The sequence below is a fragment of the Oryzias latipes genome, chromosome 17 (genome assembly GCF_002234675.1).
Source record: "Oryzias latipes chromosome 17, ASM223467v1".
NCBI lineage: Eukaryota > Metazoa > Chordata > Actinopteri > Beloniformes > Adrianichthyidae > Oryzias > Oryzias latipes.
The window spans coordinates 18593426-18737604 of record NC_019875.2 but is presented as its reverse complement, the minus strand read 5'-3'; the positions used below and the strand labels follow the sequence as shown (position 1 = coordinate 18737604).

General features: G+C 39.1%; 3 protein-coding genes and 1 long non-coding RNA gene across 9 annotated transcripts; 3 read left to right on the top strand and 1 right to left on the bottom strand.

The window, feature by feature from the left end:
• The first annotated feature begins 21789 nt into the window (after positions 1–21789).
• LOC101166663 (Krueppel-like factor 4) lies at positions 21790–23984 on the top strand. Of its 2 annotated transcripts, none has more exons than XM_020710688.2 (3): positions 21790–21941; positions 22033–23116; positions 23221–23984. In XM_020710688.2, exons 1-3 carry the CDS (start codon positions 21885–21887, stop codon positions 23394–23396), a joined length of 1317 nt encoding a protein of 438 aa, XP_020566347.2. In that variant the 5' UTR covers positions 21790–21884; the 3' UTR covers positions 23397–23984. The 2 variants fall into 2 exon arrangements, with proteins under 2 accessions (XP_020566347.2, XP_023821130.1); XM_023965362.1 differs by having other exon boundaries at positions 22030–23116.
• An 8919-nt stretch (positions 23985–32903) lies between these two features.
• Positions 32904–136615, top strand: slc6a9 (solute carrier family 6 member 9). Of its 3 annotated transcripts, none has more exons than XM_020710949.2 (14): positions 32904–32984; positions 48886–49133; positions 107446–107602; positions 111628–111759; positions 112480–112756; positions 114127–114259; positions 114345–114479; positions 114570–114673; positions 121598–121835; positions 122331–122465; positions 123283–123382; positions 125727–125827; positions 127548–127718; positions 130031–136615. In XM_020710949.2, exons 2-14 carry the CDS (start codon positions 49104–49106, stop codon positions 130274–130276), a joined length of 1959 nt encoding a protein of 652 aa, XP_020566608.1. In that variant the 5' UTR covers positions 32904–32984; positions 48886–49103; the 3' UTR covers positions 130277–136615. The 3 variants fall into 3 exon arrangements, with proteins under 3 accessions (XP_020566608.1, XP_011484872.1, XP_011484871.1); XM_011486570.3 differs by lacking the exon at positions 32904–32984 and adding an exon at positions 33570–33663; XM_011486569.3 differs by lacking the exons at positions 32904–32984; positions 48886–49133 and adding an exon at positions 75606–75915.
• Positions 37737–58667, bottom strand: LOC111949025 (nuclear localization sequence-binding protein-like). 3 transcript variants are annotated; one of them, XM_023964802.1, is made up of 5 exons: positions 58599–58667; positions 57403–57558; positions 56444–56491; positions 56254–56368; positions 55528–55935 (listed from the first exon to the last, which is right to left on the bottom strand). In XM_023964802.1, the coding sequence occupies exons 1-5, from the start codon at positions 58615–58617 to the stop codon at positions 55836–55838; spliced, it is 438 nt and encodes a 145-aa protein (XP_023820570.1). In that variant the 5' UTR covers positions 58618–58667; the 3' UTR covers positions 55528–55835. The 3 variants fall into 3 exon arrangements, 2 of the variants coding, with proteins under 2 accessions (XP_023820570.1, XP_023820569.1); XM_023964801.1 differs by having other exon boundaries at positions 56254–56491; XR_002875047.1 differs by lacking the exons at positions 55528–55935; positions 56254–56368; positions 56444–56491; positions 58599–58667 and adding an exon at positions 37737–37786 and having other exon boundaries at positions 57403–58022.
• LOC111949026 lies at positions 58789–61432 on the top strand. The gene is made up of 3 exons (XR_002875048.1): positions 58789–59279; positions 60099–60212; positions 60514–61432. It is a non-coding gene; the product is annotated as an uncharacterized LOC111949026 (long non-coding RNA).
• Positions 136616–144179: the final 7564 nt, after the last annotated feature.

Here is a 144179-nt window from a genome sequence, read left to right as displayed (position 1 = left end):
ACGTAAATCAGCGTAGAACATGAACCGTGTGTGATTCTTGTGCTGTTTATATGCAATTCATAAGTTCTTTGTGTGTCAATTACGTAATTTTAACGGGATATGTAGTTGAGGCAATATAAAATTATATATCGCTGGTAAATGCATGAAAAGTCCATTAGACAAACGTGGAACGGTCGAAAGACACATTTGCGTGTGCCTCGCAAAATTCACGCACAGCTGTGTAAGATTTACATAATAATTGTGTATTAACTAAGTATAATACATAAACTGCGTTATGCTCAACTGACCGAAAAACTGAATTCACATACGTCGGCTGAAACCCTCGACGTACATTGATGAATGCAACAGAAGGATTTATTTCTGACTCTTTTGTCTGAATTAAAGTTCGCTGTGGTTTATACAGCAGTGGTCCCCAACCTTTTTAACGGCACCAACCGGTATGACGTCAGATTAGGGCTGCACAATATGAGGAAAACTCGCGATATGCGATATTGGTGATTAATATTGCGATAACGATATAATTTGCGATATATAAACAAATAGCAAAACAACCAAAAACATAATTTCCATTTCACTGCAACAGTTTAAAAATTATACTCCAAATGACTCTTGTCGACGTAGGAGGCAAACATCAAAGATAAAAGGGCTCATCTGATTGATCAACAACGTAAACGGGTCCTTCCGATTAGTTAAATGCATAAAGGGATTTATTTCAATTGTTCAATATTTCAAGCTGCCATGAGTTTGTTTTAGCACATTTAAGGTAACCATTTATTGCGATTTTTGACATCTTTTGCGGTATGCATATTGCACAGCTTGATGTTGCGATAACGATAAATTTGCGGTATATTGTGCAGGCCTACGTCAGATACAATTTTCGCGGACCGGTCTTAAAGATATGGCGGACACTTTTTATAGCAACGCTACCATGAAGGAGGAACAGAGACCAGATCAACTCTGAGCTTTTATTTTGACACGCGTGACATTGTACATCACACAGGTGTCATCTTCCTCTCCCCTTCCCAAACTCTTGGTGCAAAAACGAAGTACTGTCTAAATGTAGCTTTCTTTTTTTGGAAGTTGAAAGCTCCTCTTCTGTCTCCTGGCTGGGCGTTTTCCCCTTGGCAAGGAAACTTTCCAAAGACTTTGGTTTTTTACTCATTTTGCTAGTTCCTTGGTTTTATTTTAGCGGTAACCTATCACGTGACCGAAAGGAGCGCCTTGGCCTGCGTCAAGAGTGACACAGACGGATGTAACAGAGAATCAGGCACATTTTTCAAAATAAAACATCTTTCAGATTACAAAATAAATAAAACGGAAATAATGTAAGTTATTTATTCTTTCTGTGCGGCCTGGTACCAAATGATCCACGGACCGGTACCGGTCCGCGGCTTGAGGACCGCTGTTAAGCAGTTTGAAAATAGGTGATTGCTAGACAGTGTGCCCTATTGTGTGGAAAACATGCAAACCTGAAAAAAACATTTAAATATATTAGTCTGTTCCTTTGTCTGATATTTTTAATCTTTTATTTTAAGCAAAACAGAAAAAACGAAATCTTCATGATTTGAGTCGTGTCCCTGACAGATAGTGCTCATTTTTTCCTAAAGTTCGTTTTTGAGTTCTCACTGCTTGTTGAAACTAAAGTTTGAGTCCGACCTGGGCAAACAGCGGTTATCTCAAGTGGGGACCCCATTAGCCCTCCAAATGGGCCAGCGGAATGGGGGCAGGTGGTTCAGCAAAGTCAGAGAGCTTATATGATGACAAATTAAGGGGGGGAAACTTGTCATGCCGATTTGAAAAGCCCAAAGATGAATGTCTGTGGGCTTAAGCCCTGCGCAAAACATCCACAGACCACCTCAGGGTTCTCTGAGACGTTTGTACAAGCAGAGAAGACTTAGCCTGCCATTGTTGAACTCTGTTGAAAATTACACCATTAACTCCATATAATTGCAAATTAAGACTATCATTACAAGGTTTTCTGAGAAAAACAAACACGAAATTGACCTGAAAGAGTCCACGGAGTGCATCTTTTGTGGCTTAATGATATTTTAAACAAGACATTCGCCATGAGCTGAAAACTGAAAATAAGTTGTGTTTAAAATGAAAACAAAACTTTGGGTACATGACGTGACTTTGCCTTTCAGCCTAGAACATCCTAAAAGCATTTATTTCTTTTTGAGAAGGAATTGTTGATGCTCCATCTTTTAGAATTCCCTTAAAAAGAAAAGTGTTGGACTGATGTCACATGCTGAGACAGAACTGCTCACTTGAAACGCAGACAGCTGTCAATCCTGTACTTCTAGTAGCTCTAGTTCTGGTTCCTCCAGAGGAACCATGCTGCAAATAAGACACAGAAGCCTTGACTAAATGCACTTTTAAAAGAAAAAAACATGCACGATTTAATAATACGTTTGCAAGTCTTCCAAATAAAAACATGTAGAACTTGTTGGAAGTCCAGTATTCCAGGTTCAACTTTTTTATTTGATGTTGAGTAAATGTTTACCTAGCATAAGGAAATACACTTTCAGGGGAATTTCAATGGGGCAACAGCAACTAAATCAACACAGACATTTGAACTTTGGGATAAATAACTGTTTGCTGAGACATTTATGTATTTATTTATGTTTTTTTTCTTTTCACCTTCTTCAGTCAAAGAGGGTCTTTAATGGGGCTGAGTAAAAACATTAAAACTCGACACGTTTTGTGTACTTTTTTTTATGAACATTTCACTTTGGTTTTTGTTTTTTTTTGTAACCCTCAAAAGTAGGTTTTGATTAGAAATTAGAAAAAAATGTTGATGTAAAAAAACCCTTATTCTTAAAGTTCTGTATGTTAATACTCAAATTAAGAATTAGCCCACAATATGGTTTTTGTATCTATTGTAATGTATTTCATAATAACCTACAATAGTTTGAAATCAACATGTACCAAAATATATTCATAGATATCTTTAATGGTTTTATTTTTGTGTGTTTCCTGGTGATCTGGTTGGACACAAAGAATTACGTGAAATGAAGTCCACTTTTAGAATTGAATCTCACTGGGACACAATGTTTTTTATGATGTTTTAAAAAAAAATGCATTTGTTGAAAGTACCCTTGTGTCAAAAGCATGTTGTGTTATGTTTTATAGGAAAAGCTGTTGTGTGTAGGCCTGACTCCTGCTCAGCTGTCCTGCATCTCTGTTGATTTTCTGTCTGCCTATTTAAGGTGTGTTTGTTTCTGTGCTCAGTGTCGGAGCGTATTCTGTTCTTTGAGCCTTCAAGCTTGTGTTTCCCTCTGGCATTAAAGCCCTTCTTTTGGAATTCCTTCTGGTTCGAGTTGTTCCTGCCTGCGTCTGGGTTTTCTCCTCTACCTGACCGTAACAAAAGCGCAATATAAATAAAGTTTGATTTGATTTGTCAAAACGTTGCAACACAGACATCACCATATTGAAAACGGAAATTGTCAGTGATTGGTCCAATTTCTGGGGCAACTACTCTGGCCAATCCACACCCTTACCACTTGAAAGTGGGCTCATTTCCAAGGTTCGATTTGAGACCACCTACTCACATCTGAGGCATTACTGAGACATCTGGACAGTTTATAACTTGCAATACAGAAAAAAAAAAACAATTAGAAAAAAATTGTATTAGCTAGAACGTGTTAAAAACAGCAAACAGAGCCGGAATGGTCATTCTGACAAAATTAATGACAATGTTTATTTCTCAATGGAAGTCTTTGGGACTTTGTTTTTTTTTTTTTTTTTTTTTTTTTTGGGGGGGGGGGGGGGGGGGCGACTAATAGATACTGCCTATTAAGAGCACATTGGAATACTTTCTAATCTAAAAACAGTCCAGTTCTCATTTACAGTCAATGGCTGCTGTTGATGCTTTTTTCTGTCCAGTAAAGCACTAGCACAATAATAATAGTGACAATAATAATGATGACAATAGAAATAATGTCAATAATAATGTCAAGCACAATAGCTGAACTTTGCTGGGACTTTAAAGGGCCTCTATAATGCAAAATTAACTTTTTGAGCTCTTACTTGTCTCATAATTTTAATTTCACACAAAAAAAAAAAAACAACAACAACCCCAAAGCTGTATTTTGATCCATCCATGCATTATTGAGCATTCCTCTAAAACCCTGCCCTCTGAGCACCAGCCCCTCCAAATCCACAAAAACCAGCGGGTTCTCACATTGTGACATCACAAAGTGAGAAACAGCCCCTTCCAGGAAGAGTCTGCTCAGCCAGCACCGCCCCCAGGCTGACACACACACACACACACACTTTCTCCACTGAGCTAGCGGTCATCTGCAAAAACGTTTTTTCGTGGGTGAAACGCAGACAGACTGCCGAGGCCGGCTCTAGGTTAAATGGGAGGCACCAACAAGGAGCGAAAGGCGGAGCCTCAGTGATCAAGTTGTCTTACTTCCGGGTAGGAAAATAACTCGCAAAAAATAACTAACGTTTCATAAACAAAATCATTCTTCAGAGTGTCAAAGGTAATATATTATCACACACATGGATATTGTTTACTCTGAAATGCTCAAGAAAAGCCTGATATAGGCCTTTATAGCGTTTTGTTTTTTCTCCAAATTAAGCTACACGTTGCAAAAATTTGCCAATGTTTCACGTTTCCAGTGGGTCCAGCCATGCGAGAATTAATGACAAAAGAGGAGGCTAAAGCTGGTACAATTTTAACTCCGTTACAATGTCATCACCACAAATCGCACCCTATTGTATTAATGTGTTATCAATTTCAGACTATGAATAGAGGAGATGTGTGTGTATGGGCATGTGTCCATGTGTGTGTGTGTTTAGTTAGATGCAGGATTTTGAGAAATGAATATCGGCTCCCTTTCACTCTGTAAAACGCCCTGAGGCTGTTCAGACTTTATTCACGTAACAACTTGAATAACAGCAACCCTATCTCGTGACAGCATTTCAAAGGCCTGCCAGGTTTTAATGTACTGTACACCGCAGCGCACTGACAGTACAGTACAACAGTCTTGAGGAAACACATTGTACAAATACTGTCTTTAACGAGGATAATAGCTTGTGGGAATTCTAACTAGGTCGTTTCTTTATTTAAAAAAAAAAAGGATTCAAAAAAACACGTTTAAAGCTTTATAAAATGGTACAATGTAAGTAAATTATTAAAATGTTCTCAAATATACAAGTACTTGTTATTACACTCACGATTAGGCTAAAAAGGGGTGTGCATCCACGACCTTCCAACCAGCAAACCCAACCAAATGAGCTTCTCTTTGTCAATCCAAAAAGAAAATATTAGGTAACCCAGAAAAGAAAAAAACTTCTTATCTAAGGTTTTCTTTTTTTTCTTTCTTTTCTATTGCATACAGGTGTGTCATTGGTTACCTTGAGGCCCGGACAGCCACCGCAAGGGACGTCATGAAAATGAAACGTACGACTGCTGTGCGTAAGTGTATCAAGACGTGTTTGTGAGGCTAATGTACGTTGCATACACCTATGACGGATGAGTGATGCTGTTGTCCCCTTACGCCACACTCTAGCCATTAGTAAGGTGTGCTTATTGGTGTCTTACTGACCACGCGTAACTGATGTTATAATACGTTAGTGCCGGCTGGACGCCAACTCAAACCACACTGATTGTCTAATTTCCTTATTTCTAACAGCACACGTATTACATAAGCAGAACGGGCACCCTGGGGTGAGAAGGAAGAAAATACAAAACGCCTTTGTCTCACACATTTCACTCTTACTTTAGTTTACGTGTTAAGTGTTCACAACAATCTGTCGCTCACACCATGCCTGCAGAAAAAAAAATGTGCATGAATATTTTCACTCTACGTGCTCTCCAAGTGGTCTACGACCTTGATATTTCGGGATGTCTGACCATTCTTTACACGCAGACAGGGTAGGCAACGCAGCTGTGGCTCGAAATTGTGAAAAGTTTAAGTAAACACGTCTATTTGTGTGCTCACATGTTCTTGAGCTGCCAAGCAAGTTTTAAAGTTTGTTTTTTTGGGCTCAACATGCAAAACGTGCGGCCATCGAGTGCACGTCCAAAGTCAAATCAGTCGGACTTTGACCAGTCAGAGACTTGGATATGAACATGACGTATGGTTGGCAGCACACACGTGCAAACCGGTGAAAAATTGCTCATTGAGGAGAAATTAATAATTGTGGTTTAGCCCGGACGGAATTATATGACATTATATCGGAATAGAGCAGTGAAAGACAAAGAATGGCAGTTTCATGAGATGTGCACCGCTTCGACATTTTGCACCAACCCTCTACCAACTGTTGGTACATGTTTTAGTATCTAGTACAGACCGACCAGTGTGAACACCACATGCTTAAAAGCGTGTAGAACAGGAACATCTTCTGGATTGGCCTTCATAGAGGTGTGAGATATTCAAATCTATTTCAAAACAATCAAGCCTATAAACACTGTAGTTATAAAAACCATGCTTTTTAAAAAATAATTGGACCTGATTTTCGAAATTTTGGTCGATTCTTTCTGTCTGATGCCAGTTTGTTGACCTAAACTTATTCAGTACATCCCCCCTTTTTCTTTTTTTATTTGAAATATCCAAATATAAAATGTTCTGCGTTCACCTTCTTCTTGAACAGCAGTTGCAAACAGAACTACAGTCCAATTTTTTTATTGTGGCATATTTTAATCAGATAAAATTAAAATGTATTAGGATATAACTTTTAATACGAGATATGAAACCACAAAGTCTTTGAAAAGAACCTGTTAATTAAAAAAAAAGCATTGCATCCAAACACATCAATTAAAAAGTACTCAAATGATCATTAAATAGATTAAAAAAAGAGCCCTGATAACATTGTTAGTAGGATTAATTACTCCTGGCTTTTACACTGAATTTGACTAACAAAAAAGGCTTTGATGTCATTTTCATTATAGGTTTCAATGGAATTGCGACACATTTTAAGTGCCAAAAAACACAAATAAAGATGCACAAACAAAATTGCACTTAGACGTTTTTAACTTCAGTGAAAATCCCCCCAATATCCATTCATTTAATAAATAACTGAACATAAAAAGCTTCCCTTCAATTTACTGATTTGCATTTTGTATCTTTGTTATAAGCAATTTTCTAAACGGATCATTTCATTTTGAATAATTGCCCTCTTTATTTATAAGAAGTCGCTACTCTGTTTGCGTGCTAAAGTGTCATTCCAAAGAACAAAAGGTTGACAGGCAATAATCTTAACAGATGTAAAGAATAAATGTGTTTACCGTGGATTTATGCCTGTTTGTGTTGAAATTTCACCGGTAGATGCCCACTCACACACTTCTGCGAATGCGCACACACACACCTGCAGCAGGAATCTCCACTCTCTGCCAAAGAAGAATTACCAAAAAAGGTGTGAGGCAAACGCCTACAGGACTGCCAAACCTGTAAAGTTCTGAAGGTTCCCTGAACCTGTTGGCACATGTCGAGACTTGGGACACCGTCGTTGGGCTTCCAAGACGTGTTTAAATTTTTTTTTATTTTTTTCTCATTATAACCATGAGCCACACCACAGAAACCACTGACAGATTAAATAAATACCTGGATTGTCTTGTTTCAAAAGCGACTTTGGGATCAGACGAGGATTTGGTTTAATAATGTTGTAAAAACTGCGTTGGGAAAAATGAAAAGAGTATTTAATAACCAAAATATGTGAAAACAACATAAAAACTACTCTCTGCTGTAAAAGTAGAGAGTGTCAATAGCAAACTGAGGGATCCACTGAGTGTGTTTTTTTTGTGTTGTTCTGATTATCAGGCTGCCTAAAGACCCACACTGATGTTTTTAAAATGTTCTTGTGGCATTTTTCTCATGATGGAGGATTTATTTACAGAACATTAAGCTTAAAGGCCGTGTCCCACAGTCACTATGTACATTTTGCACATATTTCATGGAGTATTGGTCATACGTGAATATACGTTAAAAAAAAGTGAGAAACGTTGTGGTCTTTGTTTGAAATTTTCTCTTATACATCACAAATGAACCATGTTAAAACCACAGAAAAAGTCTGAATCAATAATGCAAAAAACACATAAATTTACTAAAAAAATGAACCGTGTGAGATTATTGCACTGTTTATATGTCATTCATTAGTGATTTGTGCGTCAATTACGTAATTTGAACGTGATATGTGTGCTGTATACGCGATATAACAGTTATACATGGTTGGTACACGCGTGAAAAGTTAATCTGACATACGTGGAACGGTCACGCAAAGACACAAATTTCTGGATGCGTCTCGCAAAAGTCACGCATAATTGTGTAAGATTTACGTGATAACTGTGTATCAACTACGTAAAATACGCAGAAGCTGCATAATTCTCAACCCACCAAACATTTTGAACAGCTCAAAACTGAATTCATGTAAAGACCTGTCGGCCAAAACCCACGACGGACATCTGCATCCTGCTGCATTATGCCAAAAATTATACGGCTGGATAGCTCCAACATTGTTTGCCTTTTTTTTTTTAACAGATAATGTTAGTTTGGGGGTGTGAGGAGCTTGAAGCTAGCAGAACACCGGGTAACCAGATGGAGGATGGGAAGTGGGGATGGGCTTACTCTTAACAGTTCAAAACAGTTAGAAACTTAGAGGTGAACCTCTAAGGAACTACTGCCACTCTGCAGAAACTATGTTCTAGGAAATGACAGGCTTTGCATTTAGGCTAAAAACAGAATCAAAAGTCCACTGGAAACTAAAATAGATCAGAAGATGATCGGAGTGGGTATTTTTGTTAAACTGCATGCAAAATAAAATATAAAATAAAATGAAAATTGTTTTCTTGATAACTCTAAAACCTTATTTTAAATACCACATGCTCCCCTTTTCCCCTCCTCCACCCATCCAAAGTCTCCCAGCCTGGTTCCAGTCACTCATCCTGCTTGGACCTTTTGTTTCTGCTGGGTAATGGGGTTGGGGGCGGCGGGGGGCTGGAGAATGTAATTGGCAAAGCCTGCTCAGGTGAAAGCAGACCTTTTGTCTGGGGACACAAAACTGTCTCCTTAGAGCTGCGAGGTCAAAAGGACACGCCATGTTTGGACTCACACTCTGCATTCATCCTACAGCACTGCAACGATCACTGCAGCTACCTGGGAAGCAATTTACTCTTAGGTCTGTTTTCTGGCTTCCACACGAATTTAAAAATAGAAAAAAAAAGAAAGAAAAAAAACAATCTTAACAAGTTAAAAATGCTTCATATGTTCAATGTAACAAATTAAAAATGTTTGGAGTTCACGTCAAACATCTTTGGGGTGAGCATGTCACTATTCTGAATGTTACTGGAAAGAAATGTAGTGCCTTTTTATTTTGGGTTTTGATAAAATGCAAAGGTGTTAGAGAAACCTAAAACTACTCTTTTTGCTTCAATATACACAACGGAAAAGCTGCTCTCCTTTTTCTAATCTTGCTTTTAAGCTTTTTTTTTTACTAATTCAGTGAATATCAATTCTGATTTTACATTTTTACCTGTAAATTTTTTCTCTAATGGCTTTCTTTTTGCCTCTATTTTTAGCAAAACAGACACACCGGGCATTTGATGCGTGTTCAGTCCATGATGTTCACACTGGAAAAGCAGGGAGGGGCTACTTCTTCTTCTTCTTCTTCTTCTTCTTCTTCTTCTTCTTCTTCTTCTTCTTCTTCGGCTTTTTTCTTTACCACTGTTTTCCAGCGCATTTTCGGCACCTACAGTTGGAAAAAAATTGGTGCGAATTGTTAAAACGGTTCAAATCTCACAGAAACAGTTCAGTTCATTGCTAGCATCCTTGTAGTGCTGGATATGGATTACCATCATGTCAGGAGGGCGGCCTTGCTTTATCTTTATTTGAAAAACCAACGCAGACGTCATCAGCTTGTTGCTGTGTCTGGCTTCACCAGATAAACTATACGTCACTAACCAATACCAACTCTCTAATTGGTCAAAGTTGGACCTGGTTGAACTGGCAACGCACGTTCAATGGGCACACGTTTTGTACGTAGTGCCCAAAAGTGTTTGTAAAATGTGGCATGGCTATGTCTGAACCTGATAGTTTTCAACGCGGAAGCCCGAAAACTGGTTTTCAGCTTTTTCCGGCCCTACGTACCAAAATTCTTGCCCATTGAACTTGCATTGCCAGTTAAACCAGGTAAAACTTTGACCAATCAGGGACTTGGATTTGGTAGTGACGTAAAGAGCAAGCGGTGAAACTCACCAAACTCAAAATGTAATTGGTTTATCTGGTGAATGAAGAATTCTAAACTTTTCCGAACGGTTTCTGTTTCGTGCCCAAATTATGACATTTTGCGATCGCCTTTCTATCTGTAGGTTGTGGAAGTAAGCGGCAGCAAAAGAAAAAGCTCTTCCTTGCTTGTCCAGTGTGAACACTGTGGGCCAAACGTGCAAACAATAAAAAGAATACCCAGTTTGTAAGTAACTTCTCACTTTCTAAGTGATATGAATCTTCCAGTATAATTTAAAGCCATAGAGAATCAATGCTAAACGACCTGTTACTATTCACAGATCCATAATGTGTGCGCAAATTCTCTCAGACGTTGGAATGTTAACGTCTTGTCAAATCCCTGACCAATAAAAGTCCTCCAGAAGGCTGCAACAACAAAACCCTTATAAATTTGGGTGGGCATGCAGGAGCATGAACTCATCACCGTTCCACGAGACACCCCTCTGACACTGAACACACAGTGTGGAGCACAATGCATCACCCTATGGCCCCTCGCTCACCCACATTGTGCACTCGCTGCCTTCAGTTTCTCCATGGCCCGTGACAGAGCGTAAAAGCATTTCACAGAGCCCTACGTAACTTACCATCCATCAAGGATATTTGAAATCTCTTTTATTCCTACGGTTATGACTTTCTTAAAATTGAATGGGCTGGATGAATAAATAACACTGACATCATAGTTCTGTGAGGCTGATATGATCTATGCACATGGGTACTAGTATTATATTGATTCCGTGCGACATGTTTGGACTTAATGCTCCTGAATTTCATGTATTTTGGTGAGTACTCCACACTCAACAGATGCACCAATGTATGTCCAGTGTGAGGGATTGGACTAATGCAATCTTTGTTCTGGCCAGTCTCAAAACAGAAAGGATCAAAACTGAAAGGTTTTTGTTGTACAAAAGTAGTTTTTAAATCAAAGTTTTGGACACACAAGGTATAAGCTTACATAAAGTCGCTTAATATTTTAAGCTAACCTTGATGCTGCATTCACACCGAGCACGTGACGCGCCTTTAGCATATGGTCAAACGAAGATGGGCTTCTTTTTCTACAGTTTACTAGCGCATGTGCTAGTTGAAAGAGGCGTGGAGCCAAATGTCGAAGTCTGCAAATCTTGTTCCAGACTTTTTCGTAAACAGTTTTGTTCCGATACATCAAAGACTTTGTGCAATGTAATTCCGGTTAGGCACAAACCGCAACTATCAATTTCTCCTCAACGGATCAATTTTCAAACGGTTGGCACTTCGGTGACTCAAGAGGGACGCCATCCGAACGTCACTGCCAAATCCGAGTCCCTGATTGGTCAAAGTTCAACCTGGTTTAACTTGCAAGGCGTGTTCAATGGACTTTGTAAGTCCATTGAAAAAAAAAGTCGTAGAAACGTGTGGCTACTCGTGAAACTAAGAGCTCTTGTGCATTTACACGCATTTAAATATACTTCTCATTGATAGTGGTCACTTCAACGCGTGTTGCCAATAGCGGTGTGATCGTAGCTTCATCGGTAACCCTGGTTGGAATGCAGAAAAAGAGGTGGGGGCCTTACAGGAGTAGAGTGGATAAGAAATAGGAACTAAAGTCAAAATGGCAGAAGAACCAGGCATGAAAACAACAAGAAATGTTCTGAAGAAAAACAAAAAAATACTTTAACATCATCAATGTTGTATGCAATTTAAGTCCCACTCCAACTATATTTTTTATCAATTATTATAAAGTTCGTTCACAGTGATCTGATAGTTATGATTATTCTGTTTTTAGCTCAAATCAAAGAGTCTGTGTCGTTGTTTTAAGCTGCAGGAGCTTTTTAGAAATTGCCTCCGGGTTGTTGGCACGGAAGTTGATTTGATTTGATTTCAAATGGTTTATTTCAAGCAATCAAATAAGAATAATACACAAAAACAATACAATCATCAGTTATACATTCGTACAATAACTAATCAAACTTTGGATAATTAGACATATTAATAAATATTGCTTGAAAGGGAGTGGAAGGAAGCGGACTTATATAATCCCACCCCTGTTCTAGCGTAACCATTTTATAACATGATTTATCGATATCCGGTTCCAAACTTTTATCAGACAGAATTAAGAATCTTGCAAAATCAGATCTGCTAATTTCCCATCAGTCTTTTGTTTACACTCTCACCTGCTAGCTCACAGGCCCAAGAAGATGTGCATGGATCTATTCATCGGTCTATCTAATTTGTCCACAAGTGGACGCATCAGAATGGAGCAGAGAAGGAAGACTTTGGCCCGCCCATGGCAGTTCCTGCATCCCAAACCCGAGCTTTTTTTCAAACTGTTCCTGATCCATCACGATATAAATAAAGAAATACTCAGAAACACAGTTTTAATCTTAAATTTTCTTAATACATGTCCTCAGGAGAAAAAGGCTGCAAGAACATGTCAAAAAGACGCTTCACATTGGAGTGGGTCTTTAACTAAAAATGCAAGCACATCAGGCAAACACAAATCAGTAGTTGACTCACATACTAATTTAAAACAATCTGCACACTCTTATACTTGTATCATTTCACATGCATGTGTTGTACAGCAAGCATCCTTAAGATGACATAAATCAATTGGATCTCCAATCTGTGATGACTGAATATTTTGTTTCCTTCTATTTTCTCTGCATGCCCTATATTTATCCTCCTGACTAGCAGCAATGTAAATTTTTCTTCTGTGGAGGACATGTCTAAACCAAATAACTCCAAACCACTGCGTTATGCTGAATTCATACCTTTTGGTATCTGTAGAGGACATTTGAGGCTTTCCAATGGCACTAAATGTGAAGGGGTGGAGCTCTGGGAATTGTAGTTTTTGGTGAATTCAAAAAAAATGACTGGATTTCTCTGGAGGTCAAGAGGATGAATGTGTGTGTCTGATTTCTTTATTTGGTTTAATTTATTGTATTTTATTTTTATTTATAAATGCAAAAGAAGAGGACTGCACTGCTCTCAATTTTGTTGTATGGTGAGCAATGATAATAAAGTTATTAATTAATTCATACTGTGTATGAATGTACCTCTGTACATCTATATATTTTGTTTGTTTTTGTATTTGATCTGAGGTTTTTGTACTTGATTTTACATGCACCTTGAAAACTTATACTCCACTATATCATTTTTTTTATATTTTACTATAATTCCTTTTTTCCTTCTTTGGCATTTTTCTTCACCTCCTGACCTTTCTGGCGAGTAAATCATCTCTTTCCATCAGAAGCATTTCATTCCATTGTTGACCCGTGTTGATTCATTCATTCATTCATTTTTTAGTTGAGAATTTTGGTTTTATCAAACAAAAGTAATTAAAAATAAATGTGACTAGATGTGGTATCACAAATACTTGAAGAGCAAGTCCAGTTCTGTGTAACTTGAAACACGTGCAGAATCCCCTTATCTGCTCAATAGCAACCAAAACAACAGGTTTTACTTTTGCTTCATACAATAGCACAGCAATGATTATGATCCTCCACTCTTTGTTACATGCGAAACTAAAGTATCAGGGAAGTAACAGCTTAGCCACTGAAAGGTGAGTTAAGTGGGACAGCTAAAGTAAATGATCTGCTATCACTGCTTGTCTAAAAGCAGAAGGATTCCTCCTTCAAACATTACATATGTAGAGGCTAAAGCACATAGCAACCCTATACCATGTTGTCACTTTGTACACATTTTTTGACTGTTGAATGATGCTTGAAATTTTTTTACTTAGATGCCTGGAGAATAGAATAAAATAGAATTTTTTACAAGATTATGAGTCAATAGCAGGGGCGGACAAACTTTTCGACTTGTGCGCCACAGAGGGTCCTACAATTTGTCAGAAGGGCCGGACTAGGAGCAGATGCATGGCGTGTTTTGGAAATCCACCTCATAAGAGAGAGAAAAAACATGAAACCTGGACAAAGACATGCTTTAATTTTGATTATAATGTAAATATGTATTTTAAAAACAGAACTTGTTTGAATTAAATTTTTAAAATGTGACTTTTTTCTCATTTTAGAGCGTATTGCGCAAATGGGTTGATGTCCCACAGGGAAAAATGCAGACTTAAGGAAATGCTGTGTTTATGTGGTGTTGGAATGATTGTAAAAATGACTCTCAGACTCCAAAAACCCACACCAACATCAGCAAAGCCACAAAATCGTCCAACACCACATGAATGCAGAATAACTTTCTGCACCTAAACAGAGGTCAAGCATTACTGGAAAAATGAAATATTAATAAGGATTATCAATAGAATTCATTTAGACTGGCGGGTCAGATGAAATGGTTTGGGGTCTAAAGGTCCCCCTGGTCCAAAGCTACACACGTGGCGACACATGTTCAAGCGATCCCTTCCAAGGAAAAGTATATGTAACATGCGTAAATGCACATTTTGGGCTTCTGCACTCAAAATTCTCGAATTAATGCGTCGCTACGCATGTTTCTATGACGGGCTCATAGAAACTTTCTATGTTATGGGGCTCTACCTACAAAATGCGCCGCCACTGAACGCACATTGCAAAGTTACACCACGTCAAACTTTAACCAGTCAGGGATTCAGATTTGGTAGGGATTTTTGGATGGCGTCCTTTGTAATTCACAGAAGTCCCAACCTTTTGAAAATTGATCGTTGAGGAGAATTTCATAAATGTGGTTTGTGCTTGGCTAGAATTCTATCACAGCAAACCTTTGACGTATGGGAATGGAGCTGTGAAAGAAAAAGTCTGGAGCAAGATTCAAGTGATTTGCACAACTTTAGCATTTTGCAACAAGACTCACCAAGGTGGCAGATATGCATCTGTAAGCAGTAGCAAAATAAAAAGAAGAATACATGATGTATTTACCTGAAATAAAAAAATGTGAATATATTATAGAGTTTTTGTGTGGCTCTAAAAAATTACTGTTCATGTTTCTATTTCTAAATGGGTTTTTTTCTATGCTGATCTTAAGCCATTTTCTCGGATCCTGTGATCCAAACTTTTTTGAAAAATAGGCAAATGGGATGGACAGGAAAGCCTGGGAGGGATTCGGTGATCACATGTCAATGATAGGCCATGTAACATGTAACTAGGCGTGTGCTGTAGGCAAATTTTATATCCGTTTCTGTCACAAGTCTGTTAGATTTGGACTAAGCAGAGAGGATTTGATGTGCTGTTGTCACAAGTTATGAGGGGATGTTACATTTCATCACGTTTTAATATGATTTTAGTAACAGTTTTTTCCTGTTTGTTCTTGTGGTATGTGTACAAGTGTTTTGTTATGAATGCTATTTTTACTACTATTTTAATTATTTACTTTATGTAAAGCACTTTGAACTGTTCTGTGGCAGGAAACGTGCTCTATAAATAACGTTGAATTTGAATATTGTTTTTGTTTGTGCATGTCTTTCAGTTTTGAAGCCAATGTGTTGGTCCCCGGTCAGCAAAAACAGAAATGAGTATAAGTGCAGTTGGACTATCAGCATATCTTTTAAAAAACATACATGCTTTTAGTTCACAATTTTCTTTACTTTTTTTTATTTTTTTTTACTTGAATTTGAATTGTTATTGACTAGTAAAAATGTAAATTCTGGCCAATGAGGGTCAGAGTTCAAGTTTCACAGTTACAGTGCTTTGTTAAAATCTTGTATGGACAGAGACAATAAAAAGGCAAAACGGGTCAAACAGGTAAACAGCCCTTAAGGTACTGACTAAGTACTTGGTGTGGATGCAGACTTTCAATGGCCATTACAAGAAAGCTGAAACTGAGATTGGAGGTAGTTCGACTGGTTCTTCCAAGAAACACTTAAATTAAGGGCTTAGATTAGAGATTACAAGTCTATGGTGAATAACAACTGCTAGGCTGCATTTCGGTTGTTTCAAACCCAAAGTCTTTAAGGCCGTGACGCACAGCCACTACTTGCATTTTGTGCATTTTCCACAAATGAAATTTTTGTCTTTTGTGATAAATGTGTGATATACGTCATTCTTAAGAGTCTCTTGCGTTCTTCAGAGTGCGCAGATGTCTGTCGAGGGTTTCGGCCGACGGGTTTTGACGTGAATTTGGTTTTGAACTGTTCAAAATTTGTGATCGGTTAAGAATTACGCAGTTTACTGCATATTTTACGTAGTTTATACGCAATTATTATGTAAATCCTACACAACTGTGTGTGATTTTTGCAATGCAAACGCAAATTTGTGGCTTTCCACGACCGTGCCACGTATGTCTAACGGACTTTTTACACATGTACTATCCATGTATGACTTTTATGTATACGGCACACATATCACGTTCAAATTACATAATTTCATTAAATCACTAATGAAATGCATATAAACAATGTAATAATCACACATGATTGACTTTCTATGTAGATTTATGTGTTCTTTGCGTGGTTAATTTGTTCTTCTGTGATTTTTGTGATACATCTGTGACAATTCACCCTAAAGACCACAACTTTTCTCACGTATGACCAATTTTTATCCGTGCAATGGGCACAAAATGTACATAGTGGCTGCGTGACACAGCCTATAAACAGGTGGGCATTTTTATATTCATATAATCAAGTTTAGAGAACATATCAACTGTTTTCAAAGTGAACCAATGAAAAAAAGTTCTTCAAGCATGTTTCAGGGGCAGTTTCTGATTTATTTTCTGACATGTTTTAATACTTTGGTTCTGATTATGTACAGAAGTCTGCAATTCAGAGTCTGACGCCATAATCTCATTAGGCTGACAGCTTTCTGCCTCACTGATGCTGAAAATCCACTTAACTATTTAGCCATCGTGAGTTTAAGCCATTTCACACTTTTGTGTTCTTTAGTATGAAGAAACCTCCCGGCAACTTTTTTTTCTCTCTCTAATCCTTAGTTAACCACATAAGCAATATGAGAATAGAAATGTACATTTCTTGTCAAGATGGGCAGTGCAGAATTACTTAGAAAACGGCACAACCATTATAAGTAAAAACAGTTTTTTCGTTATAATTTTTATGTAGTTTTTTTTGTATTTTGCACGCTCATCTTGCCATACATGTCAGACCCTTCCTGACATTAAGATCAGAGGGCTGCATGGCTTTTTTCCCATGATTCTGCTTAGTCTATTCCTATTTCCTCTCTTCCTGTTGATGTCTTCCTGGAAGGTAACTAGCCGCTTTCCTTGTTGTAGTCATGCTCTCTCCATTCTCTGTCTCAAATCGCTGTGTGGCTTTTTCATGTCATGCACGGCAGCATATTTATCTAAGATAACCGCTGGGTTTCCCCCTCTCTTTGTGGGTGATGGAGAATAATTGCTGTTGGTGTTTGTGTTTCTTGTGTGAGTCTCCCCAAATTCGACTAAGTGGTTTGCCCCTGGCAAGTGAGCACAGCTAGTGTTTGGTTGGCTTTGCTTTTCTTAATCAGACAAAGACTTCTCCGTGTAAAAGCAGTGAGTTTGAATTAACTCGAGTTTCACAAGAAGAACAAGCTGTGATTGGTGGGGCTCGGCAAAATTATGTCAAACCAGCTACAGCTGATTATATCAGCTAAAATATTTGAATCATTTTGGTAGAAGTAAGGGCAACAGGGTCTTGTGTTATCGCTAAATATAGCAAGCCTTTTAAAATGTGTTGTAAACAAATTCACATAAAACGAATCCAACTTGTTTCCGTCTGAACTCATTCAGCTCTCAATTTGTTGTTCCACTTCTTTCCTTTGTTGTTTGGTTTCCCTATAGTTTAGAATTTGGTTTGCTCAGCGTGTGTGCATGCTAGTTTTTCGAACCAACTTTTCCGCTCTATAGTCCAATAAAGGCACACGACAAAGAATGTTCCATTTTCAATTTTTCATTTTTTGCACTAAGTGAGACAAAAGAGTCTGAAATAATAATAATAATAAATCTGTACATCGCTCAGACTTTGACTTTATTAACTGTGTTTACAGTCATTCCAGAACTTTTGATAAGCTACAAGTTAGCCGCGTTAGTAGCATTAGCTGCTATGTGAGCTCTTATGTGTACTTCATCACCGTTCTTTTTTACTTTTTCATCCACACCCAGCAGCCAATCAGAATCAAGTCTTCACCTGGATCACGGTACAGCCAGAAAAGTCCTGGGGATTATTGGCGCACTGTCATTTTTTTAAAAAGAAATTAATTTTCTTTATGTTATAATGTGCTTTATAGTGAGTAAGATGTTTATTTATGTATTTTATTTCTTGTTTAATCTACTTGAGCTGCACTTTACTAAAAGTTAACAGCTTTTGGATTGAAACAGCCTATCTATACTAATCTCCTTATAAAGGTTTTGCTTTGTAGGAGTTTTTGGCCAATAATCTTTATGTTCACACACAAAACACACTGATATCTACTTTTTTTTTTAAATAACTTGGCCTATGATGGTCATTTTAGTTTTGAAGTTGTTTTTGTAGCTCAACCGATTCATCAAAAAATAATGAACTGGAGCAGATTTTTCCTCTTGTTGTTTTAGCTGAATGGTAAAACAGTTGAAACAGAACGAGCCTCATCCTCCAGAGCAAAAAAAAAAAAACAGTTTCAGATAAAACAGCCTGTTGTGTTTGCTAAGCTAACGTTTCAGTGTGAGGCCGAGACGCTTTGGTTTCTCTGTCTGTCGGCTCAACTGTAATCTTGAGTAATTGTGTTTAGAAAACACTTTAGCTGGAAGACTTCCTCCTGTTCCAGAACAGAGAGATACAAAAGAGAAATCTGAGCCCAAGGCAATTATTTATCCCAGGCTGTCTTTCTATTCTTGGCCAGCTACCCTTTTTTTCATCTGATAAAATCTTTGGGATGACAGAATTTCATTTCCGAGCGGTTAATGTTAGGTTTATAAATGTTGAATGTTTGGCTTTTTCTATGATCTCAATGTGTCTCTTCTCCTCTGAAAGCTACTTTATGCCCACATACAGGTTGGTTGTGATGCCACACGTGTCTGGAGCTGAGTGCAGAGTGAAAGTACAGGATGCAAGTGTGAAGTTTTTCCTCAGGAAACTGAGTCCATTTCCACTTGGCCCGTAGTCTGAACCGGAATTTGTTTTGCGTAAGCACAGCGGGTCAAAAATAACAGCGTATAAAAGCTGGGAGCTGCCGGCTGCTGCTGCACTTCACAGCCTCTGCAGGGGCAGAGAAGAGTGGAGCTAAGGGGGGGTAACACACACTCACATGAGTTTGTTTTGGCTTTGTCTCACCTTGGGGTATTTACACACCAAAAGTAAATAGTTTAATGAGATACCAAAATGTTACAATGTTGTTTAAAAAGAATCAATAGCTTTTTTTTTTTTTTTTAATTCTCAATAATTGAATACAAAAGTTTACACATTTTTGATGGCATGTCCAAAGTGCAGCCCTTGGCCAAATGTGGCCCACGTTCAAACTTTCACCGGCCTGCAGGCTCCTTTCATAGAATCAATCATTTTTTCTAAAAACACATTTAGAAACACTTTCTTGAAACGGGGTTGTTGGCTTAGCCGTCGTAAATCTGTCATGTGACACTTCAGTGACACTTTCTATCGCGTTGAGCACCACTGCTTCTGGGACAAAGTGGTATATTTCTTTTTGTGAAATATGAAACAAATGTCTGCCTGCCTGCACGGTGGCGCAGTGGTTAGCAGCGAAAAGGGCCCCCAGTTCAGGTTCTGGCTGGGCAGGGGGGCTGAAACAGAATCATCAATGGGGGACCTTTCTGTGTGGAGTTTGCATGTTCTTCTTGTGCATGCTTGGGTTTTCTCTGGGGACTCCGGCTTCCTCTCCCAGGTTAAATACATGCTTCATAGGTTCATTGGCGATTCTAAATTGTCCTAAAGTGTGAACTTGTCCAGGATGTCCCCTGCCTTTCCGCACAAGTGGCCTGGATAGGCTCCAACATCACAAAAAAGGGACAAAATTGGATTTAAAAAAATGAATGAAAGTCTGCTTCATATGCCAAAAAACAGTGACAGTTTTCAGGGAAATATATTTTAAGAAGGACCAGCAGACAGGACATGCTAATAAGTACAACAAGCTAACTGAACAATGTGAATTTTTTTAATTTTGATTTAAAAAAACGTATTTAGATGTATTTGTTTTCTATGTGAATAAATGAAAAGCCTGCCACTGTAGTAAATAGTTCATCTACATTTAATGGTAATAAATTGGTAAAAAAAAATGGTAATAAATCTGACCCTATTTGCAAGCAATGTAGACACCCCTGACGTTTAGAATTCAGAATTTCAAATATAAATACAGGAATTGTTACAATGATATAAAATGTATGCACCAACTCAATGGCATTTCTTTTTGTTGTTGGAAGGATAATAAAATTGGAAACTTGGTTTAAAAAGAGGATTTGAGGATTCATATTTTGCTGTTTTGTTAATAGGTGGATAAAAACATTGTTATGTTATATATAAATAGGAAAAATACAAAAACCTCCTATAATAAAAAATCGTTCTATCAGGAAACAAGAAAAATGTTTCAAATATTCCAGTCAATGCTGATAGGAGGTTTTTGTTTTGTGCCCTTCATGTCACAAAAAAGGGCAGAATTTCCTCACAAATTCATTAGACAGTGAAATGATACTTGATCTCACCGTTCAATGTCAAAACTCAAAATCTAAACATTTGTAGTTAGGAGGCTTGGGATTTTGGCTGTCACTCTGCACATACTAGTTTGCACTGAAAGTCTGTTCCCAGGTGTTTTTCTGCTTTTATGTTGGGCTGCTCATTCGGATACATGTGGTCCTTTGTTTCCTCCCGGATTAGCAGCTCGTCTCGATGGTCCTCTGGAGAGAGTCAGAGGGTTTTCTTCATGCATTTTAGCTGCTATGTAAAAAGGGATGAAACTTCTATGGAATTCTGCATTGATAGTAGTCAATGTCTAGAGAGAGAGGAAAAAAATACCTGAGAGAAGGTTATTGAGGTGGGGGTGGGGGTCACTCCTTTCTTGAGGCCGCAACACACAGCCACTAGTTACATTTTGTGCATTTTCCACAGATGATGCTAATTTGATGCTTTCCACGACCCTTCCACCTATGTCTACTGGACCTTTCCCGCATGTATCACAGATGTATAACTTTTATATTGCGTATACGGCGCATATATCACGTTAAAATTACGTCACTGATGCACAAATCAATAATGAATTGCATATAAACAGCCCAATAATCACACACAGTTCATGTTCTACTTGGATTTACATGTTCTATTCATTATTCTTCCGAGGTTTTAACATCTTTCATTAATAAACCTTTAAAAAGATGTTTGGATTTTCACATGAAAAAAATAACAAATTCCTCACTTTTGTAAAAATCGTGTGAAAAATATAGGTTTTCATTTCTCTGCTTCAATGTATTTTTTTCCCTTTTATTTAATGAATTTATTTAATATATGTCTTCAAAATGTGACAAAATTAAGAGTTCTCTTACAAAAAAAAGTACATTTCTTCTTATGTTTGTTGACAGTTGAAGTATGTTCGGCTGGTTTTAATTGTTGTTTTTGTACTTTTAGCTCACCTGCCTCAGGCGTCATTCAGAATGGAAGGCGTGCAAGTGTACCTGTGTGTGTGGGGAGGAGGGGGGAGGTTTAAGCCACACCCCCCGAAAGGAGAAATAAAAGAAGTGACAGGAGCCTTTTACGCACACATCCTGAATCCTGCAACCGCCGGTTTTTTGACACGGAGCTGCGGCAGAGTTTCAGTGTTTGTGTTTTTGTAGACAGTCGTCATGGCTGCGACTGAAGCTCCTTTGACGGCGTTTCCCACCCTAAAAGCAATGGATAATGTAAGTTGCCGGGTTGATTCTCTCAAATTTCTGTAAAGTTGTTGTTGACTTGGTGTCTAAAGTGATGTTTTCCCGTGCGCTCTCGAAGCAGTTCCAGTTGGAGGAGTGCCGGAGTTGGAACGCCGCAGCAGTTTGCGCGGACAACCCCTGCATCGAGGTGGAATTTAGCATCGTGCAGTCTCCTGCTTTACCCCCCAGAGAGGAAGACGAGCTGGGCAAGTTCCTGGACCTTGAGTTCATCCTATCAAACACTGTGGGCAGCAGCAGGGAGACCGGGAGGCTTTCTCCGGCGCAGCAGCTCCAGAGCGCGTATTCCCTGCCCGAGTCTCCGGAGAGCTGCAGCGGCAGCTCCCTGCCAGACTGCAGCGATCGTCCTTCCCCTCGTCTGCCCACGCAGGACTATTGCAGCTCTGTGAACTTCACCGACTCCAACCCCGTCTGCAGCCTGATGGCTGAGCTCCTGTCGCCTGAAATGATCGCCTACAGCAGCGAGAGCTCACAGGATAAGGCTGGTGGAGAGACGCGCGACGGGCGCGAGTACACCGAGCTGCGCGCCTTAAACAGAGCTCCCATTCCTCCACAGGTGGCGGCATCTCCTTCCCAACTTGGATACAAAATTAAAACCGAGCCTGGGGTTCAGTCATGCATGGTAGCTGCGGGTGGGGGGAGCTACTTAGAGCAGGTGTACGACAAACACCAAATGCGCTCTGCGCACCCAGCGGCTTTTACGCACCACCAGGCTGCGGCTCCAGGTGCGCTGCAGGGGTTCGGAGGCCTCCCCCCCCAGCAGCCCGCTCTTCACAGACGCACAGACTGCCACTTAGCGCCAATCAACTCCACCCTCCACAGTGCCCATCAGCCAAGCCAGTATCTCAACGCGCCATACCCCGCACAGTACCGAGGTTTGTCACAGTTCCAAGGACAGTACACCGTGCACGGACAGCCAATGCACGAAAACCACCATTCCATGGCTATGCAGGGGATGATCCTCACCCCTCCCTCCTCCCCATCCTTGATGGAGCTTTATGCGCACGACGAGGGGTGCGTCAAGCAGAAGCGAGGCCGCAGGTCGTGGACCAGAAAACGCGCCGCCACGCACAACTGCGAGTTCCCTGGATGCGGGAAAACATACACAAAGAGTTCTCATCTCAAGGCGCACATGAGGACGCACACAGGTGAGACCATTCCCCCAAACCAGTGTGATGTTTGTACTTGTTTTGGTTGCTGTTCTTTTTGTGTTTTTTTTAAATAAACTCAGCACGTGCGTTTTTACCTACAGGTGAAAAGCCATACCACTGTAACTGGGAGGGCTGCGGCTGGAAGTTTGCCAGATCCGACGAGCTGACGCGTCACTTCAGGAAGCACACCGGACACAGACCCTTCCAGTGTCACCTGTGCGAGCGCGCCTTCTCCCGCTCTGACCACTTGGCTCTGCACATGAAGAGGCACATGTGAGGCCTCCCAAGCACACGCGGGTTCACGGACAGCATCTTTGAAGAGCTCTGGACACTGGATTGTGGATGTAACGACGCATTCCCTTAGATGCCTTAAGCACTAGAAAAAAGAAAATTGGTGTATTTCAGGGGGAAACGCTGGATTTTTCCAAAAGTGCCTAAAACTCAACAGAGAAAAGCTCCTCATTGTTTTTTTGTATATTTCTGTGCATATGAACACTAAGTTATAGTCGTTCAATATTTAAGATATGTTCTCACCTTTTTCTTAATAAGTTATTGATTGCTGTGTGCCTTAACCAGACCGCTTGTTTGCTCACTGTGGGCAGGACCCAGACTGCTGTATAAAACAGAAATGTATTTTTCTACAGTTTACATCTTAAATTGCCAATGAATAACTTAAAAACCTGCAACACAATGTGGACAGACCAGATCTTTTACAGGTTATAACAATTATGTTCCCTTTTCAAGAAATGTGGTTTTAATGTGTTACTTGAATATGGATTGTAAGCCAATGTGTACAGTTTTCTTCATGCGATGATGTCATAATTGCTCAAGGGCTCAAAAATAAAAGTAATTTTTCATTTTATAACCTGTGTTGGTTCATTGTTGCTCAGTATTTCTCCCAAATCTTCCACATTTTTACACCCATAGACATATTAAGGTTTTTTTCTTCTTGTCATTTGTGGTGCTCAATTTTGTTTTTAAGGTTCCGCCCCATAGGTTTCCAACTCAGCATATACATAAAAAAATGTAGATAAAAGGGGTCAAGAAAGACAAAAAATCTGAAATGTGGGTAAAGTGAAAACTATGATTGATGTTTTATTTACTGAAGATGAATAAACCAAAACATTATAAGTTAGAGTCCTATTTGTTCTCTGTATTCTACCCATCCCTTGAGGGGGCATTGAGCTGCCGTGCTCAGGAATCATTTGGTGGTTTAACCCCCCCCCAAATGCAGGGTGTCAAGCAGGAAATCTTTGGGTCCCAATTTTAGAGTCAGCCTGGATTTGAACCCACAATCTTCAAGTCTGAGGACAGACAGTCTAACACAAGGCTATTGAGCTGAACCTAAGCACAAAACAAGACTTAGATGACCTAGAAAAAAAGAAAAAGGGGATAAGCGCAAATGTGCAGAACCAAAAGAAAAAATAAACCATTGGAAAAGTTGTTCAGAAAACATGAGATTACACGGAAAAGAAAAAAAAAATCTTTAAACTGGGAAAAATGTGGAATTTTATATCAGAAACGCAAAACTTCTTAAAAATGACTGTAGAGTTTAGTGAAAGAAAACAGCCACACACAATAAAAACTGATAGAAAACATTCAAACGGATTCATTTTCAGACCCACTGTGCTTGGAAGTGTAGTGTATTATAGAACAATTATCAAATCAAATCCTTATTAACAAAACACAAAGTGCTTACCAGTCACAAAAACTGGACTTTGGTCTGGTAAAACAAAGTAAGTGTATGATCTGATGTTGAATCCGTTTTTGTCTTGATCACAGCTTCAGAGTGAATGATGCTCACATCAGGTCAGATGTCAGCCATCATGTGTGCATCACTTGATACGATGGAAATACTTTTTATTCTTTCATTAAAAGCAGCGACAAATCCACAGAGAGAGCAGTAAGGAGGGCAAATTGAAGAGTTTGTCCATCTTTTCCAACACACACACACACACACACACATGAATTCCTAAATTATCTAGGATATGAACCGGGACAGAAGAGGAAAGGCCGAGCAGATGTACAATAAGTTCTTCCTATTGGAACATGTTCATCTGTAGCCTTTACTTATAAAATATCCGGATAAAACTGTGTATTCTGCTGCTGCATGAACAAATAATGGCTGAGTTAAGGACACACTTTCTCCTGTGATCTCCGCTTCTCTGTTTCTGTTTGTTTTGTAGTCGCTTTTAAAAATTGAGCAAATTATACTGGTATCATGTCTGATCTTTAAGGCGGATCTGAAGGCTGCATTGAGTCAACACACACATCTGTGAGGACACTGAAGAAGTCACGTAGCGACCCCTGCTTGTATTTCTGTCATTTTGTTCTCTAGCGCCATCTATTGACAGAACTGTGGGAATGTTGTCGTAGCATTCTTTTCAGATTTTTACAGGATACCTAAGGAGCCAAACAATTTAGATCAATTCTAGATTAAATATTTGGTGTTTTGTGCAGACTCATGCGAAGCAAAAACACTATTAACCTTTAATGTAATAAAAAATACACACACAATATAATACTAATGTACATGGGCATGGACATGAAATGCGTACAAATTGGCATTTTGTGCAGGATAATGACTATTTTGTGTGCAGAAATGAGCAGTTTGTGCGCATAAATAAGTATTCTGTGGACACAGATTGGAATTTTGTGTGCATATATTAATATTTCATGGACACAAATTAGCATTTTGTAGGCACAAATGTGTACTTTGTGGCCAACATTTAATTGGCACAGAAATGAGCATTTTCTTTTACCAATTGTGGACAGAAATTAGTAGTTGGAAGGGGTAATTAAGATTCAATGTTTGTGCACAAAATACTAATTTGCACACACAAAAGAAATAAAATCATTGACAGCTACAAAATACTAATTTGAGTGGACAAAATAGCCTACTAAGTTGTGGACACAAAATTCTAATTTGTGAACATAAATTCTTAATTTGAGAGAACAGTTCTCCGTTTGTAAAAAAAAACAAGGTTTTTGGTAACTAAATAAAAAAGTATTACTTTTTAAGTTGCGGTCTCTCCTGATTCATCTTTTTTTTTTTTAATCAAGGCACCTTCCTGTCATTCCTACTTTTTCCACTAGATGTCAGTGTTGCTTCAAAAACTATCTACCCTGTGAGTTCCAGGTTTGGACTTCAACTATCGTGTCAGAATTTAATATTCTTGTATTTAAATTCTTTTCACTTTTACTTTGTTTTTAAATTTAAAAGCAAATTGACTGTGTTTTTATTAGTTTTATGAAAAAAAACAATATTCTAGTTTTAATCACCATGTATTTAAAGTTTTGGAGCAAGCATTTATTTTAATCATCTCCTGCAGCAAAGCAGCGGTTAGTAAATACATTATGGGTCCTGAAATCTGTGTAACATTTTCAGATGTCTCACAGAATTATGTCAGTATTAACGCGTTTCTAAAATTTCTAATGCTGATTCTTCACCAAATTTGACAAAAGACAGCATGCTGCTGCTGGAAAAAGGACAGAAGTCCTTATAAGTCAGTGTATTGGAGTCCTCAGTGTGTATTGATGTGCTGTTATGTAGACCAGGACTGCATTTGGCCTCACAGCTACACGCACAGAAAATTGATTTGCAGAGGGTATTTTTAAAGTTATTGATATTTTTTTTGGTCCCCTGTGTGGTTCTACAGCCAGAGACTGCAAGGATTGCACGATTACTCGTAGCATTGATCATATACTATTTAATATTGCATTTCTTGGGAAAACGGCATTCGTAGTCCTCAGTTTAGAAAGTACAAACTTGATCTTAGAGGAATGTTTTAAAGATTTAAACCCGTGTATCTGATAGGAGAAAAATTCAACTTGATATTTTCCTCTTCTGTGAGCAAATTGCAGGATATTAATCAAAAAGTAAAAGATGAAACTTGTTGCTGATCCGTGTAAACAGTATATAGATGTCACGTGGGATCACCTTTGACCTCTGTGCAAACCAATAAGGTAGATATTTAGCATTCCTGTGTGTGTCTTAAAAAGTTAGATTGAAATTTTCTTTATTTCTTCATAAACAGCCTTTTTTTTACTTAGTAAATATTTGAAACTTGTTTTTAAGTCCATGAAAAAAGAAAATGCAGTACAGGATGAAAACAATACTGAAGATTTAATGCAGATGAATTTTGCAGGGAATCTATACAGTATTTATGTTCCCATGGAAACTAATATTGGTGCAAAATACAACACATTTGATTTTCAGCAGCATTTCAGTCCAGTGTGGATTAATTATATTGAATTTGCTTTGTGTGGATCAATGATTGTGTTGCAGAAGTAAGTTGTTGTACGGAAAATGACAACGCAAATATGGATTTCCATCCATCCATCATCCATCCATCCATCCATCCATCCATCCATCCATCCATCCATCCATCCATCCATCCATCCATCCATCCATCCATCCATCCATCCATCCATCCATCCATCCATCCATCCATCCATCCATCATCCATCCATCCATCCATCCATCCATCCATCCATCCATCATCCATCCATTTGAGGTCATGAGGCTGCTGGAGCCTTTCCTGCCATTGTTGGGCAAAGATGTGGTACACCCATAACAGGTTGCAGGGCACACACATGTACATATATGCTCACAAACATGTACATTTAGGAACAATTTAGAGTCACCACTGAACCTATGGAGTCAGAGTTCCTGCAGAAAACCCACACAAGCATTTAGAGAACACACAAAGCAAGGCCTTCTGGCTGTGTGAGGCCAGAGTGCTGACCATGTATATTGTTTCATTGGATTTCATTTGTGTATTAAAAAGCAAAAACAGTTATATGTAGCAGATGTGATATTGTTGACTAGAACTGTTATTTGTTCATCAAATACTAGTCCAAATACCTCAGTGTTACTAACTCAACTATTCCTACAAAAGCAAAATTAAGAAACTGTACGTATAAATACTCAATAAAGAGTCAAATTGATCTTTAAGCAAAATTAACCTTTCACATTTACAGTAATTTAGCTTTATTAAGTAAAAAATCCAGATGACCAAAAGCAGTGTATTAATCCTGACTGAGACATGGAGCCCTTACATGTTCAGCACAGTGACAATAATGAAGCGGTGTTATGTGTAAAGGCATAAGTATGTTGTCAAGGAAGCAAGCTGTAAGCGCTTTGTTTACTTAACTCTCTGGGCCTCTTTTTTCTTCTCTTTTATTATTGTTAGGTCAGTAGTCAGACTTTACATGGTCTGTAGGCAGGGAGAAAGTGTTCAGTCACAGAAAAAGTCATTGGAAATGTTTAAAACTGTGGTTGTTTGTTCATTTGGACCAAGGATCTGCAACCTGTGGCGTTCTAAAATCCATTAGGGCTGGTTTTTTACTGACCAAAACCCAGCAAGAGACCCAAAATTCCAAAGGAAAAACCGACATTATTTTATTCTTTTTGTGGCCATAAAGCCATTTATTCATAAAAAATATATATTTTTGGACTAACTTTGCCTCTGAGCAACAAGACACTGTTGTGCAGCAGAAGATAAGAATAATGAAAGCCCGAGCAAACTTTGGATTTTCCATTGTGACAAGTTGCTCAACTTTCAGATCCTTGTTCTTAGAAATGCGTTGAATTTTTTCCTTTGTTATTATTATTATGATTAATAGTTATTGTCTATTTGTAGTCACAGACCAGGTCAAATCAGTTGACTTTTCTGAGGTGTGTGTAGTGTATGGCTGTCCTGACAAATTCATCAGATAGAAAAAAAGTAAAACAAAAAAAACAAAAAACTGCTCCATAGTCATTTCATGAGAAATCAAAACTAAAAGCAAATTTAAAAAAGGCAAAAGTTTCTGACTTGTATTAACAGTCTTTCCAGAAATCCCCCAGTTACCGGCTGAATCAGCCTTTAAGCAGCCAAATGCATCACCATCCTGCTGCAGACATTGATGCATTGCAGTAACTTAAAGAAACAACAATCCACGCTTTCACACTGTCTGTGCTGCTGCACGCTAAAATGTTGCACTAAACTTTCTATTGCTTCATTATTTTTAGAGAAATTTTCACCTTTTCCTTTATAATCATGTTCTATGTCCAGAATCTAAATGTTTTACTCTATAAGTTATTTAATTGTAATAATAATGTCTAAATTAATGTAATGTGTTTTTTTTTTTACAATCCTACTCACATTTGATGTTACGTTTTCAGAAAATTGCCAAAATTAGAAAGCTAAAATCTCTAAAAACAAAAAAAAAGGGAAAAAAAGGAATTCTAATTAGAAAAGATTAATGTGACAAACATTGATTCTAGGGGATGTAAAAGAACAAAGTGACTTCTAAGAAGGGTTGGATACAAATAAGGTAAAAAAAAATACACGTGAACGCGCTTTTATTACAAAAAAGGTTGAAATGTTTAAAAAACAAAAAAAATTCAATAACTTTCAACAGTAAATGCAGATTTATGCGGTTTCTTCAGATTTTATAACAAATATCAGCTCTAATTCATACTGTTTATATATTAAAAAGGATCAAACAATTTTAGTTTTGTTGAAGAAGCTTTTTCCTCTGAGTACATAAAATCTGGTATTTGAAAATCTCAAATCTTCCAGTCTAAAAAAGGAAACTCCCAAACTTTTCCATTGCTTGCATAATTATTGTGCTATCCTAGGCACTTTAACATTGGGAGTTGGGTCATCTAGACCCACTAGACAGTGTGTTGAACCTTTTTTCTTCAATGATTTATGATCTTCACTGGTGTCCATGGATTACATGAAATCTTTCCACCTTTATCCACCTTTGTCATGGTAGGGAGAACACGTCAATGTAAGGGTGGGGTCATCTAAGATAGCACAAGGGATAAGAAAGAAGAACAAAACATGCATAGAGGTAAGTCGTGAAAAAAATAAAAATACTAAGAAATGCAATTTTTAAGCTTAATTTTTTTTAACTGTACCCTCCATTCTGGACAAAATGCAACAAAAACATGTAAAAAACAAATTTCCCTCTGAGTGGGTCTTTAATTCTTTTAGTTTTAAATATTTGATTTAATAGCTGTTTATTTCACAAAAGAAGTCTATGGAATGTTGGCTTCTTGGAGCGAGCAGTTACTTTCTATTTGGAACACAAGGTACGAGGAGTCACCCAGTCCAATTCTCATATATAGTCAATGATCCAGGCAAACCACCGCTCCATAATCAAGTTATTTTTTAGTAGTTCATTTACAGTTTTTCTCCATTGGTTTGGCTCGTTTCCTGAAACAGAAATTACATTCTCAAAACAACATGGACAAACCTCCAAACCACTTGGCAATTGTTCACAACAGAATGGCATTTCTTTGCAAATGATTAAGTACAGGTAGCCTACATTTAGCACAATTTCCAAGTGAATAGATCTTGTTGATCTAAACTGATTGTTGATTCTCAGTCTAATGGTTGTTCGCTCCAAAATGAGTCAGCATCATTTCATTGTGTAAGTCATCACATGCACAATAGTCTGTTCAATTGTCAAAATAAGTCAAGAACATAACCCCATGAATACGATATATGAATCCCTTGGAACATTTGATAAATGTATTACAGCAATTGACAGTCAGGTGAAACTAGAACTTGACTAACGAAGGAGGATGTCTCAGGCCAGCGAGGGGGCAATTTAACCCTTGTGCTATCCTAGGCACTTGTAACATTGGGAGTGGGGTCATCTAGACCCCATAGGACAGTACGCTGAACCTTTTTTCTTCAATGATTTGTGATCTTCACTGGTGTCCATGGATTACATGAAATCCTGTCCACCTTTATCCACCTTTGTCATGGTAGGGAGAACACGTCAATGTTCATCTTGACCCCATAGGATAGCATGAGGTATAACTATGTGTGCTGCCATATCTAAGATTGGTGTGGCCACTCACATCCCCAGTCTTGGCCCATACAATACACAGAAGCTCCTCATCTTCTTTGACCGTCTTCATTTTGATTTGATCCCTGAAAATGATAGAGATCTCTTAGGGCCTCACCTGCCACTGTATGTTATTGTATGGGACAATGTGAATTTCCACCGTGGCCCGCTCATCAGGGCCTGGTTCACTACTCATCCAAGGATGGTCATAGTGTTCCTACCACCTTACTCTCCTTTCCTCAATCTTATTGAGGAGTTTTTGTCTGTATGGAGGTGGAGAGTGTATGAGGATCGGGCTCAAGATCAGAAGTCTCTGCTCTATGCAATGGATACTGCGTGTGAGGATGTTACAGGAGATCAGTGTAGGGGATGGTTAAGACATGCACGCCGTTTCTTCCCTCGTTGCATCGCAAGGGAGAATATACGCCGTGATGTGGACGAGAATCTGTGGCCAGACAGACAGCAGCGTGTGGACGGCCAGCAGGGTGAGGACGATGGCCAGGAGAGGGAGGGTGAGGACAGCGACCAGTGAAGAACTGTTAGTTGTGAAACTCAAGCATTATTTACAGCACTGTAGGCTGCAGATCATTTTCATTGTGTTTTGTTTGTGTTTAAATTATAAAGTATATTATGCTGTATACATTTTCTTTTTACTCTGATGTATGAAAGTTACTTTATGCGTGTGAATGATAATGGTTACAATTTCAACATTTTGACACGAGTGAATTGTTTTGGGAGAGATACGAGCTTTTGCAGGTGCACCATGGCGTTGTGCCGAACCATCCACATTATTTTGGCAAAAGCACCAAGAGTGTTGAGAACGTCCGGTCTGCTTCAAGAAATGAGCCAAAGCATGGGAAAGGAATTGAGATTTGAAGCATGAGTGAACAGTTTTGGGAGATATATATTAGATTTTGCATGTGAGCTATAGTGTTGTGCTGAACTGTAAGACTGTTTTGCCAAATGATCTTAGAATTTTCAGAATGTAATTTCTGTTTCAATAAATGAGCCAAACCAATGGAGAGAAACTGTAAATGCCTTTATTTGAAAAAGAAAAAAACAACAACGTTTTATCTTCAAAAAACGGACCAAAATTCATTGCTGGCAAATAATGTTTAGGAGGAAATTTCTTTTGTGGGGTGACGGTAGGATATCAGCGGGGCAAGTCTGGGTGTGATGAGAGTTTCCAAGCCCCCAAAATGCTTAGAAAACCATCATCAGTTCATCTATCCACATATATCTATCTCATGTAACCCTTGTGCTTTCCTAGGCACTTGTAACATTGGGAGTTGGGTCATCTAGACCCACTAGACAGTGCTCTGAACCTTTTTTCTTCAATGATTTGTGATCTTCACTGGTGTCCATGGATTACATGAAATCTTTCCACCTTTATCCACCTTTGTCATGGTAGGAATAACACGTCATTGCAAGGGTGGGGTCATAGGATAGCACAGGGGTTAATTTTTTCACAAGTTTTATGTCAAACGCTCCACCTGATACTACCCTCTGTAGTTACCGGGATAGGCACAAGCAGGACACTGGTGTGTGCCCTGTTGAGGCTGCATTTATCTGTTTTTAGTTTTGTTTTATGTCTGTCTATTAGGCTGTTTGGGATTTATGTTTTTATTTTTGTTGCGGGCCGTCAAGTATGGGGGGATTTTTACTGTACCCCCCCCCCTCCCCCAAATGGACCATGCCTACATTACCCCCTTCTTTCCACACAAGGGTTAATTACTAGAATCCTCTAAATAACGTTTTTAGGGGTGTGTTTATTGGTTTAAACATTCAAACATAAAGTGAAAAAGAAGAAAAATAAAAATAAAATAAAAAAGGTAATAGTAAAAATTAGTCTACAAAGAAAAGTTGACCAAAGACCGCTCATCTGCTACACAAAGACCCCCCCTCCCACTTGTCAGTGCAGCACCTCCCCTGCTCCCTCCATCCACCCCAGCACATGACAATCCACGCTCCTCCACGCCGTCTTCCTCCTATCTGCGCTCCCCACGACAAACAGGTAAAGCCCATTAACTGCATTCTACCCCCACCTTCTCCCCTCCATCCCACTGCGCCTGTCTCGACCGCGTGCGCCTCTCGCCTTCCATTTGCTCTCAGTCACTGTCTCGCGCACCACACCTGTCTGGATCCCCGCGTTTGCGCATCCCTCCTGCCTCTCAGATTGCTCTTCCCGGAATGCTGTCTTTGCAGGCGGTTTCGCCTCAGGCACCTGCGGCGGACTCGAACCGAGCGCCGCAATCAAAAGGCAGTCAATCATCACCACGCAGGCTGCGGCGCGTGCTCTCATAACAAAAGAGGACCGCGATCAAAGCCCCCCTCTCCCCTTTACATGGATTTGTAAACTGATGCGAGAAAATAATCCTTTTAAAGTTTTTATAAAGTTTATGAAAGAAAAAAAACACAACCGTTTTTATTTATTAGCAACGTGGGCTGCTGCATTAAAAGAAACTGCTGAAACCACCAACAGGTATAGGGCTGACTGATAGAGCCCACATGCTGCTTCCCCCACCTCTGTTTTGAGCAGGAGAGGGGCGTGGCTTAAGGAGGAAGCCTGTGCTTATAATAATGCGAGTGTGTGTGCGGGACCGAAGGTGATGCAACTTTTAACTACATTGGCCGTAAATTTGAACTTTAACTCGATCAGACGGCGGAGAGAAGACGGCGAGCTCACTTCTACGGTAGGCCTCCCTGGCAAGGGACAAAAAAGTCCACGCTTCTTTTTTTCTTCTTCTTTTTAAAAATGATTTATTTTAGTTCTTATAGCGGACTGATGACGGTTTGTAAATCCTCTTAAAGGAGCAGTCTGTTATGTATGGAGGATACAGGAGGTCTGTGTTGGAGGAGAGAAGGCTGTTTCACCTGCCAGTTAAGAAAAAAAAGCGGTGCATTGTGGGAAAAAATGATAAAAACGTGCTTTTTCTAATGGCTGTGTGTAAAATAAATAAATAAAACAAGTGTGGCATTTTTTTAGTAGACGAAGAACAGTCATAAAGAAACTTAAACATTTTTCTCATGTGGCTGTTTCACTTTTTTTTTTAAACTTCCTGTTATAAAAACCAAAGACAGTTAAAGGAAGAAACCTTGTTTGTGGCTAAAATGACCTAGAATAGATCATTTCTATAATTAGAAAATGTTTTAATACATTTGAGAACCACAAGAATGAGTAGTAGAATAAGTAAATATTGTAAAGATGAATCTTTTAAATCAGCATTTACATTTGGTTAATATAAACTTGTGTAGCCATTAAGTTATCTTCATTCCCTACAGTAGAAATATCTTGTTACTTTGATTTGTGTGTGGAAATATTACTTCATGTTGAGTTTGGGCTGTTCTTTTTTCTTTTCTTCCATTGACTGAATACACGTGACTGTGTCTCAAACGTCCGATGCATACGATTAAATACGAGAATGTTGTTATAACTTGCTCTGCAACCTGAGGTGAGGAGAAACAGAAAAGCAGTCTACAGATATTTTCTAAATGACGTCATGTCTTAAGGCTTAGACAACAAAAAAGAGCTAATGAACATTCCTCACAAGTCATTATTGTCACGTGTCAAGTCTTTGAGGCGGAGTTTCTATCTAAAAAGTATTTGACATCATCTGCAAATAAGAGTTTTTAACACGGGAGTCATCTGGAAAATTCTCCCTTCAGTGATCAGCCTTTTTCGTGGTCTTTAGAGGAACATTTTGTACAGCTTTGCGTCAAAATTGGGAACAGAAAATATGGATTTTGGATTCCCCCATTAACTATATAAGAATTTCTCAGGTGATAAACAAAGATCTGTGACTGTTGACTCTACCAATCAGGAGAAAACAGAACGTCCATGGGCACAACTGCAGAGTCAATCATTTATTAAAAAAAAAAAATCATCAATATTCTGGGACAGAACTCTTAAAAACAAAACAACCAGCAAAAATATAAAAGTCTTCGGTTTCTCTTCTGGCATGATGGTAACATGCAAAACGTACCAACACAAGGACCCAGACAGCCTTTTAAATTCTGAAGTAAATTATCTGAAGTGCAGGAAGTTGCGACCGCTCCACTGACAAGCACAGGAAGGGGGCGGGGCATCGGGGAGAAGCTATCTGCACAGAAACAAACCAAAACACACAGTTAAATGATTGGACAGATAATAATTATTTTGACCTCATATTACTATTGATAAATATTTCAGACCGCACACCTGTGTTAAAAGCAGCGACAGACCGGCTGGGTGATGTCGGTAGCAAATCTGCTTCTTGAAGAAGCCAACCCTGCGACCAATACTTCTTGTAAACACGACTTCCTGTAAAAAAAACAGCCTTCCACAAGCAGCATAAATCAGGTTACGCATCATGTAAAACACCGGTTTACATGGCAGTCATCTCTTTGGAAAGGGCTAAAATTGCACCAGTACTTTTAAGCACCTCATATCAGATCAAAGTAGATCAATAGATATTGAAGTTGATTTTTAGGATTATGAAAAACATACAACACATCAAAGAAGGGACACAAAGAATCCAATTATCTTTTGATCTGTTTTAAAAGCCTTTCCAGTTGTCTTTTTAATTATGATTTTGCCATTTATAGGCAAAATCAAAAACCTGTATCATTACCTAGAACATAGTTTCTTCAGGGCATCAGTAGTTCATTAAAAATTCACCTCTGAGTTGTGGGCGGGACTTTTCATAAATCCCATCAACCCTTTGTTGACACACCTTCACGCTAGCTTACAGTTCCTCACAACCCTGAGCTAAGATTAGCGGTACAACAGAAGTGGCGAGTAATATCGGAGCCATCCAGCCATGTAGTTTTCAGCTAGATCTCAGCTCAGACGAAGAAAATGAAGACATTAATGGATCTATTTGTCTGCAAGTGGATTTATCGGAATAAAGCAGAGCAGGGAGCTTGGGGCCTGCCGATTGTAGTTTGTACTTGAAAACTACAAACTTTTTCAAGCTGCATGTTTTCGTCTGCTCCTGATTCACCGCAATTTGAACAAAGAAAAACTGAGAAACAGTTTTCTTTATATATGTCCTCCATGATGAGAAAAATGCTACAAGAACATGACCAAAACACGTAAAACACGCTTTTTTAACCCTTTTGCACTATCGCCGGGGGACTTTTCACCCGAGCAAAATTACTTGCCAAGGAGTCTGTGCCTTCACCAGGGAACTTTCACATGTCCCAGGAATGGGTGGACCAAAGACCAAGTTTCTAGTATCATTTTAATTTTTTTTAGGAATTTTTTGTTCTCAAATTCCTAATTTTTCAGTAATTTTAGAGTACCGTATGTTTCTGAGAACTTCCTATGTTTTTCTTTTTCATTTTGTTACTAATACCACAGTTGAACATAAAAAGAAAACCACTCTAATTTATCACGTGTTGTCATTTTTTGATTTATTTTTTTATGACAAGTACTTTTTGTTGGGTAAATAGTATCGGGTAAAAATTACCCGGCAAAAGTGATGCTGTAAATTTTTATAGCGAATGTGTTCAAGGGTTAAGATGATGTATAGTCAACTCAAACTCATATAAAGAAGTTTTATCAGAAATGATAGTGTCTACTATGGTCTACACTCATTCATTGTTTTTAACAAATTTTTCAGAAGGAAAATAGGAGCATGCATTTTTTTTTACATGATATATCCAATTAATTCAAACAGGGAACTACTGGTGATTTATTTGATCCATCCATATATGTCAAAGTTTTGATGATTTAAATGATATAATTTGGACCAAATGACCACAAAAATATGAACAAACAAGAACCAGAGACCCTTGGGAGCTCATAGCAGATTTGAATTCTAGCATTTGGCCAATATCTTCATTGACTCTTTTAAAACGGTTTAAACAGGTTTTTTGAAGACCGATTTTTACAACCATGTAGGCCTGCACAATATACCGCAAATTTATCGTTATCGCAATATCAAGCAGTGCAATATCCATATCGCAAAAATCAGCAAAAATCGCAATAAATGGTTACCTTAAATGTGCTAAAACAATCCTATGGCAGCTTGAAGCATTTAACGAATCAAATAAATCCATTTTTGCATTTGACCAATTGGATGGACCCTTTCCGATGTTGACCAATCAGATGAGCCCTTTTATGTTAGATTTTTGCCTCCTACGTCAACGAGAGTCATTTGGAGTATAATTTTTTTAAATCGTTGCAATGAAATAGTAATGATGTTTTTGATTGTTTTGCTATTTGTTCATATACCGCAAATTACATCGTTATCGCAATATTGATCACTAATATCGCATATCGCAAGTTTTGCTCATATCGTGCAGCCCTACAACCATGTGAAATAAGTTTTTTTTTTTTTTTAATGACAAAATCTAGATTTATTTTTTAATTCATTTGTGTGATTAAGAGGGAGCAACAGTCCTTGCATGATTTTGCACTTAACTTGGATCCAATGAAAATGTTGAAACGACAACTGCTTCCGTTTCTGTTGGGTAGATGCCATCTCGTCCACTTTTTCCAGCAAAAAGTATGTACAGTAGTTTTACTAGGTACACCTATACAGTGATTCTATGAAAGATGACCAGAATTACAATTTAGAGGTCTAAAAAATTGAATTAAGGATATGGAATTGAGACAAATATTTTGAGGAAGTAAGGAGCCGGTTTAGCTCGTGCTGGTTTGCGGCACCTTCCGTCCGTGAAACAAGGGTTCGACTCCGGGCTGCTCCCTGTTCCCTTCTCTACTTCTGTGCCGGTCCCAAGCCCGGTTGCTTTGAGAGGGTTGCGTCAGGAAGGGCATCCGGCGTAAAACATTGCCAAGTTTACCATGCGACTCGTTCGCTGTGGCGACCCCTGATGGGAAAAGCCAAAAGACAAACAACAAACAAATATTTTGAGGAAGTGGTGATCACCACTCTCACTGGAATTTTCTCATGGCACGAATCAGACAGTTTTCACAAAATGACTCTGGGGTATTTCCATGTTGTTTTTGTGGACTGTTGTTCCAGACACGTCTGCTCTCCTGGAATGTTCTGATATTGTGATATCAGCTCAGTAAAGACGAACAGTCCAGGCTTCAAAAAGTAAATGTTAAAACCAAAGTTTAAAAGATTACGGCTTTTCCTGTAGTGTATTGTTGTGCCAATATGTGACCATGCCTTTTGTTGTATATCTGGCATAGACTCCAGATTAGAGGGCTGCATTGGGATTGGGTCCTGCGGGACCCAACGCAAATCTCGCGGGAGCGTTTGAATTGGGAACGGGCGGCAAAAAAAACCCAAAACAGCGGGATCAGTGTTGCCAGATTGGGCGGTTTTCTCATGAATATATAATAGCGGACCACGTTAGGCTGTGCGGCTGTTGCAGTCTTATGTACTGAAGCTCCGTGAATGCACCAGGTAGAGATGCCCTAATGGGCTCTGTCATCTAACCTGTTGTTGGGCGTGTGCATAGCCCTGCCCCGCCTCTTAGAAATTGTGTTCTTTAAAGCTTGATACTGCGGCCGAGTGTGGGAGGAGCTACCAGCTAAAGTAATTGTCTGTTTGCTACATGGAGTGGTGTCTGTGTATTTCAATGCATGGTAGACACGGAGAATGTGGATTGTCAGGTTTATTATTTTGAAGAGTTCTACTTGGTAATCATGTTTCCATGTTTGAGTTCATAAAATCTTCCCAGAGAAAGTCTCTGCTTCAACCCCCGCAGTGAAAGCTACGTCTAAATCTGACGCCCGTGTTTCCATCTCTAACAGAGTTTGAAGTCAAAGCCCCTCCCCCGCCTCTCTACCTGCTTTTCCTCTCTACCTGTTTACCTGTTCACATCCTCTGCAGCTGAGAGCTGTTTTCCCCGCTCTCCTCAGTAAGTTCTACACAGAGAGCGCAAAATACGGTCATCATAGGTTGACACGATAGTCGGGGCGCTCTGGCGCATCAGAAGGATGAAAGAGCTGTGAATCTATCTGGCAACACTGCGCGGGACAAGGAAGGAGCAGGTTTCCTGGCAGGGACATGATGTCAATGGATGAAGCAGAGAAGAACCTCAAATGAGGTTCATCGTAAGACGCGCATGGTGTTCAGGTCTGTGTGCTGATGCCCCACTGAGGCGCAAAACAGCAAAAACTGGAAAAGGCTGAGGCAAAAAAAAAAGTAATTTTCCGTCAGGAAAAAATGAATTCATAGTTTTTTCAGCTCTGTTGAACCATTACAATGTTTTTTTTCCCCTATAAATTCAAATGACTTTGACCTGCATCTTTACCAGCTGGTTCAGCGCGCTTCAGGCCGTCTGTCTGCGCGTGGACACACGCACACACACGGGAGGATCATTTTTAAAGACTGTCACATTTTACAGCAAGAAGCAGAATCCCATCCCTCTGAGCTGTCACAGGTCAAAAGTCATCAAGCCTACGCGTCAGTGAGCTGCTGCTGAATGGAGAGAAAGGAAAAAAGGTGTAAAGAGCAAACACGAAGAAGAGTTTTCTTCTCTATCACCGTCTCAGAGCAAAGCTGCAGGCTGACCTTCAAACTCTCCGTAAATCCAAACCGAAGGCAGAACCTCCTCCAAAACCATCAGAACCTCACTCTATCAGAACCTCCCTGAGCCGAGGAGCACCCACTTTCCCTATGGCAACAACATCTGGGAACGTGTGACCTTCAGTGAACAACAGGATTAGTGAAAATAGATTTAATAATTAAGTTGCACATTACACAAAAGAGGAATACATGAAAAGATGAGGCTGGAGGAGGGCCATGAATCTCTTTAATAATGTCAATACAAATGTGTTTTTTTTTTCCCTGCGGGACGGGAGAAGACACAAAATCACTGCATCTCTATTATTGTGCGGGAATAAATTCTCAGAGTTTTGCGGGTGTGGGCGGGAGTGGACATACATATTGCGGGTGTGGGCGGGAGTGGACATTCATATTGCGGGTGCGGGCGGGAGCGTAACGCATTCGTTGCAGGAGCGGGCGGGATTGGTCAGAAATTCGGCGGGTGCGGGCGGGAAGAAAGAAAAATAGTCCCGCGCAAATGTGGTTGTCTGTACTTGATAGGCAAATGTGTTGGTTTCCTGTCGCTGCACATCAGTCCTGTGATAGTGGTGCTGTCTTTTGCATGAAGATTATTTTACCTCATGATGAGATAAGGTGACTAGAAGGATGTTCTATTAGGAAAGTTCCTTGTAAAGTTTGCTCTGCTGCCACTAAGAGGCAGCAAAGAATTCCACTTTTATGAGCTTGGATTCTGGTTTTCAACAACCTAAATAAATACGGCTAAGTGTTGCAGAAGTGCGTTCATGTTGGATGTAGTGTAACTAATATCTTTTTTATTATCTGATAGTCCTAATTAAAAAAAATAGGTATTTGGCTTTAAATTAGAATTAAAATTAATTCAGAAAGGTGTTTTCTCCCACACAATCAGTGATATGGCCCAATTATGTTAACCCTATAACACTTTCGCTATAAAAAGTTACACCGTCCCTTTTGCCGGGTAATTTTTACCCAACAAAAAGTACAAAAACATGACAACACATGATAATTTATTGATTTTCTTTTATTTTCCATTGTGGTATTTGTAACAAAATGAAAAAGAAAAACAGGAAGATCCTAAAAACGTGCTTGTCAATCACTGAAAAATTAAGAATTTAAGGGCAAAAAAGTTTTCAAAAAATAATAAAATTATACTGAAAACTTGGCCCTTGGTCCACCCATTACTGGGACATGTGAAACTTCCCTGGTGAAGGTACAGACTCCTTGACATACGACATATTGAAATTAAGGCAAATTCATGGCAAATATGAAGCCTGAAGTGGGACAACCACAAGTTGCCTTGTCCCAACTCAACGGTGTTCCCAAAATGGCAATTAGGTATAGGACAAAAACAAAACAAAAAACGACTGGGAAAGAACAACTGACTTAAAAGAAATGAAGTCATAACCCTATAGTTGTCATGAACAGAGAGTAAAACAATATAAATAGAAAAAAAAACTTAAAATGGTACATTTTAAACAATGACAGCGCCGGGACCTGGTTAACCGCTGTTTAGAGTTCGGATGTATGATCGTCCCATCTCAAGTTTAAATCTTGTTGAGGAAGATGGAACGAACATGTCTTGCGGTAAAGATCAAAACAAAAACAAGTTGGACTGGAAATGCAACTCTAATAATTCTCGTAAGGGAGATTAGGAGGAAACTACCTCATAAAATTGGTATGATCTGAAACTACTGGAAGCTTTACGTCGCATGTTTTATGAATTTAGAAGCTACTTGGTGAAAAACAGCTTTAGAGTCTCTGACCTGGAGAAACTAAATGAAGTGGCAGACGTGATGGTTTTCAGTAAAGCATCTCTCTGGGCTTTCTAAACGTAGCATTTTTTTGCTAAACCTTTTACAGTTTATACCATGATGATATTTGTAACAATATTTTATCCAGTCATGGCTTATAGAGTGTTTAGATTAATGTCTTGCAGTGGATGAACTTGCTAAAAATGTTTCAAGTTAAAATGTAATTTAAAATTTGTTTTTTTTTTTTTTAACACTCAAGGTCTATGTCCCAATTGCCCATACAGGTCGATCCGGGCTGTCTTATGGTGAAAAATGGGCAAACCTGAAAGGGGCTCAGAAGGGTCCACAGGAAATATTAACCTAGAGTGTAGAGTGAAAATGTTCATGAACATGTTTTCTACGGTCGTGCTGCATGTAAGGAGAAGTAGGGGCGAAGTAGGTGAGACGCAGGTGTGTCTTATGGTTTATTCCTTTTTTTAACCCCGCAAATGCTGCGCACTGCACACGTTAGTGCTAATCAAGTGATAGGTAAGCGCCCCTGCATGCCACTTTCGCGCAGCTTGACTGTTAGAAATGAGGAAAGTAGACATTCAGAGCGTCATTTGTGTGGGCATCGTACGGGTATCCTACACAAACTTAAGTCTCACCTGCACACTCTGTGCATGCGGCATTTGTACACGGTCAGTAGAGTGTGGCATAGGGGACACCTGAAACTTCCATTAGCCCTATGAATCTTTCACAATACACTTACCACATGCACAACAATTTTAAGTTCCTTTTTCATGATGTCCCTTAATGTGGCATTTCTTTTTACTCCAAGACACCCTTTAAGATGCAGCCGCTTCAGTGTAAGACCCTCCAAGGGTTCGGTGAACCAAAAACTTGCAGCACTGTTATGGGTCAACCCTCTGTAACTTTATCAGGGGCAAACATTTTTGATTGACAGTTGGGTTGGCCAATGGAGTCAACAAAACTAACTTCAATTAGTCCTGCCTGATCTGCTATTTTTAGGGCGTTTTTTGAGTTTAGTGGAGCAAGCAGTATATGTGCTCATCCTACCTCAAACTACATGAGTTATCAAGAGAAATACAGAAGCCTTTATTTGTAATTTCGTTTGTGAAATTGTGAACAGGTTGGGAAATTTTGGGCATTTTTAAAATTGTACAGTGATGCATCAACCAAGTTTTAGGTTATAATGTATTGGTGACTGATTGGTTGGTCTAGGATGTTGTGTCTTGGTCTTTGTTTCACTGGAGGATAAAAATGAAGACTTGCTTAGTTATTTTTTGTTTGTAATTATAATATTATTTTCCTTGTTTTTTTTTTTTAACCACATCTTCTGTTTTTCTCATTGGCTGTATAAGAGAACTGGACTGAGCAAGTGTGACATTGCCCATAGAAACTGGTTTACTTACAGGCGCAACCAAATCAAGTCAACTTAGTCGCTGTTTTTTAGCGGTATGACGATGATTGGTCCGAGTCGGTTTGAGTCAACATTTCTAAGGTAACCAGTCTCACCAGTCAGGATTAAGCTTGTTAGAAGTCCTCTTCCCATACCACTAAATCTGTCAATTAAAAGTTTCGAATGTTCTATGTTGGGGGTCAGCAAGCACCACATACTCTTACTGAGGCATTTAAATGGCCAGATTATAACATGAATATATTTGGAATAAAGCAAAGATATATAAAAAACATAATAGCATTAGAAAGAACATATTAAAAACAAATAGCAGAGCAAGACTGGCTATTTTGAGCAATAGAATGACTGAGCAATAGCTGTTTCTCAATAGAAGTCTATGTGATTTTGGCTTCTTGGAGCTAGCGGGTACTTTCTGTTTGGAAGGCGAAGGTCACTCAGTCCAGTTCTTTCACACAGTCAATGGGTTTTTCTTCACTTCTTTCCTCCTTCAGGAGTCATCACGTACTTTCATGTCACTCAAAAAGAAATCGTTGGTTCACTCAAACATTTAATATCATGTTTTCCTACTTATCTTATGTGGCTTTTTTCTCAGATGTTCAAACTGATGCTGAATACTTAAAATAATTTATTTTGCATCTGGTGCTTTGATAACATTTTTTTCCTTGTAGTTGGCTCCAAATCTGTCTGTCACAGCAAAACTGACGCGTCAATCACCCTTCCTCGTATTGACCTCAGACAGCTGCTTTTCAGCTTAACAATACAATGCATTGTAAGCACGACAAGAACAGATGCTGTTTTGTTGCAAATATACAGGACAGTGCATCGCGTCAGACAAGGGTTCCTACAATAGAAGTGCAGAGCTGTTGTCTAAGGCTTGAGGCTTGTATTCCAGTTGTATGTCTGATGAAGAGTTGCATCTGTGTCTTGTCATTACTCTATTTTCAATAAGATGCTGTGGCAGGGCACACAAATCAAACAGTCCCTTTTTATATATTTGCAGTTAATGACCTATGGTAAAGGTTTCAGTATTGAAACGGTTCTTTCATGGGTACATTTATTTTACATGCACTCTTAGAAAAAAAAACTTGTTTATGGTGTTTATGGTTTGCTAGTGTAAAAAATCTCTTTACACAAACAAAAATGGGTATTATTAAAAGCAACAAACCATAATGTTTTTTGTTACAAGCGTGCAAGTTTGGTTTAAAAATTCTAAACTGATTTAATTTGCATAATTTTACAAACCAGAAAATACCTAAGAAAAGTAGTACAACTCTTTAAACAGGGCCATAACAGAACCAGTACTTTTTAAAGTGAGACCTCACACATCCTTATATAGGGAATTTTGCAATGTCGTTGCTTGTACTTGTTGGAATGACAAGGGTAATTCATTAATTGATTCAACTGAGGAGAATTCAAAGTATCATTAAGGTTTACTTTTGTTACATAAAAATTTTTTAATCTATCTGTCCGTATGTGATGAGATTGTTCAGTAATTGTAATTTATGTAGTTTAAATGGTTTGATGTTGTCGTGTAAGGCTCCACTTGTAGGTGTCGACCACTGCACACACATTTCTTTGTAGAAACCCACATGTAGAGATGCGCAACCACGAGCTTGGGATGCTTCTGCATGGAGATGGTTGTCATTTGGTCTATCCTAAATTCCTTGTCCAAGCCTGCTGTTGTTCAGTTTTTAATTAAACTTTTTAAGTATTTTTTTTCCATTTCTCCAGATTTTTTTTCCAAAATTGTATCAATTATTGCTGTTTTTTTTTATACATTTCCTTAATTAGCAAGAACTGAGCCAGAGTAAAAGTTACTTAACTGGGGCCCTGAATGCAGAAAAAGTTGTCACATCTAAGTGAATTTGATACAACTTCCTGCTGTCACTCCTCCCAGGGTTGTCCAATGGGCTTGGGACAGCTCCCTTGCATCCATACATTAGTCAAGCAACTCGTTAAATGGTGCCAGTGCTGTGAGGTTTCATCACAGACCCCCACTGTGTGTCTCAGGGCCCGAGCTAGCTCCCTCCTGTTCAAGTCACTCTTTTCTTTGTTTCGCTTTCTTCATCACACAGTAGATGGTAAGATTCAACATTTTAAGCCTCATTTTTGTCTCTCATCATCTTTTCAGCAGAGTGCAGCTGTTTGTTCATGATAGAGACCCCGGGGCACTTCTTATGTCCCTGTGGGCTCCTGTTTGCATGCTTTCGGTTTTATACCAGTAACACTGAATGGTGGTTATATTTGGCTACTTTTGTCTTCTAATAACAGAGTGCTTTTAGGACACGCAGGAGAGTATTTATTCTTGTTTACTGGGTCAGAGATGCTACCAGATTAAGATGGACATTTTGAAGAGTTGCTATATTTGTCTTACTGTACATGGTGCATCCCAGCTGATGATGACACAAGCCTTATCAAAAGTCCAAGTCTTCATTTTTTTAAAGACGATTATGCTATGTTTACACCGGGCTCAAAAACTGAAGTTTTTTTCCAATAAAAAGTCTATGTAAACCCACTTATGGGCACGTTTTGGGCTTCCACGCTCTACGTTCAAAACGCAAGGCTATTGAATGTGCGTTGGCGAAGGATTTTTGTCACTTGGTGATGATTGTTTTACTTGCTGTGTGCAGTGTATTTCCTTAAGTATTATAAAGCGTAGCATCAAAGCGGTTCGATGGCTCTGTTGGCTGGGTGTTGGACTGGTGCAGGGGAAACCAGGATTTGTTTTCCTGGGTCTTTGGCCATGGCTCTTAGTGCTACTGCACTACTTTGAGGCCAAAAGCCGGTCCCCAGCTTTCATAAAATACAGGAATGTGTCAGGAAGGGCATCCGGCGTTAAAATCTGTACCAAGCTAGATGTGCGACTCAGTGAAAGCTGATTTGCTGTGGCAACCTCTGAAGGGATATGCCGAAAGGTGAACATTTGCCTTATTGCCTTATTTACTGAACATTATTTATAATTTAAATGATCAGGTTAAAAATAACATGTCATCTGAAGATATTAACTTCATATCTGACAAGACTTTAATTATTTAATAAAGAAGAAGACTTTTGATGTGTTTTCTGTCTCTAAAACAACACCTGGGGACGGATGCTTTGATGATGCAGATGCACAAATAGTCGGTCCAAGATTTGTAACACACATGAACTATAAGGGGAGTTGTGTGATAAATATTTTCTCAGATAATTTACATACATACTTGTTTTCCACATGAAAAAATAAACGGCTACAGACGTAGGTATTGGCTACTTTGGAATTTTTCAATGTTAAACTTTTAGCCATTCTTGGGGGATTTTGCTTTTTTGTTTTAGGTCTTGTTTTATAACTACAACTGTGATCAAACTCTTTGACACCAGGCAGCACATTTCACCTAAGAATTTTATAGAATTCGTGTTATTTCCACATTTCTACTGCTCATATTTTCACAGCCCCTTGTGCATCTTTGGAACAGAACTGAGCCTCATCCATGATTCACAGTCAGGACAGGCTTCTTTTCTTGGTGTACTTTATTTTTAGTTCTCTAAACACAGAACTGATATGTCTTGTCAAAAAGCTGCAGGTTGTCTCTTCTGTCCATAGGACATTTTTCTCAGAAACCTCTTGGTTTTTTCAATACATTTTGTGGAAAATTCTACAGTGTTTTTTTTATTTATTTATTTATTTATGTGAAATCAACAGTGGTTTTCTGGTTGGTCATCCACCACTTTGGCTCAAATTGCGACCATATGGTGTGACCGTGATGCTGCTTGACCTCGCAGTTCACCTTTTAATGTCTTCGGAGGTTGTCTTGAAGTTGAGTCATGGCACCTGAGAACATTTTACCACTCATCCAAGTAGCTTTATCAGTCTGTAGGTTGTTCTAGACTCATTGGTCACCCCTCAAACCCGTCTTTTTTATTTATCATCAGTTCAACCATTCCAGCCACCGTAAGTGAGGTTGTCTACAGTTCTATGGACCTTTAAACATCTCAATAAAATGTTTAGCTGCAGTGACAGAAACAGCAAGTAGATCATGTGTGTTCAATCAGCAAAATATGGCATGCGTTGATAGGGTGCCACATGGGTGATTCTGGCAAAAATAGCAAAACATTTTTTTGAAGTAGAAGTCACTGTTTTTCCATAGTTTATAAGATTTTAAAAAACGTAATAGCTACAACCAATAGAGAACACAGTACATGTGTGTATTAGTATTTGCTACTGACAGCAATGCAGAGGAAACGCCAGACTTGGCAGAATTGTTCCAAAGTGACACAGACTATAAAAAGTTGGATGGATTTGGTTATTTGAAGAGATATACAAAGTTAAGTTGACTTGTTTGCATGTTCTTTATTCTATGGTTATGGTAATAATTATTCATATATTACACTTATATACTAAATTCCTCCAGTGTTTCATGAGGCTAAATGTGGTACGGTAGTGTAGTGTGCATAGTCCATTATTTTTTGTTGTTGTTGTTTTTCTGTTCATTATTTGTCAACAATATTCAAAGTCGATCCTTGTTTGTGTATTATGTTAAATAAAATTCTCCCAAAAGTGTGACTTATACTCTAGTGCGCCTTTTATTTGATTTTTTTCCTTCTTCATTATTCAGTTTTTGCTACTGCAACCTATAGTGCAGAGGGACTTATAGTCCGAAAACTACAGAAGATAAGTTTCTGCCCATTCAACAAAGTTGTTTCGTGTCTATGTCTTCCACATTGAACAGCATGTGCAAACTGATGCTACTTAACACATAAATAATTGCAGTCATTCTCTTAAAGAGGCCTTAGAATGCATCTATCAGCTCATCTAAACAATGATATGCTACTCAATGCTAACGTATGTGTTATGTTTTGGCCTGTATTTTTGGATGAAATGGCGACTGTGCTTGCAGGCAGGTGTTCAAACCACCGGCTGCACCCAAACTTTGACTTGTCTCCCATTATTGGTTGTGATTGGCACAAATGCAGCATTGAGTGTAGTGGAAACGCCCAAACCTCCCAGTTTTGAGGCTTGTGTCACAAGATGACGATATGGACCTTGTATATGATGCAGTTGTCAGGCAATCCTTAAGTGCTGCAGTCTAGCCCTTGTGCTATCCTAGGCGCTTTACCATTGGGAGTTGGGTCATCTAGACCCACTAAGCAGTGCACTAAACCTTTTTATTCAATGATTTGTGATCTTCACTGGTGTCCATGGATTACATGAAATCCTTTTCACCTTTATCCACCTTTGTCATGGTAGGAATAACACGTCAATGTAAGGATCGGGTCATCTGGACCCCATAGGATAGCACAAGGGCTAGTCAAGCAGAGCTCCATTTTTTTTTTAATTCCAAGATGCAAATCTTCATTTAAAAACTGTTAAAAAAGTCAAATCCCTTTTACGCTTTTCAGTTGGGAACTTACAAATGTAAATTAATTGTCTACTTTTTTGTAAATGGCAGCTTTTTGGCAAAAAGAAAATCCTCTTGCCGTTAGAAACAAAATGTTTAATGAAGGTTTAACGAGGCAGTTAAATGGGTTTTTGGCTCATGCGTACAGACTCGCCGGATTAACACAGCTGGATACGTTTGATACCGTGTCTTAACTACACTGTGAAGAGGCCCCAAAAACAATTGAAAAATGTTTACTTTTCGTCAATTTAACATAATCCAACGCAACTTTTTCACATCAACTCCTAGCCTGTGATCAAAAGTTTTTAAATTATTTGTAAAAGTATAACCAATTTTTAATCACAATTTTACCCATCCATCTTTTTCCAACAATGTGAAGTTTTTATTGTGGATTGAATTTTTTGTGTGTTTTGAATTCTGTCACTTCCAAGTTATTTCAAGTCACTAAGCGTGTGTAAATCTGGGCTGAGTGTGCTTTTCCCAGTTTGGCCTCCGTACAGCAGTAGTCAGTGTGCAGTCTAAAGGTTTCCCTAACAGTTAATCTCTGAACACAAAAGGGCACTTTGTTATAGCAGCTGCTTTGCTACAATATGCAAATGTGTTACTGCGTGTTTTTGAAATTCTTTATGTCCGGCCTTACCCGCTCTCCGATGTGCCATCTTTACTTTTTGACTTAACGCTCAAAGTGCTGAAGGCCGATGGATGGCGTCATTACTTTTGCCACAATTTTGACCCAAAAGCAGGTTATGTACAAAGACTGATGAGCTGGTTTGGACTTAGCCAAGGGGAGCAGAAACTAAAAAGTGTTGCCTTTCTTCCCTCCTCAACCCTCCCTCCTCTCCTCCTTTGACCCCCCTCCGTCTGTCACGTGTTCCTTTCACAGCATAGAAAAGTTTCTGGATTAGGGCAGAATTAACACAAAGCAGCAACGCCACTCCAGCTACACTTGCAGAAGGAGGGAAACCGAGACGGAGAGCCCGAAGTGACAGCGTGAAGAAACTTTGAAGCGCGCCTCGGAAAAAGTTCTGACCGCGAGGGTCCATCCCAGGCAAGAGAGAGCAGCAGAGACCCGGAGGATCTTTGCCGCCAAGGTCCTGAAGCATGGAAGAGAAGCAGTTTGCTGGGATCCTGGTAAGTTTAAGCCCACGCACTGACACTTTTCTAAAGCCCGGGATGCAGCCACATCTCAGCTGTGTCACAGTGGTGGGATGCAGCTGCAGGACCGCCTCTTGAGCAACTCTCTGCCTCCCCTCTTACCCATTTCAAAGGTTGTGGTTCACATACCTGTATCTGTACATTTTGAACTTTTGCATTTGCTATTCACAAACAGTTTCTAAATATCGTAGTTGTTTTCCTTTTAGAATAAAAGAAAGTTCCCTATGGTAGTACAGGTGACCCGTCAACATTAAACTCAATTTCCCAAGACAATGCCTCACGAATTTGGTCTTTGGCTTACTCTGTAAACACATTCTTTCATGTTTTTATCCTCCCAAGTACCAAAATGTAAATATATCGGTGTCAGGCCTGGCATTTAAATAAACTTTTAGTGTCATTGACAGCTGGGTCCCTTCTTCTTTCCTTCCGCCTAACTCCTTCATCTGTCTTAAGACGGTATTAAACACAAACCTGGAGCTCCATCTATCCTCTGACATTCGGGATGGTTTGAAGCCTGGATTCCCTCCGATGTGACATTTTATTTTTTCCTCATTGTCGTTTCATGATGAGGCTTCTCGTTAACTTGCAGACCGTTTTAACTCAAATAGGGGGGCAGGGGTGTCTGTTATCAGCTTTCCTTCCCGCTGGATGATGGAGATTGGCCTCTACGTCTTTGGTTTTTTTGAAAGTTTGTTTTGTTGTGAAGATTTAGCCCCATTGCGGGCTGTCAGTCAGTCTTTTGAATAAACAAGGATGGCTGAATAATTGCTTATATTCAGAGATAGTCCATGTTGGTAAAAAAAATAAAAAACTATTGTGATTACATCTTTTCACCAAATGGGGCTCTTTTGTATCGTTTTTTTTGGACTGCAAGTCGTGCCGCAGAATAAGTTGTTAAGTTGCGGCAGCCATTGAAGAAAAAAAAAAACGTTTTCATATACAAGTTGCAATTTTTGGATAAATTTATTTAACAAAGTACGGGAAGAAGAAATCCTCTTGAAATGAAAATCGTAATAATGGAATATATACCAATAATAAACTAAATAATAAACGCTTCAATACCGTAACCATATTTAGCTACATGAAACATCAGAGGAATCAAGGTTGCGCCTAACATGGCTGCACCTCAGTCACCTTTGAACTGTATGTGTGTATTTCTGTTGTATTTCTGATCTTTTTCAGGTTTTACTGGAATTTTGTAAGTCAGTGTAAAATGTGCATATGACAATAATCGTGATTCTGATCCAGTATGAGATTAACAATTATTAAGATAACCATAGCATAAAGAACACTCTTAACGCTCTTAATATCACTTTAAATCACACAATCTGTTCAATTCTTCATCTTTTGTGTTGCTTTGGAACATTTCCGCCAAACCCGGTGTAAAGGCCTGTTCACACCGGGACGAATTTCGCCGGCGATTTTCGCCGACGTTTAACGCCTCGTGACTAAACAAAGGGCACCAACGAGAGTGTGCACACCGACGCGAAAAAACGCCACGCGTTAAAGCGTCAAAAAAAAAAAACGCCTCGGGTTCGTTTTTTTTTTTCGACGCGTCGCGTCGAAATCTACTCGACCAATGAGAATGGCGCTTTTGCTCACGTGTCTGGAGCTTCTGAAGTTACAGTAAAACACAACTTGGGGGCGCTCAAACACAAAACTGCCTTGCTGAGCACACATACCAGCGAAGAAGATAGACGCCAAGTAGCGTCTACACTGCCGCGAAGAAATAATGACGGACATTCTAAAATATCCCCGAACCAAGCACCAGTTGGAGCTACTGATGCTTGAAATATTCATGTTTTCTTTGTTTGATTCTGACAAGCGTGTAAATACTTGCTCTCTTCTTCTGAGTGAAAAGCGACTTTAATAAGCGTAAAGTTGCGCAGCGCCACCTTGTGTACAGGAGTATTTCTGTTTTACATTAAGCGCCATCTAATGTCAGGGAATGAAATTGCATGTTCACTCCACTCATCGTCAGCGAAAATCGCCTGGGTGTGAACACAAAAAACGTGGCGAAAAAAGCTGGCGAATAACGCCTGGCGAATATTCGTCCCGGTGTGTACGGGCCTTAAGACTAACCAGCGTTTTTCGTATTCCTTGCTGTCAGTAGCAAATACTGATACACACATACTACTGTGCCCTCTAGTGGTTGTTACAATTCCTTTTTTTTTTAAATAACGGATAAGTCTCACCCGAGCAAATCCAACTGACTTGTACTCTGAAAAATGCAGTATTTGAAGGAGAAAGTTGAACCGTTTCTCAGTTAGGAGAAACTCCACTTTTTATTCGTAGCACGATGTGGCAATGTCTAAGTCAGGGATGGAGAGGACCACATTACTGCTTTTCCCCAAACATGCTCTGCTCTAAAATATTCGAATTGGCTGGACACACCTGATCAAAGTAGTCAGCCAGCTGTGAACAGGGCAAGGATATCTGGAGAACATGCAGAAACTCTTCCCTAAAGGCATGGGTTGCTCACTCCTGGTCTAAGTTGTACTTGACAAGATGAAATGGAAATAGAGTGGAGTCATACCAAAGACAAAACATGGGACCCAATGCCTCCCTGCTCTGGTTAGATTGAGTAGGGAGGTCAAACCACCAATTGGTTCTCCGATTGGTAGAAATTGTAGTTCACCCCATTATCTGAGTATTGGTAAAATGCCAACAAATATGTCGTGCATTCAGGAATGCACTGAGCGTAGTGGTTTCACCGCACTTTTAGCATATGGTCTTCACGCAGGTCTGTCGCTACAGCCTTTTTCTATCACAGCTGTATTGAAATAGATAAATGAAAGACTTTGTAGTCTAATAATTCCAGCCGGGTTATTACCCCAATTATTAATGTCTCCTTCATAATCATTTTTAAAACGTTTGTCACTTCCGTGAATTAAAAACAATGCTACCCATATGTCATACCCAATTCTAGTCCCTGCTTGGTCAAGGTTTAACTAAGTTTAACTTTCAACGTGCATTTTTTACTTAAAGCCCTAAAACAGACCTAAAAATGTACATAGCAACATGTGAACGCGAGAGTTTTGAACGCGGAAGCCCGAAACGCACATTTACATAGACTTTTCATTGGAATTAGTGGCTTGAACGTTGCCAAGCCTGATGTGAATGTAGCCTCGATTGTTTATTGGTTGTGTAAAAAAAACTGAGAAAGTAGGATCAGATGCTGTATCGCCAAAATTAAAGCATTTTTTTCTGGTTGAGGTGGCTGTGGTGTTCTGTTGAGAAAAATTTGGTTTATGGAGCTTTTTATGTCATTCATGTCAGGTTTTGAACAGAGCACAAATGTACAGGGGGATTGGATAAATGAAGGTCCAACAGTCAGAGTGGACAGCTGCCCTCGGACACTTTGGTGGAGCCTTCTTTTGTGGTTAGTCACTCGATGGCTGAGGCTGTTATCTTCAGCTGTAGTGGCTGGCGATGTCAGCTGAGAGTCTTTGACAATGAATCAAAGAAAGTGTGTGCGAGTGAGGCAGAGCTCACAAACAAAATCCAGCTCCCATCGCCAACTGTTACTTCACTTCTTCCGCTCCACCTTTTTCCTTGAGCTCTTTATCCAGCCCTTCCTGTCTTTTCTTGTCCATCCTCTTTTTTTCCCCCCAAACCCATGACAATAACACTGCACATACAATCCACCCGTTTCACCTCAGCTGATGGTTGAAAATAACCTTTTTGTGGCGTTTTCTTTTAAATCCTTGTTCTTTTTTAGTCAGGTGAGATTTATTTTCACTTGCCCAGATGGTTGGTGGATGGACCAGTCACCATAAATCGACAGTCATACAAGGCAGTAGCTTCCTGCTACCGCTTGGCTTAGGCTGTAGCCTTCTGCCAGCAATCTTTCCGTCCAAACCTAATTCTTCCTGAAAAAAGCGCCCATCCCGTCAATCTTTGAGTGTTGTCTTTTGACCGCCCTGGAAGTCACAACTTTGCTGAGCGGATGAGCAGATGGTGCCCTGGCACAAGCTTTTTACTAGAAGGAACGGATAGCTATGTCTTTGTTTTTTCACACTTGAGTTACTTCTTTTACACTTGTAGTCCTCAAAATGTCTGCAGTTTAGATTTAAGCTCTGGGATGTGAGAGGAAGAGGAGGAGAAGGAGGAGGAGACGGGGCACGGCGTTGGCCGTTTGTCCACTCAGGACTGAATTCATGTGTCAGGCTGTGCAAACTGCAGCTGCTCCTCTGTCACTATCAAGGCCCAACAGCAGAGAAGGTCACGTAAGACTGGCCAATGATCAAAGTGTAATATTGGCAAGCCTTGTACCACATTGAAATTTAGTTTTCCAAAAGGGCACATATGATAATTATTTTGCTTGAGTTAATAGCCATACATCTATGTAATGTACATGTTACCACATTTTATTTTCTGGTTTCAGCTTTAAATCTTGCCAATAAATTGTTTTCTTTTCCGACATTAAAAATACTTGTAACTTTTATAGACCCATTCCAATATAAATTGTGTTTTTGGTGCTTTTAACATATTCTTGTGGCATTTTCTGATGATGGAGGATTAATTTACCGAAAAGTAAGCTAACAGGAGAGCTTGTAATGATGGATAGATGATGGGAAATCAACAGTTCTTCCCACAACATAGAGACAAATTCTAATGAGCTCCTGCTGCTCTGTAGACATTATGTCCTAGAAATCGACAGTGTTTTTTTTTTTTTTAGGTAAAAACTGCATAATCATAGTTGAAAGACCACAGGGAACGCTTTTGGAATATATCAAAATAGGATTGGAGTGAGACTTTTAACACAATTTTACAGATCTAATCAGTTATTTTGAGTATTTGACTCTCTGTTGTACTCACATAGACTTTTTATTTATCTCTTTTTACCTTTCCAGGGTTGTAGAAATTGTCTCAGTCAAGTAACTGTAGATTTGGATTCTCTCCAGTATTTGTGTCCCAAATATATAGGCAGATTTACAAAAGACTTTTGTAACAAAACTTACTTTTCTTCCATTTGATTTTGCTTTCTTAGATACGGTAACACTTTATAATAACTATCCGTTATAGCTAGTTAACAAATCATTAATAAAATCTTAACAAATCATTAATAAACTCTTAGTTATTGAGCAATAAATGACTTGCTAAATAACTTAACAGTTAGTTAAGGATTTATAAATGTATCTTATAGATAGACAGCAGATAACTAACAAGCTTTTAGTTAGTGAGCTATAAATGACCTGTTACCCGTATATTCATGAGTTCTAACTGTACCTTATTAATTAGCCAGATGATGAAGAAACTGTTAATAAATTACTTACTAATGACTTATAAAGAATCAGTTAATACTTTAAACATGTTACTAGGACGTTATTATAAAGTTGAAGCTATTCCTCGTTTCTTCACTATTTGTAAATGAGGATCAATTCCAACTTTATAATAACGTCCAAATAACATTTACGTAAGGGTTAATGGCCGACGAAGTGTGCGGTTACTACTTTTTAACGCACGCCGTGGAAGCCTGAACCGTCCGACGCGAAGCGGAGGACGGTTGCTTCCGCGAAGTGCGTTAAAAAGTAGTAACCGCACACTTCGAAGGCCATTAACCCGCTTATACCATGGTCACTTACAAAAGCAATACATATTAACCAGGTTTTAGTCCTTAATTCTTGTTTTTTTTTTCGATTTGTATCACTTTTCTCATAAACAGCGTACTATATGTTACGTGATGCGGCGCATCGCGCCGCATCACGTAACATATAGTCCGCGTCGCGCAGCACCACCGCTGCAGTTAAGATTCGGCGATATATATATGCTGATCGTCCCGATGGGTTGAATAAAGCATCAATTCAGAGGGAAAGTTAATCGCTTACCGCTTGTTTTTGCCCCGATGATGAAGCAAAAGGTTGTTTTACAGAAGCCGGCGCAGTGATACAAATCATTTAAGCTAGCCGACCGGAACTTCTTTTTTCACCGTGCGGTTATCAGGTTTTAACGCATACCCAGCAGCCAATCAGAATCGAGTATTCAACCGGACCATGGTATAAAAGCTAATAACTAATGCTTAACTGGTATATTAACTCACACTTTACAGGTCAGTTGTTAATAGTTTAACCATCTGCTAGTGAAGCTTTGTTGAAAAGCAAATGGGTGGGACAATTTCAAGGTACAAAAATATGTAATATTCAAAATATCAGATGCTTTATCTCATCCTTCTTTCACTAATAGCTTTTTCTGTTTACCGTACTTGACCAAAGAAAGACCACAAGTTAAGTGTTGAACACTGTTTATTCCTTTTCCACACATACTGAGTCGTCACATGGCAGATCAGCAGAATAAAACGGAATTTTAGAACTTTTTGAGCAGAACAGAAAAAAAGAAATGAATCTATAACAAGCCATTGGCACTTTTGCTGTAGAACAATTTGAACTCAATATATTTGGTCAACCGGACCTGAGCAACACTGAACTACTCTGTGACACCATCCCGCAGTGTTTCAATACCTAAGCTTTCCTGGACAGAGGAATCAGTTTTCCCTTCTTCTTTTGATGTTCAACATCCCTCAAAAGGTTTGGATCACTATTTATCACTTCCAGACATTTTTTTGAAAAGTCCTGAAGTCGTTGCTGTGGCGTGTGGGCACCCAGTAACTCCTTATATGTCTTTGGGGCCACCACAGCCAATTCACAGATCGGAGCATTGCTGACAATGGTGTTTCGGTCAACACCGACCTTCTGATATGCCAAACTCAGCTTTCTCCCTTTCTTGTAAGCCTTTAGGACTTTCTTGTATCTCTTGATGACCTCTTGAGGATGACGTGCTGAAACAGATAGAAATTTAAGTACAACAAACATACAATAAGTGAATAAACACAGGGACACAAACACAGATACTATGTGGTTGCAAAAAGGGATGAAGACTACACAAACAAGGCAATTGGAGAGTTCACAATACTATACCCACCAGGAAATACATTTAAGACATTTTTTCACACAAAAACAGAAAGAAAGCTAGACAGACATAGAAAGATAGATACAGACAAACAGAGACACAGAGAGACAGATGTGATGTCTCCATGCTCGACACCCTGACACACATGAGGGGAGTGGCCTTTTTGCTGTCCTGTCTTTACGCTTACCTCTTTGCCTGCTGTGTTCCCTTTGTGTCTTCTTTTTCTTTCTTTTGTCCTTTTTTTTTTTGACTCCGGTGGCGGTGCATCTTTTTGTTCTTGCGTTTTTTCTTCAATTTCTGATCTGAAAAAGCAGTTGATGAGGTGCTGGATGAAGAGGAGCTGAATGAACTGAAGGACGAAGAAAAAGAAGATGCACCAGGAGATGTGTTGGCCGAGGAGGATGAGTCAGTTGTCCCACTGTTATCTGTATGAACAACATGATAGAAAACACAATTCAATTGTTAATTTGAAATTATGATAATACAAGTTCACTCGCATACATTCTTTTAACATTTGCATTTCCCAAGACTTACTATTTAATTAATCAGCATCACTGTGGGTCATCAGTTGAACAGATGTCTTTGCTGTTAATCGATGCTACAAATAGGCTATTATCTTTTAGGAACTAACTGTGCAATAACACACTTGTGTTCCAATAGACCTGGCCAATAAATTAATTTGATCAATTAATTCAAATTTGTAGTTCAAGATTTTCCCATTTTTTTGGGAGAATCTGGATTCTATTTACCCAGCACTCTGCTTTCTTGGAGTAAATCTGTCCTTGTTTTCTCTGCATGTTTTAGTTAGAGTTTCCAGTTGCATGACATTAAAAATGTCTTCATGCCATTAACGAATTACTTTTAGATCATTTCATTTTCTTAAAAAAGTTGTCATTCACGTCAGCTGGTCCAGACTACAGTTGACCTTGTGGGCGATGCATGGGGGTCTTTTTAAGTGACATGTTTTGCTGCTGTGCTAAAGGAAACAAAAACAACTTATTTGTGATAGGAAATGAAACACATTATTGATGGTGGCTGGTGAGTCAAAAAATAAAATTTGGTCACTGTGGTGGTGACTTTAAACTTGGAGCATCAAATCACACGCAGCAAAATCCGTTTGATGGTCGTTAGCAGAAGAGGGAGTATGAGGACAACCTAGACAAAGTTTTTTTTTTTTTGGCCATAGCGCCGAGCTCCATGTTTTGATGAGGGCCTTCTCACTGTTAAATATTGGCCTTTCTTTCCCTTAATATATATATTTTACAAAGCACCAAAGTATTATTGCCAGGTGTGCAGTCCTGTTTCAAACAACAAACAAAACTGTGGGCCCACTTACTTTGACCAACTTGTTGGCAGAGGGAGTCTCTCTCCTTAGTCAGGTCACTGATTTTTTTGGTGACTGTGTGCTGCTTCTTCTTCTTGGCCTCACATCGTTTAAGCTCTTTCTTCTTAAAATGCAGAAATGCTGTTGGAGCTACAGTTTCCTCAGTATCTGAAATGATACCATAAAGAACAAATTCTAATTAGAAAAGCCAGGTTAGGGTAAATGTATAAAATATGACCTTTAAAAATAATGTTTTGATGTTCTGAAGGGTCAATATTATACAAATATCATACAAGAACGGCAGAAGAGCTTAGATAAAATCCACCAATAAGCGAATTAACAAGAAATGGCTAATGAAGAGCAAACCTTCATTAGCCAAATGTTGCTCTTAATTTTACTCCTCCATCGTCAAATTTGGTCATATTTAGCACCTAGTGAGTTTTTAATTTTGGACCCCGCCTGCATACTTTTATCCTTGGAGTGTTTTTCTTGTTTCTAAACTGGACGCTGATGTTTCTTTAGATCCTTTGTCCCTTTTTCACAACCTGGTATAGACTTTTCTGTCTGTCAAACACCCAGAGTCATGATGAGTGAGATGATGGAAACAAATTCACTTTGATGCAGACTCGTCTTTTTCTCTGCTTCCACTTTTCATAAAATCCAGTAAACCCAATAAATTACAATAATTTATGGATAAAAAATATTTTTTTATTTAGAAAGCAGCTGCTGGTTTGTTGCGGGATCTGGAGTCATAAGCGGTATCTGAGCTCCTCCCCGGCTCTGTACCTGTTCAGATGTAACGTCCTCTGCAGCCAAGTTGGTTTGCCCCGCGCGTTAACCCCCCCACACACACACACATACGCGCGCGCCGCGCACATGCGTACGGGCTGCTCCAGTGTATTCTTCACAGTGCAAATACTGTAATTACAACAAGTACACACGACAGTAAGGGTGCCCTTGCGCACATTTCATTAACTTGGACGTGGAAATGAGCGGTTTTTGTCTAGAAAAACTGCGCGGGGGGGGGGGGGGGGGTACATTTTTGGGGTGCTCGTGGCACGAGTCGTGCAGGAAGATTGTGCCCTAGCCAGTGGCTTCACTAATATGGTTGAAGGTTGAATTGTGTAAAACAAATCAATGACTCCGATGTTTAATCAATCTCAATCAAGCTTCTTTTCATTGAAAGAAAATATAACACGTTTGCTTACCGACACCGTCATCGTCCATGTGCACATCCGGCTGGTCCACAGTTGAAGTTTCCCTCTCCTTCGAAATTCCCGCTGCTGACTTTTTCCTCTTTTTTCCGACAGTACCTGGATTTATGCGGTAGTTTGCGCATTCCCGCAGGGGTTGGACATTTTACCGGACCGTGTGTTCATCTCTATGCCTTGAAATCAATTTAAAGAACTTGCTACGTGACTCGTGAGTGAAGGATGGGCGCCTCTGTCTAGGTTGTCGCCGGCTGCAACTAATCAAAATGGGCCTACAACAGTGATTGACAAGTTGATAACCAGCCGATATGATGGGGGAGGCCGCATGGCACCGCCCTCAGCCCATGAATACGAATATGATTGGCTTGGTTTCTCCTCATCACACCGATTTATTATAGTTTGCAATTCAAACGTAATCTGGCGGGAGTTAGTCACTGAAGCTCAAGGAATAGTGTGGTGAGTGCGCGGAAAAACGGAGGATAAGAAAACTAAAATCATGCCTGGTTTAGCCACTGAGCTAAGACAGCTTATCGAAGGAGAAACTAAATCTACAAGGAGACACAAAGTCTTAATCAAATGGCTGCAGAAGAAAATACTTCTAAGAAGACGGATGAGATGCAAAGAATGCAAACACAAGATGAAATTCAGGGAATCAGTCTGTGTGGATAACTATGCATGGTAAGTTTCTTTTTATTGAATAAAATGACAACACACATTGATAATTTGTTAAAGAATTTCTTGTGAAAATTAAATCTATTTATTGTGCTAATAAAAGGGCATCTTAACTCATGTTAAGATTATGGGTAAACGTGCTGACTATTGTCCTTCTTGCCAAATTTTTGAAAATCATAATAAACTTTTTTAACTCCTCAATTTATAACCATCTGCCTTCTGCCCCTGAGGTAGTAAAGTTGAATTTCGGGATTCATCAGCTGAGTCATCAGTTGGGCAGCTACTGTCCCGATGACTCAGAGCGACTTAGACCAATAACAGTTTACTGATTTCAACATGGCGGCGCTTGTCTCAGGAACAGTGGTGCACCTCGTTTCGTCCATTGTTTTTACAGTTTATGAGTTAACGTCAGTGTCAATCACAGATCCAAACCACATCTCCCCAGCTCAGCCTACCTTCACCAGCCCCACTCCTTTTTTTTTTTGTTTTGCATTTTTCAAATCATGGGCTGAGAGTGGAGTCAGCATCCAACTGCCCTGTTGGGTTACCCTTTAATTTCTAGATACACACTACTATAAACTACACAATGTACATGATTACAATACGCTAAAAGGCTGTGCATATCTGCTATAAAAAATAACAACACCATTGAAATATATTAATGTATATGTTATTGGAGGTCCTTGCACTAAATATTTCTAGTTGGGCTTTATGGCCAAATACACATTACTTTGGGGGGTCCTTGACTTGAACACAGATTTAGAATCACTGCTTTGGCCACTACCTTGGCCTATGTCATAAGTATTTTTATTTGTATATTTTCAGGATTTGCAAACACCACAGCCACAAAGGAAGGAAACTGAAGAGGTCTGTTAGACACAAATCTATATTCAGCAAATCAAAGGTCTCCCTCTTCAACTGGATGCGGTTTCTCTACAGGTACACTATTGCATTGGTATATTATTTTAGAATGTCTGTCTTTGACATAAAGTGTTTATTTCTATAGAAATACAATATAACTATGCTGCCATAAACAATACTTGGAGACTGTACTTACTAAAATGTTGCTTTTCATCTTATGTAAGATCTAGTCATGAAGATAAGTGATTGGAGTTATTTCACTTCTGTGATTTATTTTGCTAAAAGTTGTAATTTACACCTTAAATTTTTGGATTTTTTGTGTATCAAACCAAAAAGAAGACAAGAACTGTGGTGTAATAATAATTTGCTCTTTCATTAGATTTGCACAAGGCCTGTGCCTACGTCAAGTGTATATGATAAGTGACGACATTTCTGGGAGCTCAGCAACACTGTCCAAGATGGCTCGAAAGCTGCGAGATGTTTGCACCACTGCAATGGACAGATATCAGCAAGCAAGAGGCCAGTACATCGGGGGGCAGGAGCAGTTTTTCACAGTTGATGAGAGCCACTTTAGACATAAAAGAAAGGCAATCAGTTATTATTATTATTTGCTATTATGTAATAATGCAAATATACAAATTATTGAATGGCAGATATTTTTTTGGTTTGATGAAGAATAGTTCCTAATATTTCATGTTTTCAACAGTATGGACGGGGACGAATGGCTGGTGGGTGGAAGAGGAAGAAGTGGGTGTTTGGGATGCTAGGTGTTGACCGGAGGGGGAGAAGACATGCTAAACCTATTCTTCGCTTGGTCGAGAGAAAAAGAAGGAGAGATCTGGTGCCGCTTATAGCTCACCATGTTAAAGTAGGCTCTAAAATAATAAGTGACGAATGGGGGGCTTATCACAGTGCTTTACCTGAGCTAGGTTACACTAATTTCACTGTCAATCACAGTGTGTCATATGTCGATGCCCAAACAGGTGCACATACTCAACACATAGAGAGGGCCTGGAGAACAGTTAAGGAAAATGTGTGGAGACTCAGGGGAAATCGTACAGAAGAGTTACTGTTAGACCATCTCAGAGTTATTGAATGGCATGAGTGGCTTGGCCGTCAACATCGCAAAGGGCCGCTAGGACGGGTAATCCATGACATTGCTGTGATGTATGGACATTAAAAGATCTGTTTGACCAGCGTTCTGCTCAAAAAGTTCTAAAATTCCGTTTTATTCTGCTGATCTGCCATGTGACGACTCAGTATGTGTGGAAAAGGAATAAACAGTGTTCAACACTTAAGTTGTGGTCTTTCTTTGGTCAAGTACGGTAAACAGAAAAAGCTATTAGTGAAAGAAGGATGAGATAAAGCATTTGATATTTTGAATATTACATATTTTTGTACCTTGAAATTGTCCCACCCATTTGCTTTTCATCAAAGCTTCACTAGCAGATGGTTAAACTATTAACAACTGACCTGTAAAGTGTGAGTTAATATACCAGTTAAGCGTTAGTTATTAGCTTGTAAATGTTATTTGGACGTTATTATAAAGTTGGAATTGATCCTCATTTACAAATAGTGAAGAAACGAGGAATAGCTGCAACTTTATAATAACGTCCTAGTAACATGTTTAAAGTATTAACTGATTCTTTATAAGTCATTAGTAAGTAATTTATTAACAGTTTCTTCATCATCTGGCTAATTAATAAGGTACAGTTAGAACTCATGAATATACGGGTAACAGGTCATTTATAGCTCACTAACTAAAAGCTTGTTAGTTATCTGCTGTCTATCTATAAGATACATTTATAAATCCTTAACTAACTGTTAACAGTTATTTAGCAAGTCATTTATTGCTCAATAACTAAGAGTTTATTAATGATTTGTTAAGATTTTATTAATGATTTGTTAACTAGCTATAACGGATAGTTATTATAAAGTGTTACCGATACTTGGATCAAAGAAAATGGCTTTAGTTTATTATCAATCATAATTCAAAAAATTTTAGAAAATAGGCGTTAAAATGGAATATTTAACATTGAAAAATACTTAAAGTTGTAGCCTGTATGCCCACTCCAAACAGATGTTGAAATGTTATTACAGGTATTCACTTCAATACAAATAGTCTACTCATGCTGTAAATTCTAGTGAACTGTACTAACCAGCTGTAGCATGTCCGCTACAGTAACCCAAATTCTTGTTGCTTGGAACACTTTCCAAGATCCCTCACCTGAAGAAACTGGTATTGTTTGGTCAATCCGTCGGATTCCTGCCTGATTAAAAACCCCAGCTGGTGTCAGAATCGCTGCTGGGTTGGGGGCTGATGTGCTAATGGGTTCCGGTCAAGTTGCTTTTGGACATTCCCTTTGAGATATAGTCAACAGTGCAGACCGATGGCATGTGGAAAAGATTGGACCTAATGGCTGGCTTGGGAACACAGTGTCCTCATTTTAAGAGGCTAAATACGTAGCTGAGATGACAAAGGTCTTTAACTGACAGACAACCGGGGCATTTTCATCGCTGCATGAAAGTCACTGTACGGTCAAGTTCTCATAAAATGTTTAATTTATATTTTTTGGGTCATTAAGACTAAAATGCGGACAATTGGTGAAACAATGCATGGGCCAGGTGAAATATATGTTTGCTTGAGAATCGATGATTCTGCAAGTTTGCAAGACAATGTCTTTTTTATATATTACATAAGTGGCAACATATTTGTAAACTATAACCATGGGGTGAGTCACATAATGACAGGCACAGTCACAGTCATTACACACGAATGTTGTTTTGTAAAGTCTGTTTGCCCCCAGTGTACCCCCTCAGTGGCGAGCCTCTTGGAATGTGTGTGTAAGGGTGTGAGAGCGAATGAGCTTTTTTTGTTTTTTTTAACCTAGTGAGTGTGTTTGTACGTGTGCCTTTTCCCAGGGGTTGTGGGCTAATGTGTGCTGCAGGCTGTGAAGTGGAAACTAAATGAAAAGAAATAGTGGAACCTACAGCCAAATCTTCCATTCAGGCGCACACACACAATCACAAGTGTAAGAAATTATATATAACAAAAATATTTTAGTCTTATGTTTGATCGTTTTGCTGTTTTTTTTCTTTCCTATCAACTGTCCAATATTTATCATATTTTGCGGTGTATACGTTGTGGTTTTTGCCTAGTTTTGCCAGGGGTGCCACTTATAATCAAACATAAATATTTGCTCATATATTTTCTCCCTAACAGCCACTAGAGGGCACTATAGGTATGTTTATCAGTAGTTGCTACTGAATGCAACGGAGAAGAAGTGCCATCCAAAATAAACATGGAGGAGAATCTCCTCCAGAATTTGATATTTTTCTCAATTGCATAAAGACTTTACTTTTATTTTTATTTTACTTCCTTGGACAAAGGTGGGACAGCAAGTCATCAGACTAGATAATAGAGAGACGTAAGTACTGCTGAAAGCACTTGCATTAAGACACAGCTCCTGCAATAGACGAACATCACTGTAAAAAAACAAACAAAAAAAAAAAAAACGTATTGATCTCATGAACCCAGATAAGGAGATGGGATTACCTGTTCTTCATAGAGCTCTTCAAAATAAACAAACCCGATCCCACCACATCATCCGTGCATTGTAAATGAGAGATGGCAAATGTTGTAAATGGTGTATACTCATATAGCCCTTTTCTACCTACAAGGCCCAAAGCGCTTTTACAGTCACAGACCCATTGACCCAGTCACACACACATTCACACACTGGTGGCGGCTCCGCTGCCGAACACTGGCACCCGCCTACCACCAGAGGCACGGTGGGGTTCAGTGTCTTGCACCAAGGACACTTCGACTCATGGGCGTGCAAGGCGGGAATCGGACCTGCAATATTACGATCATGGGTCGACCGCCCTACCGCTGCACAACGGCCGCCCAAGATACAGTCGATACTTCCATGTAGCAATGAGGCTAAAAAACTGTGACGGTAGCTTCTCCCACACACAATGGGAGCATGAAGATGAATGCATTTTTGGACAAGCATTGACCATCAGATTTGATGCTTGTCGAAAAAGAGACACCAGACGGAAATTTGACACGTGAACTGCGTTCTGTGTGAACACAGAATTCTGCCGGGTTTGGCTGATTTGTTCTGAAGCGTTGCATTTTTCTCTCAAAAGTGCCACTTATACTGCGGTGCCACTTGTGAATGATTTTTTTCTTCTATTTAGCATTTTTTGGCTGCTGTGATTCATACTCCAGAGCAACTTATAGTCCACAAAATTCATGGTTTTTCACAATCTTAGCATTTTGATAGAAACTTCTGTAATCAAGGTGATGATTCTGGACTTTTTTATGGTTGGACTCAGTTTAAAAAAATATTTTTATCTTTGACTTTTAGTTTTAATGCAACCACATGAGTGTGGTTATCTTCAGTTTATGCTGATTATTATTTTACTTAAAAATTGCAGCTAAAATTAGGCTTTTTTGCTGCCTTCTTTCCCCCTGTCTGCAGTTACATTATAAACATATTGAGCTGCCAGTCAGCCAGTTGAGTTGAGGGCAGTGCTCAGTAATTGTGCTGACGGCCTCTTGGGCAACAGAGCCCAACAAGCAGATGTGAACTAAAAGAGAAAGCGGTTGACTTGGCGGACAGGTGAGGCTGGAGTCAGACATGGTTTTGTCCCCACTTCCTCGCTGATTAGCGCACTCAGAAGGAAACAAACTACAATGCAATTACCTCTACTGGGCGGTTGCAGCGACAGCTCAATGCCAGGGCACCGTGGCAGTCGCACAGCTGAAAGGCAAAGGTCCCAAATGCCAAACAAGTCCACTGCTAAGAACTATTGAAAAGGTGACCTACCACCAACTGACTTTCTGTGTTGGTTCACCTGGCACACAGCTAAAGATATAAAGGACACCGCAGTGCTTTAGTCTTTCAATAAACTAAAGGAAAGCCATAACCCTGTAAAGCCCACTACATCAAAAAATTAACGGAAATTTACATTTTTTTTTAAGAATTCCATGAATTTTGAATGCCAAATTCTTTTTTTACGAGATAGAGATAGTATCAATTATAACGTGTTTGGTGATTTGGTATGATTTTGCTCATAACAGTATTAGTTAAAGATGAAAAAAAATACTGACATGAGTGTTCAGGAAAAAGCATATAATTTGACACACACACAGTTTTTTTTAACTATATTATGAAGAATTAATTATCAACAAATTTTTATATTTTTCATTGCAGCAAATAGTCATTTAAAAAATTAACACCTACAGATGAGTTAGTTTCACCATAAAGTTTTAAAAATGAGTTAAACCTTTTCCCGCCAAAAGTATCACGGAAGCAACCATTTTGAAATAAGCAGCAAACCCCCCTCCGCTGCCTCTAGTGGAATGATGATGAACTACAGGGCCGAAAACATCGACCAAGTTCTACGCATCTGTTTTTTTTAAGGAAACTTTTGATTGTGCTACTGAAGCAGAGGTCCCATAAATGTGTGCTTCAATTATTATACAAATGTTTATAGTGTTATGTTATAAATTGGCATATCTTCAAACTTTAAATATTCTTTGTAAGTGTTTTGGATTTTCTTTATCAGCTTTTTTTTATTTAAAATCCAGCCATGGGTAACAATTTTTTAAAGTACTTGAGCAAAGATGCTCATCATCGTTGTAACTCTTTTGATGTTGCCATATTTGTATACTTTGACGGGGCAGATTAGATTACGCTTGTAAAGCGGTGGCAGCGTGGATGGTGTTCTGTCCACCGAATGGACAGTTTTTTTCCCCCGCACATCCTCCTCTGTCACAATTCAAAAGCCACGGCGACTTTCTGCCACGTGAGGCCAACTTCACTCACATGTGCCTCACTTTTATCCCCAGCAATAGTCCCCATATGTTTGTTAAAACGTGTATGTTGTGTGCTCTTTCCGGCCCGATTTGTTCCCATGCCTTCTCTCCAATGAGCCCCGCTCTCCCCGGGGGTCTGTGCCCAAGCCTCACGCTATTTATACAGAGCGAACAGCTGGGGCCCTCCCAGCCAAAGCAGTGAGGGGTGAGGGGTGAGGGGGCCGGGGGATGGGTGGAGAACTTATCTAGCAAAATTCAGGTTTAACCAAGCATTGGAATTGTCTTTTTGTTCCCCCTCGTTGGCACTCTTGTCTTCTGACGCTCTCCCCCGAGAGTCCAAAGGCTTGTGAGGCCGGGTCGTGTCAAGATCAGGTCAGCTGGACTGCTGGATGTAAATGACTCACTTTGCGGCTTCCTGTTTCTAGCCTCTCTCTCGTTTTATGTACCTGCCTGTTTTGCGTTGTGCTTTTTTAATAGCTTTGCATCTGATGCTCTTCCCGCCATTGCTGCTCTGATACCCTCTGTCTGAGTTGGATCATGGTATAAAAAAGGAAAGGGTTACTTTTCCTTCCAATCGTACTTCAGGCAAGGGCAAGGAGGGACAAATGGGACAGAGAAGAGCATTCAACATAAAATCTGTATGAAATATCAAAGAAGATGTATAAACGGAAAGATGATCTGATAAGGGTTTAAAAAAAAAGTTGTACCCGGACCCCTGGCTAAATCCAGGCCTGGCTTCCGGACGCTCTGTTGTTGGACAAAACTTAACTACAGATGCTTTTTGAGTCTCTTTGTTGTATTTTCAAACTTTTTTTTTTGCTCTTGTTTATTCCAGATGTCAAAAGGTGCAGTTTTCTCTTCATCCGTTTGCCCTTTACAAGTTCCAGCAGCCTTCTACTTCTCTATCTTTATTCTCACATAAACCTCTTGCAAGGGAGGAGAAAGTCGCCTCTGTCAGAGTTAGATATCCCATCACAGGCATGCGGAGCTAATGAAACGCAATTAGAAATGAATGTAATCGCTGTAAGTGTCTCACATACAGATAGCAAAAGATTTAATAGGGTCTGATGACACCATTGGCTGTCTGTACAAAGAAGTTGTGCCTGAACCTAATTATAGAATTACAGATCATGGTAAAATATACATATATGATAATTCAACTGGAAAGAAAAAGCAGAAAAAATTTATATAAAAAAGACAAAACATATTCCACGGGTCAAAAACTGCCTTTCAGTTTCATTTTAATTTAGTAGACTTGAATTCAGTTGATTAAATGGTAATTAATATTATTACTTTTTATTGTTTTGTTATTGTTTATGGCAAAAAATCCATTGTAAAGGCCTGTATTAAACCAAACACCTGACCAAATGTGCGTATTTTGGCTTGAAAAGGCATTAGTGTAATCATATTTGTTATAATTTAGGTCATGTGATGGAATTATGCTAAAACAGGCAAGCTATTCATCAGATTAGAGTGACATAGCTGGAAAAATAAGAGTTAATTAACAGATTTTGAGCTATTACATCGTTTTAAAGAGAGTAGTCATTTCAATAGTTCTGTTATTTCACCAGTTGAAAATAAAAAGTAACTTTCACATCAAGCTCCTGTTACTGTGGTAACATCGTTTTATCAGAGAAAATAGAAAAGTGCTTTAAAGACTCACTATTTTACTGCCGTATTTTATTAGAAATTCAACTGTGTTGTGGGTGAGACTGTTGGCGCAAGACAACCCCACCCCCTTTCCCTTCCCCATTGCTGAGAGCTCGCAGCAGGGAACTTGTGACCCGCCCAGCGTATTTTCAACGTCCCAAATAAGATATTTTTCATGCTGCATTTTTTCATCTGCTCCTGATGCACAACAACCATTTGAATAAAGAAATTACTCAGAAATTCAGTTTTACCTCAGTTAGTCTTTAAAGGCAGTAAACAGCAAATAAAATGCACAATATATTAATAATGTGAAATGGACGAATCTAAGTATGAATTTAAATTTAAATATGAATTTAAATTATTTAAAAATATCAGCGTTTACCTTATTTCGGTACTGCCTGCCCATAAGACAGTATCCTGTTTTTTCAGGTATCTCTTGGAGCTCCCAAAATTTCAAGAAGACTTATTTGTCTTTGTAAGTGAAACGACTACAACAAATATGTTTGGAGCAAGCCAGGCCCACCCAATTCAATTTGCCAAATAAATGCCCAAAATATGAATAAATAACCAAAAGTGCAGCATCAGTACAAAAGGAAACACAGCAAGGACTAAACAAGAAAAAAAAAAACATTTAAAGAGCATATAAAGTGCTTTTAACTTGTTTTTGCTGCATGATGGAGGAAAAATATGAAGAAAATTAAGCTTAAAATTGCATTTCTGAGTTTTTCTTTATTCAAATTTTTGTGAATCAGGAGCAGATGAAAAAATGCATCTTGAAAAAAAAATTATATTTGTTACATAGAAAAAATGCTGGGCAGGCCACGAGATCCCTGTTCCGCTCCATTCTGACGCATTAAATTGTAGAGAAATTGATCCATGTACGTCTTTGTTTTCCTTGTCTGGGCTGGAATCTGGCTCAAAACTGTACGGCTGACGAGAAGAAGGGGGGGGGGGGGGTCGTCCCCGGTTCCAATGGTCCCACCAGCAACCCAGAGGCAAATTTTTCATCAATTAATGCTGCAGAATCTATGCCCTTAATTTAGGCTAAAAACAGCATAATCATAGTTTAAAGACCACCGGGAGCTCTTACATTTAAAAAACATGTACAGACGGGAACTTTAAAACCCAATATATGTATAAAGTGATAGGTTGCTGGATGGTTTGTGGGCAACTTTTTATTTCTGCTACAGAGATTATTATTCAACGAAAATATAGTAAAACAACGTTCAGGTAACTTTTGTAAAGTAAATTCTTCTACAAATTGTACTGTTGAATGATGACTTTGAAAATAAAATAATCCATTCTGTGCTTCGGTATCTTCATTATTATTGGCAGAGGAATCTGCTTTAGGTTCACTTCAAATCCAATGTGAGTTTATTTTAATTTAATCTATTAATTTTTATTTTCTGAATCTCAATCTCAATCTAAACTAAGGCTAGAATAATATTTAGAAATAAAGGATACAATTATTGCAGCGTGAAGCTCACGTTTATCTGATGTTAGCCTCTATCTGCCCAGTTGATACAGGAAACATCTGTTTTCACAAGCCGTCGCAGACACAACACCAACGGGAAGTCTCATATTGTTGTCTATTCGTTTTCAATGAATACTAATTGGATTTGCTGAGCTTCAGAGCAACAAGGGCAATGGAGAGATGCTTTAGAACTGGAAAAATGATGCAGTGGCATTTAAATTTGCTGTTACTGATGATAAAAATGCTTTGTAAAGAAGACAGAAAAGCATAAAGGAATTTTCGGGAATGGAAACTTCTCTTTCTTGCCATTGAGACGATTCATTTGCATTACCAAACACTAGCTTTCAATGATTTCTCTACATTAAAAAAGTAGATTACGGATTTTAAAAGTATAAAACGTGAAAAGCTTTCATTAATATTGTCGCTCCATTGATGAGGCTACGTTGTAACATTTTTCATATTCTTGTGGAGGAGGGAACTGGTAGTATTTATACAAAATTATCTTCTGGATAAAAGGACATTTGAAGGTATTTCAATTATCGTTGAAGTCCTTTCACTTATTCATTCTCTGGGGAAGCACATATAGCAAGAAAGCACGGACCACCCTATCTGGCAAAAGGTCCAGATTTACGAAAATCCCTCATGAAGCACAGAGAATTGTGTCCACACACCAATGGATCGCACTTGCTGTTTGTTTAGGATTTGCAGGGGATTGACTAAGAATGCACGGGCAATCGATAACAGGTGCAAACAGCAGAATTACAATTAGAATTTTGCACGTGCTGTTGTTTGTGCACACCAAATCAATGCATTGAAGGGTTTGAAAGAAGTCTTGGAAAGAAGTCTTAGAGGTTATGACACACCGGAAATGGAGATAGTGGTGGCAAATAGGAATATAGCTGAGCTCTAGCAAAACTAAATCTAAATGTCATTTGAAAGTTGATGCATTGAAGGCAAAATCAGGAGAACATTAGATGAAAATTACAAAACCTTGGCAATTAAGAGAAGAGGGGGACCATGGGATAGTGGGCTTTGAGTGAAGATTAAGCACTGTGAGAAGATGCCGGGTACATGTCAAGTCGCCAGTGACACAAGTGTTTTGGCTGGATTGGGAATTGCAGCTTCTCAATGGTGTATCGGGGCCGACAATACTATGATAATGACAATGACATAGTCGACAATTATGACAGTGACATCAATGACATTGACGTTGATGACGACAATGTCATTGAGGTCAATGACATTGAAGTCAATGACAGTGATGACGATAATCACATTGACGACAATGACATTGATGACATTGACTATGACAATATTGACGATGACAATGATGAAGATTACGACGGCGACAAAGACCAATAAAAAAGCCCCATCAAAAATCTTAAAAAATGGAGTCCATTTGACAGGGCATGTGGTTAGTAAACTGCAACTAACATGCAAACATGTTGCATTTATTAAACTAAATGCAACATGTTTTTTAGCATATTATAAAGTCTGCACATGATTTTACATAGCATTTCCAACAGTTGGAAGTTAACTGTTTCATCTTGCCACAATGAACTATACTGGTACTTTTTAAAAAGTATTACATGGCAGAAATTGCATTACAAGCATATTTTAGCTTTAAAAAGCCTTTTAAGGACGCTGATAATCAAAAGCCAGCAAATAGTTTCAACCGAATTTTATTCTAAAGTAAATGGTGTAGTTTCTTCAGATTGTTCTCTGCTAGCTTTCTTTCTGAATCAATACATGAGGAGCCTCTGGCAGCAAGACAAATGGCTGCTATTTTTCTGTCAGGCGTGATAACCCATTTACTCGCTGATACCTTTTTCATGTCAACAAGGTTGCCTTTGCTTGGCTATAATAAATCAAAGGGGCTTAAATAGGCAAAAAATGTGCCAGAAACTAGATGAGGCTGCCCTTTTGGTCAATCTAGATTAGAACCTTTTCTGTTGTCCATGTCTTGGATCAGTGGAAAATGCCTAACAACTAAAATGTACTCATAAAAAAGTCTTCATTTAAGTGTTAACTTGAGTTTCTAATATGTGTATTGCTTCATCTTGGATCAGTCTGGATAAGTGTGTTTGGTTGAAGGTTCATCTGTAATAAAAGTTGGCATGTGAGGGGAACTTAACAAGAAAAGCTTGAGGAGACAGAAGATCCATCCTGATATCGTCAGTGTTCTCCTTCCTGCCGTCCTGTCAGTCTAGTCTTGTTATTTGATGCGTCTTTGATTTCTTATGGAAGTAGTTGAAACTGGAATCCTTGTTAATAAATCGCTCACATTTATAAATATAAACATTTATAAATATATAATGTCATTAGATGAACAGAAATATTCGTTGTGATACTTGTAATATAAAAAACTGATATTAATAGCTTTCCCGTGTGACATTACTCCTTGTCCTCGCTCTTTGGGATCACTAGGGTTTACAGTAAGAATGAAACTTAAGGACCTCATCTCTGCATCATTAAAAGGGCTTCACATCTTGGCAAATTTTTCATTGGGTTCACTGTTCTCTCAGAATATAAGACCTTACACAGGACAGTTTAAGTGGGATTTGTGACAAGTCGGTGTTATTATCAACAGCAGCATCTGCGCCTCTCTAATAAGAGTTAAATGACCCAACATAATTGGGCTATTGGTTAACGAAACAAGGCCCCGCACCCTCATGAGAAGCAAAATGCAGCCACATCGAGCAATTATTTTGAGAGCTATTTGTTTACTTGCCAAGTGGATCCCTCAAATCTCAGTGCACCAATAAAAAAGTGTGTATTCAAGTTTTTATGTGTATTGATGACCAATGCTCCTAAGGCAAACCGAGTAGAAAGTGTTGGCATTCCACTAGAGGAATGGTTTGAACTGTTATGCAACATTTTACTAATGAAAACATAAAGTTCATAGTGTCTATATTATTAACTGACTTCTTTAAGTTCTTTAGAAGAACCTAAGAAGTCAGAAAACATTAAGTGTTTTTTCTGCATCAGAATCCATTGGAATTACGTTAATTGCGTAAATGGTTCAAAGAGAGTGTGTTAAATTTTCTGTTCTGGTGTTAAAGGGTTAAGGTTTGTCATTACCACAGGCGTAGAAAATGCAACTGATCTTTCTAACATTCTTACCGTCATGGTCATGGAAGTTAACACTGGTTGATCAAAAGGGTTTTAGTGCAAACAAAGTATCTTAATTTTTTAAACAATGCAACAGAGTTAGATTCCAAAACTGTGTTTGGAAGGTCGTTGCATAAAAACTCCGGATAGACGATCTCCCCTGCAATGTGGCGAGCAGCCAGTTAGACCAAATAGGAGGGAGTGTGTTTTTAGTCACAAGCACAGATTAATCCTCTATTATATTTTATCCTGATTAATCTTCCACTTTTATGTCTGTGAAAAATAAATGTGCTTGTTCACATCTTTAATTTTAAACTTTATATCTTTTTAAGACTTGATTGCCTCAGAATTGATTTATCGTTGCAACAATTGGCAAGAACAGTTTCTAATCTATTTCAAATATTGTATTTAATCATTTTTAATGATTACATTATTATATTATATGCTGATTTTTCATTCCGCATTTCCACAGAAATGGAAAGTTTAGCTAAAACCAATAAGACCACTGGCAAGCACCAAAGTTTGCCAAAGCTGAATTATGTTACAGTAAAGTCAGAGCCCAAAGGTTTATTGAACCTTTTCCAATAAACAATTTATCTAAAATCTAAAAGTACTTCGTGAAATTTCAAAAACATATTTATATCTGCATTACAAAATAGAATTACAGTATTTTGTAGGGGTGTAGGGAAAAATTGATCCGGTGATATATTGTGATATTTCATTTAACGTTACTTGTATCGATTTAAAATGTTGCTAATACGATATATTTAATTATTTATGAGCGTCCTTCAGCGCCCAACTCTTGTTATCCACTTAAATTCCCGACTGTTAAATGAGAACTCCTGACACGGAGCCTCTTTGAGCAGCTCTACACCACACAAAACAACACCTGTACAAGATCTCCAGCTCATTTTAAATATTCAGTTAGCCTCGTGGTTTTTGTTATGAGACATGCACTACCTACAGAACCTTATTGGTTAAGGCAAAGTCATTCTATGTTTATTTTTGTTCTTATACAGAAAAATATTTTGTTGTGTAAATTGGACAATGTTAACTTTTCCCTTTAAGAACAAATATATCTCAATTTACCAATGAAAAGCACTATGCTTGGGTATGGGCAACTTTTTTTATAAGATACAGTTGCAATGCTTAACGTTGTGATCAATAAATAACATGAATTTTAGAATTTTATTACAACAAAAGGCGTATTAATATTCCGGTAGAGTTTTTTTTTCTACGTTATACTCTTTAATATTGAAAAATTGTTCCGGTACAGTCTTTGGGTGTATCATGATATATATTGTATCGCTAGACTCTTGCCAATTCACGCCCCTAGTATTTTCCTTACTACAGGGTGTATGAGATTATAAGGCTACTTTTGAATTGATGTCATATATAAGGAGCACAAGCTATAAAGCACGTTAAGTGAGACAAATGAGTCAGAGATGAATCCGTTATTTTGACTAGTTGCTCTAGTCTAGAATTAGGTAAACACTACACGTTAGCCACATTAGTCACGTTTGCCATGTTAGGGTATTCACAATATTTGGAACTCCCAACCTTGTCTGCAGCATGTAAAAAATCACTCATCCAGTTAAAACAAACACTACTGGGACTACACTAACTCCCAAGCTTGTAAGTCACACGTTAAAAAAACACAGTCTGACACGCCACACATTAGCCACGTTAGCATATTCACAATTCCTGTAAACTTAATTTGTAACACGTAAAAAAAATAACTGATACCGCTAAAGCAAACATTACTGTGACTATGGTAACTTCCAACCTTGTTAATAACACATAAAAAATATATAAAAATACCACCCCACCTTGTTTGCTACTCTTGGAAAAAAACAGACATTTTGACAGAGTACGGGGTACCTCTCAAAATCACTTCGACATCAGTAAACCCAACCGGAATTATTTCATAAATAAGGCGTTCTGGATTATGAGGTGCACTTTTGTTCTTTGAAAAAAAAAATAAGGCTTTTAGGTTGCCTTGTAGCGCGGAAAACAAAAATAATAAAAAAAATGTTTAGGTGCCCTTAAACAACAACAATTTTCTTCAACTAAACATATGAACAATTTGCCATCAGCTAACAAGAACACTTGTTTTTGTTGCTTCTACTATTTCCTCTCAGCACACAGAACAGGACGGGTAAATGCTAATGACTCTTTTAAAGGATCCCCGGTGAGACTCTGTTGCTCAGAATTAATAGACAAATGAATAGCATCCTGTTTGCGTTGGTCCTCTTGTGTTAAACATAAATTGAGGGCCTCCACTCAAGCGGCAGTGGATATTGTCCACGGCTATCAAACACCCATTAGGCTGGGCGCCAGTCAACTTTTGACAAGAGTCGCACCACATCCTGTCAAAGAATTAATGCCTGGTGACTTGTTGAAAGACGGGATGTTATACTGCCACATGAGTGGTGTCTTTGTCCAACTCTCAATCACTTCCCTATTGTGGAAGCACTCTTATCTATTTATGTCTTTGTCTTTGCTCTTTTTGGTTTGGACAGCCATTAGCCATACGATGGCAAACAGGCACAACAATGTGGCCATTAAAACAGAAGCACAGGAGGGAAGCGCTTAAATTTGAAAGGGTGTAGCTCTTTGACCATGTACCAGGAGAGGCGAAAGAGGAGGGCTTTGGCTCGGGGTGGCCCTTGGAGTGACATGGCGGGCGGGCGTGCGGAGGGCATTGGCAATGTCAGGGTGTAGAGACGGACGAGGATTTGGAAGAGTCAAGTACCGCTGAAAGGGAACATGTTGGTGGTCTGCAGAGTTGCAGCAGCTGCCTCTGAAGACAAATGAAAGAAATAAGAGAGACTGAGGGAAAGGGGGTTTGGGCCAGGGGAGTGCAGTGGAAGGCGTGCAGGCTCTCCAACCTATTGAAATTACTGATGTTTTTGCATCAATCTGTACAGAATAAAAGTTAGGAATTGAGGAAAAGGTTGGGCAAAGCCCACGTTTCGTCAAACTTCTTTCCCTAAACTTTACTCTGGCCAGCCCGACAGTTCAACACCCCGCCAGACCCTCCACCGTTAACCCCACGAGCCCTCCTTTCTCCCACTTTGCTCGCTCTGTATTCAGCCTAGGTGCTGCTCTGACAACGAGCCATTCATTGTGGAGGTAGAGGGGAAAAAGACTGTGGATCTCTCCTGTGTCTTTTTTGGGGAAGTGGTGGGAGGTTGGGGGGGAGGGAGTGAAATAAAAGGTGGATGGCAGGCGAGGAGGAGAGGAAGTATGCTCTTGAAATGGAGAAATACGACAGAATGAGTAGGCAAAGGGAGAAAGTTAGCAAATGAGAGAAAATGGAGCGGGAGGGGTGGATAAGAAGTAAGAGTGCAGTGAGGGAAGGACGGAGGGGGGGGGCGTTTAGAGTTGGAATCACAGAGGGTAAGGGAGGGGGGACCGAGAGAGAGATGAGAGCGAATGGGCTACCATGCCGAATGAGCAAGAGAGGCGGAGAGGAAGCAGAGCTCCATCAGATGAAATGAGGTGAAAGTAATTCAGGAATTAATCAAGCCAGGGCAAAAGGGAGGGTATACTGTGTTTTCTACCCCACGCCCCCCCCCTCCTCCTTCTTTCGCCACGGAACTGAAAGGCAAGGTGTGAATGAAGGAGCCTACAGTGGCCAGCAGAGAAGCAGCACTGGGTCACAGGATCAAATCATGTCCGAGTCCAACACCGTTGCGGCTTCCACTGCAGACCAGGTCAGTTCCATCTGCCGTTTCGCTTTCAATGATTCCACAAGCGGGTTGATGGCTTGTTGTTTCTTCTGTCTTAGTGGCGGGAAAAATCATTTGAATCTTTGATATTTTAAAAAAAAGGTACGTCCTAAGTTCCAATGAGATGTATATCATCTCTAGACCCTATGGCGGAAGTAGTTAGTTGGAGTCTCTAAGAGTAACTGAGTGTGTGTTTCTTGGACTATCAAAGCAACGATTGTTTTGCTCAGAGCTGCCTGGACAACGGTACAGGGACCTGAAAGAATTGAATTCATCAAGACGAGCTATTGTCTACGCCGCCTTATTTTTCGGCGATCATTCAGGGGGTCGGTGACGACTCAATACCCCCTGCACCACGTGAGGAGGGGGACACAGCTCTTTAAAAACCCGACCACGTGTGGCGGCCCTGAAAAGTTTTATAAGTAATTGCAGTGGGAAGTCCGGCCAGTGCTGTGAGGGATGGGGTTGGTAAGGAAGTGGGCTGGTCAGCCGTGTGTGTGAAAGAGAGCGGCAGAGAAGAAAGTAAAAAGTGTCCAGAATGGGGCTGATATTTATGCCCCCGCTGACACCCCCCTCCCCGCGCGCACGCTTCAAACGAGGAGCTTTAATTGCACACTTTGGCATCGACACTGCTTGCCTTTTCCCCAAGTGAAACAATTAAAAACTCTGATCTGTTCCAGATAAGATATACAGTTCCCTTTTTAGGCAGGTAAACATAAAAAAGGGGCGTGTGCGTACTCTTATCTGTGTGCGTACATCCAACCTTGTTACCAGCATTCTCTGCAAGCCAACTCCTTGTCTCCTGTTTCTGATTGCTGCTGTCAAGGCTGAGTCAGCCCGGTATAGGTCTGTAGGCAAATACACACAGCGAGTTTGCACACAGCAGGATGTGTGTGAATGCTGAGACACCTATCATGCACGTACCTCTGCTAATCCGCATATCCTGGAATGTGTAGATTTGTTAACGGGAACCAAACATATTGCTCTCAGAGCTTTGACTGACAGAACTCTGATAAGAATGTAGGGTTTATAATCTGTTCTGCTTGAACAAATGGCAATTATGGACTCTTCTTACTCTTCTAATCTCTCCTCAAATTAAAAGTTTGCCTCCATCCTGATGAGTCTTTATTTGAGTATTCCATTTTTGATGGAAGTTTTACACTTGGTAGGGTTTTTTTTTCCCCTTCAAAGATTGTTTGGTATCAAAGTTGACATACTAAGTTTAATTTGTTTATTTTTTGAATTATATTCAACAAATTCTTCCATTTAGAATTGGTTTCCAAATAAATCATCTTGTCAGGCGCTTAAGCCCAAGCCCTCCAACAGTTTTTAGTAGTTGCCAGTTTTTAGTAGTCGGACCAAGAAAAAGTGATCATAGACAAATTAATCTAACATTAGTAACTACTTTTTTTTTTTTAAACTTGTTTTTCAAGACAGACATCCTATACCTCAAGTTTATTTTACACCCATATAAAAAATTTGAAGTTTGTGATAGTGGGACTGTGCTGTATTTTGTCTTTTTTATTAATGTGTGTTCATCCGTAATCATTTTGTTGTTATGTCGCCAACAACTGACTGTTCATTTTTCGGTTGCGTTGCTTCATGTGGACAGTAGTCCAGTTGCCTCCCATGTACGGTTGTTTGTATGCGTTTGATCCCTTGAGAAATCAAATCAAATCAATCTTTATATATATAGCACTTTTCATCCACAATGTAAAACAAAGTGCTGTACACTACAATGAAAGGTAGACATGAAAGAAAATGGACAAACACTACTGAAGGAATTTAATCAAATAGGAAAAATAGGTCGGAGGTCAGTCAAAGAAAAGAGTAATAATTAACAAAATAACGGCAACCCTAGTGCTTTTTTCTGTACAGTTCATCAATGTGCCTTGCGATATTTCTCAAGGTCTGTCAGGGAAGGGTAGAGATATCATACAAAGACAAGTCCCAGATATCTTCCCAAACATTTAAAAAATCTCTACCACATATTTGGTTTGAAAGTTGAATTGTTGCTTTGTTTGTGGCAAAGTTGCTTCGAACTTTGCCACACATTAAATGTAGATCAGAAGAAATAAAATGAAGGAATGAAGTGAAAACATTTGCCGGCATCTTTTTATAGCACATGTCTGAGCTCAGTCTAATAATTACAGGCTGCATTAGGTTTTTAAAGGTTCCTCAGATTCCACACTGATAGTTGAGGACGGTTCATTCTACTGTATAATTATTTAGTGCACACGGCCAGTCAATATTCTTTGATTGCACCTTCATTGGCCGTCAAAAGCAGTTTGGTCGTCCACATTTGATCCAAACTGTTTTCTTTGTCATTCTATGGCTCTCCTCTTTCATCACAGCAGTTCACTGACCTGATCATGTTGGGACAATAGTCTGAGGTCCTGTGTGCGATTTTATGACATGCTTGACTGGTAATTGCACTAATAAGAAGTTTGGACTAATGTAGAAATTACTGAGTGAATGTGGAGGATTCTTTTTGACGCCTTTTTACTGGAAGAGAACATTTGTCGCCATATTTATATCTAGCTCAGACTTTTATGTTGTTACCGTATTTATAGCACCCACTTCAGCCAATGTGGGGAAACACAGGTGGGGTCACCACAGAAACTTTATTTTTTCAAAAAAAAAAACATATTATCCAGAGCACCTTATATATGGATTAATTCTGGTGATTTTGAGAGGTACACTGCTTAAATGTCATTCCGTTTTTACGAGTTGATGACAAGGTTGGGTGCAACTGTGAATAGGCTACCGCTGTCAGGATCCTGGTCTGGACACAAATGCACGATGCAGGAAGTTTCAACACAAAACGTGTCCTTTATTCTGAACAAACAAGGAAACAAGAAACAAGGCTATAATGTTCGAGAAAGGCACACAAAACGATCTTGCGACAAGTTGAGGGAACTCGCAGATTATAAACAGGTGGAAGGATGAGACGATTAAGTACAGTTTTACCCATTAGGATAACAGGAGACCCAGGTGGGAGAGAACAAGAGACTGGTAAAAAAAAACAAACCCTGAGATGAGAGGAACCAGTACCAGAAGGTAACAAAACTTGTAACGTAACTATAATCCTGACTCCCAATACCCCACAACCGCAGCTAATTTGTAGTGGTGGCGGACTATGATTCTTATCGTGTTACTAACAAGGTTGGGAGTTAGCATATTCACAGTGATATTTGTTTTAGCGGTATCAGTCTGTTATTTTTTTATTTTTTACATGGAACAAACAAGGTTTGAAGACAAAAGTATGGTTAATATGCCAATGGGACTAACGCTTCTGACATGGCTAAAGTGTAGCATATTGCAAACAATTTCTAGAGTTAATGTGAACATAATAAAGTCTGACTGATTGACAGACTTCTCGCTGGCTGTTTTGTCTTGCTTAATGTGCCTTATTGTCAGGGGACCTTATATATGACATAATTTAAAAATATATGACATAATTTAAAACCCTTCATTGACAGTGCACCTTATCTGGTGCGCCCTATAGTGTGGAACAGACAGTACTTTAATTAGTGTTAAAGATTTGAGAGAACCAGTTGGAAAAGAGGTGAAACATCTTCAAAATAAAAGATTTTTAAAAATCTTCTCTAATTTCAGTTACTTTTGTAACAAATTATAAGTAATTTTAAATTGCTTCACATTTTCATTTTAATTCTAATCTGGATATTTTATAAATATTGAGTAACATGATTAAAACTTTGGCCAACTCTAAAAAAAAAAAAAATTCCTAAAACCATTTTCGCTAAATAAATTTCTGTGCAGGCACTTTTTCTACATGACAGAATACCAAAAAGGCATTGAGTACTTGTGCCAAACTTTAAATATTCTTCTTTGTAGAAGATCCAATGCTGTTTCTCTCAACTCCTACATCCCCTGTTCATGGCTGTCTTTTCTACACAAGTGTACCTAGTCATATTTAGCCCATCTGCAGTGCAGCCTTTCATCGGAGAACATCAACAGTCCCCCCCACCTCTAAAATAGTCTTTTTCAGTTTAGACACACAAACATTTCAAGCAAAGAACATTTTTAAATATATGGTGCAAGAAAGCCTATAGAAGATGGAATTGGCTATGACAAATTCACAGACGTCGTCACGTATGATGTTATGGCAGCCACAAAAATACTGCTCATTATATTACTTCTGATGGTCAAAGCCAGCAGGGGCCCTATGCACACACACACATAGGCAGGCAGACAGACAGAAAGACGCACACAGACAGAAAAAAGTACCCATCTGGGGGCAGGTGTTGCAGTATATGGAGCAGAAATGCAATGTAGCTCTGTTTACTGGCTGTGTTTGAGAAGCAGGGAACAGACACGTGTGATAAAAGAGAGACAGAAATAGGTTTGAAAAGTGTGTGTTTGTGCACTTGTGGCCCTCGTTCATCTCCCTGTGGTGGCTCTAACCTTCCCTCTCCCTTTGACTTCGCTAAGTTTGGCTTAGGGGCTCACAGCTGGCTTGCCACAGTGTTCACTCGTACACACAGAAAAGCGATGTGTGGGTCGAACAGAAACGTCCAATGGTGGATTCTGATGAGGTGGAGAGGTGAGGGAGAACCTACTTTGCCTACTTTGAGTAGAGCTGGGGTGTCACTGAAACGGTTAAGTAGGGGTGTATTGATTCATTTTAACAACGATTCGATACATTTCATAATTGGTGGTTGGCGATACGATTCGTAGCTGATATTGAATCATTTTGGTCCAATTCACTGACCTAAAATCAATCCAAGACACCTTTAGCCAATACTTCAATCAGTGCGACTTGACCTTTTTTTTTTTTTTTTAATAAAAACATTCCCGGTGGTGTTTTAATTATGATTGATGTAGTTTTAAACAAAAACCCCACAACCTATGTGGGGTTGCCGTAAATGTCTTAAAAAGCCATATTTCATGTTTATCTGAAGCTTCTGTTTCCAAAATCTCCTCTACATGGATGTGGCCGTTGGGGCCAAGCTAAGTAGCTCCGCCCTCGACCCCCCCCCCCCCTTCTGCAAGCTGCTTATTGCATGAGTGAAGAGCTCGACCCAAACCAGACACTGGCGACAGTCTCAGAAATGGTGAAAATTGGTAAATTCACTTACACAGCTAATAAAATAAAATGCCAGGAAGAAAGTGACTTTTCACAAGTATTTTTACACGAAGCCTTCGAACTCCGTCAGAGAGAACTTTAATGCAGAGAACACATTTGGGACCTTAACTTTAAGTTTCATTTTAAATACGTGCGGCCAACAACAAAATCAAGCCTTGGACACACTTTAAATATGTGCGGGCAATGCAGCAATCTTCCATCTTCTCTTCTCTCGCAACTGAGCATGTGCACACCGGATGGGGCACACCAGGGAGATGGTGCTACTGGGCCGTTGTGACATCACAACAACTCATTCATTCGAACCGAACATCTTTGTGACTGTTTGATCAAGAGCGATTTCAAAGGAGAAATACCGTTGTTTCTGGATTATAAGACGCTACTTTTGTCACACGCTTCCAACCCTCCGGCTTATTCAATGATGCGGATAATTATTGCATTTTTTTCTTTTTTCTTAATGCATTTTTTCTAACGGCCGCTAGGGGCGCTCGAGCAGAAAGGGTAAGAGTGAGACAGGGGGAATACGGTGTATGTGTCGAGGAAGATGCAAGTTTAATGTCAATTCCAGCTTTGTGAATGAATAGCACGAACAGACCCTCATCATGGAAAATGCAAGAAGAAATGCATATGACGCAGCTTTCAAGTCAAAAGCAATCGTTAAAAGCAGTGTGAAAAAATTCACCATCACCAACGGGTTTGGAAAAGCCGGTCTGTTGCGTGACGGAGAGGACAGCGCAAGCTCAGGAGAGAATTTGCCTCTGGTTAAGAGTAGCACTGACAGCGACAATGAAGGAGACACTGAGAGAGTGTGTGGCGAAGAATATCTGACGCAATTCCAATCCGACACTGAGGAGGAAGACTTCCATGTGTTACTGTGACGAAGTAGCGTCACAGGTTGCAGGACAGAGCCTGAACATGAGCCTTAGTTTGTTTGTTTGTTTTTTTTTCTCCCAGCCCAGTAACAGTTTATAGTTTTGTGGGACAAATCATTCACATTTCATGTTTTGTTTAATTCTAAGGGTGCACACTTGGTTTTAAACAGAATATCACTCACCATCAAAGTTTTCCGACACCAAACAGCCAAACCAGAGCAATGGACACATCAGCATTTATATCCACAGGAAACAGGAAGTGACTTCACATGTCAGAATTGTTTTTTTTTGTATTGTTCCCCTTCTTGTCTAATTAATATTGTTTCAAAACTATTTTTGTATTTCAACTGTTGTTGCTTTTTCTGTTACATATCTGTGAGTTTGGAATGCTGTTGATGAATCTTCTAATAAGTTGTTTTAAGGAATTGTTTGGATAATTGGCCTGTGGGAGGGGCTAAGCCTTTATAAGGGGTGAACTTTTCTCAGTTGGGAAGAGCAGTCTTGGTTGCAGTGGTGGCAACAAGCTCTCCCGGAGTCAGCTGAATTCTTTGTATGATTATTTTTGTTTTGGGGATCAATAAAATCCCATTTTTTGAAATTTTGAGTCTGCTGGCTTGGCCATCTTATTTCCGAGTTATTTATTTTCTGCTGCTGAGAAGAACCCCGTCACATATGGTGTCAGAAGTGGGATAAGATGGCCAGCCGTGGAGGTAAACGCTCTGCAAAGCGGAGGAGTGGACTTCGTTCTCAGGAAAAACTGGAGGAAGGAGATCCTCAAGCCACTTCAGACCAGGGTGAGACCTCTGAATCAGTGCCGCCTAATTCATCTTCTTCATCGTCGGAGGGAGAGGGGCGCCCAAAGCCCAAATCTGTCTCATCAGGCGCTGCAGATGGGGAGCTGATGAACCTGCTTAGAGACATTCTGAAAGCGCAGCAGCAAAGAGAGGAGGGGGTTCTGGAGGAACTGCGACACCTGAGGATGTCCCTTCAGCCTCAACCAGATGCTCCATCAACATCGCAACAAGTGGGGGGTGTCACTCCAAGTCCAGTGAGTACTAGCAGTGTAAGAAGATTGCTACCAACCCCAGCCACACAGCGATCCCGGAGGTCAGTTCAGGACTCACCTCAGTCTTCAGACAATGAATACAGGGGATCAGACAGACGATTTCACACTGATCCCAAAATACTGCCTTTTCAAGCAGGTGAAGATATTGAGAACTATTTACTGCGCTTTGAGCGCATTGCAAAAACTTGGAGGTGGCCAGAGGTTGAGTGGGCCTGCAGACTCATCCCACTGCTGTCAGGAAAGGCATTGGAGGCCTACACAGCTATGGATGAGGAAAAAGCAGACTCATATACTGACCTCAAAGCTGCTTTGTTGGAAAAATTTGACATTTCACCTGAAACCCACAGGCAGCAGTTCCGAGCGGTTTCCCTGCCAGCAGGTGAAACGCCTACAGAGACATACCACCGTCTCAAAGGACTTTATCGTCGATGGATACGACCGGAGCAGCATTCAAAGGAGGAAATTGGTGAGAAAATCATCCTGGAGCAGCTTCTGCGAGTGTTCCCTCCTGATGTCCGGACCTGGGTGAAGGAGCATGAGCCAACGGATGGGCTGACGGCTGCCAAGCTTGCTCTTCAGTACCTGAATGCACGAAAAGGATCTCTGCCTCCTCGAGGGACCAGCAGTGCACCTCGTTCAGGACAACCAGCATCACTTGTTCGTTTGACAAGGGGAGGAAGCCAGCCGGAACGGCCAGGTACCACAGTCAGTAGCCGAGACCAGCAGGACTCTGGTAAGACTTTTACTTGCTATTACTGTCAGCAGCCGGGCCACAAGGCTTCAGTGTGTCCCCTACGCAAGACTAAGGTAACTGGTTCCTGCTACGCTCCACGTGATGAAGATGAACATTTAAAAAAAGAACTGCAACAGAAAACTCACAAAACTGTGGCGGTGAATGGACAGAAAGTGACTGCTTTATTAGACACTGGTAGTTTCACATCTCTTGTAAAGAAAAGTGTTGTTCCTATCAGTAGTGTGGACTTTAATAACAAAACGGACATTCTGTGTGTTCATGGTGACAAACATACATATCCAAATGCAGAGCTAACAGTTGTTATTGATGATCAACCCTATTTAATAACTGTTGGAGTAGCTGATCATTTACCAGTTGACATTCTTTTGGGTAGAGATTTTCCTATGTTAATGGGTTTGCTACAAAGTGAAGAGTATATTCATGAAACTGATGTTTCAGCTCCAGTAATTACACGATCTAAAGCGAAAATGGGGGTTCAACCACTGCCAGACTTGGACAGTAGTCTGTGTCAGAATGCTACCCAGAAGTTCAAAAAAACAAAAAGTCAACGTCGTTTTGAGAAGCATTCCAATATCACAGGTTCAGATACTGATGACTTGTTGATTAACAAAATATGGGAAGTGCCAGCCAACATTGGTGAGTTGCAAAAAAATGATGAGACACTGAAAAATCTGTTTTCGAAGGTTACAGATGAGACAAATGCATTTCAAAGGGGAAAAGAGTACTTTATTGTTGACAATAATATGCTCTATGTTCTCTGTGATGGGAAAAGACGAATTGTAATTCCGAAAAACTGCAGACCACTGATAATGCATTTGGCACACACCATTCCTTGGGCTGGACACCTTGGTCGACACAAAACCTACATGCGTGTTAGTTCTAGATTCTATTGGCCTAGTATGTACTCTGATGTACAACAGTTCTGTGCTACCTGTCCCATCTGTCAAAAAACTGCTATCTCTCGTAAGTCTGACAGGGCTCTCCTGCAACCACTCCCCATTATACCAACTCCATTCCGAAGGTTGGCGATGGACATCGTTGGACCACTGGTGAAGAGCAGCCAAGGACACCAATACATCCTGGTCGTCTGCGATTATGCAACACGCTTCCCTGAGGCTTTTCCCCTACGCAATATCACCACATCATCTGTAATGCAATGTTTGGTCCAATTGTTCTCTAGAACAGGGATTCCTGATGAAATCCTAACTGATCAAGGGACAAACTTCACATCAAGGTTAATGCAGCTCTTCCACAAACAGCTGGGCATCACCTCAATCAAAACCACACCATACCATCCACAAACTGACGGTCTTGTTGAAAGATTTAATCAGACATTGAAAAGAATGCTACAAAAATTTGTTGATGATACTGGCAGAGACTGGCATCGTTGGTTACCTTTCCTTCTTTTTGCATATCGGGAGGTTCCACAAGCTTCTACCGGATTCTCACCTTTCGAGCTGCTGTATGGGTGGGACGTCCAAGGACCACTCGACTTGCTTCAAAAGTCTTGGGAGGACTCTGCTATCAAAACCAAGGAAGAAGGAAGGAGTGTCGTGCAGTACATACTGGAGATGAGAGAGCGACTGCAAAACTACAGAGACGAAGCTGAGCTGCATTTGCAGAAAGCTCAGAAAATGCAGAAAACCTGGTATGACCAACATGCACGCCATCGTGAGTACCAACCAGGTCAGAAAGTTCTTCTTCTGTTACCCTCCTCTACCAGTAAAATACTAACCAAATGGCAAGGACCATACATGGTGACCAGAAAAATAAGTCCAGTCACATATGAAATAGAACATCCTGAAAGGAAGAAGAAAAAGCAAATTTATCATGTGAACCTTCTTAAAGAATGGAAAGAGCAAGTCACTCAGCCAGTGAAAGCTACACTTGTAGTAGGACAACCAGAGAAGGAGGCTGTAAATGAGGAAGTGCTGAAAGAAACTTTGACACTGGGATTAGAACATCTTACTCGTGAGCAAATCACACAACTCTCCCAGGTTTTCCAGGAGGTGTCTTCCCTGTTCAGCAACAACCCAGGAAGAACAACGCTCGCAGAGCACACTATCAGGCTGAAGGAGGCAAAACCTGTTCGCCAGCAGCCTTACAGAGTTCCTCAGCAGCTGATTGGAAAACTTCATGAAGAGGTGGACGCCATGTTATCTTCAGGGGTGATTGAACCATCTAACTCAGAGTGGTGCAGCCCAGTGGTAATCGTTACAAAGAAAGATGGCTCATTGAGGATCTGCATTGACTTCCGCAAACTCAATTCTGTTTCAGAGTTTGACGCTTACCCTATGCCAAGGATTGATGATTTGTTGGAGAAGATCGGGTCTGCTGCATACATTACGACACTGGACATGTGCAAGGGATACTGGCAGGTACCATTAGCAGCATCCAGTAGACCTTACACTGCTTTTCAAACACCCTCAGGTCTCTTCCAGTTCACGGTGATGCCTTTTGGATTGCATGGAGCACCTGCAACATTCCAAAGACTCATGAATAAGGTACTCCAGGGGTGTGAGGAGTTCAGTGCAGCATACCTGGATGATGTTGTGATCTTCAGTAGTACCTGGGAGGAACATCTCCAACACCTGAAGAGGGTCCTGGGGAAACTCAAAGACTCAGGGCTGTCCCTCAACATCTCTAAATGTGAGTGGGCAAAGCAAGAAACCCAGTACCTGGGATACCAGCTTGGAAAAGGTGAGGTGCGACCACAGTTGGATAAGGTGGAAGCTGTCCGAAATTGCCCTCGGCCTAAAACCAAGAAGGAGATCCGGTCTTTTCTTGGGCTAGCTGGTTGGTACCGTCGGTTTGTGCCAGATTTTGCTACAATTGCAGCACCACTGACTGCATTAACAGCTAAAGGCCAGAAAAATCCACTTTGTTGGACTGAGGAATGTGAGAGAGCCTTCAATGCATTAAAAGCCTGTTTATGCTCTACTCCAGTCCTCAGAAGCCCAGACTTCAACAAGCGATTCCTGGTTCAGGTGGATGCCTCTGCAGTGGGTCTTGGAGCTGTCTTGGTACAAGGGGATCCAGGTCAAGAACATCCTGTCCTGTACCTAAGTCGGAAACTGCTTCCAAGGGAAACAAGGTATTCTGTAGTGGAGAAAGAAGCCCTTGCCATCAAGTGGGCATTGGAACGTCTGCGGTATTACCTTGTAGGAAGAGAGTTTGACCTAGAGACTGATCACAGAGCCCTGACATGGATCAACTCTATGAAGGACCGCAACAGTCGAATCACCCGTTGGTACCTGTCCCTGCAACCATTTAGGTTCAATGTTCGTCATCGATCCGGCAAGATGAACCTGGTGGCTGATTATCTTTCCAGGTTGCCATACAGCGCCAACCTTGGAGAGGAGGGGGATGATGTGACGAAGTAGCGTCACAGGTTGCAGGACAGAGCCTGAACATGAGCCTTAGTTTGTTTGTTTGTTTTTTTTTCTCCCAGCCCAGTAACAGTTTATAGTTTTGTGGGACAAATCATTCACATTTCATGTTTTGTTTAATTCTAAGGGTGCACACTTGGTTTTAAACAGAATATCACTCACCATCAAAGTTTTCCGACACCAAACAGCCAAACCAGAGCAATGGACACATCAGCATTTATATCCACAGGAAACAGGAAGTGACTTCACATGTCAGAATTGTTTTTTTTTGTATTGTTCCCCTTCTTGTCTAATTAATATTGTTTCAAAACTATTTTTGTATTTCAACTGTTGTTGCTTTTTCTGTTACATATCTGTGAGTTTGGAATGCTGTTGATGAATCTTCTAATAAGTTGTTTTAAGGAATTGTTTGGATAATTGGCCTGTGGGAGGGGCTAAGCCTTTATAAGGGGTGAACTTTTCTCAGTTGGGAAGAGCAGTCTTGGTTGCAGTGGTGGCAACAAGCTCTCCCGGAGTCAGCTGAATTCTTTGTATGATTATTTTTGTTTTGGGGATCAATAAAATCCCATTTTTTGAAATTTTGAGTCTGCTGGCTTGGCCATCTTATTTCCGAGTTATTTATTTTCTGCTGCTGAGAAGAACCCCGTCACAGTTACCTTCCAGCCTCAGGGTTCAGACCGTAGTTGAAAACTGCTGTTATTTCCGGTATGGTCCCGGTCGGGACGCAAATGGTAACTGATCAGACGGGACTCCGTTGCTCTTAAACAGGGCTAGTAGCCGTTTATTTCTTTGCTCGGACCAAACTGTTGATACAGCCCAACGTTTGAAAATCAGAGAGCGCACATACAGCAGAATAGCCTTTTTTTCCTCTCCCGCGCATCTCCTCACTCGAGGTTGCGTCATCACCGAGCGCACAAGGCAACGCCTCCTTTAGTAGCTGCGTTGCTACACTGACAACCGCAGTCATACAAAATAAGAAACAAGCTAAGCTGCCAACACATATTTTCAGAGGAAGATGAAAGCTCTGTGACTTTTACGTTTATGTTTTTTTAAACAAGGCCTGTTAGTCCTGTGTTATGGTGTGTCACTGCACGCTTGCTTATAAGTTACTATATAAGTTACTGCTACTCTCAGTGAGTTTTTTTTTTCTCTCAGTGACTTTTTACAGGTATGTTTTTTTAACCGGACCTGTTAGTGCTCTTACTACCATTTTGCTGCCGTGTTACTGCAGCGTCACAGACACTGTTGGAAAGAAAAGCTCAGGTATATTATTAAAACTTTGAAAAGTGTTTCTGTCTACAGTCTTTCTTTGTAAATACTGTATATCATGTGTTGAACCTTTCCTGCGATTACTTTTTTTCTTTCTTTCCTCTCAGCCGAAGGCGGATCTTCCTTCGGTTGTTCACTTCCCCGTTCGGACCCTCAGAGCTTCCAGAGCGGGTTAATAAAAATCAGTCATTGTTCTTCGGGGGGAAACCTGTTTTTCTTACAGTTCCCTTTCACTCTGTATTACAAACATAAACACACACCCCCAACACACTTCCGCTGCGCGGTCTCGCTCCCTCTTGTGCTGCACGCGCTCTCCCCTCCTCTTTCTTGCACATGCAGCTTATAGACAGGTGTGGCTTATGTATGTACAAATTGGTTTATCCTTTAAAGATTTGATGGATGCAGCTTATAAATCAGGTGCGCTCTATAGACCAGAAATTACGGATAATGAAAAGATTTTTTTTATCACATTTGTTCTCTTTCATGACAGAAATGCCACCTGAACATGTCAAAAACTCAAAAAACATGATTTTCATCAGAGGGGGACTTTAAGGGTCATCTCAAACTTTCAGTGGTTACATTCAAATCCAAAGCTGTTCGCTAATGACTTTAGAGCTAAAACGTTACAGAAGCCAACTGGAAACACATTTATGTTCTGGGTCAAATTAAAAACTTGGATTTGATCTCAGATTCATTTTATAGTTGTATGTAGGGGTGTGACGATAACCGCATCACCACCGCACGTTTTCTTTTTCTTTTTTTGAAAGTTCTGCATATGGTGTGTGATTGGAACTATAATAAACACATTAAACACATTCATCTTTGATCATTTACTTTTTCTGCTAGTCCTGTGTTCAGACTTTAAGGGTTTTTGGGGGAAACCTTTTATTACTGTTCTCCTTCACTCCCTCTTTTGCGCGGCACGTGCTCCCTCTTCTTACACACGCGTGCTGTTTCAGAAACACATCCTCATTCTACAACAGACGTTTCCGTCTTGGAAGGAAATACGACAAATTTATTGAATTCTAATTATTAATTTCCAGTGTATTCATTTCCATTACAAGCTCCGTGCGTTCTTGAGTGCGCGAAGCAGCCGCCCGCCGGAAGATTTTGTGTTTGGGGGGGGGGTTTATTACTGTTCTCCTTCACACCGTAACACCAAACACGAACGCGCACTGTTAGATTTCGATGAACATCACTACTTGTTTTTTTTGGGAACTATTTTGTGCAGCACAAAGTGACGTGTCTGTGTAAACAAAGGCGGAGCCTCCTCCCCGCGTTCCTCATGGGGGTCATGGCTACCGGAAAGGTGACAAAGTGTCTGCAGTCTTGTTTATTACTGGGCAATATATAATATTCTGTGAAGATGTCTGTACCAGAGAGCACAGGTGAAGGCTTGCATGCAGCTCGAGAGCGGTCTGCTGCGGAAGAATCAACATGCACCCCCAACACACGTGTGCACACCTTCCTCCTACACACGCAACGTGCGGACACATATATGCATAGTCATTCTACAACACCTAGATAGTTAGATAGGTGTTGTACTGTAACTGTGTAGTTAGTTGTTACTGTTATTTGTTAATAAAGAATACTGCGTTGTAATTGTATTCATTTGCGCTATGCGGCCCCCGGGGGATTTTGTGTTTGGTGCTGGGCGTGCTAAATAATCTTGTACTAAATGCCTGTGAGTTTCAGGGTCCTCTCGGGTTACAGCCCCCTGGTGGTAGAATTACTACAGACTCCACCTTGTTGTCATTTTCCACTCTCTTTTTGCAGTCTTTGATATTTTTTGAGCTTCTTATTTTTATTCTGCCGACAGGTTCTGTCTAGTAAGAATGGTTTGATGTACCGTATTTCTTTGAGCTCCCCAAATTTAGCATGAAGTTATTTGACACAGGCTCTTTTATCTAATATATTTTTTAAGGTTTTTGTCATTTATTTTTGACTGTTATCATTAGAGAAAGACTTGGTGTCATAACTCTGGCTGGGCAAAAACCACAATTACTAATTTATCCTTCATTGACAATTTTCAAACAGTTGGCACTTCTGTGAATTAATAGGGACGCCATCCACACAACACTACCGAATCAGAGTCCCTGATTGGTTGATTGGTCAAAGTTCGACCTTTTTTATTTGCAATACGTGCTCAATGGCAGCGCGGTTTATACGTTAAGTCCGAAAACGGAGGAACGCATGAGTTTTGAACGTGGAAGCCCAAAAACGCATATTTCCACAGGTTTACTTAGACTTTTTATTGGGCGTGGCTGTTTGAGGGCGATGTGAACGTAGCTTAAAAGGATTTTGAAAGAAAGTTTTAAAAGCACAATATGTTAAACTCATCTAAAAAATATGTAGTAATTAATTAAACTCTTAAGTTTTTGGTATGTAAGTACCGCCATTTAAATATAAAAGCAAGGGACTATTTTATAAATGTAAAAACAAGTGTTACCGTGGGCGACAGGAATGTTAATGAGGAAAATATTGACTTAATCGTCATGCATTGCTGGCTTTTTAATAACTCTTACTTCTGATTATGTCAAAACATTGAGATTGTGACCAAAAAAATCTGCAGTAAAGTGTAACCTATCAGTTTAACTCAACAGCCTCAGCACAATCTCTTGTTAGAGCTCTGAGTGTCATTAAAAAAACATCACCACCACAGGGTCACATGTCTGACTTTTTTATGCAGTATTTCTAAGGTAGGATCTCAAATATACATTACATATATGCATATATGTAAATGAAGGTCAGACGCTAAGCCAGTTTCCCCTCTAAGGCAAAAGCATAATGGGAAACTATGCTAGGTTCATGGCAAGGGTGAACAGCCTAAAGCACCCTGTGACATAGGGCAGGTGTCCACTCCTGAGTCTTTAGCCTTTAACACAAAATTAATGTAAATGCGCTTTAATATATGTAATTTAAATTCTTTAACATACTGGAGGATATATTTTTATTTTAATTGTATGCACCTTTGTAAATGTATTTTTAAAGTTGATTTCATTTCATGTAATTAATATAAGTAAAGGTCTTTCAATTTGAATGTAATAGTAAGGTTTTTAAGTAATATTACATAAACTGTTTTGGTTATTTTGCACTATAATTAATAAAATGTTAACAAAAATGTAGAAAAAGAATAGATGCTCTAACTAGGAAGTTATACAAAATAAATTGATACCCATCATAATAACATAATAACTTAGTAAACTCTATTAAAAAAAAAAACTTTAGCATAACAATATGACCTTGATTATATTTGAAATACAAAGAAATATACCCTAACATCACCACAGCTTCACAATCTATTATTCTAAAGATGAACAAATGACAATTTTTTGCAAAAACTTAAATATATCAGCACGTACAAGAGCAGTCTGCATTCTTTCCAATTACATTTTATTGTGCTGCCAGTTTGTTAAAAAAAAGAAAAAAAGGAAAGGTTATTCTGAACACTGAAACTGGATGCTGACAAAAGGCTGATGAGGCTTATTCAGGAGCTTTGTCCTGAATTTGCAGAAAGCAAAAACCAGGGGAGAGAAGAGCTGATGACAACGCTTGTTCAGCCAGCTTGTTCTTCGTGCGAGTAAGTAAAAGAAGTGGAGGTTTAAAGCCGATAAAACTTGTTGAGACTGCATGTGTGCGATGTATGCATTTGCAGCACAGTGTCAGGAGGGAGGAAGACTACATGTAGATTGTGTTCCTAACAATAGCTGCAGTGGAGAGGCCTGAAATAGGAATTAACAAAAGATTAGTTGGTGATTTTTTTTTATTTACTTTTGTATAAGAGGCACACTTATTTAAAGGTTTGCTCACACAACAATATACATTGTTAGCATTTGTTTATTGCATTAATATGCAACAATCATATTGATTTTGAACAGATCAATTGATTGTATTCCTTGTTTTGATCAAAGCCCCAACTGACACTTGGTCTGTGTGGTGGCTGTTCTTTCATTGGCTTATTGTTTAGACTTCTGACCTTTATTATCTCTGTTTAAAAAAATAAAAAATAAAATAAAGTGTCATGTCCGAATCCCCTCCCTACTCCCTAACTACTAAATAAAACTTTTTAGTGCCCTCACCTGGTTTTTAAAAGCTATTCATCAACACGCTCACTATTCTTTTCTTTGTGTTTTTTAAATGGCATTATGACGTCATCTATGTCACGAAGTGAAAACCTAATCACTAATGAACATTTTATGATGACTATTTATAAATCCAATGTGTTCTGATATGAAAAGGTTGATGGTTTATTTAAAAAATACATTCAAATAATTTTTTTTTCTAAAAAATGTAACATTTCCCCAATCTAGTGAGCATCGATGCACACTGGTTTTTTGCAAAGGCTACTGGGAAATTTCTAGGGATTTTGCAGTTGTAGATTCGGATAGCACTCCATGTGCGAATGTACTACATAGTGCCCAATGTATTGAATAGTGAAAGAATGTGTCCAATATTTGTAAGAAGTTTCTATTAATCATCCATTCCATAAATTTATTGCACTATGAACCGTGTTTGAACAGTTTTTTATTATCAGGATCAAAACACCTGGCAGGATCTTTGATGTTTTCAGCAGACTCTTGGTCTGTTAAACAAAAAACAAAAAAAAAAAAGATTTAAGAAGTAGCTGTGTGGCGCCAACCTATAGTGCCTTGCCCAAAGACACTTCAACACATAGGCGGGTAGCATGGGAACAGAACCTGCGATCTTCCAGTCAGAGATTGACTACTCTACCTCTGCTCCACGTCTGCACCATGGTTGCGCCTTATGTAGCTGTGTTTGTGAAACAATACATTCCAGAGGATTTGAGCAAAAAATACTGTGCTTTAGACCAGTGGTCCCCAACCCCCGGTCCGTGGCCACTGCTTTAGACCACTGTAAAAAAAATGTTTCCTTCAAGGAGTTTGGAAAATTCATGCCTGTGGGTAAATAAAGCTGTTCATTTAGTCAGCAATGTAGGTTTAGGTCAAACAGACGTTAGCTAGCATTAGCCGTCCTATGGGAAATTCCATTATACGTTAGTATCAAACTAGCGGACTTTGACTTTACTGCTGTTTTGCGTTAGGTCACCGGAAAAGGGAAAGGTGTAAAAGAGGATTCTCTACTTTTATGGATCGATTATTGATTTATTAAGCTTGGATTGATTTAAATCCATTAATTGATTTTTATCAACCCGCCCCTACAGAATAATACACACAAACTTTACTGAAGCAGATTTTACAACAAAAATAAGTTGTCCAAAGAGTTGATGTCTATGTGCAGCAATTTCAGGACGTTTTTGCTTAAGTTGATGATTTGAACAGATTTTTTGTAAAAAATGAATAAAAAAATACCTACCTCCAGATTGGGTTCCACGAGAGAGGTTGCAGAGTCCAGACCTCCCTCCCGATCTTGGTTTGCCCATTCCAAGTACTTTGGGTGTTTCCACTATGGCTGTTGTTCTTAATCTTGTACTAGCTTCTTAAGCTTTACCTGACACTGCTCCGACGTCCGTTGAAATCCTTCAACTGCCATCTGCTGAGATATGTCTTTGTACACATTCTCATTTCTACACAATCTATCCATCTCATTCTGAGTCACGCTATAGCCAAGGATGGCAAGGAACGTTTGTAGTTTCTAGTGTTGATCAGAACTCGGTGTTTGTTGCAGGCATCTCTTCCCGATAAATTATGACTGAAAGACAAAAAAATCGGATGTTTGGAAACGGTTTTCATTGTGCGATGACAGTAGCTCCGTCCTAACCGTTCTGGTTCATTTTTCTATGGACCTACAACCAACGAACTGTACCAAAAATGGTACAGTTCCTTTTTACAATGGAAACACTTCAAGTACCGTACCGTTCCGCTCAGTGGAAACAAGGTTAAATGCATCCTTCAGAAAAGAGAAGTGTTCGGTGCCTAAAGCCACTCTGATGGAGCTCCAGATGTCAGCCACTTTCCCCAACTTATAGCAGAAAAAATGCAACAAAACTCTTCAAAATGATAATACCTTAAATTGACGTTTCCAAAAAGAAAAGAAAAAATCCGAATTTTATCAATATGAATGATATTTTTCTTTTATCCATGCGTGAGTCCGTTCTTTGGGGAGAGAAGTCAGCAAACAGCCCAACAAGTCAAAGGGGCTTTTTGAATTTCAGCTCCACAGCTGATGTTTGGAAATACTGCTGCTTGGGCCTACTATTCACACACCATTTGTTCATGCTGCTGCTGGCATCGTTGGATGCCATGTCTGCGCACAAAGATATTCTCTTGTGTGTGTTTGAGTAGAGGGCTGTGCGGCGGTCGGAGGGATGCAGGTGAACAGCTTGCGAGCGCCAACAGTTCCGCAGGCCAGTCTCGCGCATCACTTGACTGCCATACCCCCGATGTGGTCCTACGCACAAGTGAACTTGTTAGGCAAATGGGTGAGCAAGCGGAGGAGAGCAGCAGGGGCGCACAGGGCGGCTGCTGCTGCAGCTCCTGCTGGACCTGCCTCTCTGCATGGAGAAGTCAGCCATCATTGCTCCTCTGTCTCCAAATCTGTCTCTTTCTTTCAAAGCGCTCAGTGTCCGTCGCTATTTCAGTCTGTCTCTTTCCATTTCTCTCATCCGCCAAAGCTCATGTAAGACCATTGTTTATTCAGAGAACAGTCTATTTCAGAATTGGAATTAGGAGATTATCTTCTTAAAGCAATAACAGGAAACAGTCTTTCAAACTTGCTGAAAATGGACAGTAGATCAGACAGTCAAAAACCAATTTGAGGTAGCTATAAGAAAGACATCAAGGTGCTACTTTAGTGGATTTAGAACATACACAAATAGACCCAAATGACTTAATTTCAAAGGCTGCATGCATACATACATACATACATACATACATACATACATACATACATACATACATACATACATACATACATACATACATACATACATACATACATACATACATACATACATACATACATACATACATACATACATACATACATACATACATACATACATACATACATACATACATACATACATACATACATACATGCATACATACATACATACATACATGCATACATACATACATTAGGTGTGTAACAATACACTACAATCTCGGTTCGGTTCAGAATTTCACACACACACACACACATATATATATATATATATATATATATATATATATATATATATATATATATATATATATATATATATATATGAGAAGAACCTTTTCCCTATCCTGTTGGTTAGTTGGTTAGTGGTATACGGCACCCAAACAACTGTTGTGACTGTTAGAAATTGTCCTGGCAGTTTGGTCCGGCGTTCCAAAACCAACCCAAACGAAGCAGTAACATCTTTTGGCGTTTTCCAGCCAATCTATAACCACACTATCCTGGTCCTCAGTGCAGTCAAAGCGTAAAGTTCAATAAATCCTGGATGTCCAAATAGCCCACCCTTCATGTGACAGCAGCATTCTTTCTTTCATCCTCCTCTTTCCTCCCCCAAACACCCCAGCCTTTGGATTCAATTAATCAGCCGTGGAGTGGGAATTTATTCAAACCCTGCCCAATGGGATTCTTTGCTATGTGTCCCCAGTGGTAGCAGGTTGAGAAGCCATGGTCAACACTGTCTTTAGGCCCATTACTCTCACCTCACAGCCCACTCATAAAAGATGCTTTGAGCTGCCCAGTTTTTGGGGGATCCGGTAGGCTTTTTGTCCCATAATAGCCAAGGGGGATTCAGTCCCCTCAGACAGACGTGTTTACTAAACTGGACTTAGGTGAGGCAGGGGGAGATTATGCGTGCCACTTTGAAGATATCAAAGCTTTAGCTGGGAAACTTCTAGAATGTGACATTTTGTTTTACTTGTTTGTGGAAAAATAACATAAAAGTTTAGCTTATAAAACACAGAAAGAGATGGTGTGACAGAGTGACTTTCAATCTTCTCATTATTATCACGATTTAATCATGCACATTTTACTATTTGTTTGGAGCGGTGGTTGTCTGGGCTATCCATCAACTGGTATTCGAGATTTTTATGCAAAAAAAAAAGAAAAAATCAATCATTCAGATGGTGCCCCATAAGTTAACTGATTGATTAGCTGCTCACCGTATTTTTCGCAAAATAGTGCTCACTGGATTATAAGGCGTACCGAACTATAAGGCAAATTAAGTAAAACAGCGTTTCTAGCTGCATTCACAGTAACTATGCAACTTGTTTGTATTACGCTACACATTACCAACGTTTTAAGCATTAGTGTACCAATAATACCCGGAAGTCCAAACCTTGTTTGCAACACATAAAAATCAAAATGATACCTCTAAAACAAACGTTACAATGACTAAGTTAGCTCCCAACTTTGTTAGTAACACAGAAAATGAACACAGTCCAACACCTCTACACGTTGGTCACGTTAGCATATATACAATAATACTTAACCTTGTTACATAAAAAAAAAAAAAAACAAGCCGAACGCTGCTACACGTTAGCCAAGAAGCATTAGCGTATTAGCAAAACCTGTAACTTTGAACGTTGTTTACAACACGTTAAAAACAGACTAATACTACTGAAACAACCGTTACTGCAACTATTTACCAACCTTACCAACCAATTAATTACCAACCTTGTTAGTATAATTGCAAAAAAAAAGCACAGTCAGACTCCGCTACGCATTAGCCATGTTAACGTATTCATAAATAACATTCAACCTTGTTAGCAACAAGTACAAAAAAGTCTGACTCTGCTATACATTAGCCACGTGTTAGCGTTTTAACAATACCTGTTCTACATTTTTTCGCAACACGTTGAAAGAAAGAAACAATACAGCTAGAAGAAATGCTACTGTGACTAGGCTAACTTTCTATCTTTTTAGTAACACCTATAAAAACTACAATCCAACACCACCACTGCCATTTTTAAAAAAAAATTAAGACTTTTAAGGGAGCCTCATAGTACCTAGAATACAGTATTTGAATTTACAATGTGACAAATGTCAAAATATTTCCCTCAGTTTCCACATCCAACAATCTACACTTAATTTTTTTTAGGCTAAAGTCAAAACTTTTCCAATGAAAGCTTTACATGCTGATCATCAAATATCAACATCAAAAATGTATTTAAATGTTATATTTCTTTTATAGTCATTTTTTTTTTTTTACCTTGTGGAATCCTGGGAAGTCTTGTAAACTTTTTATTTTTTATGTGTTGTAGGAGCAAACTCCTCCTCCTCGGCCCCTCTCCATCATCTTTGTACACATCCTGATGAAAACAACTGCCTTCTTTGGTTCTTTTACTCATTCGTTTAATTGTCTTTTGTACAAATATATACTTTGGTCGTTAGAAGATTCATTACCCCTTATTGTAACAGTAAAATTACAGGAGTCTTTCAGCTCTGATTGGTTGCTGGAAGTTAAAAAAAACAAAAAAAAACACCAAAATGCAATTTTCGTCTGATTGAGTCTTTAAAAATTTAATGCCAAAACTTATGATTCATCTAGATTGGAACAGATTTTGGGGCTGGGGGCTCCAGCCTCACCTAAAACAAGTGCATATACTTACCATAACCATTTGGTTGGTCAATTTCACCTACACAAGAGGCTCCTTTTTCCAGGTGTACCACGAAACCCTTTTTGTGCATTCAGCAAACTTCCTCTATATGCTTACATACAGGGACTCTTTTCCCTGAGAACACTTGTTGAGCTGTCAGTAACATGCCATCACTCTACAGGAGGTGTCTTTAAATAAAACTCTTTCAGACAGGAAATGACATGCACAGTAAGCAGTTGCACAATATTAACAAATCCTTTTCTGCAGAGGAGATTATCAGGTCTTTGCAGAGCTCCGAAATTCACCAACTGTTTTCTTGCTCCAATTATATGAGCATTTTATGACAAATACAGCCAGAAAGAGCTGGAAATAATGGAGGGTGTTGTCATAAATTCATGCAAATGCACGTATGGCTTTTAGAGACTGGCGCGAAGGCAGTTTTCAATGTGTGCGAAGGCACAGCGTGAGTGTTTGTGCCTTCGCACCCTGAAAGCAATGTTGTTGTTTGTGCCGCATTGCAATAGGACAACTCTTTACGCCATGCAGGGCTGGTTTCAGCTGTCGGGAGACCATTTGAGAAGTGGGTGCTGTGTCTGTCAAACTGTTGTCTGCGCGTCTTGGTGCTTTCTGTAGATTTTAGACCCTTTGGTGCCTTCTTTTTAAGGCTGCACAATATGAGCAAAACTTGCGATGTTAGTTAGTGATCAATTTTGCAATGATGATGACTCGAGGTACATGACAGATGGCCAAACAAAACACAACTTTTACATCATTTCCATTTCACTGCAATCGATTAATGTAAATAAAAGTCAATATAACTAAAATTATACTACAAAAGCTACATGTCTTTATAGGAGGCGGACATCTAATATAAAAGAGCTCCAATTGACTGGTCAACAACGTGAACGGCTCCATCAAATGAGTCAAATGAATATTTGATTGGTTAAAAACTTCAAGCTACCATGCAATTGTATAATTATCTACGCAAACATTTAAGAGAACCATTTATCTCAGTTTACGCCGTCTTTTGCAATATTGCAAAGGTTGAAATTGCAATAACAATAAACTTGTGATTCATTCTGTATTTTTATCCTGGCTAGGTACCGGCATAGGGGGCCCCAGACTTGGGCCCTCTTATGGCTACATAGTTAGGCAGTAGCACAAAGAGTCTATTTTGTCCGAAACGAAAAAGTCAAAATAATGCATTTGCTGTGGCTGTCTTCGGTTTCCCCGTTTACATATTATATATTTTCAGCCAGGAATATAGAGATGAAAATTGTATTTTGACCAGGTTCTTGTGGTATTTTTTTCTAATGATAGAGGACATGTAGTTGGTCCTTTAAAAAGTGTTTAGAAACACATCCTTTGTTAGTAATTTGTCACATGTCAGCAGCTTCGTATATACTTAATAAATTAAGGGAAAGTTTGAGAATTTTGGACATAATTAGAAGGTCACCCATCTGTATGCAGAAAAGCTCAGGTTGTCAAAGGTGTGTTTGCCAGAAATTTAAAGTGGGAATTTGGGAGAACAAGTGTTTGGTAATCGTACCAAGAACTTCACTGGAAAAAACTTCCCTCTCAAAAGAAGTAAAATAAAACCTGGAATTTACTATGTTTTTCCCTTATTGTAAATGTAAAAAACCTGCATATAGAACTAGGAGAATTTGTCTTGGTAACATTTTTAAAATAATTTGTGATGTCCTGTCCTTTTAGCAGTGGTCCCCAACCTTTTTAACGCCGCGGACCGGTATGACGCCAAAGTTTTCATGGACTGGTCTTAAAGATGAGGCTGCCGATTATTGTAGCAACGCTACGATGAAGGACATGACATTGTACATCACACAGGTGTAATCATCCTCTCCCCTTCCCACACTCATGGTGCAACAAAGAAGTACTGTCTATTAAATGTAGCTTTGTTTTTTTTGTAGTCAAAGGCTCCTCTTCTGTCTCCTGGCTGGCAAAGAAACTTTCCAAAGACGTTTGTTTTTTACTCATTTTGCTAGCTTCTGGGTTTTATTTTAGCGGTAACCTATCACGTGACCGAGAAGAGTGCCTTGGCCTGCGTCAACAGTGACATCAATGGATGTAACAGAGATAGGGGAAATATTTCAATAGAAAACATCTTTCAGATTCTGAAATAAATAAAACGGAAGGAATCTAAGTCATTTATTCTTTCTGTGCTTAACGGTACCAAATGACCCACGGACCGGATCAGTCTTGAAATTAGCTCATATTTAGGTGTTTTGCTCTGATAATTGGAAATGTTATGTTCTAAAATTAGCGTGTATTGCTAAAAAATAAAATTTATGTATATACTTTTAAATACATGCCAATTCTTTTTTCTCAAAAAATATTCTATTTAAAGTGCCACAGCAGTCTAACTATCCTTATTTTAGACCAATTAAAATAAGACAAAATAAAGTTTAAAACAAAGTATTTAAATTATCAGTAAAAAATTGTTTTAGTAGAAATATTACTTAAAATAAGATGTTTTCAAGAAAAGTTAGTAAGTTGGTGTCACAAGTTAAGTGTCGTAAGATAAGGAACTGCTCTTAACTTGTTTCACTCCTATCTCACAGATCGACACTTTTTTGTAAGTATGGATACTCGTTCCTCAGGAGTCCATGAAATAGGTTGTGGGGTTCCCCAGGGTTCAATTTTGGATCCGATACTTTTTAACTTGTATATGTTGCCTCTTGGGGATGTCATCAGGAAACACGGCGTTGACTTTCACAGCTATGCTGATGATACACAGCTTTACATCGCCGTGTCTCCTGATGACCTTGAACCTGTACACACTCTTTTAAACTGCATTTTAAATATAAAGTTGTGGATGGCAGAAAATTTCTTGCAGCTCAACCAGGACAAAACAGAAGTTTTAATCATTGGTCCTGAAGACAAGAGAGAGATGATTTTACCCAAACTTAGGAATTTTAAATCTTCTCAATGTGTGAGAAACCTGGGCGTTCTTTTTGACTCTTAGCTGTGTTTTATTCCTCACATCAGAAACGTTGTGAAAACAGGATTTTACCATCTTAAGAACATTGCCAGAGTCCGCCCGTTCCTCTCTCTTGCCAGCACAGAGGTGCTAATGCATGCTTTTAGTTTTAGTCTTTTAGATTATTGTAATGCCCTGCTCTCTGGTTTACCGAAAAAGTCGATCTCAAATCTACAACTATTGCAGAACTCTGCGGCACGAGTTCTGACAAGGACCAGAGGGCGGGAACACATTACACCGATTTTAAAGTCGCTGCATTGGCTCCCTGTGCGTTTCAGGATTGATTTTAAAGTTCTTTTAATGGTTTATAAATGTTTTAATGGTCTTGGGCCTTCTTATTTAAATGATATTATTTTAAAATACGAGCCCTCGCGGACCCCGAGGCCCTTTAGCACTGGCCTCTTGGTTGTCCCTAAGGTAAGGACCAAGACACACGGTGAGGCTTCGTTCTGCCATTACGGTCCTCGCCTGTGGAACGGCCTGCCAGAGAACCTCAGAGCCGCAGAAACCATAGAGGTTTTTAAGAAGAGGCTCAAGACCCACCTTTTTAATCTGGCTTATACATGACTTTGATAATTTCTTATGTCTTTTATTATTTATCTATTTATTAATTAATTTATTTGTTTACGTATTTATTCATTTATTTATTTGTAAGGACTATTATTATCTCTGTTTTTAATGTGCTATTATTTTTATTGTTATTTTACCAATGATACTTAGGTTATGGTTTAATCAGTTTACGTATTTTATTTTTTAATTAATAACATTGTTATATCTTATTTTACTTTTTATCTTTTTCTATTTTTATTGTTGTTATTTTATGATAGTTTTTATTCTGATGTTTTTTTACTCCAGTGTTTCCTCTTGGGTATCCATTGTTCTGGGGCACCACCAGCTTAACCTGTAGGGGGTGCTGTTGCTGCGGTGCCCGTTCTTGTTGGGCATGCTGGGGTCCCGCTCGGTAGTCTAATAGCCATGGAGTGGGCCCTAGGCTGCTCTGTGTTGGACGGGCACTGTGGTACTGAACCCTGTGGTCCGGCTGGGCCTTGGAATAAATGGATCCCCATGATATCGTTTCCTCACAGCAGTACCAAGCCAGACCTTCTTTAAGCTGCAGTTCTTTGTTTCTGTTCAGAGGGAGGGGTCCCATCTTTGTGGGATTGTTCTTTGTTTTCTGTTTTTAACAATTTTCATTTTTTTTATGACTGTTTTATCTGCTTTTTATGTTGAGCGCTTTGTGTTTTTAACTGAAATGAAAGGCGCTATATAAATAAATAAAGTTTGAGTTTAAACAAGAAACGAAACAAAAATACTTGTTGAGATTTTGTCATTTTACCGGATATGCAAAGATACAAATAAAATCTTCCTAGCAAAATTAGTTTCTTTCTGCATTTTGTGGTAATTGGGGGAAGATTAGTGATGATATCCTAAATGAAGAGATCTAAGAGGATGGAACCACATCTGTTAAACTTTTTACTTGAAGCAGCTAAAGCGCAACTAAAAGAAAAGGAAAGGTCCTTTTTTCAAAAGGTTTATGTTATTTTACCATTCACACCATCAAACCTTATCTATCCTTTTCCTCAGGTTTTTATTGGAAGCCATGTAGATACATTGATGATCCTCATTTATGTCACTTCCGCATCCTACAGTCCAAACCTGCATGAAGTGGAAAAGCAGCTCTTCTGGTATTTACAGTTTGAATCTGAGCAGACATATTTGTTTATTCAGCTTAGTGAAGGGGAGACAAATTGTGAAATTTAACCCCTGATGGACCGGGAGTTGTGTGAAAGAAACGAGCATAAAAATAAATGTTAAATTTTGTGATTTTTGTTGTTGTCATGTTTTCCCATTGATGGACAAATTAAGGATTTCTAAATTTTATTTAGTGTCTTTTTTTTATTACTATCTGCATTCCATCTATCTTACATTAACCCCTTGAGGCCTATTGATCCAAAGATGCATCAAACCACGAAAATAACCTCAATTTAACATCTACTTAGAATCAAAACCATCACGTGGTAAAGGTATGTTGGCATGACGTTTTGAATAAAGATCACCTGAAAAAACACATTCGTACTTTATGTTCTGTCTTTTAAAGCTCGTTTTGTACATGTTGTGTGGTTTTGGTGCAACACAGACCTTCACATGTATGAAAACCCTCACTGTGACATGCAAACACACCATTCATTTAAAATGAATAAAAAAAAAAAAAAAACTGGAATCAGTCATTTCGGTCTAAAGTGTCATCCTGAGCAACAGTTCACCTGTCAATATTTCTGTAAAAATGACTTCCCTGCTCCAGTACAACATCCTCTTGTATTTTTTAAAGCTTCAAGTTGTTCTTCATAGATAGTGATAACATTTGTGATGAATTTAGAACAAAGAAAAGTTGTGGTTGTTGGCGCAGCGCCTTTGTTTTCCTAATGAAGCAAAAGCACAGACATGAGTTCCACTCAGACACGACGTCTGCACTCACACTTTATTACAAGTCCTTGGAGAGATAGAAAAGTTGCAAACTAAGGGAGGGGGTCTGCGTGGCCCTTACATAAAGCACAGATGGTCCCCGGGTGTCATGTGACACAAACGGAAAGGGGAGAAAGGTTGGAAGACAGAAACTGAAGTCAGTCAAGGATGTCAAAAGAGGAATTTTGCAGTTGATTTTGTTGCAATATTAATGTAAAATGTGACAAATGTATGTTTTGGGTAAAGGTTAATGGCCGACAAAGTGGGCATTATCAGAAACGTTTGATAGTTGCTAGAGCGAAGTGCGTTGATGCTGATAATGCACACTTCAAAGGCCGTTAACCCGCTTATACCATGGTCACTTACAAGAGAAATAAATATTCAACCAGTTTTTAGTACTTTATTCTCGTTTTTTTTTTTTTCGGTTTGGATCGCTTTTTCCACAAAAAACGGTCGATATTTGTTACGTGTTGCGGCACCGACCTCAACTGCAGCGGCAGAAAAGCGCTATATATGCAGGGCAGAACATTTAAGCTATGTGACCAGAACTTCTTTTTTAGGCGTGCATTATCCGTGTCATCACTTTTTAATGCACACCCAGCAGCCAATCAGAATCTTGAATTCACCCGGACCATGGTACAATGCGTTTGAAATGGTGTTTGTTTTGTCATTTTAAAACAAAAATAAGATGGCCTCCTTTCTAGCTGGGATAAATCTTGTTTGTGTTTAAATGAAAAACATTACCTTAAAACACATTAAAATAACTTTTTAATGGAATAAAAAAAATCTGTTTTGTTTTTCAAATTGAAGTATTTTTGTTTTTCATGTTCATCTGTTTTTGTAGTTAAATAATTGAAACTATGCTGCTTTATGCCGACTGTCTGATCTGTTGGTGGTGAACCAGGATTTGAACCAGCGGCACTCAAACTCCCTCTGTCTGCCTCGGTCCAGACTTTTTCCCGGATTCTGATTGTAGGTCTGTGTTCATGCATGTCGATTGGAAAATCCGCCCAAGTAGCACCGTCAGGCCCAAAGTGAACACCCCCCAACAGCTGCACACCGCCTCTGACTCTTCTTTTCCCCCCTCCAACCTCCACTCTAGAAAAAAACGTCCAACATTTGCAGTGGCGGGCTTGCTGTGGGTCCAGAGACCACACACTGCTGCGACGGCGGGGTCACTCTGACATCCCCCCTCGCAGACAAAGCTTGTGTTTGCTGATCTTCCTGTCTTTTGCACCTGCTGCACGAAGCCCCACACTGAGAAAGGTCAAGGATGCTGGAAGCGCTCTGCTTGGTTCTTGTCCTCCTGTCATGTGACCACAGCTGGACTCAGAGGCAATCGATAGAGCTTGGAAGAAAATATGGCAGCTGTTTGTTTACTTTGTTGTCTTTTGCTAATGCAGACCATGTCTCAGTTGGTCTAGGAAACAACAGTCATAGGAGGGAGATTTATATGATGTCTGGGAAATGGGCTTGAAGGCATAAATGTTAAGACAATAAAATCCTTACACAAACATCAACAAAACATGGTCTTAAATTTATTTTTGTTTGGAAGAAAAGTATTGGAAACTTGAGGTAATCGGAGCAAAACAATTCCTCATTTCTTTGCTCATTACATTAGGAGACACTCCAGGCATGTTGAACGTTCAAGAAAGCTTTAACGGTATATAACCCATGGTGTTCACACTGGTCCAGGAGGGAGGAGCTTCTTCCTTTTTCCTATTCTACTGTTTACCAGTCCGCCCCCTTCAGTTGGAAAAGGCTTGGTGCAAAATGTTGAAGCGGTGCAAGTCTCACTAAATCTTGCTCCTGACTTTTTCTTTCACAGCTCTATTCAGATTTATGAAAGAGCTGGTGTCATGTAATTACGGAAATTAAGCATTTTTAATTTCTTTTCCTTGATCAGTTTTCAAACTGGTTCAAAGTCCCTGATTGATCAAAGTTCCACCCAGTTTTACTTTGAATGCGCGTTTTGCACGTAGAGCCCAAAAACAGTTGTACAAACTTGCATAGCTGCGCGTGTACGCAAAAGTTTAGAACGCGGAACTTCAAAATTCGCATTTTATAGACTTTTCTTTGGAAGCGGTGGCTTGAACGAGCGTTGCCGAGGGCGATGTGAATGTAGCTTCAGAGCTCACTTTCTGTTTTTACCCCAGTTGTACTTAAATGGGAAAAGAGTCAGTTAGCCAGAACTTGCAAAATGTGTTATTTTTTTCCTTAAAAGCACCTTGTTTGCATATTTCAAACAGTAATCGGTTAAAGAAGCCTTTTTTATGTGGTTCTGAAGTGCAAATCACACCAACAAATCACTAAAAAAACATTTCAAACATTATAGCAATAATTTAAAAAAGCAAAACAAATGGCAACATTACATTTTAGAAATCAAAACAAAATGCATGTTAAAAAAACTGTTCAAAAAGAAATGAAACAGTATAAAAAAGGAAATGTTTCGGGAAACAAACTTAATTTCCTGAAAATAATGAAATATTAAAAAGATGAAGCAAAATAGAAAATCGGAAAAGTTGGATATCATGAGTTGTTAATAGAGATCCCTGATTGGATGAAGACATTTGTTCACCTTCTCATTTGGTATCTTCCACCGCCGCTGCAAAGGTTTGGGGATCACTTAATCAACTCTTTATCACAGTTTGGGAAAACATCCTTCTGTTTTCCCTCTACTTCAAAACTCAAACATCATTATCCATTCAGTGTCATCCCATTATAGCTACCTGTTCTGTGTGTTCCCATTTTTTAACATTTCATTTGGAATTTGGGAATTGACTTTTGTTTCCTGAAGTGTTTTCTTTTTACATGTTGGTTTCTAGAATGTTGTTTTGATCTCTAAAATGTATTGTTAGTTTTTTTTGTTGTTGTCTTGTTTTGCTTTTTTATTTGTTATTATGATCTTTAATATGTCTTTATGTCAGGCCCCTCTGTATTTATTTTGTCTTTGGTTTATTTACCCATAGGTTTCATTAGGAGTCTCCCGTTGGATGGTTATACTCTTGTGCTGTTCTGAGTCAACTCACATCTTACCGTGTTCTAAACTCTGGCATTCACGTGTAGCTATACACGTTTTTAAGCCCAACGTACAATAAGTATGGCCATAGAACGCATGTTGCAAAATAAACCAGGTTAAACTTTGACCAATCAGGGACTTGGATTTGGTTGCGACTTATGGATGGCGACCCTTTTTATTCGCGGAAGTGCCAACTGTTTGTAAATTGATCATGAAGGAGAAATCATTGAATGCCTCCGGACGGAATTCAATGACACCAAGTCTTTGATATATCGGAATAGAGCTGTGAAAGAAAAAGCCCGGAGCAAGATTTACGAGATTTTTACCGTTTTGACATTTCATTGCCTCTTCCAACTGTAGGTGGCAGACATGTGCTTGTAAACGGTAGAAAAGTACATTCAAGAACCTGTGTTTGACGTGTTCTTATACACACGTCACATGCCCTGTGTGCCCCCAGCTTGACTGACGAACCCACATCACATTACGTGAGCTTTTTTCAAACGAACGTGAAGTCATTTTCTTATCAACCCAAATACGCAAGCACTCAAAAAAAAGAACTACAACTGAGGGTATAGAGGAGGTCATGGGAGAGGCGCCATCTGATGCTGGCAGATGGAGTGATGGAGGCGACAGAGGAGAGCTGGAAATCAACAAGACTAAATACTTTTGGGCTTTTCTGAAGGCACTGATTTCACTCTGCATCCTGTCTGCCTGAATGACCCCACCTTATGGCAGACTTTGAGGAGATACTTTACAGATTATGTCCAATGCCTGCAAGCGTAAACATGACACAGCTTTCTCGTGCACCGGGAAAGAGGTTCAGTTTATCATCATTACAGATTCAAATGCAAATAGTTGCTTAAACTCTCTCAGCATTAGGAAAAAAGGCCTCCTTAAAAAGATTCCTCTTTTGAATCACTTTGTGATTTATGCCCTTAATGTGATGATTTATTGTTCCTTGTGTTGGACCTGCTGCACCAGCACTTTCAAAGGACGGCACTCCCATTCCTGCAACTTAAAGTCACCTCTGTCTTTGTTTTTGTTTTGTTTTTGTTTGTAGAATGGAGCCGTTCCAGGAGAGCCAGTGAAGAAGGACGAAAACCTCCGAAGAGGGAACTGGGGCAACCAGATTGAGTTTGTCCTCACAAGTGTGGGCTATGCTGTGGGCCTTGGCAATGTCTGGAGGTTTCCCTACCTCTGCTATAGAAATGGAGGAGGTATGGCTAATCTCAATTGTATCTATGAACCATCAATTAAAAGAATACAACAAAAACAAGAAAAGCTTCAACAATACCAGACACTCTTTAGTACAATCCAAGTAAAATATCATGTAACGTATATTTTGCACCATAAGGCTCACCTGACAGCCCTCTGTTGTTTATTAAATAAATAATTGATAATCCGGAGCGCCTTACATGTGGATTCATTCTGGTTGTGCTAATTGATGTCGAAGTCATTTTGACTTCGGCACGCTGACGAAATATCCTCATTTATGTTGAAACAAAGTTGGGTGCTATCGGAAATATGCTATCGTGGTTATTAATGTCTATGCTTTTGATACATGTTGCTAAGAATGTTGGGAGTTTGTTTCAGCGGTAATAGAATGTTTTAATACCTGTTACAGACAAGGGTGTGAGTAATTAAAGATATTGTAGATACTGTTTCATGGCTGACACTTTTAAAATGGCTAACATAAAGCGTGTTGGACTGTGTTTTTTTTTTTATATTACTATTAAGGTTGGGAGTTAGCGTAGTCATAGTAACGTTTGTTTTGGCGGTATCGGTCTGGGTTTTTTTTACGTGTTACAAAGGGAGTTACAGTAAAACTTTATCATGGCTAACGCTTCTAAAATTGCTAATGTGTAGCGGTGTTCGACTATGGTTGTGTCCGAATTCCTTCACTACTCACTACATAGTGCACTATATAGTGCGTTCACCATTTTATACTGCTGTCCGAATCGACAGTTCCAAAATCGAGTGCCCTGGAAATTTCCCAGAAGTCTCTGCGAAAAACCAGTGTGCGAATATATACCAGTGGGCGAATATAGACCACAATGCATTGCGTCGGAACAATTTTTCCAAAGAAATGTATGTAAATGTTTTTTTTTTCATAAACCACCGTTTTTATCTTTGGAAGACAAAACGCTTATATTAATCAGATTTTAACTCAGTGAAATCGATGAAATCCGCCGTTAAAAAAAGAAAAAGTAATGAGCATGGTGTCCGAACTTCTTTTAAAGTTCAGGGCACAAAAAAGTGCCGCACTATGTCGTTTTTTAGTACGTAGGGTTTAGAACCTGTGTGTAGTTGTTTTGTTTTTTTCACGCGTTACAAACAAGGTTGGGAGTTACAGTAAAACTATATCATGTTTAACGCTTCTAATATGACTAACGTGTAGCGGTGTTGGACTGTGTGGTTTTTTTACAGTGTTACTAGCAAAGTTGGGAGTTACTGTTAACACAAGTAATACATTCTGATGGATTTATCTTTGCTCAATGGCTCTAAAGATACTGAAGCTATTGACACCAAACTTTCTATACTGACTAATCATGACCTTACTGACCAACTAGAACATTTGGTGACAGTAGCTTCTGTATTTTTAGAGCTATTGAGCATTTTCTTTACCAATTATGATCCATATTTCAATATAAAAAATCTTAGAAATAAACAAGAAGATTTTCTGACGTAATCCTTGTTGTTGTAGGACTATAGTAGTAGTAGTAGTAGTAATAGTAGTAGTAGCAGGAGTAGCAGTAGCAGTAGCAGTAGTAGTAGTAGTAGTAGTAGTAGTAGCAGTAGCAGTAGTAGTAGTACCTCATAATCATGTTTGAGGAACAGTTTGTGTGCATTTGTGAAATCCACTTCATGTGGATTTGTGAATTTATATTACATGTTTGCAGAAATATATATTTGTAAAACAGAGTGTGTGTATTTGTGAAACAGTTTGTGTGCATTTCTGATTGTTGAGACTGAATTAACTCTGTAACGCATTGACAGTGCACCCTATTAGGCCTAGCGTGGAAAAAACAGTAGTAAAAACTTGCTTTAGAATATGTTCTAGTTACAGCTTGTGCCGAGAGTTAAAATGCCATTGTTTTCCATTCCTCTTTTTTAACTTTTTTTTTACTGATTTATTTTTCTTCAAAACTTGAATATTAAAAGGGAGTTATGCTTCTAGAGACATGCAAGATAATTGACCTTTTTTTGGGGATCAATGCTTAGAAAAGTACAAAGCAGTAATTTGTAAATTTGAGAAAATTCAGAAAAACAAAACAAAAAAATTAAAGAACGTTTGACTGTTAAGCATGGAGGTGGAAAGCTGATGGTTTGGGATTTTTAATTTTTTTTTTTTTATGTTTGTTTGCTTTTTGCCAAAGCAGGACATGATTATGTTAACCAAAAATTCTTTAAATGAAATGTAAAATTATTTAAAACTTCCACAATTGTGGACAATTTAATCCTATTTGTTTGATTGTATCTTCACCTAAATGTGTGGGCGACCTAAAAGTAGTAAACAGAACATGTGGCAGAGACCCAAAAAAGTTGAAGTATGAATGTAAAGGACTTGATTTCGAGGTAATACGGTAGTATTCTGTTACCGTGGTCATTGCTTTGTTGAAACCCAACTTCAGAACAAAGTCTGTCTAAAACAAAGAGAATCAAAACTAGTCGAGCACCGTCCCTGAAATTTTCCCCTTTCTTCTATTTGTTTGACAGCATCGCTTTTATACAACAGGAATATATCACCAAGCCTTAAAGTAAATCTACAATAGTGTCAGAAAAGAGAGGGGTCAAGAGTTGTGCTGTTATCTCCAGAAAGAAACAAGCTGAAGATTCTGACGATGCCTTCAAATTCAAGAGTCTCAGGCTCATGTGTATAGAATGATCTCCATTTCTCGTTTTTTCATTTGTAAATGTGCTACGCAAGGTGCTTAAGTGAGCCAAAATCTGTTACTTAGTCTGTGATTTTTATGTAACAGCCGATGTGTTTATTGGGCTGTGAGAAGTGTCAAAGTGTGTCTGACCGCAAATGATGAATCCAGGTGCTGCTGCTGCTGCTGACATGCTGTTCTCACCGTGCAGCAGCTGTGTTCACAGCAGACGAGCATGTTGACAAAATGCCGTTTGCATGTTTTCTCCGCGAGCAGATGAGCCACATATGCTTTGGATAGATTGGGCAAAATCATGTGTGTTGTTTTTTAAGTTCGAAAAATATGCACTGCAATATTATCAGGAAGTAAATCGGATTATTGTCTTGCTGTGATTTCCATTTCTGTTTGAATGTTAAAGTCTTAAATATTTGAATTAGGATTAGGCAAGTACTGGAGTTGCATTTTCATGCTTGGACTCTGATGTTTTCAGACATTTATTAGCATTTATTTGGACGATGGGCTTCCTCCCACCATCCAAAAACATGCTTAATAGGTTAATTGGTTACTCTTGGGTCTGTGATTGTGGCCCTGCGACAGACTGGCAACCTGTCCAGGATGTCCCCTGCCTTCGCTAACGAGTGGCAAGGATAGGCTCCAGCAGTCCTATGACCCAGAAAGGGACAAAAACGGGTTCAGAATTAACTATGAATTATTTATTAGCTCTCAGACACTGCCTGATGACACTAGAAGGTTTTGTGGGACACCCTGTTACCCTGGCAACAGACCCCCCATCACACTTGAATGGTACATAAAAACCCACCATAAAACACATTTCTTGTTATTATGTCTGATTTTATGGTCCAGTAGAAACACCATCTTGCTAGCATGGATGCTATTCGTTGGGGTAAATATTTACTTATTTATTTTTGTATGTTTATTTTTAGATAAAATGTTATTAAAGCTGGTCAACTTTACTCTTTGGCTTGTTAAAATATCAGTTAAAGTGTCTAAAGTATCCTTTATTAGCATTAGTTGATGCATAATTAAGCATTACTTAACTGTTAAATAACGTATTATTAGTTATTAATGCTTTGATATGCATTAAGTAGGGTTAAATAGTAAACAGTTAACTGTTAACTATTGCATTAAATACTACATTTTGTAATGCAGGGAAGCGTCTGTTAGCAAATTATTTAATTGTTTAAATAATTCTAAAAAATGTGTTAATTAATTAATTAATTAATGTTAATGAAGGGTACCTTATTATAAAGTGTTACACAAACATCAAACACTCACACTTAAACTGTTGATCAGATGACATGTTGGATTTGTTTTCAAATGTGCTTTTTGCTTTTTTGCTCTTGTCCCAGGTGCCTTCATGCTACCGTACTTCATCATGTTGGTCTTCTGCGGCATTCCTCTGTTCTTTCTTGAGCTTTCCTTTGGCCAGTTTGCCAGCCAGGGGTGTCTGGGTGTGTGGAAGATCAGCCCCATGTTCAAAGGTAAGAGTTTTAATAATGTGTTGGCCGGTTTTTCTTCTTCTGGATATTAATACGGTTGTTGACTTTGTGCAGATGATCGCAGACAAGTATGGATCAAAAGAACAGAATGAATAAGCAAAATGTAAAGCTAAAAAGTTAAGACTTTTCCAAAGAAAAGTCTTAGTAAACGCACATAAATGCCTGTTTCCGGTTTCCCGTGTTCAAAACTCTCAAATTCACGCTACGCAAGTCTCTGCGACCGTTTTCTGGCTGATCTTACAAAACGTGTGGCCTTTCAACGCATCTTGCAAGGGATTTTGATTTGGTATTGAAGTATGGCTGGCTTCTGTTTTAATTAACGGAAGTGCCGGAGGCAAAATTTATAACTGCGTTTGGTGGAATTTTATGGCATCAAGTCCTTTATTTATTGTAAAAGAGCTGGGAAAGAAAAAGCTTGGAGCAAGATTAGCGAAGATGGAATCGCTTCGATATTTCGCACCTAGCCTCTTCCAACTGGTGGACACGGGCTATTAAAGAGTAGAAGCTTGTCCAGCATGAACACCAAAAGCTGAAAGTACCTTCAAGAATCTGCGTTTACCACCTACTTGAACGTGTGTCACATGCCCGGTTTGTTTTAGCTTTACAATAAATAGATCTTTTGTTCTCTAAAACTCTTTCCCAACTTTGGAATCCACATTTCATCGCTCTTGTTTTGTTTTTCCGTTTTCTTCTCCTCTCCAGGTGTTGGCTATGGCATGATGGTGGTGTCCACCTACATTGGGATCTATTACAACGTGGTCATCTGCATCGCCTTCTACTACTTTTTTATGTCCATGACAAACCTGTTGCCCTGGACCTATTGCAACAACCCCTGGAACACGCCAGACTGCAGCGGCGTGGTGGGCAGCGGCTACCAAATCAATAACAGCCTTGCGAACGCAACCACCAGCCTGGTGGCAGGGGTGTCCGAGGTTGTCAATCGCACCAAGAGGACCAGTCCCAGTGAAGAATACTGGAAGTAAGAAAACCAACCAACAACAAATCAAAATTATAAAGACTATAAAAGCAGAAAAAAGATTTCAGATGAATTTATGTTGATGCCACTGAAGGGCTTTAAAGCTTGTGTGGAAGTATTTTTCAGTTTATTGAATAAAGAATTAAAAAAAAAAGCATGTCAATAAAACGTAGCAGTTCAATGGTTATTCTGAGAAATATGATGAGTTATTATTAGCAATTTGGGATTTTGGGGGCACCTGGTACTTCCTCTTTGTAACGTGTGTGTGTGGGGGTTGGGGGGGGGGGTGTCACTCAGTCCAGTTCCCATTTAGAGTCAATGGTCTAAATGGGTGACCCTTTTACTGCCATGATTTAAGATTGCCACCTGAATTTATTTTATTTTCGGGACAGAATTTGTCCTGCCACAAAGAAGCTCCAAATTACTAAGTTACCCCAACAATGCTTCACAGCTGGATTAGTATTTTTACAATTACAATGTTGTGATGATTGTTATGACTTTTAGACTTTATACCACAAAACTTGAATCAATTTGGTTGATGAACATTAGTTTCAGTGATCTCTGTCAATACTGTCATGTTTTCTAAACTAAACAATCCCAGATGTGGACATAACTCAAGATGCACTTTCATATTTGACTAGTCAAAGTTGCTAAGACAAAAATGTTCACATGTATTGAACTTAATTATTATAATCACCTAATGTGGGATTCCCCCCCCCCTTGCTGTCAACATTTTTATCCCAAAAAAATGTCCCCCCCATAATTATAAAACTATAAGCGAACATGCACCTAATAATAACCATAACAATAATAAAAGCCTTTTAGAAGATCAACTCGCTCTATTTCAGAGCTTTTTTTACAACGGGTCCACAGTTTCTTCTACTATGGATGTACCGTGACTTGTCCAGACCAATCACTATCTTACACGTCATCGGACCAACGTACAGCTAATCAAATAGTGTGACGTCATGATTAGTCGCAGGCCCCCGAACACGGCCATTACATTGGTGAGAGTTAAAATGATTTTATTTGAAGCGTTAAGATGATAAATAAAACCATAGATAAAATGTCTTAACAAAGCTTGGAGAACGTTAACTCTTGCACCAACAATTGCTTGCCACAAATAAGCATTTTGTGCACACAAATAAGTAGTAGGAATTGTAGATGCTAAAATATTCATTTGTGCATTCAAAATTATAAATTGCCCAAAAAATACTAATTTTTGCCCAAATCCATGGCTCCATTTAAAACACTAAAACTGGAATGTTTTATAAATAATACCATCATAACAGTTTTATGTTTTTGGTTTTCCAGTTTTTTGAACCCCTAAATGTTGACTGATTTTGTTGTTGTTGTTGTTGTTTTTGTTTTAGGCACTATGTTTTAAACATCTCAGACGATATCGGAAACTTCGGAGAGGTCCGTCTCCCTATCTTGGGCTGCTTGGCGGTCTCCTGGTGCGTGGTTTTCCTCTGTCTCATCAGGGGTGTCAAGTCCTCCGGAAAGGTGAGTCTGCAGAGAAAGATATTCGCTCCTTTACATATTTGCAATCGGGTTCTTTTCTCTGCTGATCTTTTCCGTGTGTCTCCAGGTGGTATACTTCACAGCCACGTTCCCATACGTCGTTCTGACCATCCTGTTCATCCGTGGGATCACCCTGGACGGAGCCATAAATGGCATCAAGTACTACCTGACTCCACAGTGGCAGAAGGTCCTGGATGCAAAGGTATGGACTGAATCTGACCACATGGATTAGAAATCCAATTGCAAAAAGTATATATATTTTTTGTTTGAAGCTTAATTTTGTTTCTTGTAGGTGTGGGGAGATGCTGCCTCACAAATCTTCTACTCCCTGGGTTGTGCCTGGGGGGGTCTCATTACTATGGCTTCCTACAACAAGTTCCACAATAACTGTTTCAGGTTGGTACCCTCAAAAAACAGAAATAGATTGATTAAAAAGTTAAGTTAGTTGAAGATAATGCATCTATTCCCTCATCCACAACATGAAGCTTGGGAAAAGACGCTTGTTCAACTTATTATATTGATATATTATAGTGCACTTTTCAATCAGATGTTAAAGATTTGCATATTCATTTTGATTGATCCAAAATCGGTCGGGTTGTTCTTAAGCTTTTTAAAAGGAAAAGTAACACATCTAAGGTTGATTTGGTCTTTCAGCTCCTAAAGATGTTTTTTCTAAGATTTAGACATTACGTTTGCTCTTGTGCGTTCTATTCTATTTCCCTGTAAAATGTTTTTTTTTTAAGCATTTGTCCCCGTCAGTACGATCAACACAAGGTTAGTTCTCTTCCAAAGCAACTATAGACAATTGAGTCATTTGACCTGTGAGGATGACACAAGCAGGATAAACGTGAATCAAGAAAACATCTGATGGTTTTGTTAACTCCCATCCCCGGCCTGATTTAGAATTTTAAGACAAAATATGGCAAAAATGTATCAAACCTAATAATTTGAACTGGAAATAACATAGGTAGTGTGGAACCAAGTAAAAAAAAAATCTAAAGCTGTTACATTTACTATTAACTCGTAAAGCCAAAAAATGTTAGAAACTACATTTTTCAACTACAAAATTTGTAACAATTTTCATTTAAACAAATTATTTTATTTTGTTTTTTTTCTATAAAAGTAAGCCGACTCCGTATTTTACTTATTTCTTTTTTATTGGGAAAGGTATATGCTGTATCTATAGGTCCCCTTTGAAAAAGTAGTTCACTAGAAGTTTATTTTTTAAAAATATTTGAGTACAAATATAAGTATAGCAAGTATACTAAAGATTATGTACGTAGAGTGTAGGAGGTATATTAACGGGATACTTCTTTAGACTAAATTACATTTTTTTTAAGTTTACAATATATAGATAGTATAAAGAAAAGTAAACCTCAAGTTTTCTGCCGTACTTTTAGTGTAGACTAAGTAAACTGATAGTCATTCAAATAGACTACTTTATGCTGGGGTCATACAAATGGTTTTGGTGTGTATGTTAGTGAGTTGGCTTAGTTGTTAGCATTGTTTTCATGGCCATTTACACAGCTAAATGTAAACTATAAAAAGTATTGTTGATTGTTTATTTTACAATTGTCTATAAGAAATTTACAACTCTTTGTCCACAAGGAGTGAATGTCGGCTAACGTCTCTAACTAGCTTGCTGGGTGTTAGCCTACACGTCAAAAACCTGATTTCATCGCGAATTGGATTTCCGATAATAAATGTGTTTATTGGAAACGGGACAATTTAGAAGAAACTATTATTTGACTAGTTATTAATAAAAAATAAATAAAAATGTTTTTTGCACTTGGAGTGGGTGGTTTTTGAGGCATATTGAAATTGACAAATTTCGCAAAACTGCAATGAGTCACGTGACGGGATGCCAATGCGCTTCTTGGTAGGTCATGACCTCAAAAAAGATGCCGACGTCTCCTTTGATAGATGATGATGGTGTCGTGGAAGAAATCTGAATGCATCTGCTGTAAATCATTGTTCACATCCATGTGTCTGAATGACAGAGTAGGTTTGTGTATTTAAATCTATGATTTAATTGAAACAGTGTAACTGCAGGTTGTGTTTTTTGAACATTTCTAGAATTTTGGTAAAGTTTCTGGCATATGTGTAATGGAAACACAGCTAGTGTGGGTTGTTTAAAAGGTGTCTCAGTTTGTTTCTGTTTGTTTTTATGTAGTATTTGGTCAAAAGGGAATTGTTTTTTTTACATATGTGTGGTTTTTCTTGTAGAATTGGAGTTGAACAAAACAGGTTGCTTTAGTAAGAAGAAAGCTGCATGCTAGTTTATGGCAGAAATAAAACAAAGCATTAGGTATTTCCCTTCACAACAAGTAAAACACTTGAAGTTTTTTGTTTTTTTTTGTCATATTTGTGTTTAAGTATAAATTCGGCAAAGTTATAGACCATGTACTTGGAGTGTAGGAAATATATTCCAATTCAAAATCAAACTTTATTTATAAAGCACTTTTCATGCAGCAGTAAAACAAAGTGCTTCACTAATATACTAACTGAAAATTTCTGAAGACTAAATTGGAACGTTTTAAGTTTACAACATATACTTGGCATATAAAAATTATACTTCCTCTTTTTTTAGTATTTTGTAGTTCCCAGCTTTAATGCAGGAGGATAAACTTTTTGTGGCTTTGGAGTGTGGGGTTAAAATTTTCCGTTGTCAAATAAGTAAGTAATAGGCCTGAAAAAGGTTAAAAATTTAGTAAACAACAAATCTTGACAGTGTCACGATATTGCAGAAAAAAATTGAAAAAAAAACAAAGCTTCCAGCGCCTGGAGCTGCAGACTTTGCCGTCTGCACACACAGCTTTTCTGGGGCTCTAACCAGCTCATGTTGTGCAGCTTGAATCCCTGCAGCCAGACGTTCAGCTCTCCTCTAACACCACCAATCGGTGCACATGCGGAAGTGCAGAGAGCAATGCAGAGCAAAGCCCCATGGGGGAGAAACAAACGCCCATCAAAGTGATCAAAGGCATCCTGTCCAGGAACTGCAACAGGAAACACAAGGAAAAGATGTCAGAAACCACAGAATTCCCTTGTCGGGTCTGTCAAGAAGCTGCTAAGGGCTTGCCATCCTAAAATGATGAGTCATGATCACTTTGTTGACACGTGACTATGTAGATATTACCTAAACTCAATATGCTCAGCTTTAAAGCTCAATAAAGCAAATGCAGGATGAGAAAAAGTTTAACTTAATAATGCAGGGGTGCATCCACAATGCAAAAAGAAGCCCCTTAGAACTAATTCCAGTCTAAAATACTGTGTTTATGTATTCATAAATTCAAAAGTTGACGACGTATGCAGTATTTTGAGTCAAAAATACTAGGTTTATGTACTAATAATTCCAAAACTGCACACATCTTTGTGAGGAAATAGCTTTGCTGTGTGTAATAATATTTTTGTAGTAGTACGTAATTAGAACAGATAAGACGTTTTATTAGGAAAACAGAAAGCACAAGAGTCACGTTTCATGCTTTACTGTAAATAGTGTTATGGGGGGGGGTATGACGTTTCTAAAGCGCGTCTGGCTTAACCACGGATGAGCGAATGGCGGCCCCCGGTCTATGGCAGGGCTGGAGAAGTGTCCTGCCTGGGTGGACTCGGATCCCTCAGGCGGGAACCGCTGACTGGCTGAAGGTGCCGTGGCAGGACGGCTGGGTCAGACTTGGTCTTATTGCCAATCCAGGAAAGGCGACCCCGGCCTCGAGAAACGCTCCTGCGGGCTGAACTGCTCCTCCGCCGGGGACCTGGCGCACTGCGGGGCCGGTAGCTTCTTTCCAAGGGCAGAAAGAATTTGCGTTCAGTGTATCTAAACACGCATGTGTAGTGACAAATGTATGAGAAGATGCTCACTTTGCTGTTCTCCGTGTCAATCAAGCCACATACTTCTGGGTAAAGAAGATGATTCGTTGACGGATTTTTAAAAATTATCTGTATATAGTTTTTGGTTATTTATCTTTGATGGCCTGCGATCTACCCACTTATAGTTTGACATAATGAGCACCCCTGCTATAAAGTTTCTGGTTTTATATTTTACATTTTTGGTTGCTATGTGCCGTGGGATTTTTGTCAAAGAAAAAATGTACCTTGGCTCAAATAAGGTTGAAAAACACGGGTTCAGACAACTTAGCAGAGAGAGGTTCTGAAATAATCTAGAGCAGAATTCTCTCCAGTGGAAGTACCGGTATATTGTTTTCACACACAAAAAAAATATGTGTTTACATTTTTGTGTTTTTCGTGCTAAACTACAAATAACTAAAGCAAAGAACTACAAACTGGCTGGGAGCACTAACCTCATATGGAAACTATAAAATGACCTGCTATAAAAGTAGAGAAGCCTCAATGTGTCTGTTTCATAGACATGATCGGCGGCCGTGTTTTGACGTGATGGCCACGATATCCCCAGGGTGTTTCATTCTTCCTACTTACGGTTTACAGTTTGGAGGACTTAGCAGAGCAGACTTTGGGGATAATCTAGAGCGGAATTCTCTCCTACGGAAGCGGATTGTGTTCCAGTGTTTTTCAACCAGTGTGCCGTGACATATGGTCAGGTGTCGTGAGAAATTACCCTCAATAATTGATCAAAAACATTTTCCATCTCCAGGATATCTGCCCTGTGTTCATCCAAACAGGCCCTGATAAAACACTGAGTAGTTAGGAATATGAAAGATCATAAAATACCTTTTCTTTCTGTTTGTTTGATTCTATTAAAGACATTTTGATAAGAATGACGGTACCGCGATTTAGCCACAGCTTCAGCTGTTTTCTGAAAAGTCCTGCCCCTTTAACTGTCTCCACCAATCATTCTTGGACCCCTAATCATACGTCATCAGTCTGACCAATCAGCAGTGGTTAAAGTCCTCACTTCTTTGTTCCAATTTAGCTCGTAAAGTCTCTCAGTTCCAACAAGCTCCTCTTTAGCGGTGTAGCTTTCCACGGGATCCGGTGTCAGACCGTGGAACAAGTGAACAAAACAATGAAGCTCAGAGACGCGAGTCGAGATCAGCGACAGTTTTGCACTACATCTCCCATGATGCATCGGGTTAAAGTGTCAGCGTCTCAGCGTAAAATGAGTATTCCCTGTTAAACGTCTTGAAACCACAACGAACACACATCAAACAGTTTTGAAATCTTCTTGATGAAATCAGAGGTCAACAGTTTAGTTCTCCTTCAAGGTTTGAGTTTATTAACAGCCAAACATCCCAGAGGTTTTGGTCCAAGTCATCTTTCTAACTGAAACACTTTTTTAATAACGTCTGGAGTATTTTATATGTTAAACTTAAGAAGAAGTAATAACAACATTAAAGAAACAGGATTAAGGTAAAGTGGCCGACAGACACAATTAAACTAAATTTAAAACAATTTAATCATCTAAGAAGAAATAAAACATTTTTGTTAAAGTTTTCAAAGACTTTATCTTTGATTAAGACAAAAGAAAATCTAATAAAACCTCAACATGTTTACTTTTTGTGTAGCTACAGTTATTTTTATGTAAAATGTATCAAAAATATTGTGATCGTATAATTGTTATAAAATTACAGTTTCCTTTGCACCAACATTTAAAACAAATATCAAAATTAATATTTAGAAAGAATAAATTTGTTTTTTTGTGAGGTTACATAAAATTGCATATTCATAAACTGGAGGAGAAAACAACTACCAGGGTAAAATGTCAAATAACTTAGTTGAAAATTATTACTGAAAACTAACTTAAACTTTATTACAAATTAAAAAAAAAAAACATTGTGGAGGGACTGTACATCAATTCAGACACGAGAGTTTCTCCTTTAATTTTTGGATGCTGGTATGCCACGGGATTTTTGCCATGGATAAAGTGTGTCGTGGCTCAAAAACGGTTGAAAAACACTGTTGTATTCAATAAAATCCAAAGGAAAACAGGTTTTTTGTTTTTATTGTGTTTTTTTGTGATATTTTTGCGTGTTTTTTTTTGTCCTAGTGTTTTTCTGGGCTCTAACCTACGACGGAGTATTAGGGCCACCAAAAAAAAAAAAAAGTAAAATTACGACATTTTATCTCGTAAATTTACGAGAAAAAAGTCATAGATTAACAAGGAGAAAACACCGAAGTTGTCCGTTTATCGGAGCATCGCTTGAAGATGAAAGATGTGGAGCCTTTTGTGAAGCATTATTTCCAGTTTTATAATAGGTTTGAAACAAACAGATTCTGAACCTTTGGCGACTCAAAATCAGATTATTGTCAGTGGAGCCGGTTTTCCGGGGTTCAGTGTCAGTAAAGCGGAGTTTCATATGTAAAATAAGGAGCTCAGAGACACATTTGGGTGCAGAGGATCGTTGCAGTTTTTATTCTCCTTTTCATTCACAAACCCTGAAGTTCATCTGTCACCTTACGTCATGAACCTGTCATCAGATCCGAACACCAATGCGGAAGTAAACGTCCCGTTATATCATCAAACAACAAAGATGAATGAAAATAGTCTATTATATTAGCATTAGAACATTGAAAATGCCAAAAAAGTGATCCTCCTCCTCAGACGGAAGCGTCACACAAACATAGAGATCTTGTCTTTGGTGGAGGAAGAAAGGATTGAAGTGGAAAGCTGCAGGGACACCGATGGCTTCATCGGGCTGCAGAGATCCTGCAAACCAACCATCAATAAATAAAACTTTAATAAATTGTAAATCAAACAAATGAGCTTCCAGATATTTGGAACGTTCAAGCTCATTCAGATCACCTGTTCAACTGAGTTTAGTCGGTCTGCTCTGCTGCTGCGCGGCGTTCACCTGCTGCTCTGCATGCTCACTTCCACTTAATATCGTAAATTTACGAGTTTTTTTTCTCATAAATTTACGACTTAAAATCTTGTAAAATTACGAGTTTTTTCTCATAAATTTACGAGTTTTTATCTCCTAAATTTAGGAGATAAAAACTCGTAATTTTACTTTTTTTTTTTTTTGGTGGCTTTTTTTTTTTTTTTTTTTGGTGGCCCTAATACTCCGTCGTACTAACCTGATCTTCTCATGAAAACTCTAATAAGATCTGCAATTTATAGTTAATAACCCACAATGTGTCCGTGTCATAGACGTGACCCGTGTCCTTTCTGTTTACGTGCTCGTCACGTCACGTCTGTTTTTTTACCTTCAAACTTCATTCACAAACTTTACAGAGCGAAAAAACACTAAAAATAAGAAGGAAAAGTCCCCTTTAAGGTTTTTTAAGGGATTCCAATAAGCTTCCATACTCTCCATATTTAGTTTTTACTTTATCCCCCCCCAATTTCCTTTCCGTCAGATTAACCAAAAGTGCAACTTGGTTTTTGTTTTCTTCCTACAGAGACAGCATCATCATCAGCATAACCAACTGTGCGACCAGTGTGTATGCCGGCTTTGTCATCTTCTCCATCCTGGGCTTCATGGCGCACAACCTGAACGTCCCTGTGTCTGAGGTGGCCGACCACGGCCCTGGTCTGGCTTTTGTGGCCTACCCTGAAGCGCTCACTCTGCTGCCCATTTCTCCACTCTGGTCCCTGTTGTTCTTCTTCATGCTCATCCTGTTGGGACTGGGAACACAGGTAACACAATGTTTGCTATGAATTTACAAACCGGACTGACCCTTCAAAGTTCCCCTCCGATCATCTATTCTATACTCGTTCCCTGTGGTCTTTGAATGATAATTATGCCGGGTTTTTTTTTTTTGCCAAAATCAATAAATCTGTTGTTTTCTAGGACATAGTTTCTGCAGAGTGGCAGTAGATCATTCAAAATTCACCTCTGAGTTGTAAGTGGCCTGTTGGCACAAAATAACCCCCGCCCCCTTCCTCGTCCATTTTCTACCTCACAGATATGATCTTTTTTAGGGTGTTTTTTTTCCTCGGATCTTGATTAATAGTAATTTGAATACTCAGAAATTCAATTTGGAGCTAAATTGTCTATAAATTTGTCCTCCATCATCAGAAAAATGCCCCAACAACATGTTTGAAAACACCATTTCCATCAGAGTAGCAAACTGCCTTTGCTTGTTTCACGAATGTAGCCGTAATCTCCGGTTTTTCTCTCCGTTTTGGCAGTTCTGTCTGTTGGAGACTTTGGTAACGGCCATCGTGGATGAGATCGGCACAGACTGGATCATTCGAAACAAGACTGTGGTCACACTCTCGGTGGCCGTCGTTGGTTTCCTGCTGGGGGTGCCTCTGACAACACAGGCAAGTCCAACACATCAACACTCAAGTCCACATTTTTGTTTCCAGACCGGTTGAACGTCGGACAATATTTCCACTGAGCGGCCTGTTCCAGGCTGAAGCAAGCCTTAAAGTTTATCTTCCTCCTCTGTATAATATCTGCAACTGCTTTAAACTTTATTTGAACTCTAGATTAAATGTAGGAAGGATAAAAATGAGATCTAGATATTCCATTAACCCATAATTGTCAAAGTGGAAGCTTAAAACAAAATAAATAAAAATCCCAGACCAACTTCCGCCTGGTTTGATGTTAATCCAGTAGCTGAGAAAGGAATAAAGTAGCTTTAGATAATAGATGAGCCACTTTATTAGCAGCATCTTCTGGACATTAAACAGCCTGTTGCTAAATATTCTGCATTGGTATTATGGTCTGTTGGAAAAACTGTCAAGATAAAACCACATTTGGAGTGAAAGCTCTTGTCAAGTCAAAAGTTCTTCTTCCGTTTCCTCACTGACTCTTTTCTGTGAAAAAAAAATGATTTTTTAACTTTGTTTAAATCTTTAAGAAGGTAGAGGGTGGATTTTTGACAGGCGACTTGACATGCGTCAAGAACGAGTCGGATGTGTTTGAGAATCCAATCATTTTCAAAATAAAACTTCCTGCAGTATCAGATTAAAGATAAAGTGGAAAAAATGTAGGTTTCTGCTGCGTTTTTATTTTATTTTTTTAAATCTCTGTGGCCCGACACCAACTACCCCACAGAACCGGGTTGGGGGATCCCTGCTGTAGAATATAACCTCCCTCTTCTTCTCTAGAAAGTTCTTTTATTTTTGTGTGCAGGCTGGAATCTACTGGTTGCTGCTGATGGACAACTATGCTGCCAGTTTCTCCCTGGTCGTCATCTCCTGCATCATGTGTATCTGCATCATGTATATTTATGGTGAGGAGAAGCATGTTTATGAGTTCCATGCAAAAACTCTCCGCTCCCAGAACGATGGAATAATGAAATCAAAAGATCTAAAGGGATCCCTACTTGAGATCATAAAAAAGGTTTTTCTAAAGATTTAAAATGTGATTTTTCTTTATTTTAAAACATAAGACTTTAACTTGGCTCCACTAAGTTAAATGTTAAGGTAAAACAAGTGCAAAGCTTTTAAGACTTTCTTTTTTCGTGTCAAACCTGACTGTGTGTCACCATGACTCTGTCTAGACTCATTACAATTGAGTCCTGCTGTCTGCGTCTATTGTGTTGCAGATTGCATTTTAAACGCTCAAACCAAACTGCTTTTGCCTGAGATTTTAGCATAAGATGCATAAAGAACTGCAGGATATTCAGTCTAAACACGCCGTTCCAAAGTCCAGATGGGGCTTAAACACAGATAGAATTTAAATAGTTAAAAAGATCATTCAAGTGTAAAGGACAAAACAGAAAAAAATACTTTAAAATAGTGATACTTTTATCAAATCACAATGTTTTATTCTTGATAATATGATTGGATACTATCAATATTTCAATCTGTCACTTTGTTCAGAAAATATAATGATGTTTCTCGCTATATTCCTGACTACCTGTAAGTTGACAAGAAAAAAGAAGATGTTTAAAGTAAAATTACAGTAAAACAAAGTTACAACATGAAAAAAAAAGATATTAAAAGAAATTGCAATAAAAATGATGATAAAATATTAGTAGATCTAGATTTAATCCCCCCCAAAAAAAATGGAATTTGAAAAATAAATGAAATAATTTTTAGTGGTAAATCACAAAACAAACTAACAGTTTGTACTGTCAAGTAGAAGTTCTGGAAAGAAAAGAAAGTCTGATGGATTAATGTTTTCAAACTGTGATTGCTTTTTATCCTGAACTATGAAAATAATTCAGTAGAAAATGTCTAAAGCTTTTCACATGAACTTTCACAGTGGACGAGCAGGGAGGGGCTTCTTTTCCCTCCCTTTGTCTAATGTTTACTAGCCCATGTCCGCCACCTGCTGTTGGAAGAGGCTGATCTGTCTGTGTCAAAATGTCACTCTTGGATGTAACATTAGTCTTTACAGCAGATGTAGCATAAATGCTATGAAGCTTAAACTCATAAACTACCGTACTGAAATTAGCAGCTGGACACTTTTATCCCCTCACTTTCTCCTTCTCTCTCTTTTGACTTTTACCCCACCCCCTTTTTTGCCTTTATTTTTTCACATCTTTCTACTCTTTCTTCCCTCTGTAAAGTAATAAATAAACAAAGAATAATAATAAAAAAAGGGTTTATACAAATATTCTCCTTGGCTATTGGAAGATACAAAACCCCTTATTGAAAAAGTAAAACCTGTCCAACACAAAAGGCCTTCAGCTCTCATCTGTTTGCTCAGTTGTTGGACAGAACAAGTTATTAAAAAATAAAAAAAAAGGGAGAGGCTAGGTGTAAAATGTCGTACCGTATTTATTCATTTCTCCTCCAAACGCTTGGTACTACCCAGGTCCCTATTCATCCATCCATCCATCCATCCATCCATCACTACCAAATCCAAGTTCCTGATTGGTCAATTTTGAACCTGGTTTGACTTCCAGTGGATGTGTGAAAACGATGGAGAAACCTGAGCGCCAACGCTCGTTTACATCGACTTTCATTGGAGAGGGGGAGCACTTTACACACACTCGCTACCCTCGTTGGGATTAGACTCCTATTTTTCATTGTTATTTCTTTTCATTTATATTTATTTGTTTTTTATATATATTTACTCATACTGCAAGTGGATTACTTTTGTTTTACTCACTGATATCTTTTCATCTCCGGCCAATCTTAAACAACTCAATTGTCATAACTGTTCACTATTTTAATGGCAATAAAAAAAGAAATTCAAAGTGTCATCAATGCATTTTGGTAAATGACCCTTTGTGGTATCTGGCTCTACATTCTCACACAAACCTCAGAAAAAGAACATTCAACTTTGGCTTTATACATGTAATATGAGAGAAAACCTGGATGTTAAGACATTTGTAACTTATTTTTCATTTCTTTTAAACCATTTCTTACTGAATGGAAAGCAAGATACGTTACTATAATGTCTAGAAATGTAAAAAGGGCCAAAAAAATACAAAATCTATGAACATTTTGAGACAAAAAATGCACACTAAATAAAAAATAATTGTCTTTAGAATGTATTTGGCAAGAAGAAAACACATTAATTTCTGCCTGTCTTATTAGATATATGTATATATATATTTTCTGTTTAGCCAACAATACTATTGTTCAACATCAACATTTACAAATGACACTTTTCCCTTTCAGGCCACAGGAACTATTTTAGGGATGTTGAGATGATGCTTGGTTTCCCTCCTCCACTCTTCTTCAAAGTCTGCTGGAGATTCATCTCCCCCCTCATCATCAGTGTAAGTGAACACCCGCCTGCCAATCTGAGATCTGAGCTGAATTTAGCATCACAGTCCCACACAGGGTCAGGAGGAGCGGGTCTGCTGGACCCCCTCCGGGGATTTGGCTTTCCCGAGCACAAAGGCTGCAGCGGCTTAGCCGTCTGAAGGAATCTCGAGTGGAAGGTTCTCAACTTTTCTGTGTTGTTGTCCTGTTGTTTGGGGCCTGACCCACATTTTAGCTGCCACAGCCGCTAATCTCCATCCGCTGTTGGCAAATCTCTCTTAGTGGGAAACAGACGCATGCAGCGTCGGTGAGCTGCGTTTCCCACACAGGAGAATAAAGTCCACGAACAAGAAGTTCATTTCTGAGGATTATTGGTCAGGAATGCAGAGACTTTAGCTCTGATGCAAACCTGCTGTTAGTTCTGTTGTGGCTAAAATTGAAGATTAAACTTATGTAATGATTTTTATAGATCACTTTTTAAAGATCAACTCTGGTGAAAATCGTATTTTTAACCTGTTCTTGTGGCTTTTAATGATGGAAGACATAGAGAAAATTTAGCCTAAAACTGTATTTGTAAGGTATTTCTTTATCCAAATTGTTGTGAATCAGGAGCAAATGGAAAGATCGTATTTCTGACGTAAAGCTACAATCGGTGTCCACTTGTCAGATCGATATACGTCTTCATTTTCCTCGTCCGAGCTGGTATCTGGCTCAAACTGTACGGCTGGATAGCTCCGTTATTGCTCCCCAGTGATGTTAAGTTGGGACTGTAAGCCAAAAGGGATTTGCACTCCAGTGACAAACAGGTTTAATGTTAAGACGATATCCAGAAGCAGTTAGAAGTCTTAAAGTAGGTGTTGAGCATTGGGCGCAGCGCGATTGGAGAGCTAAAAAATTGGAACTTTAGTAAAGAAGACTGACGTGTGACCGGATGTAGTCCAAAACACACATGGAAGAGAATCGGATCGTTCTCTTTCTGAATTTTGAGATATTTCTCTTAAATCAATCTGGACATTAATAAAATTAAGCCCTTTAGTTTTATATGTATTTTTCCAGGACAGCAAGTCGTTAAACTGGGCCACAGAGAGACAGAGGTGTCCGCTGAAAGTGTCTGTCATTCACATGCAGCTCCTGCGGTAGAGGGTGAAGCTCATCGGACATGGAGACATGATTACTTATGGTTTTGTAGAGCTCTTCAAAATAAATAAACCGGATCTTTCATTGTAAATTAGATCTACAGTCAGTTGTTTGATGTAGTGACGAGGCTAAAAACTTTAGACGATAGCTCCTCCCACACGCATTTGGAGCGTCTAGTTTGTGAACACAATTTTGACATTGTCAAGCAGCGAGTCTGAGGCGCGTCAGAAGAGATCTGTCTGACTTAAATTTGACGTGGGAATTGCAGCATAAAGAAGTACTAATGCAATAAAGTTCATAGTTTCTGTGGTTACTAACATACTTCTTGGTTCTTTTGTTATCATGTCAGGTTTAAACATTTTAAGCTTTTATGTTTCAGATCCAAGTAACACTTACCAAACATTTTTTGGTAAAAGATTAACAGAAAATCAAAAATTGAACTATTTGGTATAGTTGATCATCATCTGCATAATATATAACGTTTTTTATTCTTTAGTTAAGGCTGGTTTAGCGACAATAAAGCTGTATGGAGGACAGATGGAACCACGTCTCCGAATGCCACTGAGCTGCAGCGACTGTCTTTGTGTGTTCCTGCAGTTCATTCTGATCTTCACGGTGATCCAGTACAAGCCCATCACATATAACGACTACGTGTACCCCGGCTGGTCCCTGGCCATCGGCTTCGCCATGGCTCTGTCCTCCGTGGTCTGCATACCAGTCTATGCCCTCTACAAGATCTCAAGGTCCCCAGGAGCCACTTTCAGAGAGGTACAAGTTCTGATGAAAAGCTGCACAAAACCTTATTTGCTTATTTATTTTGTACTTGATTTTGACTGGAGACATTATCTGGGCAACTGAGGTTAAGATGATCTGCTGCTGACCACGCCACTTTCTGGAAAAAACTCCTACATTTTGTTTTTTCATGGAGCAACAGTTTTAATGTACCATTTTTAAAGTTAAAACAGTGAAGTGTTCATTCACTTTGTAAAATATAGCCTCCTATAACAAGGAAATACACATTCAATGCACTACATCTTAAAAACCTTCATGTTAGGCTTCACTGCAAAATCTGGCGGTTTTAACTTCTAATCTTTAGTTTTTCTGCCCCAAAATAATTCTTTGCTGATTTTTTTTAACAACAAGCAAAACATAATTCTCCCAAGTATTTATGAAATGCTCATGACATCCATGGGTTTTGTAGTGCAGCGAGGACACAGGTGCAGCTTTCACCACATCTCCACAAATTTGTTTCTAGCTGCCAGTCTTTCCCCGAACTCCTTTTTTAAGTTTAGATAGATAGATAGATAGATAGATAGATAGATAGATAGATAGATAGATAGATAGATAGATAGATAGATAGATAGATAGATAGATAGATAGATAGATAGATAGATAGATAGATAGATAGATAGATAGATAGATAGATAGATAGATAGATAGATAGATAGATAGATAGATAGATAGATAGATAGATAGATAGATAGATAGATAGATAGACATCTTTATTTATCCATTTGGGAGGTTCCCGCATGGAAATTGACATCTCCATCGCATACAGCACTGGTTGACATACATATAGTAAAGAGGAAAAAGCAGCACAGTGACTAGAAAAATTCCAAACAGTATATACAAAAAAAGATCATTCAGGCCCTTTCCCTTTCCTTTTCCGTCTTCCTCCCCCCTCCTAAGTGGAGGTTAAAGAGTTTGATGGCACGGGGGACAAAGGAGTTGCTCAGTCTATTAGTCCTGCACCTTGGGAGGAGCAGCCTCTTGCTGAAGGTTTCATATCCGAAGCAGAATAACATTGGGTTTGGCCAATTTTAGTTACAGGAATACAATACTATTTCTTTCTTCTTTTTCTGTTATTTCAAAAGAAAAAAACGTCAAAAAAACAAAAACAAAACGGGAAATATTCCAGCAGTTTAATGGTTTTACCAAACTTGTATTATTTCATTTAGTAGATGTTCCACTATGGTTCAGACCTCTTGCTATACATTGTTTCCTTGTTTTTTGCAGGAGTTTCAACCCGAAAAAAATACCCACAATGGGTGAAATCTGCAAACTCAGATGTTTAAAGGCATGTGGCAAAGTGAACACATTCTGTGCGGGATGGGATAGATAGATAAAAGTTAACATCCAATCAGGATGCAGAACACAATATTCATCACGAAAAGATGAATATATGGCGAAGACTTTACAACAAACTGCAGGTGTTAAGACAGGTCACATTTTTCACAATTAGTTACCTTATATAGGTTATAAACAAAACAAGCCCAAACCATTATCCTCTCACCACTTTACCTTAGAGTAGGTATTTTTACTGAAATCAAAATGAGTCTTTGACAAAGGGCAGACTTGAATCACTGAAAAGGTAAATGTAACTTCATTTCTACCTGCCAACAACCTGCCAAAGGTAGAACATATGGGACTGAGCGTTTCGAGTGGGATTTTAATTAGGATTATGAGCCAAAATCTAAAAATCTGTTGTTTTTTGTGACACAATTTCTCCAGAGTGACAGTATTTCATTAGAAATTATCTTCCCATTGTTGACATACTCTCCTGGCCTTTTTTCATCTGCTAATGACTCACTTGAATAACGGAAAAATACTCAGAAATACAATTTTGAGCTTCATTTTGTTTATACATGTCCTCCATTATCAGAAAAGAACATGTTAAAAACGCCAAAAACAGGATCTTCATTCGACTGCGTCTTTAAACTCACTTAAATGTTATTCTTAAGACAGAAAAAGTCTTTCTTTTACCTAATATTTTGTCTTTTCCAAGCTTTCGTTTGTCCGAGTTAGGATTTCTCATATGTTACTTTGGGCTTTAGCTGTATTTTCTAGGCTTTCCGACCTTGAGCTAAAGCAATAAAGCCCAGTCTGATCAGATTATTTTTATGATGTTTTCACACACTCAACGGGAGATAGCAGCATCAGTGCTTGGCTACAAGCCTTCAAGTACAGATTTATTTCCTGTAATATATAAAATGCTCATAAAATGTTCCCATCAGTAAAACATCCCAAACTCGTGTGTTTGAAAAGTTTGGTGTTGTGTTTGTTTGTTTTTCTGCCCACAGAGGTTGAAGGCTGCATGCCGTGCGCATCCCAAGTGGGGTCCGGCCCTGCTGGAGCACAGGACGGGCCACTACGCCCCCATGGCCTCCGAAGACACCGTGGAGGCGCGTCCCTTCAAGGAGAAGGAGGAACTGAAGGAAGAGCAGAAGGAGGAGGAGGAGGAGGAGAAGAAGGAGGAGATCAGCCTCACCATCCAGGGAAGCAACGGCTCCACCAACACACACAACAACCCCAACCCCAGCGCATAGACACACCGCGTCTCCGTATCAACACTACCGGCTACGGCCCACCTTCCCGACCTTCTCTTCCCCGCCGTTTCCGCCCTTCTTCTCCATCCCGCTTTCCCACAGCCTGCTGTGGGGGAGATCCCATTCGCTGGAGACCTTTACATATTGTAAGGGCTTATTATATCTATCCTAATCTCTTCTGTCTACGTGTTGTCTAGATAAATGAAGAAGAAAAAAAAAAAACGAAAGGAAGAAGAAATTGGATCATCATCCAAAAAACACGGTGTGTTTGTGTGTGTGCGTGAGCTGTAATTTCCTCCACATAATTTAATAATGCATTTTGTTTTTCCTTTCCTTTTTTTTTTTTTAAACTTGTAAATCCCATCTCCATCAGCAGTAGAAGCCGCATTGTTCCCCTGTAGTCAGAGCGACTGACTTTGTAGCAGCAGTGACTTGACGGCTGGATTAGTTGGGGTTCTGAAGCTGCTTTTTGGAAGAGGAAAGCCTATTTGTACCTGATGATGCTTAAGAAAAAACAAAAAAAAACAGAAAAATAGGCTTCATTCATGGCCAAACGCCAAGTCCTGGTCTCAAACGGTACATTTTACAGCACACGGTGACCTCAAACAACAGCTGATCTTCAAACTAAGCCTGTTTTTAATGCTGCGTTTTCTTTACATGAAAGAAGAAAGTTTTACAAAAAGCACAGCATCCAAGACGTCTGCAGCTAAAGGCTGAGGACATGTCCTCCTATAGCTACCTTTAACTTGCTCTGAGAGTCCAGCAAGAGAGGCGGGACTACAAGAATTTTACAGTTTTACAAGCTCCCAGGCCTCTGTTAGAGGACCTGAGCTTGGGTAAGAACCCCAAGGGGCGTTTTGTAAATATATATACTGTATTTTTCGGACTATAAGTCATCTTATTTTGGAGTATATGTCACAGCTGCCAAAGAATTCACAATAAAAAATAAAAAAAATAAAAGGAAAGTCGCACTTTTGGGATACATTTATATAACACAATATGGGAACATTTTACTTTAAAAGGCAAATAAAAGCAATGGAATAGATAACAATATTAGACTGAATAAATGCACACTACCGTAACCATATTTAGCTTCATGAAACATCGGAGGAATCTAGTGGCGCAACAAGTGTTAAGCTAACCATAGCTTAAAGAACATGCTAACAATTCAACAAAACTCTTTAAATCACTTCAAATTGCTAAATATGTTGAAGTCTTTATCGTCTGCATCAATTGGGAACAATTTTGCTGCACATAGCTGCGTTCACACGTTCAATGCGCGTTTAAGTAGCCACTTCCGGTAGAAAGCTTATGTAAACATGCATTTCGGGTTCACACGCAGCTACACTAGATTTCTCGGACAGTTTTCGGGTTGCACTTACAAAACACGTAGCTATAGAACACATGTTACAAATTGAACCAGGTTGAACTTTGACCAATCAGGGACTTGGATTTGGTAGTGACGAATGGATGGCATCTCCTTCATTTTATGGAAGTGTAAACCGTTAGAAAATTGATCATGGAGGAGAAATTAATAATAGCGGAATTATACGACACCAAGCCTTTCATATAAAGGAATAGAGCTCTGAAAGAAAAGGTCTGGAGCAGGATTTGCGAAATTCTCAAAGCTACGACATTTCGCAAGAAGTCGTTTCACCAAGTCTCTTCCAATTGTAGGTGGCGGACATGCGCTAGCAGAAAAGAGAACGAAGCCCCTCCCTTCTTGTCCGGTGTGAACACCATGCGCTAAAAGCATGTTCAAGAAATCGGGACACATGACTGGTATGTCCATAGCTTAAGAAAAGACAGCGCTTCTTCTTCTGCGCTGCTGTCGGTAGCAAATACTCATGCACAGCTACAGTGGCCTCTAGTGGTCTTTGCTATTTATTTTTTTAAATCACAAATAAATCGCACCCCGGGTCAAACTATGCAAAAAAAAAAAAAAAAACATCTTATACTCCGAAAAGTACGGTATATATGTATTTTCCAGAAACGGTCCCATTGTCCATTTCTCAGGGTCCAAGTGAAGGTAGGGTTTGTGGCTCCTTGGAAACTGTGCCAACAATTAAAACCACCTGACTTTACTGGCTGTTGAAAAGCACCACCCAAAGCAGGTGGATGCAACTCACTGTACACAGAAGGCCATTTCTTCTTAAGTCTTCCAGGCTTTGTTTTTTGTTTTTTTTATTGACTAAAATGTATCTTCGGATGTTGTTTGTGAAGGACCGTCTGCGTTCATTGTTGGCGTCTCCAACGGGTTCAGGCACCTGGAAACGTTGTAGAAGTTCCATAGAAATGCATGTGTCAGACACTGGCAGCCTCTTCCTGTCTGGAACCTTTAATGCATGAAGAAACACTCGATTTAAAGCTCTGAGCCAAGTTGTCGCCGAAGGAGAGACAGAAGGCAGAAGGATGCTGCTCGTTTCCAGAAGAAACGAAAAACCTTGTAGTTTTAAACCTAGCTGCTTATTATTCTTCTCTCGGTAGACGTCTCCTTTATACCTTCTATTGTAAAGTAAGATAGTAAATAATATTAAAAATAGGATGTTTATTTTGTATAAAAGGTATAGAATTAACTGTTTACAATTCCTCATCCGTGACTTGATTGTTCTTGTTTTCTTTTTGTTTGTTTAAGGGCATTACCATTAGAAAGTTACTGGTTCCAAGCGCAGTTTACCTGGTAACCACTAGGTGGCCTGATGTGCACAACCAAGGCAGCCCATTCATTTCAATTTGAAAGAGCCTGATTTTACAACACAAACAAGAATAGGCATGATAAAAAAAGTACTTTTTCAATTTCCTGTTGTTCTGAAGGGTTTTGATGATGTCATAGCTGTCCAAGAAAATGGTGCCCAAAAACCCAAGAGGAGACTTTTTTTTTGTAACCCATTGGGTACCAAAGCCTTATATAAAACTGGGTTTGGTTTCCCCTATTAAAATTTGGTACAGATTTGGTTCATGGTGACATGAAAATGGGACTTTTTAGAGCACTTACAACATTTGAATCTAATATGCAGTTTCTATTAAATTTGGCACACTTGTAGAGTTTGGGAGCAACGTCTTGCACAGCAGAACTGAGCACAAAGATAGGAGGAAAACGACAGAGGCAGGCCTGGTGCTGCCTAAAGTTACACATTTACCTTCTTACCCCACGACATCACATTGGTTTACGTTTGAGTAAAGCAGAACTCAGATATGCATTAGAAAACACTCGAAGCTCTTAATTTAGCATTTATTGTTAAAACAACCTTTTTTTTTATTATTTTCTACTGACGACTGATTTGCTATGCGAATATGTAGTTCATTTTGAGCAAAAGCTTACGACACGGTACACGGCTAACCTCTACAGCATGCTAGCTGTACTGCTGCTAAAATAAAAATAAAAACCATGGCACTTCATATATAATAAATTGTCGACTCTATTAATTCACAAAATGCAGAATAGGTGATATAAATAAGTAGAAAATTGTATGTGACAACAAAAAATACATTTATAACCAGCAGATGGCTAACACCTATGCTATACTCGCTATGCTGGGATATGGTATCAATAAACCACGACTGAAAACTGTCACATTGTGTGAACTTGAGATGGAAGTCCAGAATAATGAAAATAGTGCAGTTTTATTTTATTTTTAGCAGCAAAAAAAAAAAAATCAGCCGACACCACTATGTTAGCCGCGTTAGCGTAGTCACTGTAACTTGTTTGCATTGTAACACCGTTAAGCGTTAGCGTAATCACAATACTTGTTATTCTCAACCTTGTTTACAACATTGGAAGGAAAAAAAATGGTTTTGACCGAGTAGCTCTCTAAATGGCTTCGAAATCAGAAAGCACAACCAGAATTAAAAGTTAGAAGGGGCGCTTTTCAAAAAAAACAAAGGCTTTTCGGTGCGCTAGTGCAGAAAATACTGCAGTATTTGAGAACTTGAAAGTGCCTCCATTCAATTAAAATAGTTATTTTCCAAAAAGGATACCATTTTTTAAAAATGTTTTACTGCTTCTATGCATGCAAGTTGAGTACAGCTAAATAGCTCATGCTAAACAATCAGATGTTACGATATGATCATACAACTATAATTTGCAGTCAAAGCTCTGACTGTTGGGGCCAAAAAACATCAGTAGTGGAATTGAATATATTTATGTAAGAAATCATTCCATAAGCATATTTTTGGGAACAACCCAAAATAGACCAGAGTGAAAAAATAAAGATGAGCATATCTGATGTTGCTTTACTCACCTATTTCTTTTTTTTAAATGTTTGTTGTTTTATCCTTAAAAGAAAACAAAACTGTGATCTTGTCGTTTTGGTGTTGTAAGCACAATCTTTTAAACAGTGAAGCATTTAATGTCGTTTTTAAAACTCGTTTTTCTGAAGTGCAATTCCCTGTTGAGCCACAAGAGGGAGCGCTGCTGAATCCCAGTAGAAGTGGGGCTGCAGTTTTTGCAAATGTTCCTTACAAAATAAGAGCACTCTAATGTACACTGCACAGTTTTGATCAAAACTTTGATTTTAGTGTTTTTGAACAGAAAATTTTCTAAAAATGTGATTTAACCCTGACGGGAAAAAAACTAGTTCTGCAAAAAGGAATACAAAATCAGTTTCTTCCCTTTTACTTTTTTTAACAGAAACTGTTCCTGTCCGCCACAACACCATATCTTGATTTTATCTAAATATAAACTTTTGTTGTCTACCATTAGGAGTGACGGCATCCACAGCAAATGTAACGAGTGACGCTTAGCTGCCACATTACCGTGCCCTCACCCCTCATCATCTCTGCTGCCCTTGCATCCCTACTGTAAAGAAATGTAAAAAAAATACGATATGATCCGATTTTGTGTGTATTTGTTTGTTTCTCTGCCTTTATTTTGAAGGGTTTGAGCGGGGAACACACTTTGTTTGTGACTTTTTTTGGTCTGTTTTTTTTTTGTTTTTGTAGTGTAACGTAGACATGGTTAAGTGTATTGTGTATCTGTGTGTAGTAGATCAGCTCTAACTGCAGAGCCTGCTAGTAGAGCAGGCGTAGTATCAGTATTGATGTCTGTGTTGCTCTAATCTATCTGAACTAGTCATGTCTGTGTCTTTAAAAAGACAAAAAATACGATTTTGTACTAAAAGTTAAGACAGAAAAGTGTTTTTAGATTTAGGGACACTGCTTTTTGTTTGTTTTTTTGAGGTTGTATTCTACAGGAAATCGACAAAAAACCCAGCAGATATTATTTTTTTGTTGTATTGCCAAACAAAAACGACAACAAAAAAACTTTTGGATCGAAACTTGAACATACAGAGAACGGTTCATTTCTACAACACAAAACTGCAGCTGCAAAGACTTTGGTTTTCCTTCATTTTTTTAGGTTGTTCTTTTGGTTTTTCTTTGTATTTTACTCCACCAGTATTGCATTTTTAAGTTGTCTTACCCCCCATAGCCCTTCATGCAAACAGTTTGATTGTGTTTGTCATTGCGGTTGTGGAAAAAAAAGCAGCTTAAAAACACCAAAATGACTGATAAGACATCAAAATTCATGTCAACCATTACGGTCAAAATGTAACCTTTTTATGCAAACGTTTGTGTTCAAATCTTTTAGCAACTAAAAAAAAGAAGAAAAGAATCCAGTCTATTAATTCAGATTTTACTTTTCTTGATTGTGACATTAATCATTATTTATGGCAAAAAAACATACATAAATTCAGAAAGCCCAGCCTTTAAATATCGATGTACCTTTTGTTTTCCATCACGGTGTAGAAAGTCGCAGACAAACTGTAACGCAGGTTGAGCTTCAGACCTTTTTGGGTTTTTTTTTTTTTTTGTACTTAAAAATATACAGAATAGCTGCTGAACTGTGAAGAAAAAAAAGACAAAACTGTGATTTACTTTGTTTCTGTGGATCTCTGTAAACAAAAAAGAACATTACCTCCTTTCTTTCTACACCTCATACAAACGTAGTGTTGCAGCACTTTAACAAAACCAGCATTTGTTTGAATAAAGCCGATGAAAAATAATAATAACTCACTCTTCCATTTGGGAAAAAAAAAAAAAAAACACGAGGAAATAAATGTATCTTTCATTGGTACGGCTCTAGGAAATGGCACTCCTGTTGCATTAAAGGAGTGAGGAGGAAAAGCACAAGTGAGAAAAAGAGAACACAGCTCTCTCACTCTCTCTCTCTCTCACGCTCTCTCTCTCTCTCTCTCTCTCTCTCTCTCTATCTAACAGTGTCTGGTCTTCTTGTTCTTCAACCTTTAGGGCCAAAATCCATTGAAATGTCTTAGTCTTGTCAGCCGTGCATCGTAAACTGTCATGTTACAAAATGGTAAATAAAATCTATTTTAAAGATCAGCTTGAGTGTTTCATTTTTTATTTCGCTTTGTTTTTTTTCCCCTCCATACTCTGTTTTTGTTTTTGTTTTTTTGTTTTTTTAACTTGTCCTGTCCAACAGCTGGGCAGACAGATGAGAGCTGAGGGCCTCTTGTGTTGGACATATTTTACTTTAACAATAAGGGTTATTAATCTTCAGACAAACCAGAGGTATGTCTGAATAAACCCCTTTTGTAATTGAGGCCAAACTTTATTAATTTCAACCATGTTTGAAAATCTTTGGTGTTGGACCGGACGGAAAAGGAAAGAAGGGAATTAAAGGGAGGGATGTTAGAGAGAGAGGGGGGTAGGAGGGTGATAAGACCATGAAGCAGCATAAAGCAGCAAGTTTACTGGTTGTTTATCATTACGGTAAGGTTCAAATGTACTACAAAAAGGGCGGGGCCTGTTCACACACACACTCAAATGTTATCAACACACCTGTTAGCTGCAAAAATGTCCACATGTCGACATGTACACAAAACAGATAGTGTTTACTCGAAAACTTATGCCGTAAAACCAACTAGTGTGAAATAATTCAGTCATCAAACCATGCAAACTGTTAGTGCAAAGGTGAGCTAACACCTGTGCTCAGGTGGGTGTTTTTGTTCTTCTAAAATGGATGGTGGAACGTGAAAAGAAGGAGGGAGAGTGCCCAGCCATCCCCACCCCAAGACCCCCGCCGCAGCGGCAGCCGAAATCCCCCCAACGCCACACGGGAACAGGCAGGGAACAACCGCCCCCCGGGAGACCAAGACCGCCACCCAGGCCAGGGCCAGCAGGACCGCCGCGAGGCCCCCAGAGCCAGAGAGCAGGGAGGCACGGAGGGAAAGAGAGCGCCGCCCCAGCCCAACCAGGAGAGCAGCCCCCCCGCCGCGCCAGGAGAGCCCAACGCAGGGCCCTACCGGAGAAGGACGCCCACAGCCCCAGACGAGCACCCCATCACCACCCAGGAGTTCCGGGCATCCCCCCGCCCCAACCCCAGGTACGAGCCAGGACCCCCCAAGGGAGACCCGCTCCGCACTCCAGGCAGCCACCCACCAGGCCCACGGTTGGTCCAGGGAGGAGCAAGGCAGGGGCCCGCCACCCCCGCCCAGGAGGGGGCACCCCGGGGAAAAAAGGGGGCCCACAAGGGGTGTTGTAAATATGGCCCGACCAGGCTCGGCCACAGTTGGAAATTTGGCGGGGCCCAGCGCTCAGGGGCAAGGACCAGGACCCACCCCCCAGGGACACGAACACCCCTGGCTCAGGTGTAATGTAAACCCCCCCACCGCGCGGAGAGAGAACTGCCGAGCCCAGGAAGCCGGCACCCAGGGGACACGGCCGCCGTTGCCAAGGGGCCCGCACCCCCCATCAGGGAAGGGGACAGATGGTCTTAGGTCCCACCTTCCTTGCAAAATGTGTGTGCGTGTATGTTTGTTTGAGAGGGTGTGTGTGTGCATGTGTGTGTGTTTATGTTGGAATGTGTATATTGAGGGGGGAGGGGTGTGTGTACTAAGGGGGGTGCAGTTAAAATTGGCGGGTAGGGCACTAAGGGGACATCTCCTGATTACTCACAGTGATGTCCCCTCACCCTCCCCACCAAGGGGCCCTAAATGTCTAAGGTGCGGTTAAAATTGGCGGGTAGGGTGCTAGGAGGACATCTGCTGCTTGCTGGCAGTGATGTCCAAGCACCCCCCCTACCAAGGACCCTACATGTCTAAGGTGCAAATAAAACGGAAAGAGGGGGGGCCCACTCCATACGGCAACCTAATATGAGGTTATATGAGGAAGGGGGTGAGTTGGGGACAGCTGGTAGACTGTCCCCCGGTGGTCAAACAGCTGTCCCCCAGCCCCCCCCCCAGCAAAGGGGCCAGGCCCACCCAGGCCAGGGGCCCCACCCCCCCCGGAGCAAGCCCAGGCCCCCACCCCCAAAACGCCGGCCCTTGAGAGCTCTGGTCAGGCCTCGACGGGACCGAGGCAGCCAACCAGCCGGGGCAACCGCAGATTGCCTCAAATGTCTTAGTCTTGTCAGCCGTGCATCGTAAACTGTCATGTTACAAAATGGTAAATAAAATCTATTTTAAAGATCAGCTTGAGTGTTTCATTTTTCATTTCGCTTCGTTTTTTTTCCCCTCCATACTCTGTTAGCTGCTTCCACTACATCAAATAATTGACATAAAATTGAAATAAATGAAGATGTTTTTTAATCGCATTTAATGAAATCCACAAAAATATTTTTTCTATATCATTTTTTTAATGAAATATATAATCAATTAGGACATTTTGGTTGATCTGGTAAGTTTTTTTCTCACAACAAAATGTAAAAAGTATTGACATGAATGTCTTAAATTTGATCCACACATTTTAACATGATATAACTGTCATTAAGAATTATCAGCAACATTTCCATAATTTGATAATATAAGTTGTTAAAAAAAGAAATATTTTACCATAAGTTTAAAATTTTATAAAGTTTCCCGCCAAGTGTTTTTGAGATTTTATTGAAAAAGCAATTTTGAAATGAGCAGGAAAAGTCCCCTACTGCCCCTAGTGGAATAATGATGAACTACATGGGAGAAAACATTGTATCCAATGGGTTTTTAAGGAAAGTTGGAATCATGCTAATGAGATAGGGCTATCAGAAATACTTGTAATAAAGCCAATATGATGATCAAAAAGTGAAAGTTATCTCACATTTATGGCCATCAAATAAGAATGAGAGCATTTTGTTTAATTAGAATGGAAGATCCATTGAAAATAAGGAAACAAATCACCTTAGATGAGTTATATTTAATAAATTGAACAAATGTGGATTTGTCGGAAGCCCCCTTTTTATTTAGGTCACTAGTCTCCTACACCCACAAGAATCTTATAAAATACCAACAAATTACAGATTTTATTCGTCAAAGTTCCACTCTGATCATCTTTTGATCTAACAAACCCGTTGCATTTCCTTACTCTTTAGTTTCTGCAGTAGTTCATTAGAAATTTGTCTCTGAGTTGTGGGCGGGACTGTTGGCGTGGAGCAACCCCGTTCCCCCTTCCCTTTCCAGTAGCTGAGAGCTCTACGTTTGCACTCTCCTCCTAGCTTACAGCCCCTCCCTCACCCCCCTTTGTCTTTATAGATGTCCATGCCACAAGAAAATGATAAAAACATCATGTTCATTGAAGTGGGTCTTTAATCCTATTGATGCTACAACCTAATCTCTATAAGATAAGATATTCCTTTATTAGTCCCACGATGGGGAAATTTCCTTGTTGCGGCAGCATTACAGGTACAATATACACACAAATTTCCAAAAAATTGCACTGGATGACCGTGTAATCAGTTATTGCACAGGGTAAAAGAAATATGACAGAGCCGATGATGTTGGTTGAGGAGGTTTTTTATTTTTAGTATGTCAGAAAATAGTGGTCTTTGGAGGTCATGTGTTGTAGGAGGAGGCCTCACCTCCAAGGCTCTATGGAGAAGTCCATTTCATGTCAGGCAAAACTTTATTGAAATTGATTTGAAAACACTCTTGCCAACTCTACGATTCCACAAAAATGATGCATAAGGTGTCCCAGAGCAGTACAATTCCTCCAACCAGGAATACTTTTCAGTAACATGCAACTTGACTGAGTGACTTGTGTGTATCTACATTTTATTTTTTATCTAATTTCATTAATCTTCCATTTACCTTCTGAACCTGCTGAATCTCTTTTGGGGTCAGCTTTGGTTTCTTTGTTTCAAACTTTTGAAACAAAGAAATAATCTTATAGATAGAAAAAAACAAAACAACAACAACTGACACGCCGAGTCACTTCCTGTTTCCTGTTGTGGATGGACAGTTGTGATGAAGTGTTCAAAGTTCTGGTTTGAAAGTTTGTGGTGGGAATCCTTGATGGTGAGTACGGTTGTATATAAAAAAAAAAAACGGACTACACAGTGGGATGAAATGAGAGGGATTGATCTGGAATTATTTTTTAAAACTAGTTGCAGCTGTGGATGGACTGAAAGATGAGAAAGGGGGAAAAAACAATACAGGTTGGTTTGGAGGTGCTGTCCTGCACAGTGGGAGACCTAGCAGTTCGGGGGGGGCCACAGGTGACCAATAACAAGGGGCCCTCTGCATCGGTTGTGTTATATGTCCAGTTTAAGACAGCATCAATGTCAAGAATCAAAAAGTTTTAAACAGGATCTAAAAAAGGGAAATCCCATGTACTTGTTGAAGAAATGTATCTTATGTATATTTTTTATTTTATTTATTTGTTACCCAATCATTTTCTAATAGGAACAAACTTCTGTCGTTTCTTTAATTTGTCAACTTTTACTAAAGAAGACAAAAACCAAAATATCTAAAGACACACTCCAATGAAAATGTTTTTTGTGTCATTTCTCTCATGGTGGAGGACAGATATATATTCCTCATTTAAGCTGCATCTGCCTCCAAACTGTACAGCTGGGTAGCTCTGACATAGTTCGCCATTTTGGATTCAACGATAATGTTATATTGGGGAGTGTGAGGGACTGTAAACTTGTAAAAGAGCGTGTTAAACAAAGGCATGATGGAAAATTAGTGCAGGCTCACTCTGCACCACAACCTTTAGAGGTGAATTTCCAATGAGACCCTGCAGCTCTGCAGAAACTATGTCGTAGAGAAACAACACAAGTTTTTAAAATGTTGGCTAAAAACAGCATAATCATAATAAAAAGAACACCGGGAACACTTTAAAACAGATTAAAAGATGATTGGAGTGGGACTTTAACACCTTTAGGAATGACTTCTTATGACATCTAGACTTTTATCTCTTTTTAGATGATGGCAAAAAAAAAAGAAGTTATGGATTACAGAGTAGGAGGATGGAATCTGTGCACAGATCTCTGCGTTGTGGGGATGGAAGCGTGGTGTAAACCTTTTCCATGCGCTGAGAAGGCAAAGCGGCACAATCTCTCTGGCCTGTTTATGATTCAGTGCTGACTTTGCCTCCGGCAGTGGACTACAGACAGCAAGGGGCGAGCCTTGGCATTACTTTCCTATTAGATGAGGTTGGAGAGGCTTTAGCGGTAACGTTCTCGCTCCTCTTTGCTGCATTTCAAATCAGTGGTTTGTGGTTATCTGCAATCTTCCGTTAAACCCTTTTAAAATGAACATTTTTCTTTAATATTTAAGATAAAATAAAGTTTCTTGTAAAAAAAAAAAAGGAAATAATTACATTAGAAAAAATGTCAAAAATATTAAATTCTTGTTATATTAAAAGTCAGGCTTCATCTGTCTGTCTTCATTATTTAAAAATATTGGACAATACCATGTAAACACAGAGGGGGGCAGCATGCCCGTAATTATGAAAATAAGTATGCAATAGTTTTCTGGTGAGCTTAGTGCATGATCAGGATGTGAAGCTCCAGGCACGGCTGCACAAGAAGCTCGCATTGAAAGATGAAGATTGCATAATTCTCTCTTTAATCTGTATTCCATCTGGATAAAGAAAAAACCTGAACTTTATTGTTTTACACACACAAATATAGTGCTGCAAATATGAATTATGGTTTTATTATTTGATTGCATCTATTTCTCAAAACTAGATTCTGTGTTAGACTTTCAGTCAAGGCAAAAGGCATCAAACAGCAATATTAGACATCACTTCATATTCAAGGTCTTCCAGTTGTGTTGGCTAATTAGCAGATCAACACGTTTGGTGTGACACTTTAAGCTCCTCCGGCAGATCTTGTATTATACTAAAAAAGCAAATCGTTGCACATGTAGAAGACAGAGGCAAAGGTAATAGAACAAGAGCTGACCGTTTTTGGAAAGCCTCTGAACTGGATGGAACTTCTTTGTTCCAAAGGAGACAGAGAATTACAAAACTGGATTGCATATTTTTCATCTCTTCACATACATTTATCCGAAGACATTTTTTTCTTTACCAAAATTAAAGTAAATTTCATATGTGAAACCCAGAAATAACTGATAATAACTCATTTTATGACAGAAGGAAATTTGAATGTATGGGCCGGACTTTGGACATTCCTGACCTACACTCAACATAATATTTTGTTGGTGATATTATGAATTTCTCCAAGAATGATAAACGTTTTTCCGTGAACAAACACATAAATAAATCTGAATCTAAATAGATCTGATGTGTTACCCTTTTTAATTTCAAACAATCAAATTTAAAAATCCTAGCTTTAATAGTAGACATCTCTTTTATAAATCAAAGAAAAAAAATGAATCTGTTAGTTATTTCTTAATATTTTGTTTCTTTGATATATGACTTAGTTAGAATTCCCAGAGGCTGTTTTTATGTTTAAGCCTGAAGTAAAAAGGAGTTTATACAAAAATACCCCTCCTGTAACCAACGATTTAACACCACCTGTTGTCACAGCACAATCTGCCCAGTATAAGAGGCCTTCAGGTCTTATCTGTTTGCTCAGCTGCTGGACAGGATGAGTTAATAAATGAATAAACAAACAAACAAAAAAGACTCAAACCAGTTCAGGATGAGACACACAAAACCTTCTGTAGTCAGCACAGGGTGATGAGGGAGGTCAAACTCCATTTCCCTGAAGTGATGTTTCTTGCATCCCAAGGGCAGTGATTTTATCTGGTCTGCTGAAGGAAAGAAAACAATCATAGTGAAGCTTCCCTCAGAGGAAGTTGGTGATGAAACCTGAAAAGAATGAACACCAACATCAGTACTTAAAAAAAAAAAGGATATACAACTTGGATTTTTTTTGATTTTTTTTTTACAATTGAAGGCTTAGTGAAGAGGATTTTCTTTATGGCGTTTTGTTCTACGGAAATCCCGCAGGCAACAGGTCAAAGCAATTATTTTAACAACATCCAGATAAGTAAAAGTGAAGTAGGTTAGATGCAAGATTGTACAGATTTGTCATTTTTTCAACCCCCTCCAAATCCTGCGCCAGATTGATCTGAGTTTGACCTGGTTTAACTTTAAATTGCTTTCAGTGGCCACTCGTTTTGTAAGTAGAGCCCAAATACAGTCTTAAAAATGTGCGTAGGTACACATGAACACGAGAGTCTTAAATGTGGAAGCTAAAACTTGCATGAGTGCAGTGTGAACGTGCCTCAAAGGGCTTATATCAGGCTTTTCTTAGGCCTTAAAGAGTAAACCATATCCACATATATAATACTCTTTGACTTTTGGTACATTTTTTATAAAATACGAGTTATTTTATGCGGTTGCTTTACCTACCTGGAAGTGAGAAAACTCGATCTTTGAGGCCCCGCCTTTCACTCCTTGTCGTTGCTGCCCATTTATTGACGTCAAACTAGAGTCGGCCTCAGCAGCGTGTCTGCGTCTCGCCCACGAAAACAAACAACAACCGAACTTTTGCAAAGACGGATGTGCATATCCCTTGTGCTATCTTAGATGACCCCACCCTTACATTGACGTGTTTTCCCTACCATGACAAAAATGGATAAAGGTGGAAAGATTTCATGTAATCCATGGACACCAGTGAGGATCACAAATCATTGAAGAAAAAAGGTTCAGAGCACTGTGTAGTGGGTCTAGATGACCCAACTCCCAATGTTAAAGTGCATAGGATAGCACAGGG

Excerpts from the sequence above, each read along its gene's own strand:
- LOC101166663 (XM_023965362.1), top strand. The coding sequence starts at position 21,885 with ATGGCTGCGACTGAAGCTCCTTTGACGGCGTTTCCCACCCTAAAAGCA. Across the intron at positions 21,942-22,029 it reads CCCTAAAAGCAATGGATAAT|CAGTTCCAGTTGGAGGAGTG; the intron begins GTAAGTTGCCGG and ends GCGCTCTCGAAG. Across the intron at positions 23,117-23,220 it reads GCACATGAGGACGCACACAG|GTGAAAAGCCATACCACTGT; the intron begins GTGAGACCATTC and ends TTTTACCTACAG.
- LOC111949025 (XM_023964801.1), bottom strand. Across the intron at positions 56,492-57,402 it reads CTGCCAACAAGTTGGTCAAA|ATAACAGTGGGACAACTGAC; the intron begins GTAAGTGGGCCC and ends TTGTTCATACAG. Across the intron at positions 55,936-56,253 it reads GGAACACAGCAGGCAAAGAG|CACGTCATCCTCAAGAGGTC; the intron begins GTAAGCGTAAAG and ends TATCTGTTTCAG.
- slc6a9 (XM_011486569.3), top strand. The coding sequence starts at position 75,874 with ATGTCCGAGTCCAACACCGTTGCGGCTTCCACTGCAGACCAG. Across the intron at positions 121,836-122,330 it reads TGTTGGGACTGGGAACACAG|TTCTGTCTGTTGGAGACTTT; the intron begins GTAACACAATGT and ends CCGTTTTGGCAG. Across the intron at positions 123,383-125,726 it reads CTGCATCATGTATATTTATG|GCCACAGGAACTATTTTAGG; the intron begins GTGAGGAGAAGC and ends TTTCCCTTTCAG.